Source organism: Castanea sativa, chromosome 7 (assembly GCF_040712315.1).
Source record: "Castanea sativa cultivar Marrone di Chiusa Pesio chromosome 7, ASM4071231v1".
Classification (NCBI taxonomy): Eukaryota; Viridiplantae; Streptophyta; class Magnoliopsida; order Fagales; family Fagaceae; genus Castanea; species Castanea sativa.
Genome location: NC_134019.1, coordinates 2706998 through 2851176, shown reverse-complemented (window position 1 = coordinate 2851176; position 144179 = coordinate 2706998). Strand labels below are relative to the sequence as shown.

The window sequence follows — 144179 nt, the reverse complement described above, 5'->3', positions numbered from 1 at the left end:
GTGAAAGTATGGCTCTACCTTATCCCAAACAACCTGCTTTCTTGATTATGAGAAGTGTGATGAAGGCAAACCCTGGTATTAGCAGGACAGAAATCTGCTCTGTGAATCATGCAACTGCTTCAATTATCGAAGGCCGGTAACATTTTTTGAATTAAAGCCATAAGCATTAGTATATCCTAGGAAATCATCCATAAACTTTCAGAATATTTAAGGTATTTGGTAGAGTAGTTTGAAATTGTAATTTTTTAAAATACACATTTACATATGTTAAAACATAAAAATATGAGTTTGAACTCTAGTAGTATTAGGCCCTCAATTTCTTTGCCTGTGGCCTACCAACATTATTCAAATGTATTATGGTTCCGAAACGTATCATCAAAAGATCCGTTGGTACCTGACATTCGAGAGATTAGCTTCTCGCTTTTCTGAAATGAAATTCAAGGTCTTTCTTTCACTTGAAAGTGGCAATGCTAATATAGGAAGCTATATTATGCTGGAGGACGTATATTTTAATTTTTGTTACAACCCTACAACAAACTATATTAAAGTGATTTTGAGTGACCACTGAAGGGCACCGCAGGAACGCGAACCGGTTAAACGGCGTCGGAATCGCCTCGAAGTATCGGCCGATTCTAGGAGGAGTCGGAGTGGCGGCGGGGAACTACGGCGTCGGAAAACGCGGAACTCGCGGACTTGGAAGTGTCGTTTGGAAAAGAGGAGGAGGGAATTTGTTGTTGAGGCGGCGGCAGCGACAGCGAGAGTCATTGTTTGTTGTTGTTGTTGTGAGTGTGAGTGTGAATGTGAATGTGTGATGAGTGTGAGTGTTGGTTTTGTTTTTGCACTTTTGGTTGTTGTTGTTATGAGAGGTGTGTTTGCGATTGAGATATGAGGAGAGGTGAGAAAGTAATAAATAATGATGACAAAAGAGAAACTCAAAACGAGTTTCGATTTCGATTTCGAAAGCTCCAGAAAAAGAGCTGGAGTGCATGGCTCAGAATTTTTTGCAGAGTATTTTTCTGGATCCCACGCCAGCCGACCACGGATGGAGATTGGAGACACTTCAATTCACGGTCAATTTTGTTTTGGAAGAGAGTGTTTTTGTTGCTTTCGTTTCCCCATACTAAACAGCATGCCGTTTATCTTTTTTTTTTTTTTTTTGAATAATAGAGGTAAACGGCAATGGAATGGATTAGTGGGTCGCATGAGCAATGAGCTACATTTGAGGTAGGCCCAATGATTTAATGGGCTCCAATCACAGGCAAGTGAGGAGGGACTAGTCATGTTGGGTAAAAGGCCGGGTACCTATGGACTCGATCCTAGCTCACACTAAGGTGGCTGAGTTTTATGAAGGCAACTCCCAATGATTCAACACTAAGGCAGAGCAGTCTTGCTGAGCAGAATGATAGATTAAGTCGGAATGGTCATGAGCTAGGAACTTACATACAATTCAAGAACATATTATTTGGTTCTTTGGAAAGACCACCTCAACAATGTCCAATGATCCTCCCACCTAATAATATAATGTCATTTGTACAAATTAATTGAATCGGTTCCTATTCGCAATCCTAATCACACTATCCAAATAAATAAAATAATAATTAGCCAAAAGCAATTATTTAGATTTGAATCATTTGACACCATTCTCACTCTCATTGATCTAGCATGAATCTAATGAGGATGATAGCAAATCTAAAGCTAGAAAAACAAATGCTCACGATTGATGAGGTGGGCAATCATTGTGCTGCTATGGATCCAAATATGGGGACAGTGGATGGTGATTTAGCATTGTTGTTGTTTTATTTATTTATTTATTTATTTTGGTTGTGGTGCAAAGAAATGTCAGCACTGGCCACTGGAGTAAGTGGCGGTGATGGTCTTATTTATGAGGGTTATTTATTTATTTTATTCATCAGGACGTTAGTTTATTAATTGAAACATATGACATTACATTATTGGATGGAAGAACTACTGGACATTACTGAGACGATCCTCTAAAAGGATTGAATATTTTCTCCAATTTAAGAGCTTCACTCTATAGTAAGGCGTAATTCCCTCGCAAAATGGTTTTCCTAATGGAAACTCAGTTGGACAATAGAGGTATACAAAGATTTCGTCAGAAATTGGGCTGTTAAAATGCTTTGGTGGTTTATAGAGTAAGGAAAGGTGGTGGCACAGCAGTTGTTGGAAGGAAGATATTTACAATTAATGTGAATACTGACGCTAAAAACCACACCGTTTCTTTCTTTCTATCTCTTCTAGAGAGATAATACAAAGTACAAACTCTTCCACTTCCAAAATGAAATTAAAACAATATTTTTTTCCTACCAAAATGGGATCAAACTAGTATTATAACTTACTTGGATATACAAAAAAAGAAAAGAAAAAAAGTACATTATAAATATTTCATGGATTGATGGGTTACAAAGGGGATGTATTCTTCCCTTTTATGTGGAATGGGCAATCCAATTGGCTGAGCTTGAATTTTTTTTTTTTTTTTTTTTTTTTTTTTTTTTTTTGTGTTACCAGGCTGAGCTTGATTTGACCTCACTTTCTTAGCGGCCTTAGCTCATATGTAACTTTCATAAATGTTAAATAATGGGTTGGTGAGTAACAAAGGCAATGTCATCTCCCCCTCTATGTGGCTAATGAAGGAAGAAAGTAAAAAAGGAAAGAGAGAAGACTCTCTCTCACTCAGCTTATCAACTCTCTAATTTACTACCATATATGGTTCTTATTAGTCTCTGAATTTTGTGTCTGCAATCTGCATGGAACATAAAGGCTAGATCACACCTATAAAGAACTGCATACAAAATCCAAGAGATATATCTGATGATTAGAACATGGAGAAAGTCGAGGCTCTTGCTTCATTGCTCATGAATCACACATGCATATCTATTATGTATGTTGTTTTAATTATAGCCAACAGACAAAGCAATCAACCATTAAATTGAATGTTAAATAAAAAATTTATGCTCAGTTTCTTGATAGAGTTTGTGATATTATATTAAACTGAGAATTGGTCGCATGCAATATTTGAGCGGCTGCCTGACAAGATTGACATTAATGTTTCATATATAGTTTGATAACCTAAGCACATGCCCTAAACCCTTATAATCATTCAACGATATTGGCCTGAACTCCTTAAGCACATGCTACTAAGCACCATTTTGGGCCCTCAATCACAAAGATAGAGAAACATTTATTGTGATGTTGTTTGTTTTATAATTATATATGTTGATATTCTCTTGGTTGGATACCCCAGCAATTTATAAGATTTGTGTTTCTAAAAAAGAATCAAACTCCATTACCATCCAAAATAAACTTCTGTTTATTGATTTTGACAAAACCCTGACCATCATTCAACTCTCTCTAAATCGCTATCTAATATAAATATTGTTTTGGAAAGGACATAATAAGAATCCTGAATACATTGTATCTCACACATATATGCTTTTCTTTATATTTAATTATTTGTCTTCTCAAAGTGTCATTAATCCTCTTTTTCATTTTCGTTTTATCTGCAAAACAAACGCTGACAAAGAGATTGGCTTATTTATTATAATCACATTGTCTTAATTTGACACAAACATTAATCATCAATTAGAAATTAAGTTTTTATAAGATCAGGAAAGATTATGTTCGGTGTCCAAGTTCTAAATGAATTTCATTTTTTTTAAAGAACAAAAAATAAAAAAATAAAAAGAATCATTTTAAGACATTCATCACAGTTTCCTTTGTAGTGCTGATGATGTTAAAAATCGTCAGTAAGCTGCACGGTCCTCATGTGCTCTAGACAAGACTTGCACAACACAAAAAGAAAAAGAAGACTCTACGAAGAGTACCAGTGTGATACCGACTAAATACTCTCCAAAGGTCAAATCAGAGAATTTTCACAACTCTAGAGTACCAGAGTTAGGGTGAATTATGCGTACCTTAGTTTGTGAGAGCTTTGAGGTTTTTATAGTAGTGTTGAATTCATTCATTGGTGGAGAAAGTCTTTCCATGTGAGGAAGATTCTTATTAATGCGTGTATCTTATGAGATTCTTTCCTTATAGAGATTCTCTTAATTAGGGTTATTCGTGGGGCACAAAATGTTTCCATATATATTCATTCGTGGAGTCCAAGCAAAGCCATGTTGGGTCCGTCAATGGCTTCTTTATCCCAGTCAGCTTCCCATCTTGTCTAGGCGTTCTAGTCGTCAGGTCCCAAATGTCGTCTACTTGGAAGTGGATTCGTCAAGCTAAGATCGAAGTCATCAGCTTTGAGTGCGTAGACGTCGGCCTTATGAGGACGTCGTCTTCTTCATATATAGTATGGATAACAAGTTTCTTCAGACCGTCGGCTCCATCTAATGTAGACGAGTCTCAATACTTTTTGAAATTACCCTTATCAGTTGCCCCTTACTCCATGGCTCCGTCAGCTTGAGCTGACGAGTTATGAAGCTTGATTTGTAGCCTTTTAATCTTGTTTGCTCAGAGAAAGGAGGTTCATTATTGATTCCTCGAGCAGCCATCATTTAATGCTAGGACACGTGGCACAAATTGGTTGGCCTCATTTCTAAACATAAGCATCGCTTCGTTTCCCATGTGCTTTCGTCCTATATATATCTCACATCTCCCTCACATTTCTCCTTATTTCATCCTTGTAATCCTTAAGAAAAAGAGAGTAGTCATCCATTGCTTCCTTACTGTCAGTTTGCGGATCCCGTCAACTTGTGGGTCTTGTCAGCCTGTGGATCTTATCAGCTCCAGAGTCGTCACCTCTACCTGTAAGTCCATTTTCCCCTCCATTTTCTTTTTGCTTCGGCTTTTGTAGTTTAGTCGTCACTTCTGCTAGAGACCCATCAAAAATATGTTCTTAGATTACTCCGTCACTTGTAGGTGAATAGATGTCAAGTGGTAGAGAAGCGATGAGTGAACAGTCGTCAGTCTGTGAGGGAGCGGGCTACGATGAAGTCTTCCATTCAGGTCATGAGCCCAAGGAGGGCCTTTCCTAGTCGTCAGAGAGGGAGTCGTCTGCCCATTCTCCTGACGATGAAGTGGAGAGTCATGTTGGAGAGGAAGGTGAGGAAGTAGAGGGTGATGACGATGATGATGAGGGAGGATAGGATAAAGAGTACGTGGGAGAAGATGACAGGAATGAGGGTGAGGGTGATGAGAGAGCTCTTGAGGAAGGAAGCTCAGGAAGCCCCAATGATGCCACACTCGTCCCTTAATTCTCCCCAAAATGTGAACCGTTAATGACTTCAAACAGACGATGACCACCAACATTTTTAAGAATCTACAGGACCGTTTTCAAATCCTGGACCATATTCCAATCCGTCTTCCCGAGAAGTTTGAAAAGTGTTACTTGGGGATGATCGTAGATATCAGTATGTATGATGCCATGTTCACGGCGGGACTGAGGCTGCCTCTAATAGTGTTACACCGTCAACTAGCTAACTTCCTAGGACTATCCGTCAGCCAGATCGCTCCTAATGCATGGAGGATATTCATTGGAGCTGAAATCTTGTGTGGTCATCTTAGCGGTGGGAACCGTCAGTTCTTTTGGTGCTACCGACCCCAACATATTGTTTCGTCTCAAGGGATATACCATTTTGCCGCGAGGGAGAAAGCCCTTAGGTTGGTGTCAAACATGCCTGAATCAAATAGAAATTGGAAGGGTAGGTATTTCTTCATCTAAGGGACGGATTGGGTATGCTGTCTAGAGGAGTGAGTTACAATGCCTCATGGCTTCGACAATACCTGGGGCATTGTCAAAGACTCAGGTTTAGTACCGTCAGTTTGTTTTCTTTTACTTTGTTTATTTGTAAAGTATTTAACATCGTCGTTCCTCTTTTTTAGCTAGTGTTCGTCCGTGCATAACTAATGAGCATGAGGCTTTTATACATCAGGTTCTTGAGATTCCATTTAAGAAACGGAAGTGCAGGGACCTAATCACTCTTGATACGCTGCACGCCTATTATGTTGGTCCAGAGCTGACGCCCGCAGCACGTAGGTTGAATAGTTACTCTTGTCGATGTAAGTTCTGCCCTCATTACCTATTCCTTTCTGTCGTTTCATTGTTGTTTTATGTCTAACTCCCGTCATTTGTCCTTTACAGAAATGGAGGCAGCTAGAATGAAGGCATCTGTAAGGGCATCAGCTGTGGCGTGTAAGAAGGAGGAGAAGGAGAAGGGAAAGGAGGGAGTGTCCTCGTCGGCCCTTAAGGTCATCGAGTAGGGGGCACCCAAGAGAAAAGCTGAAGGGAAGGATGATCGTCCTTCTAAGAAAGGAACTGGTCACTCTTGGTAACAAATAGCCTAAGAAGCTGTCGCCCTCGAAGTTAAGTCATGGAGTTGGCAAAGGCTTAATGACGGCGACGGGCCTCTTCACTTAGGGAACTCGTCATCTCCTTACACATAAGGGGTATGCCGTTGAGATGATTGAGTCAATCATTAAGGAGACGGACTTAGACCCCTGGGCCGAGTAGGAGACGGAGGACTTAGGGGTGTTAGGTCTCTTTGACCTCTTCAGGGTATGTTCTTTTCTCAAACTCTCTGACCCCGTTGTTTAATCGTTAGCTAACAGTTGTCTTGTTTTCAAGCGTTGGTACGTATGAAGGCTTTGCAAGATAAGTGTATTGCCGAGGAAGGAGTGATTGGTCATCTTAGGAAGCGCAATGAGACCTTGACCAACGAACAAGGGCAAAGGCGAGCGTAGAGAAGGAGCTGACGGCCCTTTTTTAGCACAAGGCTTCATAACCTTTCCTTGATGTGTGCGCAGTATACTATGGTGATGGGTTTGACGACTACCTCAAGCAGGTTGGGTCCGTCTACCCAAACCTTGACTTGTCCAGAGTCACCACCGACGATCCCTGCTGCTAACGATGCCACTGATGAGGACTTTGACGAGCCTACTTATGCCGAGCGGGGTGTGAAGGATGACGCCATGGTGCTCGCTCAACTTGCTCTAGAAAGACCCATCACTCTTGTAATCTCGTTAGCTGAAGACCCTTATTAAGACGCCAAGAACCCCTCAGCTCCAGACGCCCAGAATTCCCCTTCTAAAAACGACGAGTATCCTCCTGTTCAGGATGTCCAGAACCCTTCAATTTAACTTTTTTTTTTAAATTTTTTTAATAACTTTTTCATGTATTTCATCTTACTTTCAGACAATATCAAGTGCGCTTTTGATTTTGGGCTTTTTGTTATAAACACTTTTTTATGGCGTCTATCTAAGATTTTACACTTGTCACTTTAAATATACTTTTGTTGATTTCTTATGTGTATGTCCGCCAATCTTGTGACGAATATGCATTACTGGAATGAACCCTTCCACTTAGTACTTAGTAACTCGTCTGCTAGTACTTAATGACATGTTGGTGCAAATCCATCCACTTTGGGCTTAGTATGTCCTTTTTTTGAGGACTTAGTATATTTATGGATTTCGTAATGACTTTGTCTATTTAAAGACTTTGATTTTACTATTTTAGTCAAATAAGTTCGATAATTGCAAAGGAAAAAAACCCTATTTTATAGTGATGGCTTAAGAGTAAAAATAATCAACGCACAAAAAAAATGATATTGGGAGAATGATGACTTTCTAAAGATTATGAAAATTCAGGAATTAAAGTTCCAAAATTTTGCAATTAAAAACAAAAAAAAAATGATTAATGAAAATTTGTTGGGAATGAAAAATTATACTTATAGTTAGCAAAAAATATTAATTAATGATGCAAACCAATACATAATACTATGCATACTTTACATAAATAAGTATTAAGTGATATTATTCAAAATATAAATATAAAAAAGGAAAAGAAAAAGGGAACAACATGAATAAATCCAATTTGAAAAAATAAATTTCATTTTGTTTTAAAAAATTATATAAAAAAATCCTATTAACTTAATAGTGGTGTATTTAAATGATCCAAAAATAATAATAAAGCATATACTTTTGTTCCTAATCACATCTAGCAAATAATAAAGCATTCAAAATATTGAAAGGCAATTTAAATTCATGTATGCTTGCATGAGATACGTACTTGTCCACCATTGCTGGAAAAAAACACAAAAACAAAGAAGAGAAATACATACCTGTAATACTTTGGCTGGTAGGTTTTGTAAGCACACAATTGTACCCAGACCCAAAGGCAGGTGATGGGCTCAGGCCGAATGAGCCTTATACAATAAATTTGTAGAGTATGGGTTTGAAACCTAGGTCCGGGATGTTGGAAATTAATTAACAGGCTAAAATGCCACAATCTATGCAAGTAATAAACAAATATGACAAAGATATTTCCTCAGACGTAAGCCGAGGACGATTTGTATCTATATTCTATTTCTATACCAAAGTTTACAATTCTTAGTTCTTTTTTAGCTAAGGAGCCGGTCCCCTTTCTTTATTCTCTCGTCTTCTTATATACTTCTTCTTCTTTTTCCCTGTTTCATTCACGTGTCATACAAATCTTTCCCTTAGATACTTGTCACATCCACCACCTTCTTGAAGTCTTCAAATAATAGCAGGAAAGCTGAATTCTACTGTTCAGAAGTCATTTCCCCATTAATGCGGCTAGGGAGGTAGATGTAGGGTTTTTAATATGGTGGTAGCAGTCTTTTCTTCAGATATTTCTCCCACGTTCCTGCTTCTAAAGGATGCTGGGATCATACCTTTACCCATCATTCCTTCTAGGATTATGCCACTAGACTGTTTAGCAAGTCTCAGGGCCTTTGCTGGGCCTGTCTAAGGAGATACTCCTCCTCAGACAACCCCTCGGACCACTATAGTGTGGACTGACCTGCGGGCCTAGAGACTCTGACCAAACAGACTTATGCCAAACATTCAGACCCAAAACCCAAACGTTTATTCAAATACTTTTACCCCTCACAGGTTTGATAAAAGCTTATACTATGGATTTCATAGACATCAAATTGCCTAAGTGATAAGGAAAAAAAATGAGAGTTAGATTTCTAAACAACATAGAAATTATAAAAGAATGAGAATTATAAATAATAATGGGGGAGAGAAAAGAAGAAGGAGTTGTTATGCCTAAGAATATATATGAATACACGGAAAACCAGAAGATATATAGAAAATTTTCAGTTGTAAGGAAGTTAGATTTCTAATCGCTCTAGGAATTATAAGAGAAGAAGAGTTAATTTAGGATATATGTTTTATCCACAAAATAAAAATGTCATATAGATTGAATGAAAAAAATATATATATTGACAACAAAGACATGAACATAAGTAATAATAAAAAATAAAAATAAAAAGAACAAGAAGTAAGTAAACGTGAATAATGCTAATAAGGAAATGGGATAGATTTAAAAAAGAAGAAGTTATAATCAGTTTAGAATTTTAAATTTATGTAAAGCAGAAGAAGAAGAAGAAGAAGAAGAAGAAGAAGTAAAGCTCAATGTAACTTATTTTTAAAAGTCATCTAAAGATGATTTATTTACAATTTATTTTAAAAATATTTCAGGCACATAATCTAAATTTTATTAGATAAAAAGGTGTCATTTATATCAATTAACGTAGGTCTGGGCCTCATGTGTATCAATTAGTTAGAACTCTACATTAATGTTAATCATAATTTTATATTAAATTTTAGTGTTTATCCAAAGAATAAAAAAGTGAAGAAAGAGATTGGATGAAGAGTTTGGATTGTAATCAAATTAAAGTTTTTAATCAACTTAGAAATTATAGGAGAAGAAGATAACAACAAAAAGAATTTATATTTATTAGCTAGATTGATATTATATATATTTTTGTTTATGTTAAAATCAATACCCAAAAAAAAATTTCTTGTGTGAAGCAATATTTTTTATTTATTTTTGCAATATTTTTTTTAGAGATAAAAATGAATTAGAGTCCTAATTTTTTGAATTAGAGATAAGAATGAATTAGAGTCTTGATTAATCTAATATTAATCTGTAGTTTTGTTTTGGACATGAATTAGAGTTTTGGTAGTATACTATTCCTCTAATATTAATCTACAATTTTTTTAAGACATAAATTAGAGTCTCGGTAGTGTACCATTCCTTTTTAATTCTTTAAAAATATAATAAAATTTCTGTAATCTGGTGAAGCCACGTGGCGCAATCTATTTTTTTTAGAGATAAAAATGAATTAGTGTCCTAATTAATCAAATATTAATCTGCAATTTTTTTAGACATGAATTAGAGTCCTGGTAGTATACTATTTCTCTAATATTAATCTACAGTTTTTTTTAGACATGAATTAGTGTCCTGGTAGTATACCATTCCTTTTTAGTTCTTTAAAAATCTAAAAATTTAATATAATTTCTGTAATTTAGTGAAGTCATATAGCGCAACCATAATGTCTAAGCCCAACTTTTATTATATAGTATACGATATATATATTGATTATTATAGTTAAAGGGGCTCTTCTCAAAGCTTCTATTGGGATATGGGTGGAGGACCACTACTTTTACCATAAATTTTAGGAGCATCAACAGCGGATAGGCTATATGCCAAATTTAAGTTCATTTTACAATTAAGGCCCAATAACTCTCAGCAATGGAATAGCTAAACTTGTAAAATTGTAAAAGTTTTTACAATACTGCTACAGTACCGTCTTACTTTTATGACAGTACTGTAGCAACTTGGATAATATAAAATATTATTTGTTTTCTCTCTCTTAGCCACTCATTCTCTTTTTTTTTTCCCCCTGATTCTATCTCATCCTCACTCCCTCTCTGACATCTCGTTGTCTGGGTTGGAGGTCGGCGCGGCACGGCGTAGAGACCGGCACACTCAGTTCTCTCTCTCTCTCTCTCTCTGATTCTATCTTTGTCTTCATCCTCACTCCCTCTCTCACATCTCTGTCTTCTTCTTTTAAGCATGCCACCGGAGCTGGGTTGGAGATCGACGTGGGCATGGCGTGGCGTGTGGCGTGGTGAGACCGGCGTCGTGTGCCTCGCGGTGGTGTGTGAATTCCAGGTGGATTTTGGGTTTGATTTCCGGTGCCTCACGGTGGTAATGGGTTTGATTTCCGGTGGGTTTTGATGTGAATTAGCCGTGGTGGATTTGCCGTGGTGGGTGTGTTGTTGTCGTGGTGGATTTTTCTTTGATTTTTTTTTTTTTTTGTTGTGTGTTGTTGTTGTGGTGGTTTATTTGATTTTTTGTGTTGTTTCTGTGGTGATGGTGGATTTTTCATTGATTTTTTGTATTGTGTTTCTGTAGTGGTGGACTATTTTTGTTGTCTTGGAAGTTTTTTGTGTTGCTGTGGTAAAGAGATTAGATTAGATTAGATTATTTTATTAGGTAATATATATTATTTTAATAAGTTGAATGGAAAAATAAAAGTTGGAATGTTGGGTGTATTGTAAAATAGTATGGTATAATTGATAAAGTGGTTTTTTTAAAATAGTAAAATAAGATGGAATAACATTTCTTATTGTAGATGCTCTAATCAACAACAAAGCTGCTAACGTTTTCATAAAAGCCAAAAAAAAAAAGTCTTCTTTTCCCATAGGACTTGCTTTTTTAGGTCTTTTACTCGCTAGAAACGTGAAACGTGTAACCACCAGATAGATTCAAGTATTGCCGAGACAGTGAGTCTTCTTTCGCTGCTTGTGGAAATCAATATATATATATAAAAGCAGAGACCTCACGTGGAAGAGCACGAAGTTTTTCTAAGTGGCACTCTCTTTGAAAGGATAATTGATTCTTTTTTTGAAATAAAATACTTCATTTTTAATTTATTACACTTATTAGATGCCGCATCAGTTATTTAATAACTCAATAGATTTTAATTAGTAATAAATAAGACTAATGGATAAGATAGAGGGGTGTTAATCATCAAAAACTCTTTGTTTTCCTTATTTCTTCATCCTAAGGTTTTCTTATGTTTATGCCTACTCCTCTTCTCTTATAACTAAATGCCTACTCTTCCTAAACCACTACATGTCTTCTCCTATACCTATGTTGCTAAATTACCAATTCTATGTTCTATAATTTGCACAAACTGAAATAGCATTTAGATTATTTAAAGACATATGAAATCATATAAAAATCACCAAATTAGAGTTTAAAATTATAACTAAATTTTTAAAAGAAATTTAGGTACATTTGCACAAAAATTCCATGTAACTAAGTCACACTTAGGAATATTGGACCAATTTTCCTTTGTATAAATAGAAGGGTCCCAATGGGACGAGGGGACTAATAATTTTCTCTCCAAAACATTTGTTATAGGAATACAAAAGTTTTCCATTGTAGATTTTTCACGATTAAAGAACATGAATTGCCAACTAATCAAACTAGAGTTTTTAGTACCTACAGCAATTTCACAACATCAAGAACAAATCCCAGTGTATACAATGTCAAATTTCATAATCACCTGTTACATCAAATGAGTGTTTAATTTTTCTCGCAAAGTATTGAATAGTAAAGCTTCTGGGCTTTAGTCTCAATTACAACTTCAATCATGTTGGACTTAGATGATACCTATCAACAACGTATCATTATGAGATGCAGAAAAAATTTGAAGTGTACACAACGTTTAGTGTGAATGGGAAGAAATTTCATCCAATTACAATTGGTTAGGTTAGTAAGGGACCTATTCCAATTTAATTTTTCTGGAATTTTGTATACAAGTAATAATCAAGGAAACTTCCACCTAAAATAAGTCGAACTTTTGGCAAGAGAGAAAATTGATGTCTAGACAAATCAAGCTAAGGCCAACCAAAATGGACCATATTCTTAATTTCTTATCTCTATTTGTTCCATGTACAAGACTTACAGTCAATGCTTGGCGTATAAAAGTTGAACATTTTATCTAAAGTCCATCCTCTGAAAGCTTGAGAAAAAATTCATTTAAACTAACACAATATATAAATTATTAAGGAATCAAAGAAAACTTGTCAAAAATAATGAAAATTTAATCTATGCTTAAATTCTTATAAGAATGAATACGATAGCAATATCCTTTTTTTTAAAAATAAAGATAAAAAAAAATCTATACTTATTTGTACGTATGATAAAGTCCTATCACAAAGTTTTTTGAGACTCATGTTGATTAGTGATTAGAAATTATGAAGGAATAATCATGAATATATATATATATATATATATATATATATATATATATATATATATATATATATACACTACAAAAAAATGGGGCTATCCCAGCGTTTTCAAAACCGCTGGGATAGCCCCAAAAAGCGCTGGGATAGGGTCAAAATTCCTATCTTGGCGTTTTTTTTCCCAGCGCTTCAAACCGCCGCGCAGTGATAGTCGGTATAGGGTCGCTAGACCTATACCAGCGTTTTTCAAAAGCGCTAGGAAAGGCATACACCATATCCCAGCGCTTTTGAAAACGCTGGTATAGACCTTTTAAATTATATGCATTCAAGACCTATACCAGCGCTCCCAAAAGCGCTGGTATAGGTCATGAATGAATATAATTTAAAAGACCTATACCAGCACTTTTGAAAGCGCTGGGATAGGCTGTGCCTATTCCAGCGTTCCCAAAAGCGCTGGGATAGGTCTTGAATGACCAAAATTTAAAAGGAACTATGCCAGCGCTTTCAAAAGCGCTGGTATAGGTCATTTTTTTAAAAAAAAAAATTTAGCACCTGTAGGGTACTTAAAATACATATTTTTCAATAGCTATTTTATAGCAACTATAATGAGCCACAATTCATATTTTCTAATAGAAAATACCATACCACATTAAACCAAGAAACTAAATATATTTAATTACACCATATCAATAATTACATCCCAAATGTCTAGAATGTTATGAGGTGCACTTACACTACGATTTCACCATTGCACATTGAGTTTCAAAAATGTAAGTCACAAAACAAACAACACTCCTAATAGAAAATACTCCACCTTTTCTCTCCATGCAAGCCACCCGCTTGCTCCAAAACAACAACCCACCACAACAGTAATGTAGACACATTATTTTACAATTTAAGGGAATTAAGAAGCAAATCTTACTCACCCTTTAGCAATCCTAGTGTTTGACCACGGAAAGAATAAGGTAAACTTCAAACAAGCTACCACTCCTGCAAAAGCGAACTGACCATTACTCACTACTATGATAGGTGACCATTACATAAAAATGAAATCTTTGGTGATTAAACATCAACAATGGTAGGTGTAGTTTATTATATATCAAAGGTTCAAAAGTGATGAATCATACTTGGGGATGATCAAAACTAATAAACATTTTAGAGATAATTATACTTTTTCCACTTGTAATGTGAGACAATTATACATTACTTATCTATGGTATGAAAACTAGTACCTTGGATACATGTGGTTCAATCCTCTAACTACCATTACACATCACCCTTAAAAAAAGGGTAAAAGCAACTAAAAGCTACAACTTGAGCTAAAAGCAACAAAAAGTCAAGAATCGATACCTGAAACAAAATCAAATGGTAATGAAGAGAGGTCCGAGTGAGATTGAGAGAGAGGCCCTTTTGTTCTTGAAAGAAAACAACAAAATATAAAAACCCCATGAAGCAAAACCCTAAAAACAAAATCCAATTGAACCCAAAATTGAAACCTTAAACCAAAAATCAAAACAAAAAATTTTAAAAACTTACTGTTAGGAGGCCTAGGCTTCGTCGGTAGTGGCACGGTGTGGAGGATCAAAAATATGTCATCAATCTTTTGATAGTAGCACAGATTCTGCAAGGATACCTGCAACATGGGAAAGGAAAGTAAGTTCAAGGACAACAGTTTTAAGTGGGTGTATTTATTATTCCTAGTTCTCTCTATTTTTCTTTTTCTTGGTTGTTTATTCTATATGCAAATTCTTAGTGACTTACCTCAATATGTTTGAAATGGTCTCAATAATATTAGATTTTATGGAGAACTAGAATACCCACCAGAACACACAAGTAGTATACAAAGCCTTAAGAGGCAAAGAATAAGACAGGCTGACTTTTTGTCTTTTAGAGATCTCCTAAGTTGATGGGCCTTCATGTACAAGTATTTTACTTATTATGGTCCCCTGGTAAGCCTAACTTTTCTAAAGAAGGAAAGGGCAGTGAATAAGATCCTTTTTTATTATTATTTTTTATTTTTACTGACTTCCCTTATAAATCTTACCAAGAGAATCTATAGGGATTTTCATGTAGAAAAATCCCACTTTCAATCAGAATTCTAAACAGCCCAAAAGAGAAAATAACAAGAAAATTAAATGACAAATATGAAAATGGAAAGAAATATGTGAACAACTCAGGTTAGGTAAGTTGTTGATGCCTTTCTCTAAGTACATTTGAGAATATTGGAACTATCAACTATCAACTATCAACTATGGGAGATTCATCTGTATCCCATTTTATAATCACTTGCAAATAGTAAACATGTCTTAATAAAATAATGACATTAAAATCATTTGACAGTCTCTTTCAAGATTTGGTTTGCAAATTTTCCCATCTTCTATTTATTTTAAGCCTACTTGTGACTGCCATTTACATGTGCAATTAGGAAATAAAGTACTTAAAAACTATGTGTTAAAAGTTAATTTTCCCATTGAAAGAGAGTAGAAGGGATTAAGTTGATTAGGCAAAGACAGTAAGAAATATGGAAGCCTTTTTGTTTGGGGGCTAAGTTTACAACTAGACTAGTATTATATCTATATTTTAATGTGAAATGTCTAACTAGGATAATCTTAAGGTCGCGTAATTTATTAAAGAAAACCGCTACTAGATTAAATCAGGACAAAGCAGAATGATGGCATACCCACTTTACAATATTCACAACACATACATTGGTTACTGTCAAGTCAAATTTGCATTAATTGGCCTTATATCTCCATGCAAGCCACCCGCTTGCTCCAAATCAACAACCCACCACAGTAGAATATTTGAATTTACTAGTAGTTGATAAAATAAATTCACACATAGTTGAACAATAATATCACAACATTCACAAGACAATCAACACTCCCAATAATGAAAAGTAGACCACCTTATATCACCATGCAAGCCACCTGCTTGCTCCAAACCAACAATCCACCACAATAGAATTTTGAACATATAATTATAGACTAGTAGGGTATTATGAAGCAAACTTTACTCACCCTTTCGCTATTCACTGGTTTGCTTACGAAAAGAGGAAGTCAAACTTAAAGCAAGCTGCTAATCCAGCAAAATCTAAGTCTAAATTATAGACTATTAAGATAACTTAAAGACGAAAATTAGGTGACTTCATGTCCAAAATCATGTAAAGGAGAAGACACTATTAAACTAAGCACACCGAGAGAACAAACTATAAACTAAAATAGGGAGAGGTGTGCAAAGATATACAAACCAAAAGATAAGCTCCAATATTTTTGCTAGTTTGCATTTGTTCCACAAGTAGATATGAGCTATTTAATAATTTAATCATACGTAGTTAGAGAATGAGATGTTAACTTACTAGTTGCTACCTTGCTTTGCACCAAGGGAGATGCCAAAGATGAAAAGAAGAACACCAAGACCCTTCAATACTATTGCAACAGTCACTAAATGTTTAATCTGGCAATAACAAATCCAACAATTAGAATTGAGTTGTTTTTATTTTAATAAAAAACAAAATGGCAAAGCAAAATAAAATTATCAACCAAACTGAGTGGAAAGATTAATGCATATCTCATGGTTAAAGGCGCTTGCTTGATTCAAAAAGGAGCCCCCATTTAGGATTCAAAAAGGAGCCCCCATATTACTATTGCTAAGGATGAACCATATTAGATTTAACCGTCCAATCCAATTTGATTTCAAACACAGGGTTTTCAATCATATTGGGGATGAAAATGAAAGGGTAATAGAAAAAGATGTAATTTCCTTTTTTTTTTTTTTTTGATAAGTTAAAAGAATTGATTTATTTTACAATAATTGTAAACTTCTTAGACAATAACAGTACATGTGATAAACTTAGCTACTTCATAGATAAGCATTTGAAGTTTTGAACTGACATTTCTTGCTGTCATTTACTACTTTTAAGTATAAAAACAAAAGAAGTGTTAGTCAATGTTTCTACATGTTTCTTCATCTCATTAACCATCTACAAAATTATTTTATTTTAAGCAAACCAACATTCACCTCTAAACTTAGAAATTACGGACATGCCACTAGTTGGTCTTGGGGTAATAATTTAGGGACACACAATATCAGAATTGGTAAATTGTAGAGCTTGTGAAGCTAATGCATTAGTAATTCACCTCACATACACGTGCGCGCGCGCGCACACACACAAGTACAAATAGCAATCATTGATGAGATAAAATATATACAACCTGCACTACTGCTATGTGATTCACAAATGAATCTCACCACTTGCAAAAAGGAGATACAAATATGTACAAATGATAAAACACAGAGAAAATGAATGAAAGAGCTATTTTTAGTATAGCCAAGCAATTCGAAACATAAGCACAAATTAGGGGACCTTAGAAGTCTACCTTCCTATATGGCCACCTATCCAGACCATTTTCACGACAAAGTTTTTTTAGTTTTGAGACTGTAAACCAAATAATTGGAAATTAGCAACCATATATATCACAATGTGCATTATAAAATTTACAACTGAGCACATCTAATCAATTACAACTTACAACTACACATAATCACATAATTCTCAGAAACCCTCTTGGTAGAAAAATAAAAATAAAAATACAACCACTATGGCTTTGAATTCTCATATAATACTTTAAGGAAGGCCTCCATTTCAGTTGGAGGTGTAATATAGCTATAAATTTTACGAAAGCTTAGACTTAAACAAGATAAAAAGGTATATAGTTTCAACATGAACATACACATTCTTATCCCACATTCAAATCCATGTCTCTTGATTCAACCATATGAAAGTCTTATCCAATCCCCAAAAAATATAGACAAACTAATCCCCAATCGAACCCAAGAAGAATTTTTAAAGTCATTGTCCTGTTTTTTAAATAATTCAAAAGGTTCAGAGTTCAGACCAAGAACTAGAAAATTTTAGTATAAGGTTTAAGTGTCCAACTTTCATAACTCTTTTTTACTATTCTTGTTTAATTTCTCAGCAACCAAGCACAGTTCAACAAAAAATTATTATAAAAAGCGATTGAACCTAATTGGAAGGAACCGTGAAACCATCGACAAAGATGGAAACCCCATAAAAAATTATCACTTCACTCACACCCATATTTGCCAAAGTCATTTAAAATGCAAAGAATAAATTCCAAAAATCAACTCATATCAACATATGCAACAACAAGACCCATATAGTTGATCTAGCAAACCAACCTTCAAATACCCATTAGGAAACTAATCAACCAAAACCTTTTATCAACGCAAAAACTCTTCAAATGATATGAAATTTTCGAATTTTAACAAAGCCATTGGTACCCAAATCATCTTAACTCTCTAATCTAACATTATTCACCAAAACCCATCAAGTATTTACCATAATAATCATTGAATAGCAAAACCCAAAGGATTTCATAAAAGAAATTGAGCAAAAAGCTTAGATTTTTACATTAAAATCTTGTTGGGAAAAGGCACAAATGAAGGAGTATATGGAGGCTAGAGGGATGATCTAACGGTGGTTGTTCATGAGAGATGAAGAGGGAGTAAGATTTGGGTGAGAGGAAGGGAGAGGCTGCAGCACAAGAAAAACAAGAGAGAGAGAGAGAGAGTGAGAGAGAGAGACCAACATGAAAATGAGGAAGAAAAGGGTGGGTTAGAGGGAAATGTCTGAAGGAAAGAAGTGGGAGACCAAAAATGAGAGGCCAAAGTGGTGCCAAGCTAAAAAAAATAAGAGGGAAGTCTGAAATTTTTTCAGTGGTACGAAGGACCTATTGCAGCGTTTTTTGACCCTATCCCAGCGCTTTTTGAAGCGCTGGAAGAAGGTCATCCTATTTCAGTGCTTCAAAAAGAGCTGGGATAGGCCTATCTTCATTCCTTTATGGAGTGACCTTATCCCAGCGCTTCAAAAAACGCTGGGATAGGCCTTTCTCCATTCCCTTGTGGAGGGACCCTATCCCAACACTTTTTGAAGCGCTGGGATAGACTTTTTTCCATTTCCTTATGGGGTGACCCTATCCTAGTGCTTTTTGAAGCGCTGGATTAGGGTTACCCTGTTTCAGCGCTTTTCAAGCGTCGGGATAGGATAATTTCAATATTATATTTATAATAATAAAAAAAAGATTACCCTAACCTATAGTGGCGGTTATAAAACGCTGCAATAGGGCATCCTATACCAGCGTTTTTAAAAATCGCCGCTATAGGTCTCCTATTGCAGCGATTTATAAAGCGCCGGTTTTAAGCTGCCGTAATAGGGTTTCCTATACCAGCGCTTTTAAAAAGCGTTGGTATAGACTTATCTATTACGGCGTTTTTTAAAAGCGCCGGGAAAAAAACGCTGGGACAGAATGATTTTTTTGTAGTGATATATATATATATATATATATATATATATATATATGTATATATATATATATATATATATATATATATATATATATATATATATATATATATATAAGTAGAGATCTCATGTGGGAGTGCGTGAGGTCTTGCCAAGTAACGCTTTAATTTTGCATTTAACATTTTTTTTTACCTTTTTCATTAAGTGTTTTTTACTATTACCCAAAAGTTTACATTAACTTATTTTACAGTTATCTCATTAGTCCCTCATTAATTGCCTAAGCTTATATCATACATTTCTCTCTTTCTCATATCTTTTAGCATCCCCACCGTTTTAATATTTTTTTTTTAAAGTAAAAAAATAACAGTTAAGGACTAATAGTAATAACTTACCAGATAAGGCCTTGGAGAGAGATGGAGAGACATAAAAATGTTGTGGATTGTTAAATAAAACGCATTGTTTTACTATAAAATCAAAACACATTGTTTCACTATAAAAGACCTGAGACTGACAAAACATTTGAAAGAGAGAGAAAGGCAAATCTGAGGAGACATCGCCTCCGTCATATTGGCCTCTCACCACCATCAAGACCTTAAACCTGTACGGGTATTTTTTTTTCCTTTTTAAATTAGGAGATTAAATATGATTTAGGTTTGGGTAATATGGTTGGATAGTTTTTGTTTTGGGTATATAAGTAGAGAGAATATTTTGTACACAATGTAAAGCCATACTCTACCATGGTTTGAAATTATCTATAAGACACGTGCATACACACTTGCCCACATCATGTTTTAATGTTTCACTATCAATGAGTGGAAAACAGTGAGAGAGTTGGACATATTTTTATTTCATAGTATTAAATATGTGAACACAACACAAATTATTTGATTTTCACAGTCCTGTTACTCTTTTGCATTTATTTTTTGTTTCGTGATTTTAAAAAAACTTAATCTTACCTTTTTTTTTAGGGTGAAAAATTAGTCTTACCTTGAGAAGGCTATAAATATGCAATGAAACAACAGTTATAAATTACACACACATAACCATTATAATTATTCAGTTCAAGGAATGAGTAAATATATATATATATATATATATATATATATATATATATATATATATATATATATATAAGCAGAGACCTCATGTGGGAGAGCATGAAATTTTGCCAAATGACACTCTATTTGAAAAGATAATTGATTTTTTTTTTGAAATAAAATACTTCATTTTTAATTTATTACACTTATTAGATGCCACATCAGTTGTTTAGTAACTCAACAAATTTTAATTAGTAATAAATAAGACTAATGGATAAGATAGAGGGATGTTAATCATCAAAAACTCTTTGTTTTCCTTATTCCTCCATCCTAAGGTTTTTTTATGTTTATGCCTACTCCTCTTCCCTTATAACTAAATGCCTACTCTTCCTAAACCACTACATGCCTTCTCCTATGCCTATGTTGCTAAATTATTGATTCTATGTTGTTTAATTTGCACAAACTGAAATAACATTTAGATTATTTATAAACAGATGAAATCATATAAAAATCGCCAAATTAGTGTTTAAAATTATAACTAAATTTTTAAAAGAAAGCTAGACACATTTGCACAAAAATTCCATGTAACTAAGTCACACTTAGGAATATTGGACCATTTTTCCTCTGTATAAATAGAAGGGTCCCAATGAGATAAGGGGGCTAACAATTTTCTCTCCAAAATATTTGTTGTAGGAACACAAAAGTTTTCCATTGTAGACTTTTCACGATTAAAGAATATGAATTGCCAACTAATCAAACTAAAGTTTTTAGTACCTACAACAATTTCACAACATCAAGAACAAATCCCAGTGTATACAATGTCAAATTCCATAGTCTCATGTTACATCAAATAAGTATTTAAGTTTTCTTGTATAGTATTGAATAGTAAAGTTTTTGGGTCATAGTCTCAATTACAACTTTCAATCATGTTGGACTTGGATAATACCTGTCAATAACATATCATTATGAGATGCTGAAAAAATTTGGAGTGTACACAACGTTTAGTATGAATGAGAAGAAATTTAATCCAATTCCAATTGGATAGGTTAGTAAGGGACCTATTCTAGTTTAATGTTTCTAAAATTTTGTATACAAGTAATAATCAAGGAAAATTGATGTCTAGACAAATCAAGCTAAGGCCAACCAAAATGAACCATATTCTTAATTTCTTATCTCTATTTGTTCCATGTACAAGACTTATAATCAATGTTTGGCATATAAAAGTTGAACATCTTATCTAAAGTCCATCCTCTGAAAGTTTGAGAAAAAATTCATTAAAACTAACACAATATATAAATTATAAAGGAATCAAAGAAAAATTGTCAAAAATGATGAAAATTCAGTCTATGCTTAAATTCTTATAAGGATGAACACAATAACAATATCCTTTTTAAAAAAAATAAAGATAAAAAAAAAATTCTTATTTTGTATGTATGATAAAGTCCTATCACAAAGTTTTTTGAGACTCATATTGATTAGTGATTAGAAATTATAAAAGAATAATCATGAATATATATATATATATATATAAGTAGAGATCTCATGTGAAAGTGCGTGAGGTCTTACTAAGTAATGCTCTAATTTTGCATTTAGCTTTTTTTTTTACCTCTTTCATTAAGTTTTTTTTTACTATTACCCAAAAGTTTACATTAACTTATTTTACTGTTATCTCATTAGTCTCTCATTAATTACCTGAACTTACATCACACATTTCTCTCTTTCTCATGTCTTTTAGCATCCCACCATTTTAATATTTTTAAAAAAGTAAAAATAATAATAATAATTAAGGACTAACAGTAATAACTAACTAGATAAGGTTTTGGAGAGAGATAAAGAGACACAAAAATGTTGTAGATTGTTAAATAAAACACATTGTTTCTCTATAAAATCAAAACGCATTGTTTCACTATAAAAGACCTGAGATTGGCAAAATATTTGAAAGAGAGAAAAAGACAAATCTGAGGGGACGTCGCCTCTGTCATATTGGCCTCCCACCACCATCAAGACCTTAAACCTCTACGAGTATTTTTTTTTTTATATAAAAATTAGGAGATTAAATATGATTTAGGTTTGGGTAATTTGGTTGGATAGTTTTTGTTTTAGGTATATAAGTAGAGAGCATATTTGGTTCGCAATGTAAAGCCATATTCTACCATGGTTTAAAATCATCTATAAGACACGTGCATACACACTTGCCCACATCATGTTTTAATGTTTCACTATCAATGAGTGGAAGACAGTGAGAGAGTTGGACATACTTTTATTTCATAGTATTAAATATGTGAACACAACACAAATTATTTGATTTTCACAGTCCTGTTAGTCTTTTGCATTTATTTTTTGTTTCATGATTTAAAAAAAACTTAATCTTACATTTTTTTTTTAGGGTGAAAAATTAATCTCACATTGAGAAGGCTATAAATATGTAGTGAAACAACAGTTATAAATTGCGCACACATAACCATTATAATTATTCGATTCAAGGAATGAGTAAAAAAAAAAAAATTGGAGGAATATTGTAGAATAAAAGTTGTTACAAAATGTCTTTCTCTCAGAGACGTCATGCAAGAGTGCATGAGGTCTTGCCAAGTGACACTCTAATTTTGCATTTAGCCTTTTTTTTACCTCTTTCATTAATTTTTTTATTGTTACCCAAAAGTTCACATTATCTAATTTTACTGTTATCTCATTAATTGCCTAAGCTTATACCACACCTTTCACTATTCTTCATGTCTTTTAGCATACCCACTGTTTTAGTGTTTCATAAACAATAAATAAATAAATAAGGGTGGGCTAATAGTAATAGCTAACGAGATAAAACTCTAAAAAGAGACAAAGAGACACAAAAATGTCGTGAATTGTTAAATAAAATGCACTATTTCACTATATATTCCCAAATTAAAAGACCTGAGACTAACAAAACATTTGAAAGAGAGAGAAAGAGAAATCTGAGGGGTCACCACCTCTGTTATACTGACCTCCCACCACTATCAAGATACCGAAACCCCTACGAGTAATCTTTTTTTCTTTTTAAATTAGGGGCTTAAATATGATTTAGGTTAGGTAATTTGGTTAGTTAGTTTTTGTTTTGGGTATATAAGTAGAGAGAATATTAGGTGCGCAATGTAAAGTTATATTCTAGCATGGTTTAATTTTAAATCATCTATAAGACACATGCATACACACTTGCTCACACCATGTTTTAATGTCGCACTATCGATGAGTGAAAGATAGTCAGAGAGTTGGGTATACTTTTATTTCATAGTATGAAATATGTAAATACAACACAAATTAGTTTATTTCATGGTTCCATTACTCTTTTGCATTTTTTTTTTGTTTCATGATTTAAAAAAAAAATCTTACCTTAAGAAGGCTACAAATATGCAATGAAGCTACTAAACCAATTTTTAATATCTCAAAATGTATATATTTCTTTACTTTAATTTAGTTTATTTTTCTTTATAATTTATGTATAGCATTATTCAAAAGTGATTTACATAAAATATCATAAAATTATCTGTGCATCGCACGGGCAACTTACTAGTATACTAAATGGGCTCTTACTCTGTGTGGTGTTTATTTATTTTTTCTTTTTTCAAAAGGGTAAATTATCTATTGGTAATTTAGTCCATAATATTTCAAATTTGTCGGTTTAGTTCCTAACATTTTTGTAGTGTGTCAAAATAGTCTATGTCATTAAGTAATGTATTGATCGAGCTAACAACCAAAATTAAAAAAAAAAATATTTGTATGCCACATCAGAAGATGTGTCTTGTGATGTGGAATAAAAAATTAAAAAAAAATAAAAGTAGTTATTGTATAATTTCTGAGTACTATGTACTCTTTCTTCTCATATGAATAATAGGTCTTATTAATTAAATTTATAGTAAAATTTACTATTTATGTGAGAGAAAAATACACATTTATAATACTCTGAAAATACCTAATAATTATTCTTAGACTTGGCTTTTTAACAAGTCCATGGTTGTTTCAAATGAGTAATCAATAGTTAGATTCAAGTTTTGACGTTGGCAGAGCCAGGGTGCTTTTTGGTTGGGTATATATTGCACTCTCAATCTCTCGTCCTGCCAAAACAAGTAACCTATAGTCCTAATCATAATTATTGATTTGGACCTTTACAAGTATTGCTTTATATATATATATATATATATATATATATATATATATTACTTTGCGCGTAAAAATATACCAATTAAGACTCTTTGTTTTATAAGTATATTACTATTAGTTGCTAACCCGTGCAATATATGGAAAAACTATTAACTCTGAAAAAAAAAAATCCAACAATGAGTAAATAGAAATTCTGAAAAAAAAAATAATTAATTGAAATTAATAATTATGAGAGGTTCAGAGACTTCGGTTTTTTTATATATAATAATAATAATAACAATAATAATAAAAATAAATAAATAAATCATTTGCTCCTACATCTATGGAGATCCAATAACCACACATATCAACACTCGAGGACCAAACATATCTAAGGGTTTGTTTGGATAGAACTTATTTTACTGAAATTGAAAACTGAAAATACTGTAGTAAAATAATTTTTAAATATGTGAATAGCGTCGTGGGACCCCTTTTTAATGAAAAAGTTGCTGAAAAGTGAAGTTTGTGGGACCCATGAATAGTGTACGGGTGCACTATTCACTGCTGAAAAGTCAAAACATGCTGCTGAAAAAAAAAAAAAAAAAAAAAAAAAAAAAAGGGAAAGAAACGCAAATGTGGATCCAAACGGATACTAAATCATCCCAAAAAAGAAAACATATCTAAGCTTGCTTCATCTTCTTCTTCTTCTTCTTCTTTTCTTCTTCTTCCATAGTTTTCGTTTCTATCTCATAAAGAAGGAGAAGAAGTCATTTCACATGTAATACCACCTCTCTCGCTCTCTCTCTTTCTCTCAACTTTATACTCTCATTATGATATGACAATAAATAAAACTTGAAGTTTAAAAAGCACAGAATTCAGAATCTAAACAAAGAAGAATCAAAAGTCTTCACAAAGCCAAATAATGGAGAGACCCACACTGTCACACATGCCATTTTCAGGGAGGCATGGGTCCGAGTACATAATTTATCAATCCTACAGCCCCACAAAAAATTTCAACCAAAGATATCAATTAATGCATCAAAGAATTTGCCAAAGAACACTCAAAAAAAAAAAAAAACCATTCACTTCTAACCTCTCTAGACCCAAAATTTCATAAAAAATATTCACAAATAAAAAATCAAAGCTAACTAAAGAGGGAGAAGAAATCTTACGACAAAGAACTCAAAAACAAAGAAAAGAGAAACAAAAATCTCTCAAACGAACCTCCAAGGAAATTTTTGGTCCCTCAATTGGAGACATCAAAATCTTCCAAAAACAACCTCCATTCGATCTCGATACATACAAAGATGAGTAATAGAACTTCAATTATGGTGAAAATAGCCAAATAGTGCGTTTTGGCAAAATTTGTGGCAAACTTGCATTGTTTTGGAAATATATAGCAATTTATCACTTTTTTAATACTCGAGTTTCACAAAATCAAGTTCTAAATAGTACTCGAGTTTAATGAACTCGAGTTCCTAGGTGAGTCGCCAGTATGACACTGCTGATCTGAAATTTTTGCAATTAAAAAATAATATGGATCGAGTATTTCTTTATAATACTTGATCTTACTGAAGTTGAGTACTTCTTTCTTTTTCTTTTTACTTTTTGTTTCGTACAAAACTTTTTTAAGTGAAAAAGGTAAAATGAATAAGTTTTGTGCCAAATTTATGTGGCACAACAAATGCCACATCTCGTTCATGTACAACTCGTCTATGTGGTAAGTTGTAGTTGGTGAAAGAGTGATGGTAGGTCCATGTGAGACATCCTTTTATTAATCACAATTCACTACATAGACGAGTTATGACATTTATTATGTCACTTTGAATACGTTTGGATCCAGCGTTTTCCAGCTGCGTTCACGTTTTTTTTTTTTTTTTTCCACGCACATATGTCACTGTTCATCGGCCATGAACAGTGATTTTAGGCCAATAAACAATGCTTTTGGGATGAACAGTAATTTTTACACATTAAAAAATTATTTTTATACAATATTTTTAATTTTTAATTTTTAATTTTTAACAATAAATCTTATCCAAACAAACTCTTTATGTGATACTAGAAAGACTCAGGCAGAATTGATACATTATAATTGGCACAAGTATAAAAGTGTAAAAGAGGTCCTGAGCCACAACAGGCCTATCAGCCTATGCTATAGGACAAGAAACAAGCTAAACATGGCCACAAATAGAAGACACGATTAAAGGAAACGAATAAAAAATTAAAAAAAGTTGCTTTGGAAGTTGGAATAGGAGTGTCTGAATTGACGAATAATTCTGGTGCTATTTAATGTTGGCTTCAACTTATACATGTGGTAAGTTGTGGGTGATGGGAGTGATAGTGAGTTCACGTGGAGATCCCTTCACCAACCACAATTTATCATTAAACTTACAGATTTTGGTGTGGTTGACCTAGTCTCCTTCTTCAATCTAACAACATGACTTTTGAGTCTCCTTCCTCTAAGTCTCCTTCCGGTTTGCACTGCAAATTGCAATTTGTAAATTGTGCTGCATTGCATAGCTGCCTGATACAAACATGAATAGTAGAATTTCCCCTCTTATTATTTTCCTGCTTCTTTTTTTCTTTCCGGGTTTTCAATCCACCAATAATACTGTCACGGATACCATCCTACCTGGCCAACCACTAACACACCCGAAGACCATTGAGTCGCCTAATGGAATCTTCGAACTTTGTTTCTTCTCTCCAGGAAATTCGACAGAGAATTACTTGGGAATACGATTCAAGAATGTTTCTGAGCAGAGTGTAGTTTGGGTTGCAAACAGAAAGTACCCATTCCCAGATTCAACTGCTGTTCTCAATATTAATCGGGATGGAGATCTTGTAATATCTGATGGCTCAACGACATACAACGTGACCAACACTTCAGCTGGCAACGGTACTTATGCCATGCTATTGGATACAGGTAATCTTGTACTCACAAACAGGGTCTTGGAGCTTTTTTGGCAAAGCTTTGACCATCCTACTGATACCCTTTTGCCCGGAATGAAACTAAGTGTAAATGAAAACGCCTCATTAATATCATGGAAAAGTTTAGAAGATCCTGCGCCTGGTCTTTTCTATCTGCAGTGGGGTTCCAGTATTTATAGTACAGTCGTACCAATAATAATGAAGGGGTCTGAAGTATATTGGTCAAGTTTACGCACTAGCTTTGATGTTTTATCTTATGATTCGAATTATGTTACTTGGCCTTTTAACTACACTTCTCAGACTCAAATTTCGAGAATCGTGTTGGATGAATCCGGGAAGCTTAAACTTCAGTCATGGTTAGAAGATCAGAAAAAGTGGAATTCCTCAATACAGTCATCCAGGTGTGAGGATTATGCTTTATGCGGCAATTTTAGTGTATGCAATGAGACTGCACGAAACCCATGTAGCTGTTTGCCAGGTTTCAAACCCGTTTCTGGAGACGTGTCCAGTGACTGTGTGAGGAAAACTGCTCTGCAGTGCAGTAATAATAATAGTGATACTCAAAATGATAAGTTTCTTCTCATGTCTAAGGTTGATTGGCTTGATTATCCGAAGCCTTTGAAGATGAGCAGTGATAAGGAGTGTCAATCATCTTGCTTGATTAATTGTTCTTGTATTGCTTATGTTTTTGGGGCAAAGAGCGGTTCCATTAGGACCGCCGAGTCTGACTGCATAGAATGGCATGATTCTTTTTCAAATCTGAAGCTAACATCAATTGAAGATAAACATGAAAATGGTTTCTATCTGAAACTAGCCGCCTCGGAATCGGTCCCCAATGGTAAGAATTATGCAAGAACTTTTGTTGGTAAAGTGAATAACTAGTTGTGCCATTTGTAATTGTATATGTTTGTGTTATTAAATTCACTCTTTCCTTCCAAGGGCCTTATAGCTCAATTTGTACACTAGGAAGACAATCCGGGTTTAAATCCCCCATCCCCTACCAATAGAATTATAACAATAAAAAAGTCAATGTTAAAAAATTCAATTAGGCATCCTAATGTATAACATATAAGATACTTTATTTATGTTTTACTCTTAAGCTAAATTGTATTAATTTGGAACTAGGTCACCACTTTACATTTAGTCTTATTGAGTTCCCAAGGTTTTTACAGGATAGTTCTAGGCGTTGCCATATTATTATTACTTGAGATGGTAACTGTTAAATATTAGCATTGATACACCATGTTGAATATGCTATTATGGATGCGGAAGCGAAAGCATAAAGTATAGAACACAATAACACAAGAGGATTACGTGGTTCAGCCTAACGGCCTACATCCATAGAGGAAACCCTAAAGGGCTACATCAATAATATATTAGAGTGTAGAACAAATCCTGTGTTACAATGAACCATAACATGTGTATATATAGTAGACTAAACCCTAAACTAATAGACTTCTAGTACAAGTAGGAAACTTGGCTTGCACACAAAGCAGAATTAGGCTTGGGCTTATGCTAATGGGCTAATATATCTCTAACACCCCCTCTCAAACTCAAGATGGAAACTTGATGAAATCTTGAGATTTGATTAGGTTGAAAAGATCCCTTGAATGAAGTTTGGCTCTGTGACGGTGGCTTGAGAAAGGCAATGGTCTTGTAGTGTTGATGCGACTTCTAACGGTGAGGTGACTTTACCGGAGAATTTTGACGGCAGCAGTGGAAAACCAAAGAAGATGAACGCAGCGAAGAAACACCGAGGAAGACAAAGATTGCTTTTAATACACCGTAAGGACAGAAAACCATGGCCATAGGAAGGCAGCTCTGATACCATGTTAAATATTAGCATTGATACACCATGTTGAATATGCTATTATGGATGCGGAAACGAAAGTATAAAGTATAGAACACAATAACACAAGAGGATTACGTGGTTCAGCCTAACGGCCTACATCCACAGAGGAAACCCTAAAGGACTACATCAATAATATATTAGAGTGTAGAACAAATCCTATGTTACAATGAACCATAACATGTGTATATATAGTAGACTAAATCCTAAACTAATAGACTTCTAGTACAAGTAGGAAACTTGGCTTGCACACAAAGTAGAATTAGGCTTGGGCTTATGCTAATGGGCTAATATATCTCTAACAGTAACCATTACCAATTTTTAGTTTATTTATTCCTCTGATTTGTTAAAAATCAATACTGACTCTCTCTAGAAACTTCTAAAACTTCTCACACAATCTCTTTCTTTCTAAAAATTTCTTTCTAATTTCGGACATTTCTCTCTTGCTCTTTTTTTTGGAATTCTCTCCAAGATAGTTCTCTAGAAGCTTTCTTACACTAGTGAATTGCAGCCACAAATTTCTAAGGTGTCTAGAAGGTTGGAGAAAGACATTAATTTAATGCCAATAAAAAGGAAGAAGCTAGGAGCTTCAAGTTGGTTTCCTAACCGACATACATCTAGTATAAATAGATGTAATGAGGTGAGAGACTTGTGAAGTGAGTGTGTGTCATAAAACACCAAGTGAGAGATGTATGAAGTTGTATGAGTTGAGATGTGTGCCATAGGTAGCAAGTGTGTAGAGTGCAATATAGTCAAGAGCTAGTGTGTGTAGATGTCTAGAAGTGAGGTGTGTGCAAGTGTACTTAGTGAGGCAGTGTCGTGTGCAGTGAAAGAAAGGTGCTACGAGTGCACTAGTGTTAGTGAGTCAAAGCATTAGTGCTTATAAAGTGTTGTAATTTAAAGAGTCTAGTTTTTAATAAAAGCTCATTCTTCAATCTTTTGTTCAACAATCTAGTGTCAGAGCTTCTACTAACTCAACATGATTTTCTTTGATAGTCCCAAGCTCAAGGAATGAATCCAACCCAGCAGTGACGCTAGGAGCAACAGATGGAGTAATGTTTGTACGAGCTAAGCAATTAGTCGCCATACTGGCTATATCTCTACCTCTTGCAACTTTTTTATTGGGCCTTTTTGTCTATTGTGTATGGAAAAAACTCAGGATGACAAGCAAGGGTGAGAAAATAATTCTGATAATGCTATTTAAGCAATCAAAATGTATATCCTTAATTATTGCCATAAATTTATATATATATATATATATATATATATATATCTATACTCTGTGTGTGTGTGTTTTGTAATTGTTCACTGTTCAGGTGAGGATTTGGTACAGTTAGATTTGGGCATGACCATAAAGTTTGAAAATTCGGAGCTGTTGGAAGAAAATACGCATGAAGATATCAGGAAAAAGGAATTCAAAATGCCATTATTCAGTTTTACAAGTGTTTCTGCTGCAACTGATAATTTCTCAGATGCAAATAAGCTTGGAGAGGGTGGTTTTGGACCTGTTTACAAGGTATGATTATCCAAAAACTCAATGCTTAGGATGAGGAATGTATACAAAGGTTTACCCTTATCAACTTTACACTTGCCATGTTAACGAGAACAAACGGGCACTGTCAGTTTGTTACTGCGTCTGTTATAATCCCTACTCTATATATCTCTGTCGAGTATAATTGGGCTATCCTAATTTCTTCATGGCAACCACAAAACTAAGTTTAAGGAAAACAATTTCAGGGAATATTACTGAAAGGGGATTTGGTAGCTGTGAAAAGGCTTTCAAGAAGATCGGGCCAAGGTTGGGAGGAGCTAAAAAATGAAGCTATACTCATAGCCAGTCTCCAACACAACAATCTTGTTAGACTTTTGGGCTGCTGCATTGAACGAGATGAAAAGATACTAGTATATGAGTATATGCCAAATAAAAGTTTGGACTTTTTCATTTTTGGTTAGTAATGTTTTATACATGCATACATACATACACACATACATACAGACACACACACACACACACACACACACACACACATATATATATATATATATAATTGTGATTGATTTTATGGTTGACCTTTGCATATGATCTATTAATGCGTACAACTAATTTCTCTTGATTATAAAATAGATCAAGAAAAGCGCAAGATTTTAGATTGGCAAACGCGGATTCGAGTGATTGAAGGCATTGCACAAGGGCTTCTTTACCTTCATCAATATTCTAGATTGAGGATTATTCATAGAGACTTAAAGGCTAGCAACATTTTGTTAGATACCGAAATGAATCCGAAGATATCAGATTTTGGATTGGCAAGAATATTTAAAGGAAATGAATCACAGGCAAATACAAATAGAATTGTTGGCACTTAGTAAGTACAGACCAACATGATATGTGCTCAAACAGAGAGACAAAACACGACTACTAACATTTTAACTTGATTATGGTTTTCAGTGGTTATATGTCCCCTGAATATGCTCTGGAAGGCCTCTTCTCCATCAAGTCAGATGTTTTCAGTTTTGGCGTCTTGTTGTTAGAGATTGTGAGTGGCAGGAAGAACACTGGGTTTTATCAAACTGATTCTTTCCATCTTCTTGGATATGTGAGTATCCTATTTGCCACTATTTTTTCAAAAGTAGTTCAATATTCTTTATACTTTTATTAACAATTACTTCTTTAATTTTTTTTTTCAACAATCCCCCCATCTCACTCCTCCCCCCCTCTCCCCCCCCCCCCCCTAACACACACACACACACTCACATACACATGCAATATTTCAGATCCTTATGAATATATATAGTATTTTCATGCCAAAAAAAAAAAAAAACCATACAATAATAATATATTAATTTATTTGTGTTTTTCTATGAAAGGTTTTTTACATGAATCAATTATTGTTACAATTACTTCATAGTCAGAATTTCATTTAGCATTCATATGAAATAATTTTTAGTTGTTAAATAGACCCCAAATAATAATAATAATAATAATAAATTATATTCTGAAAATTAATGAACCTAAGATCTAATAAAATAATAATAATAAAATTTTTAGTTTAAAACTCAAAGTTTTAAACTTAAATAATATTAAACTATAGATTTTATTATTTAATTATTCCAGGATCTATGATACCCTTGAGGCCTTCAGTCGAGGCAATATAGGAGTTCTGCTTGTATAACTTGATCTAACTCAAACTAAGATGGAGATTTGTTGATGTGCCTTGTGGCTTGCGCAAGGGGTTCCAGGTTCCCTTATGTCCACCATGTGCTAAACATATATTCAACTTTTTAACTAGTACTCCTATGTGCGTGTTGTAATCAGGTATCTTTAGAGAGAGTGTTCTTTGGGTGTATTTGGACTCTGAATTTCTTATAGAGAGCCTTTATGCCAATATTGTAATCTTCCCATCTTCATAGTGAAGTTTTCTCCTTGTTGCCTAACATTTATTATTTTCTTTCCCCGATATTGAAGGCATGGGAATTATGGACAAGCGATAGGGGATCGGACTTGGTGGATCCACTACTTGATGATGTATCCTCTGTCCGTGCGGTATTAAAATATGTTAACATAGGTCTCCTCTGTGTTCAAGAAAGTGCAGCGGATAGACCTACAATGTCTGATGTTGTCACAATGCTTAGCAGTGAAAGTATGGCTTTACCTTATCCCAAACAACCTGCTTTTTTGAACATGAGAAGTGTGACGAAGGCAAACCCTGGTATTAGTAGGACAGAAATCTGCTCTGTGAATCACGCAACTGCTTCAATTATCGAAGGCCGGTAACATTTTTTGAATTAAAGCCATAAGCATTAGTATATCCTAGGAAATCATCCATAAACTTTCAGAATATTTAAGGTATTTGGTAGAGTAGTTTGAAATGAAATTTTTGTAGTTTTTTAAAATAAATGTAAAAATATGAGTTTGAACTCTAAGTAGTATTAGGCCCTCAATTTCTTTGCCTGTGGCCTACCAACATTATTCAAATGTATTATGGTTCCGAAACGTATCATCAAAAGATCCGTTGGTACCTGACATTCGAGAGATTAGCTTCTCACATTTCTGAAATGAAATGCAAGGTCTTTCTGTCACTTGAAAGTGGCAATGCTAATATAGGAAGCTATATTATGCTGGAGGACGTATATTTTAATTTTTGTTACAACCCTACAACAAACTATATTAAAGTGATTTTGAGTGACCACTGAAGGGCACCGCAGGAACGCGAACCGGTTAAACGGCGTCGGAATCGCCTCGAAGTATCGGCCGATTCTAGGAGGAGTCGGAGTGGCGGCGGGGAACTACGGCGTCGGAAAACGCGGAACTCGCGGACTTGGAAGTGTCGTTTGGAAAAGAGGAGGAGGGAATTTGTTGTTGAGGCGGCGGCAGCGACAGCGAGAGTCATTGTTTGTTGTTGTTGTTGTTGTGAGTGTGAATGTGTGATGAGTGTGAGTGTTGGTTTTGCTTTTGCACTTTTGGTTGTTGTTATGAGAGGTGTGTTTGCGATTGAGATATGAGAGGTGAGAAGGTAATGAATAATAATGACAAAAGAGAAACTCAAAACAAGTTTCAATTTCGATTTCGAAAGCTCCAGAAAAAGAAGAGGAGTGCATGGCTCAGAATTTTTTGCAGAGTTTTTTTTTTTGGATCCCACGCCAGCCGACCACAGATGGAGAATGGAGACACTTCAATTCACGGTCAATTTTGTTTTGGAAGGAAGTGTTTTTGTTGCTTTTGAATAATAGAGGTAAACGGCAATGGAAAGGGTTAGTGGGTCACAGGAGCAATGAGCTACATTTGAGGTAGGCCCAATGATTAATGGGCTACAATCATAGGCAAGTGAGGAGGGAATGGTCATGTTGGGTAAAAGGCCGGGTACCTATGGACTTGATCATAGCTCACACTAAGGTGGCTGAGTTTTATGAAGGCAACTCCCAATGCTTCAACACTAGAGCAGAGCAGCCTTGCCAAGCAAAATGATCGATTAAGTCGTAGTGGTCGTGAGCTAGGAACTTACATACAATTCAAGAAGATATTATTTGGTTATTTTGAAAGACCACTTCAACAATGTCTAGTGATCCTCTTACTAATAATATAATGTCATTTGTACAAATTAATTGAGTCAGATTCTATTCACAATCTTAATCATATTATCGAACACAAATAAAATATAATAATTAGCCAAAAGCAACTATTTAGATTGAGTCATTTGATACCATTCTCACTCTCATTGATCTAGCATGAATCTAATGAGGACGATAGTGAATCTAAAGCTAGAAAAACAAATGTCTATGTTTGATGAGGGGGGCAACCATTGTGCTGCTATGGATCCAAATATGGGGACGGTGATTTAGCATTATTTTATTTTATTTTATTTTTTGTGGTGCAAAGAATTGTTAGCATTGGGGTAAGTGGTGGTGATGGTCTCATTCATAAGGGTTATTTATTTATTTTATTGATTAGGAGGTTACTTTATTAATTTAAACAAATGACATTATATTATTTGGATGAGAAAACCACTTAACATTACTAAGGTGATCCTCTAAAAGGATTGAATATTTCTTCCAATTTAAGAGCTTCACTCTGTAATAATGCCGTAATTCCACACAAAATGGTTTTCCTAATGGAAACCCGGTTGGACGATAGAGGTATGCAAAGATTTCGTCAAAAATCGGGTTGTTAAAATGCTTTGGTGGTTAATAAAGTAAGGAAAGGTGGTGGCATAGCAGATGTTGGAAGGAAGATATTACAATTGATGTGAATAGTGACTCTAAAACCACACAGTTTCTTTCTTTCTATCTCTTCTAAGAGATAATACAAAGTACAAACTCTTCCACTTCCAAAATGAAATTAAAAAAATATTTTATTCCTACCAAAATGGGATCAAACCAGTATTGTAATCTACTTGGATATAAAAAATAAATAGTACATTATAAATATTTCATGGATTGATGGGTTACAAAGGGGATGTATTCTTCCCTTTTATGTGGAATGGGCAATCCGGTTGGCTGAGCTTGATCTGACCTCACTTTCTTAATGGCCTTAGCTCATGTAAATTTCATAAAGGTTAAATAATGGGTTGGTGAGTAATAAAAGCAATGTAATCTCCCCTCTATGTGGCTAATGAAGGTAGAAATTAAAAAAGGAAAGAGAGAAGACTCTCTCTCACTCAGCTTATCAACTCTCTAATTTACTACTATATATGGTTCTTATTAGTCTCTGAATTTTGTATGTCTGCATGGAACATAGAGGCTAGATCACAACTTAAAAGAACTGCATACAAAATCCAAGAGATATATCTGATGATTATAACATGGAGAAAGTCGAGGCTCTTGCTTCATTGCTCATGAATCACACATGCATATCCATCATGCATGTTGTTTTAATTATAGCCAACAGACAAAGCAATCAACCATTAAATTGAATGTTAAAGAAAAACTTTATGCTCAGTTTTTTGATAGAGTTTGCGATATAATATTAAACTGAGAATTGGGGGGCAATTCTCAGTTTAATATTATATCGCATAAACTCTATCAAGAAACTTAAAAACACACAAAGGTGGCTGTGTTTTATGAAGGCAACTCCCAATGTTTCAACACTAGAGCAGAGCAGTCTTACCGAGCACAATGATTGATTAAGTTGGAATGGTCATGAGCAAGGGAACTCACATACAATTCAAGAAGATATTATTTGGTTGTTTTGGAAGACCACCTCAACAATGTCCAGTGATCCTCCTACCCAATAATATAATGTCATTTGTACAAATTAATTGAGTTAGATCCTATTCACAATTCTAATCACACTATTCAAATAAATATAATATAATAGTTAGCCAAAAGCAACTACTTAGATTTGAGTCATTTGACACTATTCTCACTCTCATTGATCTAGCATGAATCTAACGAGGATGATAGCAAATCTAAAGCTAGAAAAACAAATGTCCACATTTGATGAGGTGGGCAACCATTGTGCTGCTATGGATGCAAATATGGGGACGGTGGATGGTGATTTAGCGGCGTTGTTGTTGTTTTTTTTTTTTTTTTGTGGTGCAAAGAACTATTAGCACTGGCCACTGGGGTAAGTGGTAGTGATAGTCTCATTCATGAGAGTTATTTATTTATTTTATTGATTAGGATGTTACTTTATTAATTGAAACATAGGACATTACATTATTGGATGGAAGAACCACTGGACATTATTGAGGAGATCCTTTAAAAGGATTGAGTAATTCCTCTAAAACAATTGAATATTTCCTCCAATTTAAGAGCTTCACTCCATAGTAAGGCGTAATTCCCCTGCAAAATGGTTTTTCTAATGGAAACCCGATTGGACAATAGAGGTATACAAAGATTTTGTCAGAAATTGTGCTGTTAAAATGCTTTGGTGGTTGATAGAGTAAGGAAGGTGGTGGCGCAGCAATTGTTGGAAGGAAGATATTTACAATGGATGTGAATAGTGACTCTAAAAAGATAATACAAAGTACAAACTGTTCCACTTCCAAAATGAAATTAAGATAATATTTTTTTCCTACCAAAACGGGATCAAACTAGTATTATAATCTACTTGGATATACAAAATAAATAAATAAATAGTACATTATAAATATTTCATGGATTGATGGGTTACAAAAGGGGATGTGTTCTTCCCTTTTATGTGGAATGGGCAATCCGGTTGGCTGAGCTTGATTTGATCTCACTTTCTTAATGGCCTTAGCTCATATGCAACTTTCATAAATGTTAAATAATGGGTTGGTGAGTAACAAAAGCAGTGTAATCTCCCCCTCTTTGTGCCTAGTGAAGGTAAAAATTAAAAAAGGAAAGAGAGAAGACTCTCTCACTCAGCTTATCAACTCTCTTTACTACTATGGTTCTTATTAGTCTCTGAATTTTGTGTCTGCATGGAACATAGAGGCTAGATCACAACTTAAAAGAACTGCATACAAAATCCAAGAGATATATCTGATGATTAGAAACAAGGAGAAAATCGAGGCTCTTGCTTCATTGCATGCTCATAAATCATGCATCCATTATGTTGTTTTAATTATAGCCAATAGACAAAGCAAAAACCATTAAATTGAATGTTAAATAAAAACTTTATGCTCAGTTTCTTGATAAGAGCTTGTGATATTATATTAAACTGAGAATTGGTCGCATGCAATATTTGAGCGGTTGCCTGACAAGATTGACATTAATGTTTCATAGTTTGATAACTTAAGCACATGCATGCCCTAAACCCTGATAATCATTCAACGACATTGGCCTGAACTCCTTAAGCACATGCTACTAAGCACCATTTTGGGCCCTCAATCACAAAGATAGAGAAACATTTATTGTGATGTTGTCTGCTTCATAATTATATATGTTGATATTCTCTTGGTTGGATACCCCAGCAATTTATAAGATTTGTGTTTCTAAAAGAGAATCAAACTCCATTACAATCCAAAATAAACTTCTATTCATTGATTTTGACAGAACCCTGACCATCATTCAACTCTCTCTAAATCGATATCTAATACAAATATTGTTTTGGAAAGGACATAATAAGAATCTTGAATACATTGCATGTATCACACACATATATGCTTTTCTTTATATTTAATTATTTGTCTTCTCAAAGTGTCATTAATCCTTTTTTATTTTCGTTTTATCTGCAAAACAAATGCCGACAAAAAGATTGGCTTATTTATTATAATCACATTGTCTTAATTTGACACAAACATTAATCATCAATTAGAAATTAAGTTTTTATAAGATCATGACAAGATTATGTTCGGTGTCCAAGTTCTAATTATTGAATTTCATTTTTTTTTTAAAGAACGAAAATTAAAAAAATAAAAAGAATCATTTTAAGACGTTTATCATAGTTTCCTTTGCAGTGCAATGTTGTTCATGAACATCTATGTATTTTATCATCAATATATAGCGTCTATTTGGCTAAAGTTTATAACCTCAGTTTTTAGTTTTTATGAACAGTTTTTTTAAACTTCATTTAAAAAAAAAAACTTTTATTTTTTCACACATTCTTACTTTTTCTCAATTTTTCCACAAGTAGGCTTTAGAACAATTTTAATAAAAAGTTTTCAATAAAAAATTAAATAAAATATTCACAAACGGAATAATCTTTCTTGAAAAGGGCAACATACACTTTGGGCACCTTATTAGCGTCAACGACTCTTAAATTTTAATAGTTTTTTCTTTAATGATCCGCACACCAACCTAAATTTTTATAAGGGTTTCAGTGATTTATTATGATGCAAATTAATTAATTAATGTGGCTTCCATCTAAAGCATGCCTTCCTTATACATATAAATTCTCTTACTGGTAGTTACCATCATTCTAGAAAGAGAAGGGAATCCTATTCCTCTTCCAATAGTTAATATATTATTTTACTTTTTGGAAATCTTCTAAGAGAAAAATAAATAAGAATTTCACGTTAACCAGAAAAAAACAAACAAAAAAAAAGGTTGAAGACCTTGAAGACACTCTTGCACATGTCTATCGCTTTCACTAGACAGTTTTTCTCAATAAAAAAATACAAGGTAGAATAAAATTAGTTTGGTCACACTGGTATGGAAAGCAATAGCTTTCTAGTTGGTACGTGAATATATTTGAATTGAAGAGCTTGCAAATGTGGACGAAAAGCCTTCGACATTTTTACCTACTACATGTTAAAACCTAAAAGTAGGTCTAAAGTGCCCTTCCATTCTCAAGTAATTTGAAAAAAAATACAATATTACTGTACATTTTAAAAATAATTTTCCAAAAGAATGCGGATTTTTTATTTTCACTTTTTATCTTCAATCTTATCTTGTGGCTTTATTACTAGTTTATAGTAAAAATACTACTATTTAATTAGTTTAAAAATGAAAAGCACAAAAGTAAATTAAACTTTGTTTCAAAAGTGCATGCGATGCAATCTTAAATGGCAGACATAGGACCATGGGAGAATATACGAGCCAAAAGATAAAGGTTGCACTGGTGAGAATCACTCACGTAAATAAGTAGAAAAGATGAACTTTTGTAACGAGAAAGTGTGTCATAATTTTTGTTAAAAACTCTAAAGTAATTGATTGCGAAGGTTAAAAAAACAATGATGCGTCAATTTGGAACTTATTGTTTACCATTTACAATCGATTACAACCTAATAACGTGATTGAAGAATAATGGCTTGTAATCCATGTTAAAGTTGAACTTTATATAAGACGCAAAAAAGTGCCGTTATTTGCAAAAGAGTAACATTTTTACAATAAATCTTAAACTATAAGCTATTATTGGTTATCATTTAAGCTGAAGTGCATCAATAACAACACATTATTATTTATTATAAATAGTTTGTCATTTAAGATTTGTAGTAAAATTGTTGTAGACGGAAAATTATTAAGTAATTCTGGAACACAGAAAAATAGTGCTCTCTCTTCTAAAGTAATTGATTGTAAAGATTAAAAAAACAATGATGGGTCAATTTGGAGCTTATTGTTTACCATTTACAATCGACTACGACCAAATAACGTGATTGAAGAATAATGGCCTGTAATTCACGCTAAATTTGAACCTCATATAAGACGCAAAAAAGTGCTGTTATTTGCAAAAGAGTAACATTTTTACAATAAATCTTAAACTATAAGCTATTATTGGTTATCATTTAAGCCAAAGTGTGTCAATAACAACACATTATTATCTATTATAAATAGTTTGTCACCTAAGATTTGTAGTAAAATTGTTGTGGACAGAAAAATCTAATTAGGTAATTCTAAAACACGAAGAAATACTGCTCTCTCATCTCCTCTCCCCTCTCTCCTCTAAAGTAATTGATTGTGAAGATTAAAAAAACAATGACGGGTCAATTTTGAGCTTATTGTTTACCATTTACAATTGATTACGACCAAATAACGTGCATGATTGAAGAATAATGACTTGTAATCCACGCTAAAGTTGAACCTTATATAAGACGCAAAAAAGTGTCGTTATTTGCAAAAGAGTAATATTTTTGCAATAAATCTTAAACTATAAGTTATTATTGGTTATCATTTAAGTCAAAGTGCACCAGTAACAACACATTATTATCTATTATAAATAATTTGTCACTTAAGATCTGTAGTAAAATTGTTGTGGACAGAAAAATTTTAGATATTTTTAGAACACAGAGAAATATTGTTCTCATAAACTTTACTATAAATTTAATTAATAAATTTCACTATATAAATATAAAAAAAAATAAAGCATTATTTGAGAGTAACTCAGAATTACTACAAGATATATAGTAAAATCCTTGCCGCCACCCCAGCAATCACCTCTTTCCAAACTACATTACACCAGCCAGGCCCATGGTCTCTGCACTGGGCCATAGTCACACAACTGAAATGCAAAGTGAGTTTACCATTTCACCCCTATCCCTTTTCCTTTATATTGGAACCTTCCTTCTCTCTGAACTCCCCCTCAAACTAGAAGAAAAACCCTCTCTCTCTCTCTCTCTCTCTCTCTCAAAGACAAAAAAAAAAAAAATGGCCAAAGGAGGCAAGCTGACCAAGCTGAAGTCAGTTCTAAAGAAATGGAACTCATTCAGCAATAAACAAAGCCGTCACAACGTGAGGTCCATTGCTTGTGACGATGACTCCTCTTGTAGCAGAGACCTCCACCCGGTCTACGTCGGCAAGTCAAGGCGGCGCTACCTTGTCACCTCCGATGTCATCGACCACCCTCTCTTCAGAGAGCTGGTTGAGAGGTCCGGCGACTCTGACGACGACACCATCAATGTCGCGTGTGAGGTCGTTTTGTTTGAGCACTTGCTTTGGATGCTTGACAATGCTGATCCACAGCCAGAGTCTTTGGATGAGCTCGTTGAGTTCTACGCCTGCTGAGCAAGGCTGCTATATTGGGTTTCTTTGTCTGCAATGCATGGTTACTCTTAGCTGGGCCTCGGTGACTTCGAATAACTTAGAGGGCGGTGTGGGATATAATTTTATATATTTATATGTTATATGTTATATATATATGTGGGTGATGATGATGATGATCTCTAAACTCGTCCACACGCTATAAATTTGTACATTCTTTAATTTGAAGCTTAATTAGCGTTGTAGAGACAAATGCAAGATAGAGAAGAAAGGGCATGTTGAGCATTTGAGTGATTGAAACGGTGAGGATTAAGGTTTTTTTTTTTTTTTTTCTTGGCGTGGGCTCGTCAATCCATGCCACGTGACGGCAATTAGTAATACTATGTGTACTACAAGAACCTTGCTGGTGGTAAGGATTAAGTTAACTCTTTTCACCCCAGCTGTTCTTTTGGCTCGACTGCCTTTCTTTGTTCATTTGTACTCGTAATTTGTACTCGTATCATAATGTTTAATTATTTCTTGAATTCCTGTATAATTATACATATTTTTATTGATGAGAATTGTTGCTTGTTAGCCTTTTCCTTCATTCATTAAGTTTCCTTTTCTTTTTCATCTTTTTTTTTTTTCCATGTGGTATGGTACACACGTTTGTTTATTTTATATGAAGAATAATAACATGAGGAATTTCTTATCCTCACAATAGATACCTGATCTTCTTGCTGCAAGAACTGGCTAGAAGAATGTTAATAATGTGGAACCATATATATGTCCAAATGATGAAGACACTGATCATGATAGGATCATAGGAATTGAATCATTATTGATGCTGAAATTTTGTCATTAAGTCCCCTGTCCATTCTATATTATTGAAAAGTGTTAGTGTATATAGTTAATTTAGACCAGCTCGATAGGTACCTTTGTATATGTTTGTCCTTCACATTGCTAAGAGGCCTCTTTCGCCAAGTGATCAAGTATATTTGTTATTGAGGAAAAGTCAATTAATGTTCTTGTTAGGATTTTTATAGCTCAACTAACAATCTAACACTTCCTAGAATTTTTAACATGAATATTAACAACTGCGCACTTACGGTGCGGTAATCACTCTACAAGTATAAATGTTTGTGGGGTGTTGGAAGAAAGTCCGGAGTTCAAGTCTCTAAGAGAGAGTTTCACACACACATACATTTAGATTGGGTTATAGTAGGAATTATATCTTGTATAAAAAAAAAAAAAACATAAATGTTAAGAGTTTTATAGCTTAACTAACTATCTATCACTTTTTAAAGTTTCAATGGAAATAGTTAGGGTTTAAATCTCCTCTCTCTCTATTGTAATTATCAAATTATTTCTATAATTTTTTTTTTAAAAAAAAGGTGTTATTATCAAACCATTTGATGGACTTCATTTTAGGAAAAAGATTAGATTTAATTTCCTTGAGAGAAGGGATAAGGGCCAATGGTGCCATGTATGCATAACATATGTGATCATGATGGTGAAGTAAATCCACCACTCACAGGCATCCTTAGAAAAATTGACCCCATTATGATGCTCATATATTATAAGAGGATTGGGAAAATAAATATATAAATATATATATATATATATATATATATATATATATATAAAATCCAAAAAAAAAATGACTCGTATATGTATTCATTGTCCCCGCATTGAGATATGACGTAGGACCACTTAGGTAATAAAATGAGATTTTTCATTACTCCAACCCATGAGTCCCAAACTCACAAATGCGATGGCTGACAATAGGACTTGGTCCCTCTAGGTCACCTCCTCACGTGCGGTGAAAAACATAATTTACTGGTGCAATAAAAACCTTCTAGGTAGATGGAGAGACTTATGAGATGTTCTGGTACCCCATAGAAATAGACGATGAATCCACTTTGTCTTATTCATACTGGAGAAATTTTTTTGCAACCAACCATATAACGATTCATAAAATTATGGACAAAATTTAGTTGATTCCTACTAAAAAATTTAACTTTACTACATATTTTGAAATTTTAATCAATGGATTGAATGTTCCTTATGTTCTTAATGCCAACACCAAAGTTCGTGCTAATCAGATGTTATTTACTATTCAGTTTATAAAATTATTTTTAATGCTTAATTTTAAACTACAAAAACTTAAAATTTAATCATTTGGTTGATTATATAGTTATTGATATTTGATCTTCTAGAAATTTTGCAAATTTGAAAGATCTGAAAAGAAAATGCAATTTAATGATAGAATTTATTGAAATTCAAAATCAATAAGAAAGATATTGAGTGGAGTTATTGTCATTTTTTTTCTTCGAAATATGTGCTTTTTGTCACATGGCATATTAATGAGTCACATGAATTTAATTTAACGAGGCATGTGCTTTAACATATGGATGGCCTTATAAATCGTCATATAATGGATGAGAGAAGATTCCTCCAGGTCAGTTTGGAGATAAATTATGTCCAAGGAAAAACTCTCTCAACATAAGCTATGATAAATTACCATTTGTTTAAAAAACTCAAACTATTAAAAAAAAAAAGAGTTTGAAAAAAATCTATTACAAAAGAGTGAATCTTCATTTAACCACTAACCACTAAATTAACATTCCCTCTTACGTGTGAGTCCAAAGTTCTGCTTACTAAGTAGAATCCAAATAGAACAGAGAATGGAGGCAGGAATAGAATCAAGATCAGAAAAGCATTCGTTAGAAACTCTTTTTTACCTTTAAAGTCTGATATCATGAGACTACACTACTTATTCTGAGAATTTAAAAGGTTAAGAAAGTATGAATTTAATAATTATTCTAATAATAACTTGCTTGTCTTGCCCAGACTTGGTTGTAATGGGATTGGTGATTACCAACCTGCCATACAAGTATAAAACAAATAAAAATGGTCACTTTTTTCAAGTAACAAAGAGTGGTTGAAGAAAAGGTCCATATTCTGGGACAGCAAGGAAGTCAACAACTTTTGAAGAGGCACCGTATATACAATTCAACCCCAGGTTGATGTTAAAGTTGTTTATGGTTTTTTATATTGGACTTTATAATATATATTAATATTTTTCACTTAGTGTGCTAATGATAAGGTAGTTAGAGATGCTTTTGAAATATACCTATTACACGGCCATTCTATTTGCTTTGCTGGTTTAATTGGTTAGATAGAAGAGCTCTTTATTAAAACTTATTCAACACTTATTATTGCAAAGTGGAAGACATGAAATTTGTTCAAAACACGTTTTAGTACTACCTGTAACGCGTTTTCAAGCTGCCATTGCCACCCTACGAATAAAGCTGTGCATGCTTTCACAACAGAAATGCTAGTCATGCTTCTAATCATCAAATTAAAGATATTGCTATGAATAAATACATTTTCTGTTTTCGAATATGGTTCCCCACCTTTTATTTATTTTTTTAATATTTATGACTTTATTAATCATAAACTTTTGGATGAATGACTCAATTTAATAATGTCTATCCCCAAAAAAATAATGAAATAATAATAAAAGGCGAGTGTTACCTATAGTTTCGATGTCATTGGCTACAAGATGATAGAACTTCTTTTGATAATCAAACTTCAAAGAAAGTTGGAGAATGGATAAATGAAGAAAACGCTAGTATAGTGTTGGCCAAATTAAGGCCCTTCGATGATCAAGTTAGAAAGGTGAAATGATTTACTTAATTAATAGCTAGGATCAATAAGAGAGATTAATATGATTAGTGTGTTTAGATCAAAGTGCATACCTTTTTACCTTTGTTCCTCTTGGTTTTATAGTCTCCTCCTTTATTCTCTATAATGAATATTTGCACTTATTATGTACGAAACGACTGTAGTAAATGGAAGACTATTAATACTTTCAGTGGTCTTCTGTTTGTTGGTCCGTATATTACGCTTTGATTGATTGATCTCATAAATGTCATTTTATTGCTATGATATTCCATCCATATGAACTATATTAATAAATTCACATGCATTCATCAAATGTTATGGATGACCTAGCATGCTATGAAAACTTTGGCCTTATGGATGACCATTATATATATATATATACACACACACTTCCTTTTTATGTTTTGTCTAATTAAAAAGTGAAGACCTATGATATTATACCTAACGATTTTAGACTCTATGCCTTTTTTCTTTTTGACCCCACAAGCTCAACATATCAAAGTACGTAGCTTAGATATGGTGCCCTTTAAATTCACGGGGAAAAAAAGAAATAGTAAAGCTAAGGTGACTGATGTGTTACTGTATTAGTGCATTGTCATATATATCATTATGGAGAAATTTCCAACATCTTTTTTCCAAGGCCGTTTATCCATAATTGATCTTAAAATTTTAGAAATTAAGATTTGGTTTTTTATTCCTTTAATTTAACCATATGATAATTCCATATTTCTGTCTAAATCAATATAGATATATGAGATTGATTAGAAGGTAAAAAAATTGCAAGGAAAAAAAAATTAGTATACAGAATTACAGATTCAATGTCTAAGGCATCTTTTATATATATATACAATTTTTGGATATTAATTTAGCAATATAATTTAGCTGTTGAAACAAAATGAAATAGTTCAAAATACCCACTTAAATTATATTAAACTTTGGAACAGATGTTCCTCCACCAATTAGTTTACTAAAGACTTTTCGGTGGATGGATCAAGATTAATATAATTATATATAGACCCAAAAAAATAAAGCAAAAGTTGACAATGGAATATATATATAAAAGTTCATTTATAGTTTGATTACTTATAACACAGAAGTAATGATGATTGAGGAGACTATCTTAGATTGAGATTGGGATTAGAGATTAAAGTCGGCTTATTTTATTATTGAACTTATTTTTTATATTATGCATAAGTCTTACGGCATTTTTTGGTACTATTTATAAGTTTTACTGTACTATTTTAACTTGTTTTTATCTTTATTTACAATATTTTTAGCAAAATTTTTTTAATTTCAACTAAATAAATTATTCCAAATGGACTTTTACTGATTTGAATCAAAATAAAAAAGTGCAAAAAAAGAAGTCTAAACTAGGTCAAGAATATTAGAAAAAAGATGACGGAAAAAACTTAGGTAATTCTGGACCGATACTACCTAAATATTGTCCAAAGATGCATGACAGCACGATGACTTCATTAATTAGTTCATTAGACAATGAATAAAAGCTTTGAAAAAAAAGGTTGCTTTCATGGACATTGAAACTTGGTAGTTATAGCCGACCTGGAAAGAACTCGAGCTTTTGAAAGAAATAATAATAATAATAATAATAATTTGATGGACCCAAATTAAAATGAGGAAAAAAATGAACTTCCTCGAGAGAAACAGAATGAACGGTGCACAATATACCACAGAGAACTTCAGGAGCGGGGGGTGAAAAGACGAAAATACCCTTATCAGTCTCGTCCTCGTCAGGAACGAAGAAGACAAAGCTGGCGGCCGTCTTTTGCGGCTTTTGAAGAAAAGATGCTCCCGCAATCATGTTTGCTTTGATATGCTTGTCAGTTTGGGGGGCAATTATGTCATTTAATATAGTAAACAGTGAACTCAGTCAGTCAGAGGCCGAAAGACCAGCCCACGTGGGGAGGGGTCGAGAAATCGGATTTTGGCTCTTCAAAGGACCCCACCTAGGCACAGCCACATTTGTCAAATTTATAATTATTTTATAATAATATATTAATTATAATACGTATAAATTTGGGAGAGCTTTTTTAGGAAAGTTTTAGGAAATATAAAAAAACTGTCAAACAATTTTATTTATTTATTTTTTCTATAAAAATTTTTTAAAAATAATTAATTAACGAATGTTCTTAGCGTTAACATTTCTTAATTTGAAAATGCTAAGATCATAACTTATTGCACAATTTTTTCCATTATTTGTTATATATATTGTAAGTTGTGAGTAGTTGAGAAAAAATAGTAAGTTTACGCTTCTACCACTCACAACTCTTCACATGACTAGTTGTGGTAAAAATTGTGCAATAATATGTGGTTTTAGCATTGCTTCGATAAATTTAGCTACATTAATGCATTAGGTTTTTCAATGTTTAGGATTTAATTGTTCTTAGAAAAGATAACACTATTTTTGTTTTTGTTTAGACCTACAATTAAAGGAATTTAAGAGATACAACGTTTAGGGTAAGCAATACCCCAAGTATTAGATAAAATATGATACAAAGTAAAGGAATGAGAAAGAGAATGCGATACAAATTTGCCCAAAAGGTCAGTGCAACGATTCTCTTCACGATGAATGTGACTAATATGAGCCTCTTCAAAATGCTGGAGGTTGGACTTGCAATCAGTAATTAAAGTACTAAAAAGATGAGAAACATCAATTAAAGAACTATGTGATGTAAAAATTTTGATAACAACTTGTACATCAATTCTAATGGGAAGCTTGCATATATTGAGTGTTTTTGCAAGAGCAAAGTCATCTCTAAACCTCATAATTAAAAACTGCCATAGAATGAATGAAACCAATGCTTCTAGTGAAACTTCCTATTCAAGAGTTAGTAAGGGGTTGTTTGGTTTTTTGGAAACCATCACTCCTCATTTCTCATTCAATTTTCGTCACTCATCACTCATCACTTAAAATACCCCAAAAATCACCCACTCTTGTTTGGCACCTTAACCCGGTCATGTTTTGTTTAATTGGGTCATTAGAGCCATTGGTAGCACAGTGTTGGCACATGGAGTCTAAAAATTGAGTTGACATTGGTTGATCATGGGCCCCAATACTTGCTAAAAATTACACAAAATGTCACGATACTCATGTTTCTGTTTTCAGAAACTCCAAAAAGTTGTTTCCAAATTCGCTCTCTCATCACTCAAAATCTAGAGATTTGAGTGATGGGTATATCACTGAGTTAGGACGTCCAAACAAGCATTGGCTTGTGGGATCCACTGATTTTGGGTTATGGGTGATGGATGATGGAAATCAAGAAATCCAAACAACCTCTAAGGGGCTCTTTGGTTTAAAAAAAGTCATCACTCATCACTTATCACTCAATTTTCATCGCTCATTATTCATTACTCATCACTGAAAATATCCTAATTTCTTAAGATGGCATGTTTGACACTTGTTTCCAATTTCTTATAACTCTAAAATCCAATCTTTTTGTGGGACCTAGTCATCACTTTTTGTGGTGTGAAATGATCAAGTAAGTTTAACACGTGAAGGAGCTGTTGGTGTGAAGTCAAAAGTTGCGGCTGGTGGGTTCCTCAATGTGTGTGTATTAACAAGATTGCTATCATAACTTAGTTTTCATAACTCAAAAGCAGCCAAAACTTGTTTTCAGTTTTGCTAACTCATTACTCAAAAATCTGATAATTGAGCAATGGAAACAAGGGTTGAAAACAAATCCAAACAGCCTTCTCTGCGTTGGTCCCACCATTTTTGAGTAATAAGTTATGGAAACATAGTGATGGGTGATGGAAACACCAAAATCCAAATAGCCCCTAAAGTCCCTAATAAGGGCACCAGCACTTGCTCTACTCGGATTCTCAATGGTAGAGCCGTTATTGTTGAGCTTGTAGAGAAACCTGAAGGAGGGGTCTACAAGGAACAATATAAAATTGGGGAGAGAATGAGCTTAAGAAGGGAAATTCTCTCCCCCCTTCACTTTTTTTCCCTTGTAAACCATAATTTTTTTACATAACAACATAACGCGAATAAATTTATACAAGCACTATTTTTTTTAAAAAGTTTTAACTTATGGTGTCTGCTCCTAATAGTAGCTCATTATCATCAGACCAAGACACCAATCGGTTTTTGGTATAGACGAGAATTGAGCCTCAAAATTCTTATCCAATTGAACTAACTAGAACTCACACAAATACCATTTTGTATCCTCTCATTTTTATTTCCAATCAAACAAAATAGCTTTTTACTCTCATTTTTCCACCTCTAATGAAATACATATTAGAGAAAATTTAAATATTTTCTTTCTTTTTATTAATATTATTTTTTCATCCTCATCATTTTGTTACAAACATATGGGTAGAACTCACCCTTGAAAAGTGGCTTACAAGGGAGAGGGTGCCCAAAAGCTTATAAACACATGGTTAAGCTTACACTCAACCAATGTGGGCCTCTAGGTCGCCTTTTCCGGGATCCAACCACAAAGCCACAACTCATTTGATCCCATATTCAATGAGCTACACCAGATTAATTGAGATGATGGTTGGCTCTAATACCAAATGTTACAAATTCATAGGCAGAATTCACCCTTGAAAACCAGCTTGTAAGAGGAGAGTGTCCAAGAACTTATAAATACCCAGTTAAATTTATACTTAACCAATATGAGACACTAGAATAATAACACATTTTTTATTCTCTTACTTTTTTTCATTCTCAAAACCAAACGGATTTTAAGTAGATAAACTTTAGAAATGGACAATGTATTTTAGCAACAAGTCATAGCAACAACAAAATAAAAAAGAAGAAAAACAGATATTGAATGCAAATTAATGATTTGCATATCAACGTTCGACGCATAATAAAAGGTGAACAATGACCCATGTTTTGTGTCGGACTCGGAGCCATAAGACAGGACTAGAGCTTCTTTGTAAAAAGAAACAAAAACAGATGCAGATGAATGGAACGCAAAATAGAATAGACAGCCCACAACATATTTAGTAGATCACGGGTTGGGGCTCCGTATGGGATGGGCCTAGTAGCTACAAAATGCCACCAATACCACAAGACACCGTCAGTTGTAGGGAAACACGGTCTGCGCGTACTCCCCACGCTACTCTCATCCTATGGATTAACACTCACTGACAAAGTTATTCTGCGACTATGCTCTTACTGTACTTTTTTTTACAACTACTTTATGTGGTAGATTGTCATTGTGTGACTGGATTACTTATGCATAAATCCGTTATTTTTTCTCTACAACTCGCAGTCTTCCACATTCGAGGTTTTCTTTGGCTGATTTTACAAGCTCCTAATTCCTGAGAAAATCTTTCATGAAATGAAGCTGATGATGATTAATATGTATGATATAATTATATATGATCATCCTAAAATACAAATGTCAGGCTAATCTCTTATCGTAGAATAGTAGTCAAAAAGTTTATGATAATTCTGTTAGTGAAATTTTGAATGGGTTAGTATTAATTTTACGCCGATTGTTGGTTTGTACTATTTGGTGTACACTAAACACACAATTAATGTCTATATTTTGTAAAGCCACACGTCCATTTAAAAAAATATATATATATATATATATTTCCACAATTTACCTTAAGTGTGTATGGTAGCGTGCAATAATCATTACTTTTAATTTATATAAAAAAATTGATTACGTGTGTGTTTGGCTCCAAATAAAAAAATAATAGTTTATTTTATTATTAAGCTTATTTTTGTTACTATTTATGGGCTTTATTGCACTTTTTGATACTATTTATAAGTCTCACTATACTATTTTAATTAACTTTTATTTTTATCTACAATATTTTTAGTAAAAAATTTTTGGTTTTAACAAAATAATCGGATCCTAACAAAACTGTATGTTTCTTATGAATGGAAGGTGTAAAAGTGGTGAGGTAAATAACTATATAATTTTGAACAATAGTATTATAATGATCGGCTTTTGAGCTAGCTTTTTTTCGTGGTTTATTTTTTTAACCTAACTTATTCAGCTGACCATGCTTTTAAGTAACCATGCATTTTACCTATAAAAAAAATTATTTTAATTCCTACCAAATTTGTGTAGCCGCTAGGCTACAAAAGTTGATAACCAGAAGACATAGCATGTGCTGTCTCAAATCTCAAATATAAACGCCCACGTTCTCACCATCATAGAAAGTGGGTTCTATGGCACACAGAGAAAAGAAGGGTCAAAGAAAAAAAGGCAGTAGCCTGCGACAAGCATGTGCAAATCAGCAATTTATATATATGGAAGGATGGACCATTCATTGAAGGGGCATACCGATGATGACGCCGCGGCTACCACTGCCATTGTCCTCGTGGGTCATTCAATATGTTCTTCTGGATATCCCTGGTTTTACCTTGCCCGGATTATAGAGAAATTGTGGTTCTGGATTTCACTATGAATTAAATGAATAGATCCTACCGTGAATATGAGAAAATGAAACATCATTTTTCGTACTGTAAAAGTATCTAAGAATTATTATTACCCCTCTGGAAGTTATAGTAAGAATTTTAAAAGATTGTAAACTCAATCTACACAATAACATTGTATTGTTTGTAAAAAAGATCATTTACATTTCACTTTAAATACTTTTTTTAAGAGAGTTTTAATCTATAGAGTCCGCTCTTAATAATATCTCTTTATCGTCAGATCAAGAAACTAATCAGTTTTTGGTGTAGACGAAAATTGAACCTCAGATATTTTATACAACTATTAGAGACTTTACTAGTTGAGCTAACTGAAATATAGTAATTTAAAATTTTAACAGTAAAATAAACTTTTATCGTTACAAATGAAAGACTTTTCTTCTCACTTCTCAGGATGTTGTTTGATTGACCTTACAAATTACAGTCAATTCTCTCCATGTTATCACTCATCAGTAGTGCAGCAACAATGTGGATAAGAATAAATGTTGTCCACATTTGTTGGGGAAGGAGTCACGCACCGAATTTATGTCAAAAGAGTAAAGCCGCAATCAATATAATATGGCACATGTTGATTTTTGCCATTCTTGGATAGGTATGTTATGAGTCATGACTCACCACCAACTCTAAAGTGAGTCCCTAAAATCTACAAAATCTAAAGGGTAAGAAGAGCTATCATATTCATATGCCAACAAATTAAAGCCTCTCGCAGCTGCAAAACTTGCTTTATCTTTCTGCAACGTGACTGACCCCCCTCTAGCTATATGACAATAGCTTGCCAGCCTAGCTTATGAATTAAGGAATGTTCTCTTGGAATTAGTTGTCCAGAGATATAGTTTCATGTGTTTGATCTGTCAGAGATTGTCTTTACTTTAGTGTTCAATTTTGAGGTTTTGAGTTTGATGTCAATTAGCTTAGGTATACATTACGCTTTGACTGGTTCATGGTTCATGGTTCATGGTTCAAGATGGTCATATAGCTAGTCTTTTAAAAAGCAAAAGTGCATTAGAAAGCTTATAAAAAAAAAAATTTCATTACACCATTAAAATATTTGCAAGGAATATGTTAGTTTAGAATGTATGTATTGTCTAAAATCTCAAGGTTGATTTAGTAGTTCATAAGTCTCATGTGATTCAGATTATAGATTTATGTAGCGTTTATGAATTGTGTTTATAGAGAGCACAAGTAGTATTTGGAACAAACAAATATACAATGTAATTCATGGGAGCCGTTATTGCCTAGTGTCTAATATATATGATAGGTTAAATTACTAATTTGGTTCTCTAATTATAGTATTAAATTTCATTTGATTCTTCAATTATTAATTGTGTCAATTTAGTCTCTTATTTATAATCAAGTCAATACCATCCTTGAATTTTTTCCTCCATTTAAAATTTAACAGTAAAATTATTAATTGAAAATTACTTGATTTGGAAGTGTTTACATTTTCTACAATAAACTTTTAATATAGGGTGTGGTTACCTCCAATATTTTTTTAACTAGAGGTTTTCTTTTGTTTTAAATATACAACTGCAAGTGGTAGTGAGTTTTAATATCCACATTTTATTTAATTAGTAGGTGATATGGAAGTTTCTCATTAAAACGAAAAGAGATTTCAGTTAAAAAAGTACTGAAGGTAACATACGTTACTTGATAGTTTCTCATTAAAATAAAAAGATATTCTTGTTAAAAAAAGTACCGGAGGTAACGTGTTATTTTTGTTAAAATTTAAATGGAGAGGGTATTTAAGGCTAAAATTGACTTTATCTTGAAAGTTAAGCCCCAAAATTAACACAATTAATATTTGAGAGACCAAATTGAACTTTACCTCATAGTTGAAGAACCAAATTTAGCCATTATAATTTGTGTAAATTACTGTCATGCCCATATTATATAAACAAATTATTTTAATTATTTTTTATAATGCCCATAAAATATTATATTAACAAACTAATATTAAGCTACCCAAATTAATATTACAAATTAGTTTTATAATACCCAAAAACAAAACCACAGGTTTCTAAATTTATTAAGAAAAAAGAAACAAAAACAAAACCGAAGGAAAACAAAAATACAAAATAGAAAAGGAAAAAATAAAAGAAATTACTTAGTAAATCTAGAATACACAAAAATGTTATTGATCAAATGAATATCCAATTTGGGACTTAACACGTACACTTGTAAATGAAAGTTTTTGTTTATATAAGTATTTGAAACTATAAGAAATATTATTATTCGGATCCAAATCAAAGAAAATGTTTCTGGCTATTTTCACGGTGACACCTCACAACTCATAACTAAACTTGACTAAACATGGTAAAGTAAGTCATTTTGCACCGACACACACACACACACACACAAACCCAACAAAGAACAAATATACAAATACAATACAATAACCAAACTTTTATGACCATAGGCCCAAAGAGCCAATATCTATCATCCACATGCTGGGCCAAAGGGCGTGTACAACGGCCTAATATATAAGAAGTGGTACGGGCCTAACACACACTACTAACTCTCTCACTTTCCCTCCACCAACCATTCATCCAGGTCATTAGCATATATTATATTTGTGTGTAAACAAATACATTTTTTTTTTTAATTCATGGACAGATACATTTAAAAAAATAACAATTATATATATATATATATATATAATTTAGAATCTAATTAGATCTAGACTCTTCTCTTTTTACATTCAATAATTTACTTGCTACAAAAATTTTAAAATTAGATGGAACACATGTGCAAAATTGAAATCCAATTAAAATTCAATTTAGAGTTTAATTGAATTTAAATTTTTTAATTTTTGCACCTAATAGTTCACTTGTAACACAAATTTAAAAATTAGATGAGACATGTGGTGCAAAATTAGACTCAGTTTAGAATTTAGTTGAATTTTCTCTTAACTTTGGCTATTAATATATATATTAATAGCCTGTCAAAAGATTAATTGCTTTTTTTCTTTCTTCATAAAAACTTTCTTTAAATAGATTATTAAACAATACCCTAAGGGCATTCGTTAGCATTTTTCATATATATATATATATATATATATATATATATATATATATGACTTATAAACTTGAATTGTTTTTAGTTATTAAAAAAAGACTCATAAATATAAAATCATTCAAAAATTATATTTTTTTGGTTTATTTATATTGGACTCCTCATTTTTTATACTAAATTAACTCATTTGACACAAAAATTAAAAATTTAGATTCGATGGGACAAATGTCACAAAATTAAACTCTAATTGAAATCTCATTTTTATATTAAATTAACTCACATGACACAAAAATTTTAAAAACTTAGGTTAGGGACACATAGCGTAAAATTAGATTCTAATTTAATTCTAATTTGAAATCTAATTGAGTTTTCTCTCCGTTTTACCTATTATTATATATATAGATTATATTATTGTTTGTATGAAGAATTTATTATGAATATACTAGTAGAAAGAGCATTTTCTAGGATTGAACAACATGGTTGCTAAGCTCCAAACTCATGCTCAAGCTGGAGAGCCTAGGCTTTCATGCTCCGCATCACAGGCTTTAAAGTTTACAAATTATTTTTGGGCTTGACATGGCAGTGTCTTAGGCAAGGAAAATCAAAACGTGTCGCGGAATGTCATTTTTCTAAGGGTTTGTTTAGTTGGAGGAGTGGAAAATTGGGAGGTAGAAAATGAGGAGAGGATAGAAAAGTGAAAGAATAAAAGAAATTTAGTTTTCTCTCATATGTGTTTAGTTGGAAAGATGATAAACTTATTTGTTTGATTGAGAAGAAAAATGAAAATGTGGTTTCTTGCATTAAACCCTTTACTTATTAAAAAAAATAAAATGAAATGATGGAAGATAAAGTTGGAATAAATTTACAATTATATCCTCATTAAATAAAACAAAAAAGTAACACATTTTTTTTATTAAAAAACAATTGTGTATGGATGCTTCAATTTTTTTTTAATAAATAGCACAAACCAAAAAAAAAAAAAAAAAAGAGCATAAAAAAAAAATAAAAACACTAAAACTGGAATCAGACAAGGGAAAAAGAAAAAGAAAAAGATAAAAATGAGGCATCATATTGGATAAAGCCCATGTGCAAATGCATATGGAAATTTTTGTCAATCAACAAAATTAGAACCCCCCCCCCCCCAAGTTTTCTCTCCATTTTCAGGTGGGCCTAGAGAGAAAACACCTCAGTCTCACCATCTTTTTTCCCTCTTCCCCTCCCAACCAAATATCCTGGAAGAAATTTCTTCTCTCTCTCTCTCTCTAAAATCTACCCTACCAAACATAGCCTAAAGGAATGCCCTCATAGACTCATAGTCACTATGAGTCTATGAGGGCATTCCGTTAAGTATCACAATGACAAAAATTAAGAATCACTATAGAGAAAATCAAATGTAAGCAATTTATTGATCCACATGCATATTCGAATGTCATGTTTTTCTTGGTACTACTTAATGCTAAGAAAGTAAGCAAATTTCATTCAAGGAATTTAAAAAAAAATAATAATAATAAAGCATTGTTATCTTTTGATTCCCATTACTACACGACATGTCCTTAATTAATTAATTTTTTTTTTACAATATTTTTATCGGATACACATGATTGTCTTCAACAAAGCCACCGCAATCCGCAACTACTAATTAAACAAATAATTTTTTTAACGACAGCATAATGGCTGTGATCTTGGAATCATGTGCATATTGAGAGAGAGAGAGAGAGAGAGAGTGCTCAATGGTCATTCAAGGCTTCAGCTTTAAACTATAACATTTTCACCTAAGGTGGCTTATCACAAGGCACATGACCATGACAAACAAAACACAACATACAAAAGACGATGATCTCTTGGCTAGGAAGGGATGAAGAATTTGTTTTAAAAACTACAAAACAGTTTCACACGCATTATTGGATCATGTGTACAAGTAATCTACCTCATTAGTCATGAATGATGGATGATTTATTTGAGTCCAAGACGCTAATAAGAGGTGAAAATAAGCTAATTGATTAGGCAAGCTAAATGGTCTAGCTGAGAACAAACCGACCCCATATTAACAAGTTGAAGAAACTTTGGTGGCAAAACACAAAGTAGAACTCTGTTGTGATATCATAAAAATGACTGCTCCACAGATCTAATGAAAATGAAGAGTGCCTTATCAAGGTTGCTGACAATAGCGATTGAATGAACTCGGAATTTTTACTCCAGAACACATATGGACATGCTTGCTTAATTAACAATTAATGTGTTTCCCATATTCAATCAAACATCAGATGTATATTCAAGGAGGTCACATCCCATTACAAAGAATAGAAAGAAAGGTGACACACTACCTCTCTAGCACCAAATCCAGACCCAATACATCTGAAAACTTTCTAACTAAAGCTTCCTAATCTTGTCACTTAAGAAAACGAAAAGAAAAAAAAGAAGAAGAAGATGCATCTGCAAACGAGAAGACCCCAATTTACACCAGAAAATCAGCTCTAAAATGTGGAGCACTAGAAAGATCAGTGTAACTACTTAGTCTTCAGTGGTTAGTTATTTTCCAGCTGCCAAACACCAAATTTCAAAGGTTAGTAAACATGGTTTATAATTCAGGGGCCTATATATGCTTAAAAGTAGCTCAATTGGAACATAGTTTAGAATTCAATGTAATGTCATTTATTACTTATTTACTTTAACTCAAATTTCAAACACATCCAAAAGGCAATGAGATACTATTAAGGAGAGGAAAATGGGGGAAATTTTACTTAACAAAAAAGGAAAATTAAAGAACCTCACCTCACCTGAGCTCTTATCAGGGTGAGCCTTCTGATGGGTCTCCATGCACTTAATAAGGAACTTGAAAGTCTCAGTATCGCATGGTATGGTGAGCGCGCCACTATGATCAAACCCAAACTCCTCCTCAGCCTTTTCCAGCAACACCTTGAACAAGGAGTGGCTAAGATAGGTAGTGGGAATGATAAACCTCCGAAGCTCTGGTCCAACATAAACTGCCAAATAACCTTTGGGGACATCAGGTGGCGGTTCAGGGCTGTGGCAGCCATCCTCATCTGAATCACAATACATAACATTTGTTAGCCTTTTATTGATTGCCGGCGAAATACCCCCATGATTTTGATCAGGTTCATCAGGTGGGGGGGGATTGCTAGCCCTTGAGCCAAGCGTGACAGATTGCCATTTCTGGAGGATTTCCTTTAGCCTAACAATCTGTCGGATTCCTGTCAACTTGCCATTGCTACCATTGTAATTCATTGCTAAACGTTCACCACAACACCCAAATGAATCCCAAGATTGAATTCTGAGTGTTTGGTTCCAGATGATAAACTCTCATCAGATCTTCTACCACTACATGTACACAAATACATGAGTTTCTGTGCGCATAAATGAAACATCTGAACACAAAAGCCATGTATAAGATGAAGATAAGTAAACACAAAGCTAATAATCCTTCCATCTCTGTTTGTCCACAAATTTATAGGATCCACATTTTTAAATTTATAACAACAAATACTACACTTGATCTTAGCCAAACGGCCTAAGAAAAATATGTATACACAACAACCGTCATTAGCCCCCAAAACATGGACTCAAGAACCAAAATTTCTATTAAGAATTTAAGATAGTAATTAATCATTTGGCACCAGCTAACAGACCCCTTTTAAGGGAAAAAAAAAAAAATCTATCATAACCCAAGAAATGCCTCTAATAAAAATGCAATAATTATTCAACACCATAAACTATATAATTGTCTAGATTTCTACAAACTATAATCAATTGGTGAAATATTACAAAACCTAATTATAAATTAATCTGAAAAACCAAACCTTTTTGGACTTTGAACAAGCATCACAATTTATTAATCTCTTCTATTTAAAAAAAAAAATCAAAATTTATTGATCTGCTCACCTCAAAATTTCATTAGCCAATCAGCATTAAAACTCAAATTATGTAAACACAAAATGAACCAAATATTGACAAAATTATAGCTTTATTGATCAAACATGACCCCACCCTCATTCTCTGACATTACCAGACATACATACATACATACAAACAAACAAACAAACAAACATCATTAACAACTTGATCTCATAGATCCCACAAATCATATAATAAAACAGATCACATATATTCACATATAATGAAAAAGGGTACCTGGAAATGAGGCTAGATGAGAAGCCGAGGAAGAAAAGCCATCGTTGAGTGGCTTCGGAGGGGAGGGTACGTAGTGGAACGCAGAGAGAGACACTGTTTAGAGAGAGAGCAAAAAAAAAAGATAGAAAATTTGGAGAGAGAGTTTTGGTTTATCTTAAAACGGAATCTCAAAGCAACGGTTGAGAGTGTTTTTCACTTATTTTTTATGTTTAATGTTTTTTTTTTTCCTCGTATTCTGAGGAGAAACGTTACCTCTTCCGATTGTTTCGGACCAGTCTGTGTTTTCTGTTTTATTTTTTTGTATTTATAGCTCTAGATCAGCTCAACCATGTACGTGTCACTATCATATGTTCATATCATGGTATTAGCTTAGCTACCTCTCAATCCATGTCTTCTCTCTTCTGGGTCCACTAATCATGTATGTTTAAATGAGTGACACCTTTTAATTTTGGAACAATTTTAGTTTCGAATTGGTTTGAAGCCTCTTTTTTGGAGTGATTAAAAAGTCTATTTATATGATTTCTTTTTAACGTGCGATTTATTTATATAATATGTAAATAGTTTTATAAATCATGACGTGATAAGTTTGGAGGATTCCGGAGATCGAAGACTAAAGATTGAAGACAGAAGGGATAGTCTAAAGTTGCGTTTAGGATAAACTTATATTTGATAACTTTTTTTACTATTTGACTTATTTTTGCTACTATTTATAGGTTTTATTGTACTTTTTGATATTATTTATAAGTCACACGGTACTATTTCAACTAACTTTTATCTTTATCTATAATATTTTTAATAAAAAAATTTCAATTTTAACTAAATAAGTTGTTCACAAATAGACCTTAATTAAATTGAGAAAAAGTTGTCCTCTAATTTTATTTCTTTTGATGGGGACTAGGCTCTAGGCATGCTTGGGTTGGGTCCTTGTAATGATTCTTCCCCGATGGACAATGTCCTCTTTCTAGGCCCTGGTACGAGGCTTAATCAGTAAGTCACATGGAGACTGGAGTCCAAAAAAAAAAAAAAAAAAAACAGGTACATCACATGGAATATGGTTGCTTCTTCATTTTTATTTTTCGGGGTAGTTGCTATAATATAGATGGAATAGAGTAAAGGAGGAGTCTTTGAGTTGCAAAATTCAAGTGGAGAACCCGTGATAAGTAAGGTTTAATAAAGAGGAAATGAAGTGAGACGTTTGACTACTTACCGACTGACTATGACATTGTATTTGCCTGTTTGGTTAGATAATAGAGAGAAGAAAGAAGAGAAAGCAAAACAATGGAAGAAGTACTGGTGATAGATTGGTGTGTTTGGAATTTTTGGATTTTAGTGAGAAAGTAATTACTAATTAGGGGAAGAACCAAGAAAGAAAATAAATTTTAGTGAAAAAGTGATGAGCTATGGAGAAAAGTTCCTGATAATGTCCCTTCTTTCTCTTTTCAATGTTCCTCCAACCAAACAAAGGAAATACTTTCCTTTCCCTTCATGATATTCCTTTCAATTCACTTTTCTCTTAATCAAGTGCAGTGATTGTTAACCATATTCAAAGAGGTAAAAAAAGAAGAAGAAGTTAGTAATCACACAAATGGAGTTTCTTTTTCATAAGAGAAAGACTTCAAAAAAAAAATCAGCCATTTATAAAAGAAGTAATATTTTTTTATAAATTATCTCAAGACTTTAAATTAGTTGAATCCAATAAATTCTCTCTAGAAATATTTAAAAAAATGTATGATCTTTTCGAACCTTAATTTTTTTTTTTTTTTTTTTTGTGATTGATTTTAACTCTGGCATTTTTACAAATATCATCTTTAGATTTGGTACAAGTGTCATTTTAATTTTTGGAGTTTCAATTTAAGCAATCAACCGTCGGATATTAGGTTTGTGACAAATCAAACTTTTTGTTAGTATATTTAGTTTTTTTTTTATTTATGAAATGAAAATTTTATTCAAAAGAAACCAACTTACAAGGAAATAAAAGAGGCAGCCTCCCTTTCTACGTGACTTTACACATTGAAGGTTCATCCAAAAAAAAAAAAAGAAAAAAGAAAAATACTTTACACATTCAACATGGGCCAAAAGAACCAAACCAACTTTGATTGTGTTTGGATTGCGTCCACGTCTGCTTAAACATTTGCATTTACGTTTTATCCTAGTCGGTATGTTTTTTTAGTGGATCCGTGCACTGTTCACGGGACCCATAAATACTTTTTTCAACAAGTACTTTGTTGGTATTTTTAGTTTATTTATTTATGAAATGAAATGAAAATTTTATTCAAAAGAAACTAACTTACAAGGAATAAAAGAGGCAGCCTCCCTTTCTACGTGACTTTACACATTGAAGGTTCATAAAAAAAAAAAGAAAAAAAAAAAGAAAAAGAAAAAAGACTTTACACATTGAAGGGGCAACAACACGGGCCAAAAGAACCAAACCAACCTTGACTGTGTTTGGATTGTGTCCACGTCTATGTAAACATTTGCGTTTGCGTTTTATCCTAGTTGGTGTGTTTTTTTAGTGGATCCTTGCACTGTTTACGGGACCCGCAAGTACTTTTTTCCTGTAAAAGCAATTTTAAAACTGGGTCCCATGGCATTATTCACACATTTAAAAATGATTTTGCTACAGTGTTTTCAGTTTTTAGCAATAAGTGGTATCCATGAGTAGCCATAGGGTCTGTTTATACTATTTAGCTAATTTATGAGCAGCCATATCAGCCTCACCATAAACCTAAATAAAAGAAGTTGAAACTAGAGAGGAGCATGCCACATGAACAGCTTTGACAAAATGATTTAGCCTCCAAGGAATAGTATCCCTAGTAGATGAGATGGAATCAATACATATCTTAGAATCACTTTCTATAATTACATGTGAAGCATCATAACAAGCTGTAAGACTTACTGCCCATAGTATTGCCTCCATCTCAGATTGAACAGGGTTGGTGGTATTCATTTTCTTCGATTAAGCAAAGAGTAGAAGATTAAGGGCTTGTTTGGTTTGTTGTTTGGTTTGTATTGAGGTTGTATTCATTTTTTATTTTCATTTTCTATACTTAGATCTTGTACTCATTTTTTGTTTCCATCTATTTTTTTGTTTGACATCATTTTCTACTTTGTCTACCACTTCACTTTTTTTTACAACCACCAACACACAGAGAGAGAGAGAGAGAGAGAGAGAGAGAGAGAGAGAGAGAGAGAGAGAGAGAGAGAGAGAGAGAGAGAGAGAGAGAGAGAGAGAGAGAGAGATTTCTTTGATGTGACAAGTCAATGATAGTGGGACCTACTAATTTGATTTTTTTTACAAAAATGTCACTGTATTCTTTTTTAAGAAAATGAAAACACCAAAAAGTTGTATTTAGTTTTTGTATTCAAATCTTATTTTTTTGGACACTAAAAATGAAAATTGAAAATTGAATACAAATACAAAACTAAACAAGTTTTTAGTGGCGGATCCCACAAAAAATTGAAAATGGATACAAGATATACACTTTTTTTGCTCAAACCAAACATGCCCTATTATGTGATATGTACATGGATTCTATCATATTGTCAATAATTAAATTATCACTTACATCAAATTCCAAGGGTGATGTTTGTAAAAATCCTAACTTTTAAAAAATAAAATAAAATAATCTAGATGAGTGAGTTATAAACAACTAGCCTTATTACACGCACTTTGCATGTGCAATGAGCCTTTTTTTTTTTTTTTAGTCTAGTGTCATTATTTTCCATTCATCTCAATTTTTAGAAGCCTGTTATTTTATTATTTATTATTAAATTTTTGGATAAGTTTGTTTTGAAAATATAGATTAGTAGGAGAGTGTCCTATTTTGTAGATATTTTGAGTGAAGTTTGAGATATATTTTTACCAGGTTATTCCCAAGTTTTGTCCTTGTTAAATGTAGGGTCTAGGGGTATTTCTGAATCACATAAAAGTTCAATCCAAAGAAGAAAAGCGTCTTATAGATAGTATATATGAACCCAAAAATAATTTCAATGTACACTATCTTTTTTTAATTTTTAAATTTTTAAGTAATGTACACTAGCTTTGATTCACAACATATTTATGTGAAATTGTGAATAGCTCTAAAAGACTATATGCTACAGCTTTGACAATAATCTTTTTGGCCCAAATGATTTAATAAGCTTCTTCCCTACCTAGATATCTCTTGTGGGTTTATCATTTGTGTATTTTTTTTAATTTTATAATATAAGATAGAAATCATATTCTAATCTAATCTAAATATGCGTGTGTGATACTCTCTCTTAAAAACTTAAACCTAGTCTTTGCCTCCTATAATCCCATAAGAACTTATACTTATTGAATGATTATCATACTAAGTGTCCGTTTGGTATGATTAATTTCGCCAACTTATTTTACTATTCAGCTTATTTTTGTTATTATTAATGGGTCCTATTGCACTTATTGGTATTATTTATAGGTCACTATTTCAACTAAATTTTACTTTTATTTACAATACTTTCAACAATTTTTTTTTAATTTTAACAAAATAAACGAATTTCAAACAAACTTGTACACAGATTCCTCTTATGAATTTATCATTTGTGTATCTTGCTCACATGAAAAAAGTTAAAAACTCAATTGCTAATATTGTCAACACGGGGATGTAGCTCAAACGGTAGAGCGCTCGCTTTGCATGCGAGAGGCACGGGGTTCGATACCCCGCATCTCCATTACATGTTTTTTTTTCTTTTTTTCTTTTTTTTGGGGGTTTTTTGGGGGAATATAATAGTATTATTAATTTAAGTTTTAGCTTCGAGTTTTGAAGGTGCTTCGCGAACACGGCGAGGAAGCCCTGTCCTTGTCAAAAGAATAAAACCCAGAAAAAGAGAACACCAAATTTCTTAGATTTGCTAACAGTATAAAAATCCAATTTCAATATATATATTTTTTGTAATTTATATTCCAGAGTTTTAGTGAGAGCAACGATTATGTTGCTTTCTAAAGTTTCGAGAGGTGGACTTTGGAATTGGAATTGGATGCTTCTTCGACAGCTCTCAACGCCCATAACTAGAGCTGGATATATACAACGGCCTTACGGTTACAGTTACAGTTACAGTTACAGTTACACCCACTATTTGCAACCGCTGGTCAGTTTCTAGTTTCTACTTCTACTCTTTTTTTATTTTTTTTTATTTTATTTTTTCACCATTGCATTTGATGCTTCACAACAAAAATGCATTCATCTAAAATAATTTAACTTTGACTATAGACTGTGAGTGCTCTTTACTTCTCTCTAACTAATTAACCAAGCTCTCGCTAGCTGGTCATGTTAGCTTAGTCTATATAACAAACACTAGTCATATAACTCATAAAATAGAAAATTCTAGGAACTGTATTAATCACATTAAGCTAGTTGTGTGATTTGTGTCGGGGCTCCGCTCAGCGGGTTTAAACTTTTGGGACAATTGGTAATTTATTATGGTACAAGTGCAGGTGGTTTTGGGTTTGAACCCTGTCTGCACTTTACCTTCTATTAAAGAAAAAAAAAAATTTTGGGACGCAATGGCTTGATCAATTTGTCAAATCAAAATGAGCAAAAGAGTATTCGATCATTCACTACCTTCATTTTTCAAGATAAATCAGATGTTGTTGTTGTTGTTTTTTTACTCATATAGATTTTCTTTTAAGCTTATTATTAGTCATTATGCCCTTGGCGTTTCGACTAAATTTAGCATCGGCCTACAAGTCTGTAGTTGTATGGATAAAGAATGGGATGTGCTACTTATCAGATAAAAAAAGAAAAGAAAAGAATGGGATAAGCTTGCATATCTAGGCTGCAATGCCATGGCCTTGTCCTTCTATTGCTATCGCTGTGATTCTAGAAATCTTACTCCTGCAGTTTTATGTTTTAGATACTGTTTTTAAGTGATACTCTCTTTCCCTTAGTTTGCCCGGAAACGAGTTCAAACCTGGAATTTTCATAGTGTAGGAATGAAACAGTCTTGTTGTTTGTCCATCATAGATTCAAATTCAAGATTTGGCTGAGCAAAGAATCTATGTAGTGATTGTGCTCTGGGACAGTTGTGATGAAACTACAAACCTAGTTCCATTGAAAGATGTTTATCTAGCCTTTGGAGTTAGTTTGGAAAAGATTCAAGAGTGAATTTATGAGTTAAAGCATTCCATTTTCTGACATAGAAGTGTACATTGCTGTCATTGCATTATAAAATTGTACAGAACTATTCAGAATATTCTGAATAAATTGGAAATTGTAAGAAATATATGAGATAATACATAAATTAATGCATGTATACTGGGGTTAAGATGGTTAATTGAAAAAGTTGCATAGATCAGAGGTTCTTCACAATTTGGATGAGACTGTTTCTACTCATAAAGTAATTATTGAAAATTGCACGATTTCCTTGTTCTTCAAAACAATTTGACCCACAGACAGAAACTAAGGTGGTCCAGGGTTCCATATTTCAGAAGCATCATCATTTTTCTACCACTATCACTAGCAATGCATCTAAGGAAGGAGGTGAAAAGAAAGAATCGTAAGTTCTTCTTCTTCTTCTAAGGCATTGTAAGAACATGGAATTTATAATTGTCACGTTTATTATACACCACTAGGGAATAATTTAGTGCCATATGGCCCTCAAAGAATGAAGTAGATGATCTAGATTTGCAAACACATTTTATGCTAAGTAGAATTAGTTCTTCCAAAGAAGATTCATTTTTTGATGTAGCACTACTCCAGACATGATTTGGCATAGCTTGAATGTATTTGTTCTGTGCTGTGTAAAAAATGTTAAATTAACATTTTGGCTCGCAGGTAACACAGGTAATTCTTGCTTTGTGCGCGGGAATTCCCCACATGATTTGGCATGTGTTGGATAGTGCCAGATGTGTCCAGAATTATTCTTGTGGCAAAGTAAATGGACTTGTTCCAACTCAGCTAATCTAGTCGACTATGGTTAGGGCTGTAGGGGGATGATAATAGGATAGAAAAATATACAAAAGTAGAAAAGGTGCCTCCACTCTTACAGTTAGGGGGGGGGGGGGACGGGTAGTTGGGAATTGGATAAGCAACAGTACTAGTAGCGCATATGTTGTCCCTATTCTTGCATTGGGTTGCCTTTATCTTAATTGCAAACTATATGTTTATGTGCATGTTATGCTGTCAACCATTATGAGGATGGGTATTCTAATTGATGAGAGTACACTTATGGCATCTTTGAATAGAATGTGTTAAGCATCCAATGAGACATCATTGCTCTACCCTCTACCTTTCCTCCACTTCTGATGTGCCTTTCTTCTTACCCAGATGCTTTATGTTACAGGATATCTGTCACATTTGTTGACAAGGATGGAGTGGAAAAGCACCTTAGGGTCCCCATAGGAATGTCTATGTTGGAAGCTGCTCATGAAAATGATATAGAGCTTGAAGGCAAGGATTCTAATGCTTATTTAGTTCAGTATTTTGCACCATTACCTTAGCCTAATTTAGTTCTCCTATGATTAATGTCATCTGAGGTAATGGTTTTAATGAAAATCATTTCTTATAACTCGGGTATCTTTGTAACCATAGCTGTACTCTTGAAAGACGTGTCAGTTTGGATTACTTACCACATGTAACTTGTTTGAACTGTAACATGGGACTTTCCCCAGGCCTCTACTTCCCACCTTTCATTCACTTTGCGTTTCTTCTTGGGCTGAAGCTTTTACTTTTAGTGGCACAAAACTGGTGGATGAATCATTTTTCCATGTCAATGATTTTTGTTTTATCTCTTTGATCATTTGATACAAAATTAATGCTCTGCTTTTAATGTCATATCAGGAGCATGCGAAGGTTCACTTGCCTGTTCGACGTGTCATGTGATTGTGAAGGTATGTTCTGGATATATGTTTCAAACAAGCATTCTTTTGGGCTTTTATTAGTTTTGGGTTGGTTGTTTTATTTAGCTCAAATTTGGGGGGCTTACTATTGAATTTTATTACAGGACATGGAGTATTACAATAAGTTAGAAGAACCTACTGATGAGGAAAATGACATGTTGGATCTGGCCTTTGGGCTTACAGAAACGTTGGTTCCTTTTGCATGAACTTTGCAATGGGAATTTTTCATTACCTTCAATCTTGATTTCTTCCTTTTTAAGGCACTCTGATTTAATCCTATGTTTGGGATTTTGCAGATCTCGTTTGGGTTGTCAAGTGATTGCAAAACCTGAACTTGATGGAATTCGTTTAGCTATACCTGCTGCCACACGAAACTTTGCCGTTGATGGGTATGTTCCAAAACCACACTAGAGACATACAAGGGCACTGGAGAGTGCTTACTGATAGTATAGCGTGTAATCATCCCAATTTTGTAGTGCCTCTATTGTATTTGATCAATGAGAATTGATTGATCTCTGTTCATTGTTTTTCTGTTGTCTATTGTTTTATAAAGGTGCTAAATTAACACAACATTTTATAGATGACATGCTCATTGTGGTGCCAATTTAACTTGGATGATGTTAGAGAAGAGCTGATTTTTGTAATGGCTGAGCGATTAATTTAAGTTTTATTCTTATTCTTCCAGGATAATTTCATTCTTTTTAAGGCCAAAATTTATACACATCTATGTTATTCTTTCTCTCTCTATCTCTCCTTGATTTTCTCTATCACATTTATGCATAAGCAGGTGGTGTATGATTTGCATTATTGTCGTAACATCCATATACTTAAGTTAATAGTCAGCTAGAGCAAACCAGTATCCAGTTCACTACTTAGAAATGCAGCATAGGTCGGTGCGACGGTGACACAATACATAAATGATGGTCTCAACTTTAAACTGTGTCTGAAACTCAAGAGGATGGATTCACCAAATGATATAGTATTCCTTTTTCTTTTCTCCCCCTTTTTTTGGTGTGTGAATAATGCGCATCTTTCATTAACTAAACAAAGACCAACAAAGGAGCAATCAAACTGACAAGGATTGGAGATGAAAGTAGGAACACTGCACTTGTTACAGCAAAAAGAACTTCTAAGGCTAACTGCAAGCTTTGCAGAGGCATGAGCTGCAGAATTAAACAACATCCTGACCCAGCAAAATTTACAACGAAAAAACAACTTACTAAGGTCCAAAATATTACTGATCATAGTATGAATGGCCCAGTCAGTTTGAGCACCCTCAACAACTAGGGAATCAAAAAGATATCTAACACAACCACCAACCGCCCAGGGAGACACCAAAGCAGCAAACACAAGCAAAAGAAATTAAGTGGAAGCCTCCAGATATGAATGGTTTCAAGACAAACTTTGATGGTGCCATGTTCAAAGACTCTGGTGAAGCAGGTTTGGGTGTGGTGATCCGTAACCATGAAGGGGAAATTATTGCTGCATTATCTGAAAGAATACCACAACCGCCTTCGGTCAATTGTTTGGAATTACTAGCAGCCAGGTGGGCTGCCATTTTTGTCTAGGAAGTAGGTCTTCATGATTCCAAATTGGAAGGAGACTCGAAAACTGTCATCAACTCTCTTCGAAAAGGTGATATGTATCAATCTTCTTTTGGTCATCTCATTAAGGATACTCTATTCTATGTAAACTCCTTGAGGAGCTCTAGTTTTTCTCATACCTATAGGCAAGATAATTCTGTAGTTGATGCATTGGCAAAGAAAGCTAGATTTTGTTCTGCTTTAAATGTCTAGATGAAGTCTATTCCACTAGATATCAATACTTTTGTTTTGGCTGATAAACATTTTTCTTAATTAATAAAGCCTATCAGAACGGATTCTCAAAAAAAAAAAAAAAAAACTAGGAAATCAAAACAAGCTTTGGCATCTCCATTGATAAGGATATGCATCCACTCCTCTCTAATAGCAATCTACAGAGCCTAAAGAATGGCGGTTGCCACATCTTGCAATGAGAAAATAGCTATGAATCTTGGTCCAACCCTTGATCACCTCACCATTGTCATCTTCGGCCACCATAGCTAGGGTAGTGAACTCTTTGAAAACTACAACATTAAAATTAAATTTAAGGGATATGTTAACAAGTACCGTGCAGTGCTTGTTAAGGTCTTTCTAATGTGGGTCCTATGTAATAAAAAAAATGAGATAAATGAAAAAAGAGAGACATAAAAGTATTTATAAAGCTGAAAAAATGACATAAAGTTGCAAAAAAGTCAAAAAAATTGTCAGAAAAAAGTAAAAAAAGTGGTGCTTGTTAACACAACGCTTAATTTAATCTCACCCTCAATAGGGTTCCCAAGAGTCCAAGACCCCAAATCTTCAGTCACCACACTGGCCTTGACTTTAGCTACAATCAGAGCATAATCCTTCACTCTATTCTCATTGTTCATAATAGTGGCCATAAGATTGGCCTAGCCACCATTATGGACAATATGATTTTCTAAAGCACCAAATAGAATCCAAGGTGTGAGCCATTTTCAAGGAACACAGTGAGGTCTCTTCCCTAGGGCCTGGCATCAGCTGGTTCTAGAAATCAACAACCAATCTTACGATGTCCTCATTAGAAGTGATTGGAATACTGCACTCATGTTAGATAACTTAGATTCGCCTAGCTGAAGAATATTTGCAGAATAATGAATACTAGACTCCACTGCATCCCCACACAGGACACAGTTTGAGTCACAACTACCTATTCTCAGCATAATGTTCTCTTTTGTAGGCAGAGACTTTGAACAATCCTCCATTCTCCAGAGCAACATCTGGGCCTTGAGCTTCCATAGTTTATGCCAAGGCCCAACAGGGGAGATAGGGTCTCTTAGGTGTTTTTGGCTAACCTTACATGCATATTTCACAGAAAAAAGCAATCTTGATATCCTTTACCTAGATTAGCTTCTTAGGTCTTGGCCTCAAAGAAATTGGGATCCTAAGAATAGCATGTATTGACTTAGGTTCAAACAGTTAATATTACGATTCTAGCCGTGCAGATCAGTGTTTATAAGACTAGATACCATCATTGAGATCTACTAAATGAAATCATTCACCACCTAGGATTTCAGTGCAATCAGTTTAACAGATGAGATACATCAAGGAGTACCATGTCATTATACTTTGTGAGTAACTAATAATTTTTAAATCATTGCAATTTGGACTATCAAAGAATTAGAAACTTAGTTAATTGTACTTTGACACCTGTTTAGCCATTAAAAATCTCTCCACATCCTATTATAATAAAAAAGAAGACTCTTCACATGAAAGCCTATTTATATTTTAGTGTAAAAGAACTAAAAAAGCAGTATCGTTTTCAACAAACTATGTTTATCTTCCAAGACTTCTACAGTTTTATACTTTTTTTTTACCTAATTGGTGTCAATCTCAAAATATCACATTCGATTCACATAAAGGGGCTTTTTGTTGTTTAGACTTTAGATATGTCCAAAACGCAGGGTACTTGAGTTTCTATTCTTTTTTAATTAATGGAGACCAGTCAAAATAAAAAAAAAGTATCATTATTTTTATTTTTTTTGAGTAAGAAAGCCCGTCAAAGGCATGTACATCATTTGCAACAACGTGACTATGGGAGTAGGGGCTCCCTCTACCCAGATCTTATCTACACCATGTGAAGTGAACCCTACCTGTACTGTTCTGTTCCAAGAACTACAAAAATTGTTGAAATTTAACAAAATTGAAGTTCTATCTTTTATCTAAAGAGACAAAAAATATTGAAGAATCTACACTGCCTTTGCAATTCTCTGACCAAGTGCCACATACTAGCCCAACAATGCTCCACTTTATCAAGTTTCTAATTTCAAGTAATATTCTTAAACCAAGTAAATTATAGATGTGAAATCAGTTTTTTCAATCCTAGTTGTGAAATCAAATTGATTTAACTAAAATTTCGAAACTTAATTTGAAACTAAGGCACGGGCGGCGGCACTTATTGTTTAGGTTGTATTGATCTATGATTAGGGTGTGCAAGATTTTAGCTAATGTATGCAAAAATATTTTTAAGAATAAAATAAACTAATAAAAAATTATTTTTTATATATAATTATTTTTTGAGTTTAAGGGGTTCATTTTGTCATTTTAGTTTAAAATATTTTTATAAAAATAATGACAATGGCATAAAAATGAATAAAATAAAATGGCCACATCTAGCCACACTGACAATAATAGAAAAAAAAACTTATAATAAACTATCATATAATGATTTAAAAATATAAAAACTCATAGAAGTTGTAAAATTTCATATATTTACATTTATTTTATGACTCGATATACTTACATTTTTTTTTTGTATTAAATTTTATTTAATATAAACTTCTTAATGACCCCTGAAGAAAATTAAGGGAGCCGCAGCGACTGAATTAAGGTCAAACTTTTGACCGTAACTATAGTTAAACTTGGAGGTTATAATATAAGTATCCCCAAATAATAAAATTACAAAATGAGAAGAAAACAAAGTTTGTCATAATGGTGAGATGAAAGATCACAATCTCCACTTTTCTGTTAACAACTAGAACATGTTTTTTTTATATTGTCTCTTTAATAATTGACGAGTAATTATACCACTATAAATTATTTTATAACATTTTTACAAAATATTGATGTGGTCAATTTTTTATTGGTTTTCATCTAGACCTACAATTAATATCAATTTTTCATTTACCAGTAACTACTCTCACTACATCAATAATTTATAAAAAAATTTGTAAAATAATTTGTATTTCTAGTATTATTTATATTTGACATTGTAGAGAATGTAGAGCATAAACCTACTCACGTATTTGCATGCATATAAATTTGGAATGAAGCAAAAGCGAAAATTTGGTTGCTTCATTTATTGGTGAAAATTGAAATTGAAATATGGAAACAGGAAACACACACGTAGATGAGATGAAATAAATAAAGAAGACCCTACTAATAATTCTCGAAGACGTCTCAGCTACTTTGCTTGGTTATGAAGTATTTCCTTTACCAAATGGGGGCGACTATCCTCTCATATTTATGGATTTTGTTTCGCTGTCATCAAAAGATACGCTTGGAATTATGTCTCTCCCCCCAAATTAGTATCACTATCTAAAAGTGGTTCACTTCAACAAATATTTTTCCTTTCTCTTTTAAGTTGATTTGTAGATTTCACCTATATAATGGCAAAGTGATGCTCAAGAAATCTTGCTTCTTTGTCTCTCAGTACATTTTTAGTACAATGCAGAAGTACAACCTAAACCCTAAAAGAAACCACAGTAAAATTGATTTTGATTATTTTGTTGTTAGCACCTTCCTTCCCCTTAATAAAGTAATAAGTCAAGTAATAATCACCCCTTTTCTCAAAAAAAAAAAAAAAAAAATCAACAAAAAGAAGGCAAATTACAACTTATCCACCTATGGATTGACTGAAATTTAAGTTACCTACCCGCGGTTTAAAATTTGATACTTTATCTGCCTGAGATTTGACCAAATTTAAGTTGCCTACTTGTGGTTTGAAATCTCATGGTGCAAGTGTTTTGTTGAATTATTTTTTATCTTATTTGATCTTGTATTTTTATATATTTTTTGCATTTTTGGAGGAGAGAAACATAAAAGTAAAGAAAAATAACATATTTAGCAATGTTTTTAATAGAGATGGCTTAAGGAAATCTAACAGAACTAACTTAAGGTGGATAAAGTGTCAAATTTAAAACTATTGGTAGGCAATTTAAATTTCGGCTAAATTACAGGTGGGTAAGTAATAATTTTTCTTTAAAAAAATTTGGGAAAAAAACCTCTTAAATTGCTCATATATATTTTTATTGGATGTGAATTTTGAAAATCTAATTGTTGAATTATATGGTCTTATTATATCCTCCACGCTTGCAAAATTTCAAAAAGATAAAAAATTAATTGCTATGTCATCAATAAAATGTTTAAATTTTAAGTTTTTGTGGTCTAAAATTATGCATAAAAATAATTTTATTGATCGAATAATAAATAACATCTGATTTGAATGAAATTTGACATGCATGTTAAGCTAAAAATATAAGAAACATGTAATCCAATAATTAAATTTAAAGAGAAGCCTTGTCCAAAAAAATTTCATTACTTTATTGGGTTATAGAAGTTTTTATAAAATTGGAAAAAAAATAAAAGAAAAAGAAATGAAAAAAATAGAACAACCCCCTCCCAAAGAAAAAGAGACTAAAAAACAAACAAAAAAAGAAGAAGTTGTTAAGCCATATTATATCTTTTTCTGGCACAAACAAAAAATATAAGACAATATAAGAAGAAGAAAAAAAAGTTAAGTAAAAGCTAATTTGCTGTTTTTTTCCTCTTTGAGTCAAAAGTCAAAAGTCAAACCTCAAAAGTGAGTGGTTGGGTTTCACCTTCTGTCAAATTCTACGTCTCTATAAACTCTGTTTAATATGTAACATTTCTTTGCATTAAGACGAAGTATCGTCACTTCGTCACTCGTCAGCCATTGCTTTCAGAAAACAAACACTGTCATGGAAGTTGGTGTATTCAGTAACAAATCATATATATTATAGCAAGGGATTCCAACTTTCAAATCTAACACTTATTTTTTTACAAGAAAAAGATCTAACCTTTACCCAATCTAAAAACTTCTAATTAATTAAGTTCGACTTAATTAAGCTAATTAAATTAGCGTCATGTGGTGGCATGGCTAACAATTTTGACAAATCGCCTTTTTTGGCTATTTAATTAATGCATATCATCCATTTCAACCAAAAAAAAACCATTTTGACAGTGATACAAGAATTAGAATATAAATGCTTTGACCCAGTATTTTAAGAAGTGAAAAAACTTAGTTACAGAATTATGCCATATACCTTAAGCCTTCCATTCTCCAACTAAATTTAATTATATTATATGATTAATTTATTGGTCAATACATCACAAATATATAACATTAACTTATTGGTTATTGCAATTGCTTTACGTGGTTTTTTATCCGTTTCAAAAATAAAAAAACCTTATTTTTAATCCAAAAAATAAATTACTTTACATGATTAGGTTTGATTGCTTTACTTGAGTTCAAAAGAATTTAGGCTAAAATGCAAATTACACTAAGTTTGACTAAAATTTACTCTAAATTTATTTTCGTTCAATTAAATCTTCTAAGTTTTAAGTTTATTTAATTTAGGCATTTTGTTTAATTCTATCAAATTATCTCCTTTTAAGTATGCAACCTCCAATGAAATAACTTAATGCTTAATGAACTACAACTTCCAATTTATATACAAAAATGTTAACAAAACTCTAGAAGAATAGAAATCCTAATTCATTTTTAGCATGAAATTCTAGAAAATGCCCTAGAATCGATGAGACTTATTTTGACTTTTAAAATGGAAGTTATAATAGAAACAAAATTTTACTAGTACTCTTTCACTACCCAAATTTCTGAGGTGAAAATTGATGTTGATTTCTTTGTTTAAGCAAACTGACTGTACTTTCACTTTCTAAAAATGACCGTACTACATCTCAGCACGCACTAAATGAACTGCTAGTAGAAGTGCAACAATTTAGGCATACAATCTATACCCTCTAATTTTGCCCAAAAATCATTTTGGTTCTTTAAGTCTGAAGTTGGTCAATTTAATATTGTAACTCTCCCCAAAAATCATTTTAGTTCTTTAAGTTTGAAGTTGATCATTTTAATCAAGTTGTAACTTTGTCCAAAAATCATTTAGTCATTTTAAGGACTCACTTACTACCGCGCACCCTTGGTGCGGTGGTCACTCCACAAGTATAAATGTTTGTGGGGCGTGGGGGGCAAAGATCGGAGTTCAAGTCTCCAAGAGGAAGCTTCACACACATTTACACTTAGATTAAGCTAGAGTAGAATTCTATCTTGTAAAAAAAAAAAAAAAGTCACTTAGCCGAATAACTTTGACTAAAAATCACTCAAAACAATTTATGTCTTGCAATTTAGCATTATTGGTGCTGTTATACCTGGCCATAAATGGCTGTAGCTTTAGCGCTTCCCAAATAAGAAAATGCACGTTAATAAGAGAGCTATCAGAGCATCCACAACAGTGGAGCTAAAATTTTAGCAATTTAGCTCTATAAAAAGTTACTTTATCTATTTTACCTACTCATTTTACAAAACATGCTGCAGTAGTGGATCTATTTTAGCTTTCAACACAATAAAATAATATAAACATCATAATAAAATAATATATCTACTACAATAAAATAATATATCACATTACCCAAAAAATATTCAACCACAATTTAATTGGAAAAGTGAATAAATTTCTTTTTTTTTATAGCTCTCAGCTACAGTGCTCATGTATTGATACATGAGCACTGTAGCACTTTAGCTAAATTTTTTTGCTTTACTTCCACTGCTGCAGGAGGATTTTTTGTATTTGAGTGGAGCTAAAATAGCTATATAGCTATTTAGCTCCACTGCTGCAATTGCTCTAAGAGTTAAATCAGACTCTTTTTCAAATGTTATTGCAAGCAGGGAGGGCCAGTACTGAGGATGATGAATTCCAATCAAGGTTGGCGGAGAGAGAGTGACTTGCGTCTCTCAACTGCTACATAAATCCCAGCCTCAAGATTCCAAATGATCTCTGTGTGTTCACTGTTCAGTTGCCCACTTTTTAATAAATTTATTTATGATGGCTATTTTTTTTAATTGCTGAATTATTTATATAAGATGGGCATATACATATATTGCAAACATGGCATCAAACTCATACAATTAACATATTTTTATGAAAACAATAAGTTACAATATAAAGGATTTAAACTCATAATAATTTTGAAAGATAATATTTGTACTTTTTTTCTCTTGAAATTAAACTGTTGCTTCTTTATTTTTCTTGATAAAACTTGATATATGAAAGAGATATAAAAGACAGATAAGGAAAATCTACACACACACATATTTATAAAGCCCAAGTTTTGAGAAAATTCAATTAAATTCTAAATTAAATTTCAATTGTGGGGCTAATTTTGTGCCATGTTTCCACTTAAGTTTTTTAGTCTTTGTGTCAAATGAGTTAATGAGTACAAAATACTGAGTAATTCTTAGGTATCTTCGGAGTACGAAGAATGATGCTCACTCTTTTCACATTCATGGTGGGGTCCATTCATTAAATTCATAATGGGATCTACCATGAATGTGAGAGAATGGAGCACCATTTGAGTACCTAAGAATTTTTCCAAAATACTAAGATTATAATATTAATAATTATAAAATAAAAATAAAAAACCAACCATATATCTATTCAATAAAAATCAACACGTAACAAAGATCATCACGCGTTCTTTCTTATTAAAAATTAGAAAAAAAATGATCATAAATTGTATTAAATTTAGGAAATAATTTTAAAATGTAAATAATTATGTTTATTTTTTCTTCTAAGTTGACTAATTATTTATATTTTTATGATAAAAAATGTATTTATTTTTAAATATATTCATACGTATGCATGAGTTACAAGCTAGTATAGAATAAAATAGAAAGCATCAAATATATAGGGAAGTTTTGGTGGGGCCTGTTCCCTCCAACCTCCTTGGCTCCACCCTTGGTCACACACATGTTTAAATCACAAATTGTTATTGGAGGCTGAAAAGCCTATGGTAATGAACTAATAATTATAATGGATTCAAATGCATAACAGTCATCTCTTATCAACTCAATAAATTGTGAAAAAAAAGTTGTCAAATATGTTATGTCACTAATATTACTCTACTAAAGGTAACATAAGTTGCAAAACTATTCCTTATAATCTTTATTCCTGTTGTATAGTTAAAGATGAAGATCCATCTTTAATAAATTGTTCTCCCTACCTTTTCATCTGTTTGAGGTACGAAAAATCCAAACAGGACTGAGTAGGGCAAGGCAAGTCAGGCGGGTGGGACGTTTACCATCCTATACCTATACATGTCTTGCTTATAGGAGTAGTACTCTTATTATTTTTCTCATTATTTATTTATAAACATAAATTAATAAGGAATACGTTTGACATTTGTTTATAAATGAAGGACAGTTGATATGAGTAAATAATTACTATAAGACTAGTATAAACCAACCATGAGAATTTTATATTTCTAGAAATTTGATCATATTATTAGTCAAAACACCCATGGTGACAGTTACATTCTAACTTATCCAAACTCCCATGCATCTTATTTTTGGAAATCTCAATGAGAAAGCATATTAGATTTCTAAATTTTCCTGCCTCAACCTGTGACCTGTCTTATACGTCCTTGTTCTGCCCAATGTATATATAGACATATATTATTTAATATAAATACAAACTAAATTTCTAAAAACTATTGTTTTAGATTTTCAGGCCTTGAAAATAGGACACTCATGATTCTACCCCATCCATTGTTATGGCCATGTCTAATAGATATTTTAAGAAAATAATAGAGAACTTCATCTGCGCTTAGGATCCGTTTAGATATAGCTGAAAATTGAAAATTGAAAGCTGAAAGCACTATAAGAAAATAATTTTTAAATATATTAATAGTGCTGCGGGTCCTATTTTTAATTATTAAAAAAAAAAGTTAAAAAGTACATGAATAGTTCACCACTTACCGTTACTGTTTAGCACGGTAATAAACAGTGCATCATGTCTGCTGTTGAATTCTGTGCGTCAAAAAAAAAAAAAAAAAAAAAGTAAAAAACGTAAGACATAGACGCAGCCTCCCTGTCCAAACCTACCCATAATTACAAGCTGGTCACATCACACAATCACGCTTTAACTTCAAGTGAAAATGGTCAAAACAAGTGATAGTTGTGGCGATAAACGAGTTAATTTTCACACCCAATAGAGAATTCATTATCAAAACTTTTCTGCATCCGAGAAGCTTATATATCTAAACTGAACCAAAAAGTACATCGATCTTTAAACTGCTATAGCTTCTGTAGCTGGGAGGGATGGGAAAGAGTGACATTATACATCACACAAATTATCATATGCTTAACTTCTAGTGCTCAAAAGTATATCTAAATTGAAGCACATCTACATCAAATTGATAATCCATTTTATCTAAACGTTTGTGCATATGAGGAAAAAAAAAAGGGTCATGGATCAGACCTGAAAGACACGGCAACCGTCGCTTTTACGTTTAGAAAGACAAAGGTAAAAAAATACTGGATGTGATTAAAAAGCAAAAGTTGGTAAGCAACCTAAGTTTCGACAAAGAGTCCCAAAGATCGATATGGAAGTACTTTACCCAAAATATCTATTGCAGTAATGTACTGCATATATGCTTGATTGCTCGTAATACATTCTAGAAGGACGTACGTGCAAATCCAGACCAAGTCTTTCTCATGGCAGTGTTGCTTGTGGCTTGCTTCTCCAGATCCTTGACCTTGATAATAATATACACACCAAACCGTGTTCTATGACTTTATATAGTCTATACTCTATAGCCACATATCTTTGTTTTTCTTTTTTTAGTTATGAAGACTAATGAGAGACTAGCTACCACCACCAACCTCTTATGGGCGGCAGAAGAGGAAGACGTGACGACAGTGACTAGATAAACTAGCTTATTTCTTTAATTTTACGCTACTTAAACAAAAGCAAGTTGCAGTACTATCGATCTTGTAATTAATCTTACATGTCTAAGTGTTTTGCTTCTACCAAATTAAATGTTAAAGAATATTATATCGGTTGAGCCTATTTATACGCAAATAAAACCAGCTGCTCATCGTTGTTTTTCAGATTATATTACGTAAAAACCAATTGGTATTATGGAGCAGACAATGTAAATTAAAGTTCTATCATATAGTGGGGGTTTCAAAAAATTTTCTCATGGTGTTTCTTAAAAAGCATAAATTATATAATCTAACAAAAAGAGAAATTTATATATTGATAACAACAATAGAAAAAAACACACAAATACATAAAGTTTACAATTGTCTTCTATGAGTTTTTATATTTTGAAATCGTTGTATGATAGTTTCATTATCAATGCTACAAGCTATATTTCTTTCAATGTACACAACCAAGTAATCATTAATCTACTGAATGTAAAACAAATTATGGAGTAAAATTTAATTTTATAGGCATAAAAAAACTAAGAGTGTTCCCAATTTTTTTTTAAGGTTAGGCAAATAAAAAATTTTAAATTATTATATATATAAAAAAAAAAATTTGAGGTAAGGGTGGTCCTGAGATCACCCTAGCCTTAAGGTGGTGCCGCCCCTACTATCATATCATTTTTTTTTTAAACATAGCATAATTTTACAACTCTTGCATATTATACTATATACCGATCATGTTCTTTTTCTTTGGGCGGGGTGGGGGGATGAAAACAACAAACTGAACATGCATGTACTAGTAAATGCATGAAAATTTTCAAATTATCTTATTAGAAATAATGTTAATCAGTACTATGCGGTACTTGTTAAAGTTTCTCTAATGTAGGTCTTATTTAATAAAAAAATTAAATAAACAAAAGAAAAAGATATAAAAGTAGCTTATAGTTTATTTTAATATTTTTTCTCTTTATGAAGCTGGCCTCACAGCTTATAAAACTAAAAAAAAACTTAAAGTTACAGAAAAGGCAAAAAATTGCCCAAGAAAAAGTAAAAAATATAATGTTAACAGAGCCCAGTAACACAACCCTTGTTTTATTATAACAACAAATTTGGTTTTTAGTGGTACTTGAACATGGATCAATATTGAATATATTACAATCCCAAGTGTTTTGGAAGCTTAAAATGCAGAAAGAAAAAAGTGCAAGTGCATTTTTCTAATTTAACACTTTCATAGCGAAAAGATGCCTAGTACTTAGGCCATTCTTAGCATTTAGTTAAATTAGGGGGAAGGCTGTTAAGGAAGGAACCTAAATCCAAGCAATGCTTACATGATTTTACAATGCACAACCTAAGCAAGTTATGACAACTTTCACGTGACTTCTTTAAGCAAAATATCAAGTCCTATAGCTAGCTAGTAATACCATGCAGTCAATAAATTAAGGAAACTTCTCCACACACACTCTCTCTTTCTATTGCGTTTTGATTAATCATTAACCAGAGATAAAATAATATTATAGTACAATTAAGACAATTTATCATTAATCTCTCAACTTTTCTCCTGTCGTAGTTTTCATCTAACATAGTGATATATATATAAATAAATAAAAAAGATTGTCTTATTCTTGTTGAGTTATCTAGCTAGTTGGTACTTATATTTGCTAGTCAATGGCGTTAAGTACCAAAATATTATAGTTTGGCACTTTCATGTGCTAAACAAAAAGGCAATGATTACAACTATGATCAGAAATTAAGGGCTAAATACAATGATTGAAATAGTAAAAATTAAAAAAAAAAAGCTCTATGAATGTGACATCAAGAATACAAAGAATATAAGAACAGTTAAGTGAAAAAAAAAAATTAAATAGAGTAACGATTGTTAAGGCTCACCTTACCCTTTGACCTCTACTTATAAATTAGCTGTTCCTTACTCACTCACTCCCCAGTCCTTTTATTTTATTCAAAATTGTCTTAATTCTTCATCATCAACAACAACAACAAACAAAATCAAACACTACCTCTACGTGGCACAATCCTCGCCGTTGTTTCTCTAGCAAAATAACACACAGCAGCAGCAGACACAGCATCTTCTCCTTATAAACCTGTAAATCTCACTCTCTTTCTCTGTCTCTTATTATCATTACATCAAACACAGTTTATATATATTAAGTTTATTTTCCATTATTGAAGCAAATGTTTAAAAAAAAATATATATATATTAATCTGTAACTACTCTATAATTAATCAGGCGTTGAAATCGTGTGCTGAGATTGGTTGAGAGGTGTTTGTTTTGTTGGTTTTTTTCATTGTCAACCAAACCAGGCATAGAGTATTCTAAACCTTCTCTCTTTCTTTGTGTAATGCGTATTAATTAAGGGAGCTAATAGAGTTAAAACTTACCTGATAAAATGAGGTTATCGGCGTCGTCGGGATCGTCGTCGAAGCGATCCAATTACAGCCGGTCATTCGACCTGCCGGAGGACGATCTCGACGGCTCCACCACCATCTGTGGCGGCGGCGGCGGAGCAATGCTGCCGATATTTCTCAACGGACTCGGACGACAGAGCAATAATTCGCAAGACTTAGTTGAAGTGACGCTAGAGCTCGAAGACGACTCGCTCGTCGTGTGCAGCGTAACTCCGACGAGAGACGAGTTGCAGCCGCCGCCGCGACTGGAGAGGAACCTGTCGATCACGTCGAGGATTCGCCGGAAATTCCCGTGGTTGAGATCTTCTTCGTCTAACGCGTCGGAAACTGCTTCGGAGGATGAGGCGGCGGCGGCCGCAGCAGCAGAGGAGGAGAACACGATCATGTCGGCTCGCGATGCTCGAAGAATGAAAGCGAGTCTTCAACGATCGGGATCGAACGCGCAGCAAGCTCTCAAAGGACTCAGATTCATCAGCAAAAGTACAAGCACTAGAGCTTGCGATTCCGAAGAGTTATGGAGAAAAGTTGAGTCCAGGTTTCGCAAACTCGCCAAGGACGGTTTGCTTTCTCGAGAAGATTTCGGCGAATGTATAGGTACATATATGTATATTTGCTATCAAATAAATTTTATTGTTTGTTTTATTATTTTCATAGTCGATCGACTCGTTTGATCGTTAAGAGTGTGATTGTCGGTAGGTATGGTTGACTCGAAAGAATTTGCGGTTGGGATATTCGATGCATTGGCACGGAGGAGGAGACAAAAGATAGCGAGGATAACGAAAGATGAGCTACGCGATTTCTGGTTACAGATTTCGGACCAGAGTTTCGACGCGCGACTTCAGATTTTCTTTGACATGTATGTGCGCTCGCTTTTCCGTTAATACGTAGCATTATTTATTTATTTATTTATTATTATTATTATTCCTTCCGACTTCAACTTCCAAGCACATGAGTTCAAAATCATAGGTGGTGGTAAATTGAATTTTAGTTGTATTATATTATCAAAAAACAATTCATAATCATTTTTTTTTTTTAGGAACATTCGTAATCATTTGTCAATAATTTGTTTTAGAAAATTTTAAACACAACTTTCATAAAAAAATATAAAATGCTGTAAAATTAATAAGTTTCAATTTTTTTAAATAAAAATTTGTAAAAATATTCATAAATTAGTCTATTAACTTTTCCCATTTTTTATAAGGAAAAATGCTATCAATCTATCACACACACAGTGTATATATTTACAAAAAAAAAACAAGAAAAAAGTGATTTCAAGTCACCATTTCTAATTTTGAATTCGTGACTTCAAATCACATTCTCTTGTTTTCTGAGAGTGTGTTTTATGCATGTGACAATGCGTATAAAATAAACCGTGCTCATTTAATAATTGCACATATAATAATAAAAAAATTTAAATCTTGGTTTTCTTTGCGAAAACTTTTACAGAATTTAAATTCTGAAATACACAGATAGATATATCTGAGATGTCGCTGCCCTCGAAAATATAAGCTAAATGTTATTACCTGGACATGGCGGTAAACTAAATTCATAGAATACTACTTGCATTGGAAAAGTTAAGCAATCATAGTGTTTGAAAAGTCAGGCAATCATAGTATCTATCAATCATGTTACGTTTATATTAAACAATTTTATCTTGCATTGCATAAGTTAGGCAAGGATAGTCTCTATCATGTTACGTATATTAAACAATTCTATCCAAGTTGTTAGAGTGTCAAATTCGTTCCTTCCATTATCGATTCGAGCTCAAGACTTAATATTAAAGAGAAAAAAAAAAAAATTTCAATGTGTTTTTCCGTTTTTTCAGGGCGGATAGCAATGAGGACGGAAGAATTACAAGGGAGGAGATTCAAGAGGTGAGAACTGTTTTAGTTGTTACCTCCAAAAAAAAAAAAAAAAAAAACCTCTTTTAGTTGTAAAAGGATTGCATTATATATATAAAATATTCTCGGAGTACAGTGGTATTCGTATTTCATACCAATAAACGCAAATTATTTAGAGTGTTTGGATATCACTTATTTGTTGAAGAATGAAAATTTATTGCTGAAAACACTATAGTAAAATAATTTTTAAACGTGTGAATAATGCTATGGGACCTAAAGAGAGAAAATTTTTGTTGACTATTATGGGTCTGTGAACAGTACCCATGGACCCACAAAAAAAAAAAAAAAACGTAGACACATGGATTTGTTGAAAAATGCCAATCCAAATGCATGCTTAATATGAAACTTGTAGTGTGCGTTTGGATTGCTGTTTAGCCCAAATTATTCAGCGTTTGTGATTTGGGTTAGGTCCCACGATACTGTTCACGACCCAGCAAAAAACGCGCATATTGATGCATTTTTAGGTTTCACAATACTATTCATACCTTTAAAAATTATTTTGCTATAGTATTTTCAGCAATAATTTTCAATTTTCAGCAAATAAGCGGTATCCAAACATACCTAGATTTATTTTTCTTAAAAAACTTGACTTTTTTTTTTTTTTTTTCTTCATTAAGTGACAGCCTTTAAGTAATGGCATCATTTGTGGAGATAGTGGCACGTAATTAATAATTAAAGTTGATGAAAGCCTTTTAAAAAAAGCATGTTAAGTTCATGTTTTACATTTTAGCATGCTAAGCTTTACTATGTTACTCTCATTTAATTACAGCTTATAATGCTCAGTGCTTCTGCAAACAAGCTATCCAAGTTGAAAGAACAGGCTGAAGACTACGCTTCGTTGATAATGGAAGAACTAGATCCAGAAAAACTAGGATATATTGAGGTATATAAAACCTTTTCAACTTGCTATCATTCCACTGTTAGATAGTAATTATTTATTGCTGCAATTTTATAAATAAGTCATTTGAATTCTTAAATGATTTAAAGAACTTGACATATTTGCTGCTCCTGTCTGTTTTGTACCCTTTACTCAGTTATGGCAGTTAGAAACGCTGCTCCTACAAAGAGACAATTACATGAACTATAGCAGACCACTGAGCACAGCAAGTGTAGGCTGGAGTCAGAACCTTGGTTCCTTCAGACCCAAGAATGTGATGCGAAGAGTAACCGGAACAGTAAGGACTCACATACTAGAGAATTGGCAGAGAGGCTGGATTTTGATGCTGTGGTTCTTTGTCATGGCTGGCCTTTTCGCCTGGAAATTCAACCAATATAGAAATAGAGCAGCATTTCAAGTCATGGGCTATTGCGTGGCAACTGCAAAAGGGGCTGCCGAGACTCTGAAACTCAACATGGCTCTCATCCTCTTACCAGTTTGTCGAAACACTCTCACATGGCTTCGGTCCACAAGAGCCAGGTCCTTAATCCCCTTTGACGACAACATTAATTTCCACAAGGTAAAACTTACAAAGCAATCACTGATGACACAGTAGAATGTCAAAATGATCTTACTTTCCTCAAACAAATAGATGCTTTTCTTCACAACAAAAGGTATAAAAAGATTAAAAATGGATTGAGTTTTGTGATGAGATTGATTCATTCTAGCTTTACTAATAAACCTTCTGAGAAATGCAAAGGGAGAGAGATCGAAGTGTTTGATGATGAAATTAACCTAGTCTATTTCTATATTTAGGCTAATTCGATCCACCACCAGCGTTATTCAATCTTACTAGCTACCCAAATCAAAAGCTGTAAATAACTATAGCAAGAATTTGCGCATATATATATATATATATGAAATACTGGAAAAGCCTTAATCAAACCGAGCCAGCTTCAAAAGGCAGGTGTGTAACGCAAAGCTAAGGTACCCATATTGTTGCGCCATGTTAATATTTTAGTACTTCTAGTATTCCATGTTTAAAACCTGTTCCCTCCTTAAAAAAGCAAAAACAATAAAGGGTATGATACCAGCTAATTACCAAAAGCCACTTATTCTCAGTGTCTATAAGTAATTTTTGTCATTTTGTTTGTTATTGACTCTTTACTTCACAGACGATTGCATGTGCTATAGCCATTGGAATCTTCATTCATGCGGGAACCCATCTAGCATGTGACTTTCCTCGCATTATAAACTCATCTCCAGAAGGTTTTGCCTTGATAGCTTCCGATTTCGGAAACACAAGACCCACATACAAAGGCCTCTTGAGTGGGGTTGAAGGGGTGACTGGGATTGCTATGGTGGTCTTAATGGCTATCGCTTTCACATTAGCAACACGAGGCTTCCGGAGAAATCTGGTGAAGCTGCCTGCACCATTTAACAGATTGACGGGGTTTAATGCATTCTGGTACTCTCATCACCTTCTTGGTCTTGTCTATATTTTGCTACTTGTTCATGGAACTTGCTTGTTCTTGACGCAAGAGTGGGATCAAAAAACGGTAAGAAACTTAGGAATATGATGATCTTTTAATGAGTTATGACAGAAGAAGATAGCCAGTATTGGAACTGAATGCTTTGCCAACTTTTTTTAACAGGCATGGATGTACATCTCTGTTCCATTGTTGCTCTACATAGCAGAGCGGAGTCTGCGAACATGTAGATCAGAGCATTATTCAGTTAAAGTATTAAAGGTAAATTGACAAAGAAGAGCAATTGAATTCAAGCAGAGGGTAATATAAGTATATAAAAAAAAAAAAAGTAGAAGTTTTCAACGAGTTCTTCCTCTTGGTCACTGCAGGTTTCAGTACTACCAGGAAATGTTTTTAGTTTAGTCATGTCCAAGCCTCAGGGATTTATGTACGAAAGTGGGCAATACATATTTCTACAATGCCCAACAATCTCTCCATTTGAATGGTGAGTAGTATTTGTACCGATAGTGACATACATTCAGCTACCACTCTCAGATCGTCCATTCTGATAATCAACCCCTTTTCCTTTCCAGGCATCCATTTTCCATCACTTCAGCACCAGGAGATGACTACCTAAGTGTTCACATCCGGATAGTAGGCGACTGGACACAAGAATTGAAGCGAATTTTCACAGAGGGTACTCATTTACCACCATCTATTATTGGTCCAGCCAAACTAAGTACTCTACTCAGGCAAAAGGAGCAGACAAGGTGGGTATTGCATTCTAATTTTACTCTCTTAGACTGGAATGGTAATACGGAATACATGTGAAAAGGCAAATTAACTTACCATGTTATGTTGATGCAGCCAACCGAGACTGCTAGTTGATGGACCATATGGGGCTCCAGCACAGTACTACAAAAATTATGATGTCTTGCTCCTAGTTGGACTTGGAATTGGAGCTACTCCTTTTATAAGCATCCTTAGAGATCTTCTAAACAATACAACAGAAGAACAGCAGGTAAGAATTCATACTCAAGCATATCACTTCACTCTTCATTATTTTTACAACACTTTTTTCTTCAGGAATTTGAGTTTTTGACCCACTGTTGACCTAGGATTCAACCACAGAAACGAGTAGATCAGATGACAGCCTTAATAGCTTTACATCTTCAAATGTGACACCAGGAAGCGGAAACAAGAAGTTGCAGAGGGTCAAAAGTGCTCATTTCTACTGGGTTACCAGGGAACCTGGATCATTTGAATGGTTTAAAGGAGTCATGGACCAAGTAGCAGAAATGGATCACAAAGTAATGAATAATAACTTCTCGTCCTCGCCCATCAGAAATATATGCATTTTGAATTATTACATATGAACAGGAGAATTAGTGTCATCCTAATCTTCTCATATATATGTATATACCTAGGGTCAAATTGAGCTGCACAACTACCTTACAAGTGTTTATGAAGAGCATGATGCAAGATCAACCCTGATCACAATGGTTCAAGCTCTGAACCATGCTAAACATGGTGTTGACATTCTATCTGGCACCCGAGTAAGATCTTGCATTACCTTTACAACCGACAGTTTTTCCATACACCCAATAGCTCTACCATCCCATCACTTTGCTAATTGACAGATACTGGGCAATAGAAGGTCCTTAGCGCTCTTATGCTTAGTACAGTCATATTTTATTTTTTGGCAGGTAAGGACGCACTTTGCTAGGCCTAATTGGAAAGAAGTATTCGCTAAAATAGCTTCAAAGCATCCATACGCAACAGTAGGTAAGATACTCTACCAAATCACAGAATTCTTTATTAACAAAGCAATATGCTACTATGCATGCGTACCAGGTTCACACCATTAAGAAAATAACTTCACTGGCAACCATCTGAGTTAACAGCTGCTGTGCCAAATTAACAAAACAGATATAAACACACCTTAGCTCTCAATAAAACTTGGGCTTAGACTTGCTTGAAATGTTTTGCACTGTACAGCTCTATTCAGGGGTCATAAGTAAAAGTGTAAAACAATTCAATGTGTGAAAAAAATAAGAGATGATATATTAAAGAAATCAGCAATTGATTAGGACTTTCGTTATCTAGAAAGCGGTAGGTTCTCTTATTTTATGTTATTTAATTTTTAATTTATCAACGAAAGTGGCTTGTGTGGACCGTGTGGTCTAAACAGGCAACTTTAAAATTATGATCAAATGACTCACCAATCCACAATGGTTTAAAAGTGTAGGTAATATGAGCATGAAAAATATTCCAGATATGAAGAAATGGTTTAAAAGGAAAGGGTTGTTAATTTGCAGGGGTTTTCTACTGTGGGTTGCCAGTTTTGGCAAAGGAACTGAAGAAGCTATGTCACGACCTCAGTCACAAGACCTCTACACGCTTTGAGTTTCACAAGGAATATTTCTGAAATAAAGGAATCACCATCCAAATACCAACCTTTTTTTTGGGTAACATTTCTAATGATTCACGAGCTCAGTCACAAGACCTCTACACGCGTCAAGTTTCACAAGGAATATTTCTGAAATAAAGGCATCGCCATCAAAATACCAACTTTTTTTTTTGGTAACCATTCTAATGATTCTAAAGGAAAAGATATTTATGTATCCATTATAATAGCTCACAAGATGTAAATACAAGCACTATATCTTACAAAATTACTAGTGCAGACCAACACAAATGAGAATTTTATATAATGAGAGGAAATACAGATAGTCAATTTCTAGCTGCACTGACTCAAAATTGCTTTACCCACAGCCCCTAAAACTAAAACAAGAAATTTTTGTCCCAAATATTAAGGTCAGGTATGGATCCTCAATAGAAAAATAAGGGTTGGCCACCGAATTTTAAAAAACAAAAAATCAGTAAATCATTTATCTATTTTGATAAAGCCAGACTAATTGTTTGTCTTGGAGATGAAACTATCATATTGCTCTCTTTCCGAGGTAAACAGCAATAATCAGTAAAATCACTTAGCTGTAAATGATTATACTGAAATTGGTATAAGATGGAAAGGGCAGGATGGCATCAATTATCTTTCAATCTCTTGAGAATGTTGGAAGCCCAGCGTTTGACACGTCGCTTCAGTGTGAAACCAAACACAACTCCAACAACAAATGTAATTGCACAAAGCTTTGAGCAAGTCAACAGCGATACCACTTGTCTGCAATCAGGCATTCAATTATTGTTATTTTACAGGAGAAAACTGAAAAGATTGAAAAAGAATTTGATAATTGCGTTTAATTAGTTCCCAATGAGAGACAAACAAGATCATTATAGAAATTTCCAATTTATGGGAGCTTTCTTGTTGAACTCACTACCCTGCTGATCAGACTCTTTTTTTCTTTTTTTTTTAAATACAATATAGAAATTCTACTTTAGCTTAATCTTAGTGTATATGTGTGTGAAGCTCCCTCTAGGAGACTTAAACTCCGGACCTTCCACCCTACACCCCACAATCATTTATACTTGTAGAGTAATCATTGGACCAAGGATGTGCGGTGGTAAAAGATAAATGAGGAACTGCTGATCAGACTCTGGTTTCCCTAGAGTTTCTAAAAACTCAGAAAAAGTTATTTTCAACAAGCGCTATAGCCCAAAGTTTGTAATTGTATAATTCATACTAAACTAGCTAACCTAAACACCTATACTGCTTGTAAAATCAGTTTGAGAAGTACAATTGCCCCAAAGGTTAGTGGACTATTTCATCTGTTAAAGAAATTAAATTAAGCACTATTGGTTGCATCCATGCCATATCAGGGGGAAAAAAAATGAAAACCTATATTTAATGGCCTTAAAAGCCGCCAAAAAAACCTCATGGTAGTCCTTTCACAATCAAATTTCAAAACAATCCCATAAACCATGAATCCTTTCATTGACTAATTAGATTGCTAAAGCTCATGAAAACCATGCTAATTAGTTGCCATATTATAACTCAGAAGATCAGTTGTAAACTTTTAATAGAACAGTTCAAACTTCAAAATGCCACTATAAAGTTATAACCTCTCCACCATCTGATGTACACTTTTCCACATTCCCAAAAACCATTATAGCTGATAATATCATCATCATAATAATAATAAAAATAAATAAATAAAAAAGAGCATGTCAATTGTCAAACCTTTAGTTTTATAAAAGAAAAACAAGTTGCATAAACAAATAAAAAAGAACATTTCAACAATGAGTAAACTAAACAAAAAAACCAAAAAACAAAGACAAAAAAAAAAAATCAAAAGAAAGGAGAGGAAGCGTAGTGGAGGCACCTAGGTGGAGACCTGGTGACCAAAACATGAGACTGATCAATCGAAGATAAAGCGGCAGAAACTCCTCCTCCTCCTCCTCCTCCTCTAGCAGCACTCAAAAGGGGAGTGTCAGTGTCAGACCCATTTTTAATCTCTTTAGAGATTTTAGGAATCAATTTCTGAAACCCCTCCATTTTTCAAAGACAAGAAGACAAACCCAGAAGACCAAAACCACCCAACCAACCCCAGTAACCGATTTTCACCGCTGAATTTGAAAGATAAGGATACGACCAGATCTTAATGAGTTTTAGGGTTTTAGGGGGGGTACTATACTACAATCAGTACTATGTACTAAGGTGGGACATGGACTGTGCGTGGCTGACAAGTTAACGACTTTTCTTACATGATTGGGCTTATGATTGTTGTGAGTTTCTAGCCCAATCCAACTCAAAAGTGCTACCTTGATGTTGGATAAGTTGGGACTATTACGAACGTCAAAGATAGGCCTTAGATTTTGAACTCTTAGCCTGAAACAGTGAAACCCATGGAGCCTTTAGACATCCCCCGAAATCCTTTCCATTTCAAGTAAAAAAATTAACGATTAAAGATTTTATTTTTAGTATTTAAAGAGCAGTTGGCCTCATTAATTTGACCCAAAACTTTTTTTTTTTCTTTTTCTTCTTTTAATGTTGAATTTATATATTTGAGTCAACCTTTAAAAAAAAAAAAAAAAAACTTAGAAGAGTTAGCTTAGTGATTTCTAAGACCTCATAAAATCTATAAGGTTCTGAGTTTGAAACTTCTTATCAGTATGTTGGGCCCACCCTCGTGAGATTCATTATTATAATAACCTGATGCTTGTGAGACGAGAGGGTTACATACGTCCGAAGAAATAGTCAAATACTCTTACACTCGAAAAAATAGTCAAACACTCGAAGAGATTTAGATAATATCAATGTATGGATTTTAGAAAATGTAATTCAAAGTTATTATTAAGTCTAGCCTAATTAGAAATCCAAAAACAAACCACTTAAGCTAAAGTATTAATATTATATTTGTAAAGGAATATGGGTTCATGGCTACTGTAAATAATTAAGAAAGTTATACTACTAATCGTTAAATTTAACCATCTTGATTTTGAAATCCCATTTTCTAGGAGACTTTTATCTACTCAAATGACACCTTTCTTTTTTGATTTTTGATCTTATTATTTTTCACCACACAAGTGAAACAGTGAAAGAAGGAACCCATGGTTAAAAGTTAAAACATCTAATAAACAGAGTTCTTCCTATACCACAATTTTTGCTACAATTATGATGCGGAAGATTATGAATGTGAATGACTATTTATCACTTTCACATAAACTTATTACTTTTTCTTCACTATTCACAATTTTTTACCAAAAAAATTGTGGTAAAAGTCCTGCCAAAACAGCTGTGTGCTCAGATTTTAAACCAATAAAAGTAAAAAGCTAATTACCAGCTTGCCCAACAAAGAAATTTTTTGAGAAGGATGTGGCTTAGAGACATAGGGCAGTCAATGGTTAGCAATTGTCCACGCCAGAAGGCAGAGGCCAATCTATTTCTATTCCCTATCTTTCCCAAGCAAGCACCAACACAAAACTAAACTAGAAGAGCAAAAGAAGTGGGAGTGGCTCACTCATAGGAGGACCCTTCATTCATCTCTTTCTCTATCCGATCCATGGCTTCACTTACTCTCCCAAAGCACTCTATTCCCTCTCTACTTCCCACTCAAACTGTTAGTCCTAGACACTCATTGTTCTCTCATAACCTTCCAATTGTCTCCAATTCATCACAATCTCAGTTCTATGGCCTTAAGGTCTCTTATTCTTCATCCTTGTCAATCCCATCTTCTTCTTCAGTGAAGGGTTCCATTTTTGCCAAGGTACATTACTTTACAATATAAGAGTTTTTGGTTTTATTATCACCTACGACTATGAGTTTTTGTGTTTCTTGAAAGGTGAACAAAGGTACGGCCCCACCATCATTCACATTGAAAGATCAGGACGGAAAAAATGTGAGCCTCTCCAAATTTAAAGGCAAGCCAGTCGTGGTCTATTTCTACCCAGCTGATGAGACCCCTGGCTGCACCAAACAGGTTCTTTTTTTTCTTTTCTTTTTTTTCCACTGCCTGTATTGCATTTCTTACTAGCTATTATTATCACTACATAGTACATACTATGATCAATGTTTTTAAAATTGTTACTTTTATGGGAATAGTTTCACATAGACATATTTGTCACCCAATTGCAATTAAAGAGGGCCTTTAGGTTATGCAGGCAGGAACTAACAGATTACTATTATACTCCGACAGGCTTGTGCTTTCAGGGATTCTTACGAGAAATTTAAGAAAGCAGGAGCTCAGGTTGTTGGGATTAGCGGTGACGATCCATCATCTCACAAGGTAATACAATAACCTTCTCAGAAAGAGTTTTAAAAGAATCCATTTTGCCTGTATTTTTTGGTACTTCTAGCCATATTGAGTTACAGCTGCTAAACATATTTAATGTCGTATGTATACACCTCAATTCTACAATAGTATGTATTTTAGATAGCCTCACATATTGTCTTCTTTAATCTAATTGTACAATTTCTAAATGTCCCACTTAGTGCACAAAGCTCTCACTCTTTTCAGCATTTGGCAGAGGTCTACTAATTGTACAATTATTAACTCCAATTAATTATATGTAACTATTATTTGGTGGCATGAGAGCTCTGTATTTGTTTTACGTATGTACTATCTTGCCCACCAATAATAGGTATGCTTCATGCAAGGTCCTCTTATTTATTAGTCATGTAAAATGGGACCTGACTACCTCTAGTTATGTTGTGATATTGTACAAATTATCAACTCTTTTTTTCAAAATATAATTGGGTAATCATATTAAAGCTTGGTTCTTTTTTCAGTGGATGTAATATTTTTTATCACAGATCCTTATAAATTAGTCTTAGTAACCTCTTGCAATTTCAAGCCTAATTAAGCTTTTTGAAAATATAGTTCATCCTACCATTGAGTTATTGTGGTATTTATAGTCTTGTAATCATAGCTAATCATGATTGAAGTTGACAATGAAGGATTAAATTAATGTTTGTAGGCTTTTGCAAAGAAATATAGGCTTCCTTTCACTTTGCTAAGTGACGAAGGGAATAAGGTGAGGAAAGATTGGGGAGTGCCATCAGATCTATTTGGAACACTGCCCGGAAGACAGACTTATGTTCTTGACAAGAATGGGGTGGTTCAACTTATCTACAACAATCAGTTCCAACCCGAAAAGCATATTGATGAGACTTTAAAGCTACTTCAAAGCCTTTGAGCCTGTTGTTATCTCTTCAATTCTTTTTATGCCCCCTTCCTCTGTCTCTTGGAGTTAGACAAGTATATATTCTTGTACCATTCAAAGTCCTTAATTTGTTAAATTATGGTTAAATTTAACCATTTTGATTTTGAAATCCCATTTTCTAAGAGACTTGTATCTACTCAATGACACCCTTCTTCTTTTTATTTTTGATCTTATTATTTTTCACTGAACAGTGAAACAAGGAAACAAGGAACCCGTAGTTAAAACAATTAATAAACAGAGTTTTTTAAATACTACAACTTTTGTCACAATTATGACATAGGAGATTACGAGTATGACCGGCTACTTATTACTTTCTCATAAGCTTTCACTTTTTCTTCACTATTCATAATTTTTTGGTTAAAATTGTAGTAAAAGTCATGTCAAAATAGTCACAAGTTTCGGGTCAAAATTGTGACAACAGTTGTGTCAAAATAGTTGTGCTTTGATTTTAAATCAATAAAACTAAAAAGCCAATTACCAGCTTTGGCCGACAAACAAATTTTACGAGAATGGATTAAAATTGTAGCAAAAGTCATGTCAAAATAGTCACAAGTTTCGGGTCAAAATTGTGACAAAAGTCGTGTCAAAATAGTTGTGCTTTGATTTTAAACCAATAAAAATAAAAAGCCAATTACCAGCTTTGGCCGACAAACAAATTTTACGAGAATGGGTTAAAATTGTAGCAAAAGTCATGTCAAAATAGTCACAAATTTTGGGTTAAAATTGTGACAAAAGTCGTGTCAAAATAGTTGTGCTTTAATTTTAAACTAATAAAAATTAAAAGCCAATTACCACTTTGGCCGACAAACAAATTTTACGAGAAGGATGTCGGTTAGAGACATAGGGCAGTTAATGGTTACCAATTGTCCACGCCAAAAGGCAGAAGCCAATCTATTTCTATATTCTATCTTTCCCAAGTAAAAACCAACACAAAACTAAACTAAAGAGCAGAAGAAGTGGGAGTGGCTCACTCATAGGAGAACCCTTGATTCATTAATTTCTCTATCCGATCCATGGCTTCACTTACTTTCCCAAAGCACTCTATTCCCCCTCTACTTCCCAATCAAACTCTTAGTCCTAGACACTCATTGTTCTCTCATAACCTTCCAATTATCTCCCATTCATCACAATCTCAATTCTATGGCCTCAGGGTCTCTTATTCTTCATCCTTTTCAATCCCATCTTCTTCTACTTCAGTGAAGGGTTCCATTTTTGCCAAGGTACGTTACTTTAGAATATAAAATTGTGACAACCGTGCGGTGGTAACCATAAGTATAAGTGTTTATAGGGTGTGGGAGCAAGAGCCGGGTTCAAGTCTCAGGAGAAAACTTCATACATATATACTTTAATTAGGTTATAGTAAAAATTTTATCTTCTATAAAATATATATATATATATATATATAAAATTGTGGTACCGATGCCGCAGCTAGTCATTTTATAATAATTAAGATTTATTGGTATCACCTACGACTATGAGTTTTTGTGTTTCTTAAAAGGTGAACAAAGGTTCGGCCCCACCATCATTCACATTGAAAGATCAGGATGGAAAAAATGTGAGCCTCTCCAACTTTAAAGGCAAGCCAACTGTGGTCTATTTCTACCCAGCTGATGAGAGCCCTGGCTGCACCAAACAGGTCCTTTTTTTTCCTCTGCCAGTATTACATTTCTTACTAGCTATTATTATTACTACATGCTATGATCAATGTTTTTTGAGTTTGTTACTTTTATGGGAATAGTTTCACATAGACGTATTTGTCACCCAATTGCAATTAAAGAGGGCCTGCCTTTAGGTTATGCAGGCAGGAACTAACAGATTACTATTATACTCCGACAGGCTTGTGCTTTCAGGGATTCTTACGAGAAATTTAAGAAAGCAGGAGCTGAGGTTGTTGGGATTAGCGGCGACGATCCATCATCTCACAAGGTAATACAATAACCTTCTCACATAGAGCAATAGCTTTAAGTTTAACACCAGAAGAATCCTTTTTGCCTGTATTTTCTGGTACTTATAGCCAGAATGAGTTACAGCTGCTAAACATATTTAATGTCGTATGTGTACACCTTAATTTTACTATAGTATATATTTTAGATAGCCTCGCGTATAGTCTTCTTTAATCTAATTTTACAATTCCTAAACATCTTACCCAGTGCACAAAGCTCTTATTTTTTGCTAGAAGATTTGGAAGAGGTGTTGATAGGCAATCTTACACCAATTTTTTTAATCTTATTGTACAATTTTTAAGTCCAATTAATTATATGTAACTCTTATTTGGTGGCATGATAGCTCTGTATTTGTTTTATTTATGTACTATCTTGCCCACCAATAATAGGTACGCTTCATGCAAGGTCCTTTTATCTATTAGCCATGTAATGTATGTATGCAGCAAGTGGCGGAATGGGACTTTACTACCTCTACTTATGTTGTGATATTGTACAAATTATCAACTCTTTCTTTTAACATAAAATTGGGTAATCATATTGAAGCTTGGTTCATTTTTCAATGGATGTAATTTTTTTTTTATCACAGATCCTTATAAATTAGTCTTAGTAAGCTTTTGCAATTTCAATACTAATTAAGCTTTTTGAAAATACAGTTCATCCTACCGTTGAGTTATTGTGATATTTATAATCTTGTAATCGTAGCTAATCATGACTGAAGTTGACAATGAAGGTTTAAATTAATGTTTGTACTTTGTAGGCTTTTGCAAAGAAATATAGGCTTCCTTACACTTTGCTAAGTGACGAGGAAAACAAGGTGAGGAAAGATTGGGGAGTGCCATCAGATCTATTTGGAACACTGGCCGGAAGAGAGACTTATGTTCTTGACAAGAATGGGGTGGTTCAACTTATCTACAACAATCAGTTCCAACCTGAAAAGCATATTGATGAGACTTTAAAGCTACTTCAAAGCCTTTGAGCCTTGTCTCTTGGAGTTAGACAAGTATTTATTCTTGTACCATTCAAAGTCCTTAATTTGTAATTACTTTAAGACACTAGCCAGGTTTGGACCCTTCATTCCACTGCTAGAGAAGGTGATCATCATTTCTGCTCTAGATGAACATCAAGGCTATTTTGACAGTTTCAATGAATGAATATCAAATATGAAGCTTGTTTTTATAGGTGAGGTTTCAGTTGTTTTTGCATTTCCATTGTGCAATTCTGGATTTAATTAATAATGTAGCCAACTGCGTGAGCTTTGAGGGGTTATTTGGTGTCTTAACCCCTTCAATTTGACACAGGGAAGACCATAAGCCACCATGGACATGTCCTTAAGGGTGAAATTCTGAGTTTTGGTTATGAGCAATTGCCACCAGAGAGTTTCAAGCTGTTTTTCTCTTTGATTTTATGATTATCCATAAAATCCTAAAATATGGGAGACAACAGCTTCAAACTACCAGGCAGCAACAACTTATAAAAACATTTGGAATTTTCAATCTTAAATTATGTCTGAATTAACCTTCCCACCAAGTAATTTTCCGGCAACTTCTTAAACATGCTAAAGTTGTTTTCCGATGTTACACATGTTATACATTTAAATCTATTCTTCTTCATGAAATTTTTAATATAAAATTTTAATTTTAATTTTAATTTATTAACATAAATATTTATTCATTTAGCTTTTTTATATTTCTATAAAATTATTAAAATTTGAATTTAATGTGTTAGTTTATGTATGTGCATATGTTAATGTTTATGTGTATGTTTGGATGTGCATATGTGTGTATACAAGATATTGGTAAGTTGTGGGTTCCAATTAGCTCAACTAGTAAAGTCTGTGATAGTTGTATAAGAGATATAGAGTTCAATCCCTGCCTATATCAAAAATTGATCGGTGTCTTGATTTGATAATAAAGAGCTATCATCTAAAGCGGATACCATAGGTTGAAACTTTCTCTTAAAAAAAAGTTATTGGTAAGTTCACTCGCACTAACATTAATTAGATAGGAATTATAAAAAAGTACTATACTTGACTCTAACAAATTGAAAAGAATCCATCTTTATTACAAAATCTAGATTTTGGGCGCATTGTTGTCATCTTTGACACACATTTTTTCTACCTAGTGGGAAACTTTATTAAAAAAAAAAAAAAAAAAAAAACTATTTGAAGTTCTAGATGAAGAAAAGATTTGGAGTTGCCCTGCCCATTCAAATGACTACAACAAGACATAGCTTTAATGAGATATTGGTGCAAGGAAAGTATATGCATTGCATGTCAATATAATTTGCGAATATGTTTATTCTTATAAATGAAGTAGGACTAGTGTTGAATTGGAGTGTAGTAATAATTTTATACTCTAAGGTAAGGACCAGTGTTCACAAGTTACAGTATTCCATTGTGATTTATACACTGTGACAATAAATGTGAATTTTCGGGTATATGATAATAATAAAATTACTCAAAATACCAAGTAATTTTTTAGCATAAATAATTTTCTTCTTAGTTCCTATATAGGTATAGCTAGCTAATAGGTTTCTATCAATAATTAAAATTTAATGATTTTAAATTTCAAAAGAAACAAAAAATCAGTAAAAACAATTGATGGTTTTGGTGGGTATCTATGTTAATGTTTATAAGAGCCTGGAAAAATTCTAATAATTTTCTATAAATACCTAATAATTCCCACCATCCATTGATTTATCAAATAAATAAATTTCCATAAAATTTTGATTGGTAAAAATTCGTAATATTAATTCAATTGTTATTACATACACAACCCAAGGATATAAAAATGTCATCCAAAAGAAAATACTCAAATAAAAATAAATTAACTTTAAAATTTCCTTTTAAAACTCATTAAATTTGTTGTTCTTCATGAATTTTTTTATATAAACTTTTAAATTTAAGCTAACAACATAAATATTTGTTCATTTAGCTATTTTATGTTCTATAAATTTATTAATTGTTGAATTTAGTATGTTAGTTTATGTACATACATATGTTAATAGTTATGTTTAATTATGTTTGGGTGTGCTTTTTTTTTTTGTTGTTGTTGAGAAACACACACACACATACATATATAGGAGAAGGGGGATGAGACAAGAGAATACACTCACACATATTTGGGTGTGCTTGTGTGTGTCAATCTATATACATATGTTATTAGTAAGTTGCACCTTCACTAACATTCATTAGACAATAATTGTAAAAAGTAATGCACTTGCCCCTAAGAAATTGACATCTTTAATACAAATAAAACATAAAAATGAGATTTATTCTTTTGGTATTGTTTTTTCTTCCCAGTTCCTATATAGATAGCTGGCTAATAAGTCTAAATAAATAATTATGAATTGATGATTTTAAATTTCAAAAGATACTAGTATAAAAAGCAATTATAAAAAAAGGCCTATTAAAAAAATGACGGTTTTGGGGTAACTATATCCATAAGACCTGGACAAAATCTAACTAAATGCCCAATAATTTTCTTCCTAATTCTTACATAGATATGACTAGCTAAAGGTCTAAATAAATAATTAAGAATTAATGGTTTTAAATTTAACAATAAAATAATAATATAAAAATTAATGGTTTTGGGGGTAACTATATCTATAAGATTCAAACTAAATCTATTAAAATACCTAATAATTTTCTATAAATACTAAATAATTTTACACCACAACTTGATTTATCAAAAAAATAAAATACATTTCCGTAAAAGTTGTTATTTGAAATTTTTTAGATTAATTCAATTTTTACATATACACAACCCAATGAACTATATATGCCATACAAAAGAAATATTCGCAAATTCAAAAAAAAAATTACATTTTAAAGTTCATCAACTTTGTTATTTTCCATGAATTTTCGTATATAAATTTTATTTATTAACATAGATATTTATTCATTTAGCTGTTTTCTATTTCTAAAATTATCAATTTTTGAATTTAGTAGATTAGTTTGTGTAACGTGTATATGCATATATTAATGTTTATATTTATGTTTGAGTGTGCATGTTTTTTTATATAAATAAATAAATTTAAATATAAATTCATACATATATATATATATATAAGATTTGCCTTTCGTATATAAAGTTCTGCCATGTTTGTCAAACCCAAGTAGCTTCGGTGGCTGGGATTTTGAGGACTTCCATAGCTTCATATTCATATTTATAACTTCTATCAGAAATTCTTTAAATGTCTGAAAGAAAAAAAGAGAAAAAAAATCATTTTTTTGTTGTTGCCGGAGAGTGGAGACAACAACTTGTTCTTACTAAAGCATTTAAGCAAATAGAGTTAAAGATATGTAATAAGGTGTTATACTTCAGTAAATAGAATTGAAGATATGTAATGAGGTGTACAGTATAACAGCAAGTATATAATGAGATGTACAGTTGTGTAAAAACGCTGGACGCGCAATGTTGGACGCTCAATGCTGGACGCGTTATCCAAACTCTACCTAAATTTAGAAAAATTCCTATTTACCCTAGTAACAAAGCTCTTTTTTTTTTTTTGGGAGTAACAAAACATTAGACAAACCTATAACTTCTGGTAGAGTCATGTGGATTAGCAAATAGAATATCAACTAAATTTTTTCCTCCGAGGTGAACTTCCTGCCAATGAAGCCCATGGAGGATTGCATTAGGCAATTTTAAAAAAAATTCTAGAAACAAGCTATTCATATCTTTGTCGACATTTGAGTGCACTGCAGTCAGTTTATGTACATTGTAATTGCAACAAAACAAAACAATACCAAGAAAGAAATACATTCATATCAGATTTGTCTTCTTGCCATGAAGAAATTCACGGCAAGTCACGTTCTCATTAGGATCGAACGGATGCTTCACCCTAAGATCGGGGAAAAAGCGCAACTTCAAGAGGAGGTGGCCGAAGAATTTCCTTTTCTTGTGGTATGCTATCACCAGCTTAGCAATGGTTTGAATAAAGTTCTGCGATGTTTGCCAAACCCAAGCAACTTTGGTGGTTGAGATTTTGAGAACTTCCATAGCTTCATATTCATATTTACAACTTCTATCAGAAATTCTTTAAATGTCTAAAAGAAAAAAAGAGAAAAAAAAATCATTTTTTGTTGTTGCTAGAGAGTGGAGGCAGCAACTTGTTCTTACTGAAGTATTTAAGCAAATAGAGTTAAAGATATGTAATAAGGTGTTATACTTCAGTAAATAGAATTGAAGATATGTAATGAGGTGTATAGTATAACAACAAGTATGTAATGAAGTGTACATTAGTGTAAAAATGCTGGACGCGCAATGCTAGACGTTGGACATGCTGTCCAAACTCTACCTAAATTTAGAAAAATTCCTATTTACACTAGTAACAAAGCATGAGACAAACCTATAACTTCTGGTAGAGTTATATGGATTAGCAAATAGAATATCTACTAAATTTTTGCCTCTGAGGTGAACTTCCTGCCTATGAATCCTGCGGAGGATTGCAACAAGCAATTTTAAATAAAATTCTAGAAACAAGCTATTCATATCTTTGTCGACATTTGAGTGCACTGTAGCTTGCAAGATAAATAGAAAAGCCAGTTTATGTACATTGTAATTGCAACAAAACAAAACAATACCAAAAATGAAATACATTCATATCAGATTTGTCTTCTTGCCAATAAGAAATTCACGGCGAGTCACGTTCTCAACAGGATCGAACGGATGCTTCACCCTGAGATCGGGGAAAAAGCGCAACTTCCTGAGGAGGTGGTCGAAGAATTTCCTTTTCTTGTGTTATGCTATCACCAGCTCAGCAATTGTTTTGAATAAAGTTCTGCCATGTTCGCCAAACCCAAGCAGCTTCGGTGGCTGGGATTTTGAGAACTTCCATAGCTTCATATTCATATTTACAACTTCTATCAAGAATTCTTTAAATTTCTGAAAGAAAAAAAGAGAAAAAAAATCATTTTTTTTGTTGTTGCTGGAGTGTGGAGACAACAACTTGTTCTTAATGAAGCATTTAAGCAAATAGAGTTAAAGATATGTAATGAGGTGTTATACTTCAGTAAATAGAATTGAAGATATGTAATGAGGTGTACAGTATAACAGCAAGTATATAATGAGATGTACAGTTGTGTAAAAACGCTGGACGCGTAATGCTGGATACTCAATGCTGGACGCGCTATCCAAACTCTACCTAAATTTAGAAAAATTCCTATTTACACTAGTAACAAAGCATCATTTTTTTTTAGGAGTAACAAAACATTAGACAAACCTATAACTTCTGGTAGAGTCATATGTATTAGCAAATAGAATATCTACTAAATTTTTTCCTCCAAGGTGAACTTCCTGCCAACGAAGCCCATGGAGGATTGCATCAGGCAATTTTAAAAAAAATTCTGGAAACAAGTTATTCATATTTTTGTCGACATTTGAGTGCATTGCAGTCAGTTTATGTACATTGTTATTACAACAAAACAAAACAATACCAAGAAAGAAATACATTCATATCAGATTTGTCTTCTTGCCACGAAGAAATTCACGGCAAGTCACGTTCTCATTAGGATCAAACGGATGCTTCACCCTGAGATCGGGGAAAAAGAGCAATTTCTAGAGGAGGTGGCCGAAGAATTTCCTTTTCTTGTGGTATGCTATCACCAGCTTAGCAATGGTTTGAATAAAGTTCTACCATGTTTGCCAAACCCAAGCAACTTTGGTGGCTGAGATTTTGAGAACTTCCATAGCTTCATATTCATATTTACAACTTCAATTAGAAATTCTTTAAATGTCTTAAAGAAAAAAAGAGAAAAAAAAATCACTTTTTTTTGTTGTTGTTGGAGAGTGGAGACAGCAACTTGTTCTTACTGAAGCATTTACGCAATTAGATTAAAGATATGTAATTAGGTGTTATACTTTAGTAAATAGAATTGAAGATATGTAATGAGATGTATAGTATAACAGCAAGTATGTAATGAGGTGTACAGTAGTGTAGAAACGCTGGACACGCAATGCTGGACACTGGACGCACTATCCAAATTCTACCTAAATTTAGAAAAATTCCTATTTACACTAGTAACAGAGCATTAGAAAAACCTATAACTTCTGGTAGAGTCAGATGGATTAGCAAATAGAATATCTACTAAATTTTTGCCTCCAAGGTGAACTTCCTGCCTATGAAGCCTACGGAGGATTGCATCAAGCAATTTTAAACAAAATTCTGGAAACGAGCTATTCATATCTTTGTCGACATTTGAGTGCACTGTAGCCTGCAATACAAATAGAAAAGTCAGTTTAGGTACATTGTAATTGCAACAAAACAAAACAATACCAAAGAAGAAATACATTCATATCATATCTGTCTTCTTGCCACGAAGAAATTCACGGCGAGTCACGTTCTCAACAGGATCGAACGGATGCTTCACCCTGAGATCGGGGAAAAAGCGCAACTTCCCAAGGAGGTGGCCGAAGAATTTCCTTTTCTTGTGGTATGCTATCACCAGCTCAGCAATGGTTTTGAATAAAGTTCTGCCATGTTTGCCAAACCCAAGCAGCTTCGGTGGCTAGGATTTTGAGAACTTCCATAGCTTCATATTCATATTTACAACTTCTTTCAGAAATTCTTTAAATGTCTGAAAGAAAAAAAGAGAAAAAAAAATCATTTTTTTTTCGTTGCTGGAGAGTGGAGACAGCAACTTGTTCTTACTGAAGCATTTAAGCAAATAGAGTTAAAGATATGTAATAAGGTGTTATATCTCAGTAAATAGAATTGAAGATATGTAATGAGGTGTGCAGTATAACAGCAGGTATGTAATGAGATGTACAATAGTGTAAAAATGCTAGACGCACTATCCAAACTCTACCTAAATTTAGAAAAATTCCTATTTACACTAGTAACAAAGCATTTTTTTTTTTTTGTGAGAGTAACAAAGCATTAGACAAACCTATGACTTCTAGTAGAGTCATATGGATTAGCAAATAGAATATCTACTAAATTTTTGCCTCTGAGGTGAACTTCCTACCTATGAAGCCCATGGAGGATTGCATCACGCATTTTTAAAAAAATTCTGGAAACAAGCTATTCATATCTTTGTCGACATTTGAGTGCACTGCAACCTGCAATACAAATAGAATAGTCAGTTTATGTACATTGTAATTGCAACAAAACAAAACAATACCAAAAAAAAAATACATTCATATCAGATTTGTCTTCTTGCAACGAAGAAATTCACGGCGAGTCACGTTCTTAATAGGATCGAACGGAGGCTTCAGCCTGAGATCGGGGAAAAAGTGCAACTTCCCGAGGAGTTGGCCGAAGAATTTCCTTTTCTTGTGGTATGCTATCACCAGCTCAGCAATGGTTTTGAATAAAGTTTTGCCATGTTTGCCAAACCCAACCAGCTTCGATGGCTGGGATTTTGAGAACTTCCATGGCTTCATATTCATATTTACAACTTCTATCAGAAATTCTTTAAATGTCTTCAAGAAAAAAAGAGAAAAAATCATTATTTTTTTGTTGTTGTTGGAGAGTGGAGACAGCAACTTGTTCTTACTGAAACATTTAAGCAAATAGAGTTAAAAATATGTAATTAGGTGTTATACTTTAGTAAATAGAATTGAAGATATGTAATGAGGTGTATAGTATAACAGCATGTAATGAGGTGTACAGTAGTGTAAAAACGCTGGACACTGGACACGCTATCCAAATTCTACCTAAATTTAGAAAAATTCCTATTTACGCGCTATCCCGCAACAGATGTACAATTAAATAAATAGTTGAGATCAGTTCATTTCAATACAACTAAAATAGTGCCTGGATCACCATAACCCATACTTATCATAACTGTACTGAACATCAACTTGAGCAATGGTCAGTTTTCTATAGAACCAGTTTAACAGTTGCATCACCAATTGAGGCACTGGCTTTCTTAATATAACAAATATTATTACTATACATAAACTATAATTATTAATATAGGTTAAAATTAAAAAGTATAAAAAGATAACATATCTTACTAAAGTGGCTCTTATGACTTATAGATACAACCTTTTCTCATTTAAACTAGAGGTTCCAAGTTCAAATCATGGTGATAATTGCTGCATGCAATTTGCCCACTTCAAGTAGAGCATACAGAAAGAGGATACCTTTGCTCAATATGCTTTATTCTCTTCCCAGCCAAGTTATAATTTTTGTAGTAGTCAATTCAATCCAATTCAGCAACCGATTTATATAGTTGAATAGCTGGTTTTACTCTATATCTGGCTATATAAAAATATCAAACTAAAAAATTAGTCAGTTCATACTTCAGCCATTCAGCGGGTTTAAATGCCCAGCATAGTGCATTCTTGATAACTTTGCTTTAACCTCATCCCAAAATCAATTTCGGGTCTCAAATTTGATAAGAATTCAACTATGCTAAATAAAGCATAGTCCGCTAAACAAGCAGGTTGTATTCTGGCTCATCAAACTTAAATTTATCAAGAACATGAATCTTGAGCTGAAGCACCCATACCATCAGTAAATAACCTATTTCAAGATCATGGTTCACTGTAGCTCGAACATCACTTGGACACATAGCAGACAGTTTTTCCAAATTTTTTATTCCAATTTCCTTTCTGCTGCACTCGTTTCTTTCATCTTCTTGTAGTTGTAAACAATTGTCAAGATATTCAAGAGTTGCCCTTTAATTCATGGAGCCACTCACAAGTAATAAATTCATTTTATAGTTAATAAATAAAAGTGACTTCTAGGGTTAGTGACGAAAAAATGAATAAAAATGAACTAAGAAACAAGGTGGGGGAAGGAAAATTGACGGTAGTGAAAAACCAGTAACCATGCTTCAAAGTTCAAACTGGCTTTAATAGTTGGTAAGTCTCAGGTTAATTACAAGCCTTTATAAGCACACATTATTTCAAACAGTACACACACACACACACACACATATATAGACACACACACACACACACACATTAATTGAATCTATGAAAATAAGTTAACAAGAACATGAATGTTAAGCTAAAGCAGTGGATTGAGCATGTTAATACTTGCTTCTAATTTGTCAAGAACTCCTAATTCATCTTTAATTTTCCTAAGATTTCATCTTGAGGCAGCCAATGGAATTCAAAATAACCTATCTTTCCTAAATTTCCCTTACATTCATCTGATGCTGAAAATTTTCACTTCTTTAATTTTCTCAACTACCAAAGAAATCTTAAAATCAGTAAGCTAGAGTAACATTAAATGTGAAACAACAACACAATGCCCTTTTAAATTCCCCCACCCCCCCCCCCCCCCCTCCCCCCCCACATTTTGACACCATTAGGAAAAAAAAAAAAAAAAATTTACAGTCAAAGAGAAGCATATGTCATGGGCTTGGGAAGCTAAAATTTTCTGTCCGTATTGCTTGAACTGAGGAAAAAAAAAAAAAAACTAATGGCCTGTTTGGATGAAGGGGGAGTGGAGGGGAGTAGAGTAGAATTGGCTAAAAAAAAGCTAATTTTGTGCTAAATCTACCCTACTCTACTCCCCCTCTCCCCCTCAATCCAAACGGACCATAAAGATCGAAATCTACACAAAAGAAGCCCCCTCTACCACCATCAAGAACCCTCAGAGTAAAAATTAGGGCACCATTCATCCACATTATATAGCATGTTAGCATGTTAGTGGATATAGCAAGTACTAGATATTTTGTGCATTTTTTTTTCCAAAAAGAAAATACAAGGAGAGAGAGAGAGAGAGAGAGAGAGAGAGAGAGAGAGAGATATTTCACTTACAAACAAGTATTTCTAATCTTGAATCCATTAAAGTTTCAAATGAAAGATGCAAAGAACAATGGGCATTCCCCTTAAAACTACTGCTTCTGGACAATTAAGAGAGAGTAAAAATAGAAGCATCCTAGTCAAATGCAATTTGACAAGTTTGAGAGGTCCTTGGGAACTTCATTATCTCCTTGCAAAAACGAGGCTTAAGCTTTGAGCATAGATCTCTTTCAACAGTGATTTCATTGTCTTTAAGATTTTTGCTTATTTAAATTTTCACCTAAATTTAAGCTAAAACCATTTTTTCTATTTTAACACACCACTTTTTGAAGTATAGTCTCTATCTTTTCTCTATTTCATTTAAATTTTTTTTTTAAAATTGATTGGGGTGGGCCAGGGTGAAGGCGTAGATAATGGCATCTCATCCTTAATAAAAGAGACTATGCCAAGTGTTGTTTAAAATATAGCAGGTTCTTTTATTTAAGCTAGGCAACAATTTAATTAACTATCCTTTGAATGAATAAGCATATGAAATGCCCGATAATCTAATTCACACTCTATTCACAGAAAATCCAAGGGCTTGTGACCAAAATAATTAAGTTTTCCAGGTCTTTGAAATGTGGGGATTGTCGAATATTACATATGCTCAAAAAAATCATGAAGGTGCCATTGAGGTTTAGGCTTCATGCATCAAGTCGGACCAGGGATTCTAGTGATATTGGGAATCTTCTAGTAGTAAGAGTCATATGACATATACTATGCACTCAAAAGGATGAAAATGAAAGGACTTCCCATCAACAACATATGGTTCCCAATCCCATGTCTTGTTTGGGTGGTGGTCATTATTATATATCTAATATCTTACATGCTCATTGCTCAATTTCTTTGCCTTTTTTTTTCTTTTCTTTTTTTTGGGCTTTAGCGTTTGTGTTCAGACTGGTATAGGACCTCAAGGCCCATTCTATGGGAGTGCCAAGTCCGATTTGCCTTTACCTCTTGACAAAAGTCCAGACCAATTTTTAAGTAGGGTCCAAAATTTTTGAGTTTTATTAGGCGATGAAAACAGAGTTGTATAACCCAAAACTCATCAAATTAAGGGTCTGTTTGGATACCATTTATTTTGCTGAACTGAAAATTTATTGCTGAAAGTACTGTAGAAAAAAGGTAAAAGTTAGTTGAAATAGTACAATGGGGTCCATAAATAGTACCAAAAAGTGCAGTAGGGTCTATAAATGTAGCAAAAATAAGCTAAATAGTAAAATAATTTTAAATTTTCATTGATGTCCAAGTACACACTAAACGCTCTCTAAATGTCCAACTCATGACACGTTTTTAAGGTGTTGAAAAACAAAGACCCTCACAGCGTGAAAATTTCAACTAAACAATCCGGTGACTCTCTTGGAGATGCTTTTGACGTTACTTTGGTGATAACAACCAAACTGGGGATCCGGATCCTCTCCATTTCTATTTGAAATGGAGAGGCTCCAGTACACGGTGGGGATTTCGTCCAAAATGATCCATGCTCAAAAACTGGACACGTCATTTAAAATGTTAACACCACACTTAACTGGAGTTCAACGCACTTAACTGGGGTTTAACTCAACCGGACAAAAAAAACTCAAGTTAAACTCTTAACTCTCACCAGCCATTCAAACTCTCTCTCTCAAATTTCAAAGTTCAAACTCTCTCAACCTCCACTTCTAGCATACTCAACTCAAACCCATCAGCAAAAACAAAGAAAAAACCTTAGCTCACCAGAGATCCCAACACCCATACACGCATCCTTTATAGACCCAGATCAGAGAGAGAGTAAGGGTTGGGGTTTGGAGAGAATCGGGTGTAGAGAGAGACATTGATGCTTTTCAGACCCAAATTAGAGAAGGTTAGGGTTTGGGTTTGGAGAAAATCGGGAAAGAGAGAAGTTGATGATCTTTCAGGTTTGATCTATGGAGGGAAATGAGATTGAGAGACAGAGAAAGAGATATTGGTCGAAGGAGAGAAGAAGCCACCATCGGAGGTGGTGGTTGCGGTGAGCCAGCCTTGCCGATTTGGTTCAGACCCAAATCAGCGAAGGTTAGGGTTTGGGTTTGGGGAAAATCGGGAAAGAGAGAAGTTGATGCTCAATCTCCATGGCTACCGCTAGCAGCCACCGTGTTCTGCTCCACCAATTCCGGCCGTGGTTCTGGTAAAGTTCCTCTATCTACCTCTTTGATTTTTCCTTCTTTTAATTTTCTCAACAAAAAAAAAAAAAAGATTTTTTAATTTTTAGTATTGTATTAGGATTTCTTTTTCTTTTGATAAAGAAATTGAATTCCCTGTTGTACTTGGGAAAAAAAATAATGTGGAATTTGTGTTATTGGATACAGATTGTGTTCAAGTGAAAAGACAACAAAAATAACAGAATCTGTATGTATACATGGTGGTTTACGTACTTGTTTTCCTTTTAAATAAACAAGCATTAATGTTTTGTCATTTTTCACCATGAGAGGACTAAATCCCAAACTTTGCGAAGTTTCGCTTTGTTGATTTAAAGTTGTTATATATTCATCATAATCTTTAAGTTGATGAATGCGTTTTACCATTGTCAAACTAATTCATGAATTTTTCTAATTCATGTTCCATGTTTTTCTTGATTAGCTATAAATCGAAAATTACTTCAAATAATGATTTTTTTAATTGCTTAATAGTGAGCGAGTATTTGCTCTAGTAGACCTTTGAAATGAATTCCTCAAAAGTTAGGAATTTTTTTTGTCCAAATTGGAGTATTTCTTGATCTTCTTTTTTTTTTTTCTTTTTTCCATGTGTATGACAATATGATGAGTTTAAGTGTTTATAGTCTAGCTGCTTGTGCAGACTGTGAGCAGAGTAACATTAAGACTAAACATGCCTTTATAGGTATGGTTTTCTTTCTTGGAACTGTCATAAATACTAAATTGTTCATGGTTGATGCATTGTTTCTTTTTTATTCTACTCGTGATGGGTGCATTGTTCTTTTAAATGTCAATGTTAAGTTTGCCTTGTAAAAGTGCAATGTTGGCATGCTTTGACTTGAAATGCTACTATTTGCTAATCTTGGTCCCATATTCTGTTTAGGGTAAAAATTATGGACAATATGGACAAAGTGATGGGTGCATTGTTCTTTTTTCTTGCATATGATTAATGATGCCATATACAAACAATATTGAAAAACAAGTAACAATAATTTTGTGTATCATGGTGGAGGGCTTCAAGTAACAATTGATTGCAAGCCAGAAAATGGACACTTAAAGACAAGAGGGGTAGGGAAACTCAATGAAGAAGGAAAGTTCAAAGTGTCTATTCATCGTAAGATTGTAAAAGATGGCAAACTGAATGAAGAATGCTATGCACAGCTTCACAGTGCATCAGCTGCACCATGCCCTGCACATAATGGCCTAGAGTCTTCAAAAGTAGTATTCAAGTCCAAAGCCAAAGGAAAATACACGTTTGGGTTGGCTAGTAAACTCAAGTTCTCCCCTGTGACATGCACTTCAGCTTTCTTGTGGCCTCACAATAAGTACCCACCACCAATCAAGAAGCAAGAGGTGAAATGTATAGTCAAGTAATAAGCACACCAATTGTAGAAGTTTCATGTTATTTTAATCAAAGTGTTTATTTTAATGGAATTTTTGTTATGTGATCAGAGTGTACATTTTAATAAAATTTGTTCATTTTTTTTTTATTAAATTCTCTTATTGTCTATTCTGTTGGATTGAATATTAATTGTAAGGATTGTGACAGTTGTTATTGTAAGGATTGAACATTTTGCATAATTACTGTTTGTAATTTCTGCATAATTACTGTTTGTGTTTCTGCATAATTACTGTTTCTGCATAATTAGTGTTTGTATTTCTGCATAATTACTGTTTGTAATTCCTGCATAATTACTGTTTGTAATTTCTGCATAATTACCTTTTCTGCATAATTACTGTTTGTAATTTCTGCATACTGCATAGTTGTTTCCGCATAATTTCTGCATACTGCATAATTACTGTTACTGCATAGTTGTTTTCTGCATAGTTGAGTGTATTATGGTTCCCAATAATATCACAAACAAGCCTTTTAAGGTACTGTATACTTTAATGAACAAAACTTTATTGAAATGTGTACTTTGATTACAAGGCTATTAGAACAAGAGCCCTAATTAAATACACAGTCATGGGCAATGATTTATTTCACTCAATACAAGCCAATCATAACCCAAGACAACCCAATCAAAACCCAAGACAATCAAAGCAATCCTAAACTTGTGCACTTTCTCCTCAGCAATTCGGGTTGCAACTCTACACTTCTCAGCTCTGCGCTTGGCTATCCATTCCCGCTCTAATGCTTCTATCCCTCTCAATTTTGGCAGCTTTTGTCTCGGCTGCCAGTCTCGTTATCTGTTTTAAAAAAGTACCAAACATAAGCCAACACAAAATAATGGCATATCTGTTTAAAAAAAGGAAGCATATTGTCCTAGTCATGGGAATATAATGGCACTACAACTAACTTTTGTTAAATAAGAGCATAAGCCACAGCGACACTTATACTACATAATCTAATAGTCACATGGACAACCACTAGAGAAAAACGTAAGCAACCCAACAAGAAAAGCAAAAAACAAATGAAGTTCGCAGCCATTAGGGCTGTAAAGGACAAACATTGAGCTACACATTTTCAGAGATATAAATTGTAAACCCCCAAAAAAGGCCAAAACAAGAATGAAGAAAAAAGAGGTACAATCACCAACACAAAATAATAATAGCCCTTTGAATACAAATTACAAGGATTTAAGCATTTTGATACAATAGACAAAAAATGCAGGCAATATAAAAACTGAATTTTAATTAAAACTCATAAAATTCCAAACTTACAACTAACAGATGAAAAGTTGGTATTTTTAAACATACCTGCAAAGATCCCTGTGCCATGTTGGAACATTCTTGTATGTCAGCCAAGCAGTAACATCAAACATGATAATTGCACATTGCCCATGGATACTGCATGATGAACAATCTTTTTAATACAATAACCACAACAGACACATTACACTTACAAGATTCCAGACTCTGGTGATATTATCGAACAGCCAAAAAAAATTTAAATAAAAAAAAATTAATCAATATTTTTATTCAAACACAAAAACCTTTTAACACTTGCCGTTCAAGAAGTCAAGAATAATGGTTAAGGAGGAAGACATGGGCCTTGGTGATTGTTTTTTGAGAGGTGGATAAATTCTCAACTGAGCATGGTAAGCATGAAGCAGATATTGTATACTTTAACTCATGTGCATGTTAACAGGCAATTGATACAAAATTTGAGAAATTCATATTAACATACAAAGCTCACATCAAGTCATATTGAACAATTTAATCAGTAAAAACGACTCTAGCTAGCAGGTTGCAATTGCAAACAAAACCAAGTACAAAGTTACAGGATTCCCATTCTTCACGTAGGGATTTTGCTTATCTCTCTCTCTAATCTGAGTTTTTTTTTTTGAAAGGTCTCTGATCTGAGTTTGAATTAGTTGAGTTAAGATTTTAAGATTTTTATTGACGTGGCACATCTTAGACCCTAGATGTATTTCAAATAAATCCCCACAGTGAAATGGGCCCTCTCCATTTCAAGTGAAATCTTGAAATGGAGAGGATCCGGATCCCCAGACTGGGGACTCTAGAGTAGGATAGGCACCGACAGAAAAGTGCTCTCAGCTGAGTCGATTTTTATTTTAGACTTTAGCTGTTTAGCAAATACGCATATAACATATATCCTTTTCTATGGCCCAGCAAAAATGGACCTTCCCAGACTGAAGCACAGGTTGTCATGGACCGACCGTTGGCCTATATTAACTTACCCATTAAAGAAGTTAAAAAAGGGCAACAACAATTTGCATTACAATTTACACCACCTATCATCCAGCTTTTTGGACATTTCGTTGAGGTAGTGAGTTGTTCTACGGTAACAAACCTTTTTTGCTACAATTTTGCCACATTTTATTTGTAATTAACATATGAGTGGTTGTATATCACTTCTAGGTAAACCCATAATTTATTTTCTAAATTATACACATTTTCTTTCACTGCTTTTTAAGCTCTTCTGTTTAGTAAAACAAAGGTAATTAATCTCTCATTGTGGAAGAAAAATTGTGAAATACTATAGCATTGCAATTGAGAAGTAGTAAAATCATAGCAATATACATACATACAGCTTTAACCTTAGTTAGGAGAACAAAGCCTGATACGTATATATTTATATTTATAAATATAAAGATATTGATATTCAAAAGTTGCATAATATATAAATATATCATATGATACACACTGCACAGTTACACAGAGTGATCAGGACCGTCCATCATCATCATTTTTACCAAGATTAAAAAAAAAAAATTACTCTCAATAATCTAGGCTAGGCTTTACCACGACTCTCATCAAGGCGATTGATCATGTAGAGAGCGTTACTAGTAACCTTACCGACATTCCTAATCTTCCTCTTCACATCAGACTTGAGCTTATTCCCATCAACACCTTGAAACCCATCAAGACACGTGTCCTCATACGTCAAAGCCGCACTCGCCCAAGTCTCAGCATTGTTCATCTGCCACCTGAAAGTTTCAACACGCAGGTGCTTCAGCTCGCTCAGCGTCTGCCTCAGCTCCTCCACCGACTCTGATATCTGCTCCACACAGTCACTCAGCGCACCTCTCTGTCTCTTGCTGATTTTCAAGTCTTTGGCTTCACTCACTTGGGCCAAGTAGTTGGAGACTCGCTTGGCTCGTGACAGGCTCACTTTCACAGCAGCTTGGGCTAAGTCTTTGGGAGTCTTGGCTGGTCCAGTGTAGGACGAGAGTGTGCGGATACAGATGTTGGGGTAGCTAGCGTGTTCACAAGATGAACGGACCAGATCTTGGGGTTGGGGTGCAGCATTGGCGGGTGTTCGTGCAGATGCGAAGTAGGAGAAGAAAACTATGAGTTGGAATGCTAGTGTTAGTGTTATTAGAAGACAGAATGGGTGGTGAGCCATTGTGATTTGTGAGACTGAGACAGACACACACTTCGAGTTTTTGAGTGGTTTCAACTTTCAAGAGCTGAGTGTTGTGTAGAGTGATACTTCGTTGTGTGGGTTTAATAGGGGTTTTGTAATTGTGCATTTGGTAGGGAACTAGAAACTTGTGACTATGGTCTTAAAGTTGGGAGGAAATGACTAAATTGCCATTTTAATTATTAGGTTTGGGTGGGATGGAGTGTGAATACATGATTGGATTTTTGGAAATTTAGATCCATATATAGAGTTTTGTTGTTATCACATAAGGTAGTACAGTTTATGTCACAATTTGCTTATGTGGTGAATTGTGAACGATAAAGAGGTGATAAACACATCTTTATCACTTAAAACTCTCTACGTATACGAGTTATAGCATAAATTATACCACTTTAGGTGATACTAGCATAATTATGCATATGTAAATTTTTTTTTTTTGTCTAGAAGGGTAAAACTTTTGAACTTATGATGGGCTGCTTGTCAACATCATTTATGAACATCGTTCAGTGGCTCCAATCAAGGAGAAAAAATATATGTGTGTGTGTATATATATATATATCTATATAAAAACTTTAGGTCCGTGAACAATGGCAAATTTGGCACTTTGAAGCCAAATGGTAGTGACTAGGATGCTATTCTGAGTCTCTGACACTCTAATGGTAAGATTGCTTTGTTTTGATCTTCAATAAGTCTAAAAAAAAATTAAAAATACAGTCGGTTTTAGAGTCTTTTGGGTAAATATTGGTAAAAATGAAGTTTTTTGGGGTTATAGTCACTGTTCAAAGTTATTTGGGGAAATGAGGAGAGAGAGTGAATTTTGGCAACAGTGTTGCCGAAATTCGAAGAAAAGTATGAGAGAGAAAATCCAATTTGAGGAGAGAGAAATTTTGAGAATTTCGGCAACAGCGTTCTTGAAATTACCGAAATTCCTTCTGCCCAGCCTGCCCGCTTCATTGAGTGCCCATGTGTGAGTGCTCAAAAGGAAAAAAATAAAAAAGGTTTGCGGCAATCCCATTGTCGAAAATGGAGGGAAAAGAAAAAAAAATTGAATTATGGCAATGGGATTGCCGAAATAGGGGGGAAAGAGAAAAAAAAAAAAAAAAAAAGAATTGTGGCAATGGAATTGCCGAAATAGGGGGAAGAAGGAAGAAAAAAAAAAAAGAAAGGAAATGTGGCAATGGTATTGCCGAAATAGGGGGAGAGAGAAAAAAAATGTGGCAATGGTAGTGCCGAAATAGTGGGAGAGAGGAAAAAAAAAAAAGGGAAATGTGGCAATGGTATTGCCAAAATAGGGGGAGAAAAAAAAATGTGGCAATGGTAGTGTCGAAATAGTGGGAGAAAAAAAAATGTGGCAATGGTAGTGCCGAAATAGTGGGAGAGAGAAAAAAAAAAAAAAGGAAATGTGGCAATGGTATTGCCGAAATAGGGGGAGAGAAAAAAAAAATGTGGCAATGGTAGTGTCGAAATAGTGGGAGAAAAAAAAATGTGGCAATGGTAGTGCCGAAATAGTGGGAGAGAAAAAAAAAAAAAAAAAAGGAAATGTGGCAATGGTAGTGCCGAAATAGTGGGAGAGAAAAAAAAAAGAATTATGGCAATGGGATTGCCGAAATAGGGGGAAGAAAAAAAAAATTGTGGCAATGGTATTGCCGAAATAGGGGGAAATGGGGAAAAATTGTGGGTATTGTGGCAATGCTATTGCCGAAAATGTGAAAAAAATTATTAAAAAAAAAAAGAGGAAAATCAATTGTGGCAATGACATTGCCGAAATAGAAGGATTCTTATCTACATCTTTAATTTCAAGTACATAGATTCTAACACGTGAAAGTTATATAAAAAAAATATTTTGATGTGACTCGTACTTGAATAAAACATTGCTGAGATTCTTTGCTAAGAATCAAACAAGACTTGAAGAATAATTTCTGCAAGAGAAATATGATTGATGTAACAAAAAGACTGGAACTCAGTTAGTCTCCGTGACAAATGAATTTTTTTTGTCTTTTATTTCACATCTTTGTAATAAAAGGCAAGCCTTCCTTCTCACAAAACACTTCTACATCTCTGCTTGAAGTTTTCTCACAAAACACTTCTATCCGATTGTTCAGTTTTTCTTCAATTTTGCTTCAGCATACACAATTGTAAGTTTTGGGTGAATGTAAGTTTTTTTACTTTTTGCTTCAGCGATTATGATTGTTGTTGTTGTTGTCGTTGTCGTTGTTGTTTTTATTCAAATTTTAGATTAATAAATTTTTTATGGTTAGTACTACAAATATTTTTAGTATTGTTGTTATTTTGTGTTTATTTATTATTATCTAATTGTGTTTTTCTTTTTCTTTTTTGCAAGTATCACTCTATAATTCTCACTCTTTCAGTTGGTATCACAATTATCGTAAGTATCTCAACTCTCTATCTAATTAAATTTACGTATATGTTTTGTTAATTTTGAAATTATTTAATATTATTTATTGTTATTATTAGTAGTAGTATATGACCACAAAAATTGTAATAAATTGTATTATTGTGATATTTTTATAGTCAATTTTACTTTGTTATTATCAGTTATTACATCATTACTTGGAAAAAACTATATTGCATAATATGTTTGTTGATTTATAATAAAGATATGTATGTGTTTTTTTTTTTTTTTAGTACAATAAATCCTACATTTGTGTTTCGTGGAAAAATTATATGTTTTATGTATGGTTATATTAATGTTATTATATTTTATTGTTGTTCTTTTGTTCTTTTGTTCTTAGAAGATATTTATGATTATCTGATTATGTTTTTTTTTTCTCTTTCTTTCTTTCTTTTCTTGCAAGCATCACTCTATAATTCTTACATTCCTTCACTTCGTATCACAATTGTAGTAAGCTTCTCAGCCCCTAATTTAATTGGAAATTATTTGCTTAGTTTGTAATTTTTTATATAGATGATTTGTAGAAAATGTACTTTCAGATATTGTAAATTTTTAATCTCAATAGTACAATATATTAAAGATACTGTGAAAACGCATCTTCAGATATGGTTTAACTCATTGTAGCATTTAATGTAGGATATATTTGAAATGGAGCCTAGGTCATTCGATTATTCTCTGCCAACCCAACAACAATATCACATCTCTAATGATGCAATGGAAGGCAATGTACGTTGCAAGAACCAAATTTATTAATATCCTAATAATATCTACAATTATTCAATTTACATGAAAATAATTTCAACATTAGCAATATAACATTGTACATTTTTTAAATGTCACATAGATCTACTCTATCACATAGATCTTTAAATGTTACATGAAGCGTGGATGCTACTCTATCACATAGATCTTCAAATGTCACACCCCTGCTTAATGAAAGCATAGAAGGAGGTGGCCCTTGGTAATAAACCCCATTTTCGCCATGTTTAATTATTCCACCGGAATGGATGAGAAAAATGAACAACTTTTCTGCCATTCACACTAAAACATAAAAGTAGTATTAATATATTAACACTACACAACCATTAAAATGCAATACAAGAAGGTAATCTATTAAAAATATTGAATGTTTAAATAGCTAGAGTTAAAAGAATTCTATTAAAGAGGATTGGTTCATTGATAATTTATTATTGTCTATCATAGTAGTTACAATTATTTAGAATTATCTGTTATGGTTACGTAAATTATTTTATGTTACTCTTCATTTTGCTTCTTCTAAAATAAGACAGATTATATTTCTCATACATCATTACGATAATAGATAAATATTTATAATATCGTATAATTTTTGTTATTATTATTATAACTAAAACTTAGATTTTTGATTTAGGGGCATATACTAACCTTATTTTTTTGGGGGTTTTCTTATAGCATACATGTATATTTTAGGCTAACAAAGTAAGAATTTTTTTAAGAAAAATTTATGTCAATTTTAAAATTTATTTTTGCTATATGAAATTTTAGGCAAGACCCATAATTTAAAACATATCATACAAATCAGTTCTTGTTGCAAAACACATAATACAAAAACAAGATTTCATGAACAAATAATTTAACAAAAACAAAATTTTCATGCTTAGCTATGCCCCTAAAACATATCAACATGAATATTATAAAAAGAAAAGTAACTACTTAAAGAGATGTAACTCACCTTGTAAAATGATAACCACGGATAGGTATTTGCAAGTGTTGTTCCTTATAATTGTTTGTAGAATGTATGGCACGCATGAATTGAAAATGGTTGATAGAATTATGAGGGGAATAAGAGTGAAGAAGAAGGCTGATATAATTTTTAGGGGGAAAAGAGTGGAAAATAAGAAACGTGAAAACTAAAGTAATATTGGTGCTGTTTAAATTCTTAGATTTTAAATTGTACTAATAGAAATTGACCAAATACAGCAAGGACCATCTCTGCAAAAAATCTCAAAGTGTCTTTTTTTTTTGTTGTTTACACCGTGCACATCAATAATTTTTTCTTCCATAAATTTCTCCCATGCATGGATAAGAATCTGAATAAGAATATCTATGTACTTTAAATTGTACTAATAAAAATTTACCAAATACAACACAGTTCATAAAAAAACAAAAAGCCAAAAAGATGAGGAGACTTGTCACAACACAGTTCATAAAAAAACAAAAAACCAAAAAGATGAGGAGACTTGTTACAGGGAGGAGGAATAAAAAGTAAAAAGTAAAAAGAATCTCTGAAACCAAATTTTAGGCGTGATATGGTTTTATTGGGAAGGATGAATGGAATCATTTCAGGCAGAAAATAAGAATGAGAGGAAGAGGTGAATATTTTCACAACAAATTATAAGTGTCAGGTTGTTACTAGTTGTTATTGTTAGGGCAAAAAAGTATCTTAGCGTTAGATTCAAATTTGAACCAACAACAACTAACTACCTATGATTTATTGTAAAAATATTGTAAAAATAAAAATGTTATGTACGATTTTTTTTCCTTTTATTTCGGCAATGCCACTGCAAAGAATCTCTGCAAAATTCTCAGTTTTTTTGTTTTTTTGTTGTTTACACCGTGCACATCAATCATTTTTTCTTCCATAAATTTCTCCCATGCATGGATTAGAATCTGAATAAGAATATCTATGTACTTTAAATTGTACTAATCAAAATTTACCAAATACAACACAGTTCATAAAAAAACAAAAAGCCAAAAAGATGAGAAGACTTGTCACAACACAGTTCATAAAAAAACAAAAAGCCAAAAAGATGAGAAGCCTTGTTACAGGGAGGAGGGATAAAAAGTAAAAAGAATCTCTGAAACCAAATTTTAGGCGTGATATGGTTTTATTGGGAAGGATGAATGGAATCATTTCAGGCAGAAAATAAGAATGAGAGGAAGAGGTGAATATTTTCATAACAAATTATAAGTGTCAGGTTATTACTAGTTGTTATTGTTAGGGCAAAAAAGTATCTTAGCGTTAGGTTCAAATTTGAACCAACAACAACTAACCACCTATAATTTATTGTAAAAATAAAAATGTTGTTTACGTTTTTTTTTTCCTTTTATTTCGGCAATGTCACTACAAAGAATCTTTACAAAAATCTCAGTTTTTATTTTATTTTTTATTTATGGTACACATCAATCATTTTTTCTCTTCTATAACTTTCTTTCATGTACGTTTTAGAATTTAAGTACTTTGAATAATAATCAAATGGTACTTGAATTTGTTTCAAACAGACGGACAAGACAAGAATCAAACACTCAGCGTACTTGAGTTTGTCGTTTTCCCCTCCGGCAAATCCTTTTTTTTTTTTTTTTTTCTCTCCCACTATTTCGGCACTACCATTGCCACATTTCCTTTTTTTTTTTTTTTTTTTTTTTCCACTATTTCAGCACTACCATTGCCACCTTTTTTTTTTTTTTTTTTTTCTCTCCCTATTTCGGCAATACCATTGCCACATTTTTTTTTTTCTCTCCCACTATTTCGGCACTACCATTGCCACATTTTTTTTTTCTCTCCCCCTATTTCGGCAATACCATTGCCACATTTTTTTTTCTCTCTCTCCCACTATTTCGGCACTACCATTGCCACATTTTTTTTTCTCTCCCACTATTTCGGCACTACCATTGCCACATTTTTTTTTCTTTCTCCCCCTATTTCGGCAATACCATTGCCACATTTCCCCTTCTTTTTTTTTTCTCTCTCCCACTATTTCGGCACTACCATTGCCACATTTCCTTTTTTTTTTTTTTTTTTTTTCTTCCTTCTTCCCCCTATTTCGGCAATTCCATTGCCACAATTCTTTTTTTTTTTTTTTCTCTTTCCCCCCTATTTCAGCAATCCCATTGCCATAATTCAATTTTTTTTTTCTTTTCCCTCCATTTTCGGCAATGGGATTGCCGCAAACCTTTTTTATTTTTTTCCTTCTGAGTACTCACGCATGGGCACTCAGTGTAGCGGGCAGGCTGGGCAGAAGGAATTTTGGCAACACTGTTGCCGAAATTCTCAAAATTTCTCTCTCCTCAAATTGGATTTTCTCTCTCATACTTTTCTTCGAATTTCGGCAACACTGTTGCCGAAATTCACTCTCTCTCCTCATTTCCCCAAATAACTTTGAACAGTGACTATAACCCCAAAAAACTTCATTTTTACCAATATTTACCCAAAAGACTCTCGGTTTTACATAGAACCAATAAGTTGTGGCCAATGGCCTTGTAGCCAAGTGGCACCGGGTTCCTTTGTAACCTATAAGAGTGATAGAGCTATACATAATAAAAGTATTCTACAACTAATTAGAGGTAAAAATGGCCAAATATCACTTTTGGTCAAAAATTTTAGTAACTTACTACTGATTATGAAATAATTAGCCATCTACTATTTTTTTTTTTTTTTAATTTGAGTTGGTGAAACTTGAATTTATTTTGAAACTGCTTTGAAATTCAAATTTCATAAAAATAGCTACTTCACCTGAACTGGATTTTTTTATTTAAAAAAAGTTACATAGAATTTAAGTTTTATAAACCTCAAGTTCCTTGTAAACAAATTATAGAAGTAAAATGTCAGGCACGTTATATACAGTAAATTTGTTTGAAGATATGTTTGAATTGAATCTCAGCACATTTGAAGTCCTATCCCAGGATAAGAAGCATCTTCAAGAAGCTTGAATCTGCCACTTCGAAATTTGTATTTGATGCTTCAATCAACCAATTTGAGAGGACAGAAAGTTGTCAGAACAAACTCATTCTCATACGGAAAGAATTCACCAACCTTCCCGATTGTTGCTTATAATTGGACAAACTTTTATATAAAATTTGATCATCATATAACTTAAAAGAATAAACGATTTTGTCAATGTTCTGAATTTGGAACTTACTTTGAGTCTATAAGTTGATGTCAAAGCCAAGAGATCCATACGCACACATTGGGCCATACTCAATAACCCCACTTTCCAAGCCCAAACAGAATCATCAAGCTTTACTCTCAACAGAAAACCCGGTCATCAAGCTTTACATTTCTTATTAGTGTTATTAGTACTACACGCGATTCTCAAAAAAAAAAAAAATACTACACGCAATGATCATAGTTTTACGGGAATAGATGAATAGATTCACATAGACATAGGGTCTGTTTGGATAGAACTTATTGCTGAAAACTGAAAACACTGTAACAAAATAATTTTTAAATTGGTAAAAAACACTGTTCATGCCAAAAGTTACTGTTCATTAGCCTAAAATCACTGTTCATGAATAATAAACAGTAACAAACACACGTAAAAAAAAAAAAAAAAAACTCTAGACGTGGACGCGCGTTTGCCTATCCAAACGCCCTCATAGTCCGTCACCCAATCAAAGAGAGTCCTTAGGTTATGCAGGCACTAACAGAGAACTATTATTCATATTCTGACTGGCTTGTGCTTTCAGGGATTCCAAGAGAAATTTGAGAAAGCAGGAGCTCAGGTTGTTGGGATTGGCAGTAATGATCCATCATCTCACAAGTCACAAGGTAGTACAGAAAATTTGCCATATAGGATAGCTTTATATTCAACACTAGAGGAATTTTTTCGTATTGATATATTGATTTTTTTTTTCTTGGTACATGCGAAGAATATTGTGTTACAACTTCGTTAAAACATGTTTAATGTCGTGTTCACCACAATTTACTACTACTTTTTGGACAGCTCCAAGTATTGGCTCCTTTAATCTAGTTGTACATTTCCCAAGTAACTCCAATTAATTATAACTCTTTTATTTTGTGACATGGTAGCCCTGTATTTGATTTTAATTGTCTTGCCCCCGAATTATTTATATGCTTTATGCAAGGTCCTCTTACTTATTAGGCATGTAATGGATGAGCTAGCAATAGGCGGAATGGACACTAACTACCTCTAGTTATGTTGTGATATTGTATAAATTATCAATTCTTTTTTTCAAAATGTAGGGTGGGTCCGTTTGAATACAGCTGAAAACTGAAAATATTGTCGTAAAATAATTTTTAAATGTGTAAATAGTGCCGTGAGACCAATTTTTAATGAAAAAGTTACTAAAAAGTAAGGTTTGTGAGTCCCGTGAATAGTGTACAGGACCAACTACTGTGTAGAAAAGTCAAAAATCACGGCTAAAAAAAAAGGCGTGAAACGCCAGCTTGGCACTGTTCATAAGCCTAAATGCACTTTTCATGGACAATGAACAGTGCAAGAGGCGCTATCCATGAGAGAAAAAAGAAAAAAAAAAAAGGCTGAAACGCGTTTTCAGCAAAACGTGGACGCAATAATCTAAATATAAACAGATACGGTGCGTTTGGATACCGCTTATTTTGCTAAAAACTAAAAACTAAAAACATTGTAGTAAAATAATTTTTAAATATATGAACAGTGTCGTGAAAACTATTTTTAATAAAATTTTTTCTAAAAAAAGAGATTTATGGGTCCCGTAAATAGTGCACAGAACCCATTGGAAGTGCTAAAACACACTTCTCAAAAAAAAAAAAAAAAAAGCCAATACGCAAACGCTATAAGCTTATCATCAGTATCCAAATGGATACATAATTTGGTTATTAATAATGTAGAAGCTAGTTCATTTTTTTTTTTTTAAATGGATTTAATCTTTTAGATCATAGATACTTTTAAAATTGCCTAATTAAGCTTTTGCAATTTCAAGACTAATCTTTTTGAAAAGATACCTGATCGTCCTACCTATAATAATTACCCATGAGTTTTTGTGATTTTTAAAAAACTTTATTTTATAATTCCATTGTTCTAACAAGTGGGAAAGGGGGATTCTAATTATGATTCTCCTTATAAAAGATGTTGGAGATCACAATTCGGCTCTCTACAATTACTCTAAAGATAGACTCGCGTGATGCAATATCGAATGCTATAAAAAATTTGAATGTCTTTCTAATCACCAATTGGTTTTGAGATAAAGTGGCATTGCTTGGAGCACTGTCTGGAAGACATACTTATGTTCCTGAGAAGAATGGGGTGGTTCAACAAATCTACAAAAATCAGTTCCAACCCAAAAAGCAAATTGATGAGACTTTAAAGCTACATCAAAGCCTTTGAGTTTGAGCCTCTTCTAACTTCTTCTTTTCTTCTATTTTTTTGTACCTCCACTGTCTATTGGAGTTAGATAAAGTCCTTAATTTGTTATTACTTTTAGATATTAGCCAGGTAATTTGGACCTTCATTCCACTTGTAGAGGAGGTGATGATCATCATTTCTACTCTAGAGAACATCAAATTATTTTGACCTTTTCGAGGAATGAAAAAAAATCAGGTATTAAGCTTATTTACTGGTGAGGTTTCAGTTGTGTTTGCATTTGCATGGGGCAATTTTGGGTTCAATTAATAATGTAGCCAACTGTGTAAGCTTTGTGGGGTTATTTGGTGTGTCAGCTCCTCACTTTGACATAGGGACGAACTATTTGCTATGCCCCATAGAGTGGTATTTAAGTCAAACCACACATGGATAAAATTTTTCTCTGTTCAAGCAACAAAATAAATAAAATGCAAGTCAAACCACACATAGGAAACATGACCTGATTGATTCTTGGTGCCAAGAGGTGTAAACCCTATTGAGATATTAAATGCTTTTGGAAGATCCTTTTAGTGGTCCTTGTTCAATATTACTCTTATACTCTGGATTTACCTCTCCAATTTTCTGGACAATGTAAGTAGAAATATATATATATTTCCAGAAGAAACATTGTTTATTCAAACATAAAAAACCTCCTTTACATGCTACATGTTTTTTTTTTTGATAATACATACATACATATATATATATATATATATATTATGTTTAATTATTTTCCCCTTTTATGGTTATAAACTATAGGTTATTCTACGCTAGGAAGGAGAAACCTCTTAGCAAGTAATGAAGGACAATAACTTGCTTTATTATCGCCGCTTCCTTTATTCCTCTCAAATATAGTCTTGACTACCATAGGGGCTAAATGCTTCTGAAATCCAATTCTTCTTCCTCCAAGAATTCCATCCCATCTCTTCACATATTTCATCACTGTGGTTAATGCTGAAGGTAGAAATGCAGTGCCTCTTGTAGAACCTGGTTGTCCTCTTGGTGACTGCCATTTCTTTGGTTGTCTGTTCAATCATCTTTTCAGCACTAGGGAGCTTGAATTTCTCATCTACAAGGCGACCTAGCCATATGGAACGCAGCTCCGATGTATGAAGGTTTGAAACACTCTCAAGGTAACCCACAAATGCAATGTTCGGAACTAGTGGATGGATTGTGCCCCTGCAATTAAAAAAAGAAAAAGAAGAGAATTGCATCATAAAACTTTTACTTTTGCGGGGTTTGGAAGAGGGGGATGAAGTATGTTTTGACCATGTTACAATTTAGAAGCAATGATTACATTTTTAAGAGTAGAATTCTTAATTACCTATACAAGGGCATGATACCAGAAGGATATTCTAACAAAGTACGGTAAGGCTCTGGTAAGATAGCTTTGAGCTTTTTCTTCCCATCGTAACCAGTTGCAAGAACAACAACATCCGCTTCCAGTTTGGTGTTATCATCAAATTCAATTCCTTCCTTTGAGAACCACCAATTTGACGCTCTTTTAAAGAGAATCTTTCCCTTATCAGCCTCGGAGAAGAAATTCTCTGGCATGATAGCCATCTGACAAGATGCATAGTCTTCTTCAAAAGGGTGGTCTGGTTTTAATCCATACTTCTGCAGAGGAAGTTTCCACAGCAAATAGGACTCGATAAATTTTGAAGCTCCTCGCCTCTGTCATAGATCATTATATACAACAACTTATTAACATTGGCACTCTACTCATCAACCAGACTAATATTCAGTTTGTACTAAAAGTTAATTTTTAAGTGCATACAGTAGAAATTAATATTGATCAATTACCATTGGAGATAAAAGAAGGCAAAGAAGAGTTCTGAGAAAGCTTTGGTTAGGCTTTTCATGGAGGAACTGAGAGGATCTTGTTGAATAAAACATGTAAAATGGCAAACCCCAAATCCAGTAATGGGGAACTGTCCAGTGCAAAGTCCTTACCACCATGGTGCAAGGTTGTCCTTCTGGTCCTGCAAAACATCAAAATATTGATCATCTCATAATGCAATCTAAATAGCCAATCCACTAAGAAATTATCCAAATTTCCTTGAAATATATATATATATATATATATATATATGAATTGTAGAGAGGGATTGACAAAGGTTTAGCTTTTCTCAGAATTTGTAGAGTTTCCATCATTTTAATAGGAAAATGCTAAAGTTATTATTAAGTTTTACCATTTTTAACACTTACATAATAAATTTATAATACTCTTAATATCATTATTTTTTAGCAAATACAAAGGAATGACATATGGCATTTCGATTTTACATTTTTTTCTTTTTTACACAACATTTGTCACAATTTGTTAAAGTGGCTGTGAGCAGTAAAAAATAATTTTTACTTGGTTCCATAACTTTTCATCCCTTGCTCGTAGTCATAGTTTAAAATCAGACTAACCCGACTGGTCAAACCGATTCAACTGAGAATCAGGTACCAATTTGGTCTAGTAAAACTACCCAAAACTGGTCAAACTGGTAACTAGCCGAAATTGATCAAAAACCAAAAACCGAGTGCAAAAATGGTTCAGGGACCGGTTCAATTTTTATAACCATACTCGTAGTTGGTCATATCAAAATTGTGACATAATATTTGTGTCCTAAACCTTTATGAAAGCAAAATGAAGCGGAAGAAGTCAAGAAGTTAAAATCCTCCACCCTAACATTTGAACTATTTAAAAAAAAACAATTTTCTTCGTACTTTTTCATTTTGAAAGTAAAACAGGAACAAAAGTTATTTTCTTGCACATTAATGCATCTCAAAATTTTCCATGCAAAAATAGTTGACAGCAATTAGAGGGAACATATCGGTATCAAGAATTTTCCAAGCTTGGCCCAATGCGGAGCAGTGGGTATTGTTGAAACTTGAAAGTTGAAACTTAATAAGTCTTTTTCTTTTCCTCATTATGTACAGAAGATGTGCGGAATTCTAATTCAAGTGTTTTGGAATCGTCTAAAAAGTACAAAGGTGTAAAGTCAACAAGTCAAATACGTCTTGATTGTGTGAAACCCAAACCATGCAAATGCCAACTACATAACGTGAAAAATAAGAGCTAATTAAATTGCACTACATTCACTATTGTCTTTTGGACCAAGTTGATTCTATGTTTCAATTAAAGAGCAAAAAGTGTACTGAAACAAAAGGTAATTGGCGACCAAAAGTCCCTGAACAATCAACTTCATCCAAATGGGTAATTGTAAGTTACGGAAACAAAGGGAAAAGGACAAACTTGATGCACTTAGGAATATATATATATATATATATATATAGAGGTCCGGTTAACGTGTGTATTTAAGGCATACATTAAACTATCCATTTATGAAAATATTTTCTCGAGAATTGAAAAAATTGTCAATACTTTTTCAATTTTCAAGAGAATATTTTTAAAAATGATTAATTATTGTGTGCCCTTAAGATACACATTAACAAAATCCATATATATATATATATATATATATACCTCAAATTTTCTTATTGAAGACTTGAAGAAGAAAATACAGACAGTTGAAGGGGTCTACTGCAAGGTTTTCAGACCTGGACCGTTCATTAAACCGTAAAAAGAAGAAGTTCAAGGTTTTTGAGGTCGAACCGAGATTGGACCGAGGTTGAACGATAATGATGTCATAATTAATTTAATAATTTTTTTTAAATATAAATAAATATAATAAATTAGTATAAGTAAAAAAACTAACTAAAATAATTCAAATAAATATAAAAACCATTATTCAAAAGTATTTTTTATATTATAACTTTCATTATGATGTTTCAAAAATCAATGGAATATTATTATTAATTGTTAAAAATAAAAATAATAATAAAATTATTAGTTTACATTATACTATCAAGATAAAATAAATTTATATTATAAACAAAATGAATGTCTACAACATTATATATTTTATGCAAAAATGTATAATATTGTACACTTTTTTTTATAAATTTATGTAATATTATACAGGTTTAATCTATAATATAAATCATAATTTACAATAACACGAATTATTGTAGAGAAGAATAGTACATGAATTTATTATACGAATATGTGGGTTTGTAGTCCCAATAAATCATGCAATTAAATATTTAAATATCCTATAAAAAGTGCATTTAAATGAAAAAAATTAAAGAAATTTAAAAGCTAATAAATGGCTGAAGTGTGGCCACGTGTCCAACTTTTTCATGGGAAGGGGTTGTGTCGCCATAGGTAAGCAGCTTTATTCGAAAAGAAAAAAATCTTGGGCTTAGATTTCTTTTGGTTTTGGGCACCAGTGACAAAAGAAGAAAGGACACGCCAAAGTGATTTCATTTGGTTTTGGGCATCAGGGACAGAAGAAGAAAGGAAACGCCAAAGAAGCAAAAGAAGAGAAAACGCAGAAGAAGTGAAGAACGGAGAAGAAGAAAAAAATTGGAAAACACAGAAGAAGGGGTAAAGATAAGGTTTGTGCTTTTCATTTCTTTTTTATTTTGTGCACTTAAGGTTTGTTTGGATAGAACTTATTACTGAAAACTGAAAACATTATACCAAAATAATTTTTTAACGGGTAAAAAATACTATTCATGCCTAAAAGTACTGTTTATTGGCCTAAAATCACTGTTTATGGTCAATGAACAGTGACAGATGCGCTTGGAAAAAAAGAAAAAGAAAAAGGGGGCTAAACGTGGACGTGGACGTGCTATCCAAACGTCCTCTTAGAGGGCGTTTGGATGCAGCTTATTGCTGCGTCCACGTTTTCCCCCTTTTTTGTTTTTTTTTTTTTTTACTCGCTGCTGTGAGGGACAAGCGCGCAGTGCGCGCACTGTGCACATACTGTGCGTGCACTGTGTATGTACTTTTTTAGTAATTTTTTAAAAAGTGGGTCCCACAGCATTATTTACACATTTAAAAATTATTTTGCTACAGTATTTTCAGTTTTCAGCAATAAGTTCTATCCAAACAGACCTTTAGTGTGCTTTGGGACTGTATTCTCGAATTTGTGGTGAGGATGAGAGATAAAAAAGACAAAGTTCAATAGAGAAAATGGCACCATGCTCATTCTTTTTCTTATTTTTTTTTAGTTTTGGCCTAATCCGTGAGACCCGGCCACAGTTTTACAACCCGGGTGGTTCAACCACGGTTCGAACGGTTTACTGTATTTGTTGTGTAGAGTGGGTTTTGGAGCTAAAAGAACCGTCTCATGGTACGGTTCAAGGTTTTCCCGATCAGACAATAAAGTCCGTGAATAGGGGCATGGTCAACTAATGCAGACGGTACTCTTCACATTTACGTGGACGTTGCTTGGATATTTTGTTATTATTCTCTGGCAGATTCGAGCAGATGACTTCTCTCATTACATCAGACATAAAAGAAACTGAAAGAGATATTACAAAAGGCTTTCTTCACTTTCTATGTCCCTTTCTAAAGATACAATCACTCTCTACGTCCCTTTTTAAAACTACAAAGAGGCCTATTTATAGGCAGTAAGTGACAGAAATGTTTTACACTCAGAAGATAAGGAGACTCTTCAGCAGATGGTAGGGGCTAGATCGTTCTTGACAGATGGCCAAGAAAGTGGGGGTCTTGAAAATAGATTGACAAATGTCATTTAGAGTCAGGGGTTCAGGTTCAGTAGTGATATATCTTTCTCCGAAAATGTTGCAGACAAAGAAATAAATATCATATGGGAGGAGAAGATAAGAACTTCTTGCATGGTGGACAATTGTCATTGTAAAGTGCCAGGGGCATGGTCTCAACAACCAACTGGCAAGGATAGTAGGGGCTATTGCAGGAAAAGTGTTTTGTAGTTCGTCAGAAAAGATGCACATGCTAAGAGAGAGAGAGAGAGAGAGAGATTTATACCCTGGTTCTCCTCTGCGCACTCGAGTGCTAAATCGATAGCCGATTTCTTGAAACCAATGACTACAACCTTCTTCCCCTCAAGTAGCTGTGAAGTCTCTTCCTTTTGAAGTTTGCAGTAATCAATGGTATGCAAGACCTTTCCCTGAAATATTTCAGGGCCTTTGTTTCGTGGAAATTCTGGGATTTTAGGTACATCTCCATATTTTCCAATGCAAACCACAAGGAACTCGAAGGCATACCACTGAAATGAATCGAATAAATTAACACAAGTCAATATACATATAAAATAATATAATCTAGTCACCAAAATACTAGGTAGATGTAGAGGTAATACTAACGATCGTATATACATAGACTTTCGACCTTAATTTCTAGGTAATATACTTAAAGGAAGTTTCATTATACGATTCTTCAAATTGCCAAACTATGGGTCTGTTTGGATATAACTGAAAATTAAAAACACTGTAAAAAAAAATAATTTTAAATGTGTAAATAGTACCGTAGGATTCACTTTTAATTAAATTTTTTTAAAAAAGTACGTGAACAGTAATTGGATAGTACGTAAACAGTACTGCACAGTAATTTGTCCCCCTTGAGACAAGACGTGCAGAGAAAAAAAAAAAAGGAAATCGCTGAATGCTGAACGCGTTTAGCACAATCCAAACCGCACCTATATATACAATCAGTGGACCACAAAGGATCACACAAAAATTATATATTTATAGTCTACCCATGTGTGTTTGATTCATTTGGTTTCATTTTAAACTTTGATTACTCAAAATAAAAATATTTTTGACTAGCAAAGCTTGCTAAAGCATAAAGTCGAACACTCGTACTGAAACAAAAGATTTTTACTCATTATCAACAAATTATATATTCCGCTACCGCTAGTCGCAAAATATATAAGACTTTGAAGGTTGACATAGGCTAAACCAGGGGCGGGGTCAGGAATTTTTGTTTGGAAGGCCAAATTGCAACTCTAAAATATTTATCAAAACAATTCCTACATACACATATACACACGTTTTTTATTGTATATACACACTTTTTTATTTGATAAGTTATATATATACACAAACCAAACAACAACAAAAAGAGTTTAGTAATTTAAATCAAAATTATGTTAGGTGGCGATTTTTCATAAAATAAAATTCATTTTTACTATTTTTATAGTGAAATTCTTAAAAAAATTCATTTTCGATACAAATTATCAAATTTTATATGAAAGTAAGTAAAAAAATCTTTCAATTAAACTATTAAAATTTTCAAAAACATAAATGATCCAAAAATTGGAGGAACAAATTGCTTCAAACATATTTGAAACTATCTTACTCTAACTCATTATGTAGTAACTAAATAGACGTTTCATGTGTAGCTTTAGTGACATTATTTTTTTAATGAGTCAATGACTTGTTCTTTGCCACATAACTTGTTGAAAAAGTTATAAATTCAAATATGTTTGGTGCCAAATTTTATCAAATATTTAACAAGATATAAGAACATATTTTACAATAAAAAATAAAATTGTGAAAAAAATGTTATGTCTCTATAATTATTAAACCAATTTTTTTTAAGAGTATTATTGGACTAAATCAAATATTTAGGGACCAACTCTTATTTTTGTAGACTAAATTTTGAAAACATTAAAATAATTATATATATATATATATATATATATATATATATATATATATATATATATATATATATATATATATATATATATATATAAAATTTCAAAATTTTGGGGGCCATGGCCCCCACCCTTACACATGGCTACGCCCCTGGGCTAAACTACTAGGTGTCAATTTTTATCTTGGAGACCAGCTTTGATTTCAAAAAAAAAGAAAATAGAAAATAGAAAATAGAAACTAGGAAATACCGGAGTATGTAGGATCTAAATACATAGGAAAATACGGAGTAAATGGAAGGAAATACACAAAGAAAGAAATAAGAAAATCATGTTCTTTTTCTTTTGGAACCCTAGCTAGTAAAACCCTCGAAGCCATATTTTTTTTATTAGCTAAAGAAAAAAAAAAGAAAAGAAAAAAAAAAAGGGTAACGACCTCAATGGTATCTGAATGGTTTGTTTGCACAGCAACCTCCCAAACAGGGTGTCCGGGCAATATAGTAGGATAGTCACCAGGTTTCCCAGTGAGATCAGTGGCTTCCCTATTACCAACAAACCTAATCTCCACCACTTTTGAGTTGAACCTCACAAACTTGAGGACATCAAAGTGGTTAGCATAAGATGTTAAGTATTCCAATATCTCAGTATAAGATGGAAAACTTGTGCTATCCCTATCAGGCCAAGGGAAATCAGAAAACTCATAATCACAACGAAGGGACTGAAGCTTTGTGGAACTATAAGAACAATGCTTCCAGACCCCTCCAATAGAGTCAGAGGCTTCAAAGACTAAAGGGTTGTGGTGGGCTAGTTGTTTAGCGGCTGCTAAGCCACTAACACCAGCTCCTATTATGCCAATTTTTGAGAAAACAGGAGCCATTTTTTATGTGATGAGAGCTGAGAGCTATAGGGTAGAAACTTGAAATGTGTTTGGCTTATGATAGTATGGAATAATGTGAAGGTTTTGCTTGGTATTTATAGGGATTTTGCATGAGTGGACACGCTGAGAGCACATGTTATGAAAAAGGGAGGTTGGTGAAGGGCCGAATGTGACTATTATCGAACCAAAAAAATAATAATAATATTGCTCTAACGCTGAAATTGATTAGTGAGGAAAGGGAAATTTCGTCCATTCCCTGGTTTTTCCTTAGGTGGTACATGGTAATTATTGTTGGGGGAAAAATCTTAATCCTCTCAATGTTTGTGTGAATTAAAATATATATAACTACAAAGCAATAGTAATATTATAGAAACAAAAATTTCAGCGGAGTCATCATTGTCCTATATCAATGTATTTATATTCTAGATTCTTTATATGCATATTATCAACAAATTAAATTGTTTTTAATGGATAACATTAGTAATAAGTAACAATTGAAGGTAACTTGTCATTATAAGATTAAATTTAGAAAAATTCCTATTTCATACCTGTTTGGGTAGTGTGTCCTGTGCGTCTGCATCCACATTTTGGCTTTTTTTTTTTTTTTTTAGAATCGTGATTTAGCTTTTAAATGGGTCATATGCACTGTTTACAGGACCCACAAATAGAGCAGAGGGAGGGGGCCGGGAGGTGCCCCTGAACTTCCAATTTTTTTCATTGCCAATATAGTACATATATCCTTATGCCCTCCCTGACAAAAGAAGACACTAGGTGTAGTTGTGCACAAAAGCAAATTCCACTGCTATAGGAAATCATGTGGGAGACCCACCTAAGCATGAGTTTTTTTTTTTTTTTTTTAATTTTAAAAAAGAAGAAGAAGATTATTCTACAGCAAAATGAAATAGGAATCACACAAGTCATCCTACTGCCATAAGGAAATAGGAAATCATGTGGGAATGGGACCCACCTAATAATGATTAAAAAAAATCCTATAGTAAAACGAAATAGGAAAGATATATTAAAGACTATTGAGTTTAAACAAATCATGCAGCGGTTTCAAAATATGAAAAATTGCAAAGGACAATTAAGTAAATTAAGCTAGGTGTGAAAAGAAAAATTAAAGTTTAGATTTTATGTTAGATTCTATATGACAATTATATTAGCATTTAGTTGTTTATTTATTTTGTCATTAATATGGATTAATTTTTTTAGATTAGTTTTTTACTTTTAATCTTGCCCCCTCTGACCTAAATTTCTAGCTCCGCCACTGCCCACAAACCTCTTTTTTCAACCAAACTTTCCTTAAAAATAGGTCTCACGATACTATTCATACATTTAAAAATTATTTTGCTATAGTGTTTTCAGTTTTCAGCAAAATAAGCGATATCTAAACACACTCTTACACTAGTAACAAAGCATCAAACAAACCTATAACTTTTGGTTGAGTCATATGGATTAGCAAATAGAATATCTACTAAATTTTTGCCTCCAAGGTGAACTTCCTGCCTATAAAGCCCACGGAGGATTGCATCAAGCAATTTTGAACAAAATTTTAAAAACAAGCTATTCATATCTTTGTCAACATCTGATTGCACTGCAGCTTGCAATACAAATAGAAAAGTGAGTTTAAATACATTGCAATTGTAACAAAATAAAACAATACCAAAATGAAATACCTTCATATCATACTCTATTTTTGCAACGGAAATGCTCATGCAGATTACTCAAATACTCTTAAACATTGTTAACATTGTTTTGATATTTGTTCCTGTCATGATCATATACTTCACGTAGAGGACCAGAAATGGGAATGTGAGCACGCCAGTCATGTGGTCCATACGTTGAACAATGTAGATAGGTATTACAATAGAAAAAATTTTGACCTCTTGCCTTAAGAACAATGACAGCGTTTAGAAATCTCTTGCAGTCTTCAAAACCGTAAAATATTGGATGCATAAGTTGCATATTTGAATGATCTAAAACTGCATGCTGAGTGAAAATAGCTTGAAGTTGTCTGGCATGAAACCAACATAACTACCTTTGTTCTCAATTTGTTTCGTGAAATAGGTCTTCATTAGCTTAGCGAATCAATACTTACTCCTATATCAATGTATATATATTCTTGATTCTTTATATGCAGATTATCAACAAAGTAAATGGTTTTTAATGGATAACATTAGTAATAAGTAACAATAGAAGTTAGCTTGACATAATATGATTAAATTTAGAAAAATTCCTATTTACACTAGTAACAAAGTATTAGACAAACCTATAACTTCTAGTAGAGTTATATGGATTAGCAAATAGAATATCTACTAAATTTTTGCCTCCAAGTTGAACTTCTTGCCTATGAAGCCCACGGAGGATTGCATCAAGCAATTTTGAAATTTTTTTTGGAAACAAGCTATTCATATCTTTGTCAACATCTGAGTGCATTGCAACCTGCAATACAAATAGAAAAGTGAGTTTATGTACATTGCAATTGCAACAAAATAAAACAATACCAAAAAAAAATACATTCATATCATACTCTATTTTTTCCATGGAAATGCTTATACAAATTCCTCAAATACTCTAGAAGACTGTTAGCATTGTTTGGATATTTGTTCCTGTCATGATCATATACTTCACGTAGAGGACTAGAAATGGGAATGTGAGCACGCTAGTCATGTAGTCCATACGTTGAACAATGTAGATAGGTATTACGATAGGAAAAAATTTCGACCTCTTGCCTTTAGATCAATGACAGCGTTTAGAAATCTCTTGCGGTCATCAAAACCATAAAATATTGGATGCATAAGTTGCATATTTGAATAATCTAAAATAGCATGCTGAGTGAAAATGGCAAAAAAGAACAGCTTGAATCTGTCTAGCATGAAACCAACATAACTACCTTTTTCCCAATTTGTTTTTTGAAATAGGTCTTCACCAGTTTAGCCAACCAATGCTTACTCCTATATTAATGTATTTATATTCTAGATTCTTTATATGCAGATTATTAACAAATTAAGTGGTTTTTAATGGATAGCTTGTCATTATAAGATTAAATTTAGAAAAATTACTATGTAGTACCTGTTTGGGTAGTGCGTCCGTGTTTTGGCTTTTTTTTTTTTTAGAAGCGTGATTTAGCTTTTCAGTGGGTCCTATGCACTGTTCACGGAATCCACAAACCTCTTTTTTAACAAAACTTCTCTTAAAAATAGGTACCACGACACTATTCACACATTTAAAAATTATTTTGCTATATTGTTTTCAATTTTTAGTTTTCATCAAAATAAGCGATATTCAAACACACCCTTACACTAGTAACAAAGCATTAGACAAACCTATAACTTTTGGTTGAGTCATATGAATTAGCAAATAGAATATCTACTAAATTTTTGCCTCCAAGGTGAACTTCCTAGCTATAAAGCCCACGGAGGATTGCATTAAGCAATTTTGAACAAAACTCTAAATACAAGCTATTCATATCTTTTTCAACATCTGATTGCACTACACCCTGCAATACAAATAGAAAAGTGAGTTTGTGTACATCGCAATTGTAACAAAATAAAACAATACCAAAAAAGAAATACCTTCATATCATACTTTATTTTTGCCACGGGAATACCCATGCAGATTCCTTAAATACTCTAAAAGAATGTTAACATTGTTTTGATATTTGTTCCTGTCATAATCATATACTTCACGTAGAGGACCAGAAACGGGAATGCAAGCATGCCAGTCATGTAGTCCATACGTTGAAAAATGTAGATAGGTATTACAATAGAAAAAATTCAACCTCTTGCCTTTAGATCAATGATAGCGTTTAGAAATCTCTTGTCGTCGTCAGAACTGTAAAATATTGGATGCATAAGTTGCATATTTGAATGATCTAAAATAGCATGCTGAGTGAAAATGGCAGAAAAGAATAGATTGAAGCTGTCTGGCATAAAACCAACATAACTACCCTCAAATTAAATGGTTTTCAATTGATAACATTAGTAATAAGTAAAAATAGAAGATAGCTTGTCATGATAAGATTAAATTTAGAAAAATTCCTATTTAGTAGCCATTTGGGTAGTGCGTCCCATGCATCCCCATCTGCATTTTGGCTTCTTTAAAAGTGATTTAGCTTTTCAACGGGTCCCATGCACTGTTCAGGTATAGAACCAACGACCTCTTAAGAGTTTCTAACCTTTGTCCAACACGCTAACCACTGAACTAGTAGGTTTTCTTGTGTCCTTCTTGAAATTTATATTTTATTTATTTTAATTTTACGGATTAATAGTTTTGGATTTAATTTATCACTATTTACTTAATAGTATTTTCATTTTGTTTATTCAAGAATTATTCTTTCACGTCAATATATATGAATATGAAAATTGTAAATTTAAATTAAAAATGATTTTATCTTAAATTAAAATGCATTTTTTATTTGAAAGATTAATAAATACAATTTTTTAAAGCTTGTTTATATTTATTATTTTCTATTCACTTTATAAAAATAACGAAAATAAATTTGAAAGTTGTTTTAATTACTTTTTTTTTAAGGGTAAATTTTCAAATTTTTATACATTTAATACATTTATTTGTATTTAAATTAATTTTGACGTCATCACGGTTCGACCTCAGTTGGACCTCAATCCGACCTTGAAAACCTTAAACCTCAGTTGGACTCTAAAGATAGACTTGCCTGATGCAATATTGAATGCTATAAAAAATTTGAGTGTCTTTCTCATCACCAATTGGTTTTGAGATAAAATGGCATTGCACGTGGTTCGACAAGTGATATCCAAGCCAATTAACCAAGTTCATGAGTTTTGATTGCTGCTAAGTGAGGAGAGGACTAGGGTGAGGAAAGATTGGGGAGTGCTGCTTGGAGCGCTGCCTGGAAGACAGACTTATGTTCTTGAGAAGAATGGGGAGGTTCAACAAATCTACAACAATCAGTTCCAACCCAAAAGGCAAATTGATGAGACTTTAAAGCTACATCAAAGCCTTTGAGTTTGAGCCTCTTCTAACTTCTTCTTTTCTTCTATTTTTTGTACCTCCACTTTCTATTGGAGTTAAATAAAGTCCTTAATTTGTTATTACTTTTCGATATTAGACAGGTAATTTGGACCTTCATTCCACCTGTAGAGGAGGTGATGATCATCATTTCTACTCTAGAAGAACATCAAATTATTTTGACCTTTTCGAGGAATGAAAAAAAATCAGGTATTAAGCTTATTTACTGGTGAGGTTTCAGTTGTTTTTGCATTTGCCACTACAACAAAATGTATTTTCAGTGACGAAAAAATTCGTCACTAAAATTCCAGTATTTCGTCACTAAGAACCTTTAGTGACGAAATTGGACTTTTAGTGACGAAATTCATTTCGTCGCTGAAACCCCGTCACTAAAAGTCTTGGTGACGAAAAATTTCGTCACTAAATGTTTTTCTCACTAAAAACACCATTCAGTGACGAAAATATTTCGTCACTAAAAACACTTTAGTTTATTAAATCATATTTAGTGACGAATAATTTCGTCACTAAAACTTCAGTCTTGGGTGAGCATAGAATCTGAAAAGTCCATCAAAATCAAGTGTTGCCAAATAGAACTTAAAGAATCAAGCAAAAAAAAAAAAAAAAACTGTAAAAAACAACAAAAGAGAAAAGCGTACAGAGAAGAGAAAGAAACTTACAAGTTGGCGTTGGGAGTTGAATCAGCAAAAGGAGGTGAACAGTCGGCGAAGGGAGGCGAAGAGTCAGTTGGGGCTGAATCGGCGACGGCGAGTTAAATCGCCGCGATTGGGAGAGAAGCGTCGCCGGAGAGTTCTATCGTCGCGATTGGGGTTGAATCGGCTACGGCGAGCTGAAGAGTCACGATTGGGAGGAAGCGTCGCCGGAAAATCGTCGCGGTTGGAGAGAAGCGTCGCCGGAGATCGTCGCGATTGGAGAGAAGGGTCGCCGGAGATCGTCGCGATTGGAGAGAAGGGTCGCCGGAGATCGTCGCGATGGAGAGAGGCTTCGTCGGAGATCGTCGCGATTGGAGAGAAGCGTCGCGGAGATCGTCGCGATTGGGGAGAAGCGTCGCCGGAGATCGTCGCGATGGAGAGAAGCTTCGCCGGAGATCGTCGCGATGGAGAGAAGCGTCGCGGAGATCGTCGCGATGGAGAGAAGCTCGCGGGATCGTCGCGATTGGTACCAGAATCGTCGCGGAGATCGTCGCAATTGGTACCAGAATCGTCGCGGAGATCGTCGCGATTGGTACCAGAATCGTCGCCGGAGATCGTCGCGGTTGGAAGCGTTGCCGTCGATGAATGGAAGCGTCGCCGTCACCGACAGGAAGCGTTGCTGATTGTGTGTTGATATGAAGGTTTGTGTATTTGGTCTGAAGGTTTGTGTGGGAGACTTTTGGGAGCTGAAATAAAATAGAGAAATGCACTACACTCTTTAGTAAATTTGTCCAGGTTTGTGTGAGAGACTTTTGGGAGGCTTTGTTAAGGGTTTTAGTGACAAAATTCATATTTCGTCACTAAAGCATACTTTTAGTGACGAAGTATGATTTCGTCACTAAAAACATGTAAGTGCAAAACCTATAGTGACGAAATGTTTCGTCACTAAAAATTTCAACTTTTAGTGACGAAATATTTCGTCACTATAGATTAATTAAATTCTCGCTAAAGTTTCATTCCCTTGGCACCCATTTTTCAGATCACAATAGTGACGAAATTTATTTTTCGTCACTAAATGTTATAATTTTTTTCACCATTAGTGACGAAATGAATATTTCGTCACTAAAGCTATATTTTTAGCGACGAAAAATATTTCCTCACTAATTTTCGTCTCTAAAAATACATTTTGTTGTAGTGTGCATGGGGCAATTTTGGGTTCAATTAATAATGTACTGTGTAAGCTTTGTGGGGTTATTTGGTGTGTCAGCCCCTCACTTTGACATAGGGACGAACTATTTGCTATGCCCCATAGAGTGGTATTTAAGTCAAACCACACATGGATAAAAATTTTCTCTGTTCAAGCAACAAAATAAATAAAATGCAAGTCAAACCACACATAGGAAACATGACCTGATCGATTCTTGGTGCCAAGAGGTATAAACCCTATTGAGATATTAAATGCTTTTGGAAGATCCTTTAAGTGGTCCTTGTTCAATATTACTCTTATATAGGGATGACAATGGGGTGAGGCGGGGCCGGAGGATGGGATCTTCGCCCCCACCCCGTATAGATTTTTCTTTCCCCATCCCCGCCCCGCCTCGCATGACGGGAAAAATTTCTTGCCCCATCCCCGCCCCTTAAGGCCCCGCAAAGACCCGCGAAGCCCTGCCCTACACCATAAAACTTTATTTCTTGTTAATTTTCCCTATAATTATTACCATTTTTTCAAATAAAATGACACGTTTCAATATTAAAAATATACTTAAAATTATAAATAAATTTATCCTATCAAATCAAACTAATTTTTAGCAAAAACTAAATAATATTATCTAAATGTTTAACAAGACAATGTTACAACAAAAATCTCATTGTATGACACAAAAATCTCATATTATGTTAATGATGAAAAGTAAGTTGAGAAAGACATATGAATCATGAATGAAAAGACAAAAAAGAGAGTTAAAATTGGTACCTTATTTTTAACTTTGCTTGAGAGAAAAGAGAGGTAGAACCATATTAGGTAGAATAAAATAAGCTAATGATATTTTTGTTTAAATAGTAAGATTTTAGAGTATGAAAAAATTACAACTTAATCCTTATTAACGAGGGGTGTGGCGGGGCGGAGAGGGTTGAGTCTAAAAAGTGTAAACTCATCCCCGCCCCGCCCCGTGGTGCGGGTCTAAAATCTGGCCCCATTCCCGCCCCATCACCTTTGCGGGGCGGGGAAAACCTACATGAGGCGAAGCGGAAAGGAGCGGATCAAGCGGGGCAGGAAAAAATTGTCATCCCTACTCTTATTCTCTGGACTTACCTCTCCAATTTTTTGGACAATGTAAGTAGAAATATATTTTTTTATTTTTGGTAGAAGAAACATTGTTTATTCAAACATAAAAAACCTCCTTTACATGCTACATGTTTTTTTCTATGATACATATAAATATATATATATATATATACATATATATATTATGTTTAATTATTTTCCCCTTTTATGGTTATAAACTATAGGTTATTCTACACTAGGAAGTAGAAACCTCTTAGCAAGTAATGAAGGACAATAATTTGCTTTATTATCGCCGCTTCCTTTATTCCTCTCAAATATAGTCTTGACTACCATAGGGGCTAAATGCTTCTGAAATCCAATTCTTCTTCCTCCAAGAATTCCATCCCATCTCTTCACATATTTCATCACTGTGGTTAATGCTGAAGGTAGAAATGCAGTGCCTCTTGTAGAACCTGGTTGTCCTCTTGGTGACTGCCATTTCTTTGGTTGTCTGTTCAATCATCTTTTCAGCACTAGGGAGCTTGAATTTCTCATCTACAAGGCGACCTAGCCATATGGAACGCAGCTCCGATGTATGAAGGTTTGAAACACTCTCAAGGTAACCCACAAATGCTATATTTGGAACTAGTGGATGGATTGTGCCCCTGCAATTAAAAAAAGAAAAAGAAGAGAATTGCATCATTATTAAAAGGTCTTATCTAGTGCATAAAACTTTTACTTTTGCGGGATTTGGAAGAGGGGGTTGAAGTATATTTTAACCATGTTACAATTTAGAAGTAATGATTACAATTTCAAGAGTAGAATTGTTAATTACCTATACAAGGGCATGATACCAGAAGGATATTCTAACAAAGTACGAAAAGGCTCTGGTAAGATAGCTTTGAGCTTTTTCTTCCCATCGTAACCAGTTGCAAGAACAACAACTTCAGCCTCCAGTTTGGTGTTATCATCAAATTCAATTCCTTCCTTTGAGAACCACCAATTTGATGCTCTTTTAAAGAGAATCTTTCCCTTATCAGCCTCGGAGAAGAAATTCTCTGGCATGATAGCCATCTGACAAGATGCATAGTCTTCTTCAAAAGGGTGGTCTGGTTTTAATCCATACTTCTGCAGAGGAAGTTTCCACAGCAAATAGGACTCGATAAATTTTGAAGCTCCTCGCCTCTGTCATAGATCATTATATACAACAACTTATTAACATTAACACTCTACTCATCAACCAGACTAATATTCAGTTTGTACTAAAAGTCTAAAAGTTAATTTTTAAGTGCATACAGTAGAAATTAATATTGATCAATTACCATTGGAGATAAAAGAAGGCAAAGAAGAGTTCTGAGAAAGCTTTGGCTAGGCTTTTCATGGAGGAACTGAGAGGATCTTGTTGAGTAAAACATGTAAAATGGCAAACCCCAAATCCAGTAATGGGGAACTGTCCAGTGCAAAGTCCTTACCACCATGGTGCAAGGTTGTCCTTCTGGTCCTGCAAAACATCAAAATATTGATCATCTCATAATGCAATCTAAATAGCCAATCCACTAAGAAATTATCCAAATTTCCTTGAAAAAAAAAGAAGAAGAATATATGAATTGTAGAGAGGGATTGACAAAGGTTTAGCTTTTCTCAAAATTTGTTGAGTTTCCATCATTTTAATAGGAAAATGCTAAAGTTACTATTAAGTTTGACTATTTTTAACACTTATATAATAAATTTATAATACTCTTAATGTCACTATTTTTTAGCAAATACAAAGGAATGACATATGGCATTTCGATTTTACATTTTTTTTAACAACATTTGTCGCAATTTGTTAAAGTGGTTGTGAGCAGTAGAAAATAATTTTTACTTGGATCCATAACTTTTCATCCCTTACTCATAGTCATAGTTTAAAAACCGGACTGAACCGGCTTGTCAAACTAATTCAACTAGAAATTAGGTACCAATTCAGTATGGTAAACCTACCTAAAACTGGTAACCAGTCAAAATTTATCAAAAACCAAAAACTAGGTGCAAAAACGGTTCATTGACCGGTTCAATTTTTAAAACCATATTCATAGTTGGTCATATCAAAATTGTGACATAATGTGTGTCCTAAACCTTTACGAAAACAAAATGAGGTGGAAGAAGTCAAGAAGTTAAAATCCTCCACCCTAACATTTGAACTATTAAAAAAAAAAAAAGCAATTTTCTTCGTACTTTTTCATTTTGAAAGTAAAACAGGAACAAAAGTTATTTTCTTGCACATTAATGCATCTCAAAATTTTCCATGCAAAAATAGTTGACAGCAATTAAAGGGAACATATCGGTATCAAGAATTTTCCAAGCTTGGCCCAATACGGAGCAGACATATTATGATACCCGTTGCTGCAGTGGATGTTGTTGAAACTTATAAGTCTTTTTCTTTTCCTCATAATGTACAGAAGATGTGCGGAATTCTAATTCATGTGTTTTGGAATCGTCTAGAAAGTACAAACGTGTAAAGTCAACAAGTCAAATACGTCTTGATTGTGTGAAACCCAAACCATGCAAATGCCAACTACATAACGTGAAAAATAAGAACTAATTAAATTGCACTACATTCACTATTGTCTTTTGGACCAAATTGATTCTATGTTTCAATTAAAGAGCAAAAAGTGTACTGAAACAAAAGGTAATTGGCGACCAAAAGTCCCTGAACAATCAACTTCATCCAAAATGGGTAATAGTAAGTTACGGAAACAAAGGGAAAAGGACAAACTCGATGCACTTAGGAGCATATGTACATACACATACACATATACATATACATCAATTTGTTACTTAAAACTTAATACATCTTATAATACATAATAACATATCATCAATAAACTCATAATTAAGTTATATTTTCAAATGAATATTAAAATTTATTGAGTATGGTTATGTCTATTCTTTAATAGATAATATGATTATGTGGTAATTTGAAATTGGAGGTATAGGACTTAGATTTTAAACTACATACTTATAAAATTTAATCTCTATATATAAAAGACATAATATATAAATAATACATTAGTAAGTGTTCGTAAGTGTTGAATGGACCTTTTCATCTTATAAAACCTTTTCTGGGCTTTGAATTGACGCAATTTTTTTAATTTTTTTTTGGGGTCCCATTCAGTGCATTCATATCTCAATTATAAGTTTCTAAATGAAACTAGGCTTACATAGAATATTACTTGTTACTTTATTAAAAATTGACTCCACTTTTGACTTCATCTTCCACGTGCACTTGTGCCTGTTAAAAATTCACAACTCCTGTATGGATCCCTAATAATTCAACTCTTCAGTTTATCTTCCACACTTGTAGAAAATGTGAGAATTTTGATTCCAAGACTAACAGAGTTTGAAAATCATAAATTACTAGCCGCTATTAGCTGTATAACCTATCAACCATCCCATTGATTGTGCTTGTTAGAAATAAACTATACTACCTATAAAAAAATATAATAATAAAAAAAAACAAATTAAGCTAATAATAAGAATAAAAAAATTTGATAGGTCACTTAACAAGGTGATGACAACTGAATTGGATCATGATGACTACACATCAATGAACTTGTTTCTTTCTTTAGGATAGGGATCCAACAATATTTTGTGAGGGAAATAAATGAATGAATTATGAATTAACATAATAATAATAATAATAATAATAATAATAATAATAATAATAATAATGATGATGATGATGATGATGATGATGATGATGATGAAACTTTGGTAACTAAAACATTTAGAGTTTAAACTCCCTCTTATAAGATGTATAAAACATTAAAACCTTTATATATATATATAGAGAGAGAGAAAGAGAGAGAGAGAGAGAGAGAGAGAGAGAGAGAGAGAGAGAGATCTTTATACCTTGGTTCTCCTCTGCGCACTCGAGTGCTAAATCAATAGCTGATTTCTTGAAACCAATGACTGCAACCTTCTTCCCCTTAAGTAGTTGTGAAGTCTCTTCCTTTTGAAGTTTGCAGTAATCAATGGTATGCAAGACTTTTCCCTGAAATATTTCAGGGCCTTTGTTTTGTGGAAATTCTGGGATTTTAGGTACATCTCCATATTTTCCAATGCAAACCACAAGAAACTCGAACGCATACCACTGAAATGAATCGAATAAATTAACACAAGTCAATATACATATAAAATAATATAATCTAGTCACCAAAATACTAGGTAGATGTAAAGGTAATACTAACGATCGTATATACATAGACTATTGACCTTAATTTCTAGGTAATATACTTATAGGAAGTTTCATTATGCGATTCCTCGTATTGCCAACTATATATACAATCGGTGGACCACAAAGTATCACACAAAAATTATATATTTATAGTCTACCCATGTGTGTTTGATTCATTTCGTTTCATTTTAAACTTTGATTACTCAAAATAAAAAGATTTTTGACAAGCAAAAATTGCTAAAGTATAAAGTCGAACGCTCATATTGAAACAAAAGATTTTTACTCATTATCAACAAACTATATATCCCGCTATTGTCGCAAAATATACGTAAGACTTTGAAGGTTGACATAGGCCAAACTACAAGGTGTCAATTTTTTTCTTAGAGACCAGCTAGGATTAAAAAAAAAAAAAAAAAAATTGGAAACTAGGAAATTCCGGAGTATGTAGGTTCTAAATAGATAGGAAAATACGGAGTAAATGAAAGGAAATACACAAAGAAAGAAATAAGAAAATCATGTTCTTTTTCTTTTGGAACCCTAGCTAGTAAAACCCCCGAAGCCATATTTTTTTTGTTAGTCAAAGGGGGAAAAAAATGGGCAACGACCTCAATGGTATCTGAATGGTTGGTTTGCACAGCAACCTCCCAAACAGGGTGTCCAGGCAATATAGTAGGATAGTCACCAGGTTTCCCGGTGAAATCAGTGGCTTCCCTGTCACCAACAAACCTAATCTCCACCACTTTTGAGTTGAACCTCACAAACTTGAGGACATCAAAGTGGTTAGCATAAGATATTAAGTATTCCAATATCTCAGTATAAGATGGAAAACTTGTGCTATCCCTATCGGGCCAAGGGAAATCAGAAAACTCATAATCACAACGAAGGGACTGAAGCTTTGTGGAACTATAAGAACAATGCTTCCAGACCCCTCCAATAGAGTCAGAGGCTTCAAAGACTAAAGGGTTGTGGTGGGTTAGTTGTTTAGCGGCTGCTAAGCCACTAACACCAGCTCCTATTATGCCAATTTTTGAGAAAACAGGAGCCATTTTTTATGTGATGAGAGCTGAGAGCTATAGGGTAGAAACTTGAAATGTGTTTGGCTGATGATAGTATGGAATAATGTGAAGGTTTTGCTTGGTATTTATAGGGATTTTGCATGAGTGGACACGCTGAGAGCACATGTTATGAAAAAAGGAGGTTGGTGAAGGGCCAAATGTGACTATTACCGAACCAAAATAATAATAATAATATTGCTCTAAAGCTGAAATTGATTTGTGAGGAAAGGGAAATTTCGTCCATTCCCTAGTTTTTCCTTAGGTGGTACATGGTAATAATTGTTGGGAGAAAAATCCTAATCCCCTCAATGTCTATGTGTGAATTAAAAAATATATATAAATAACTACCAAGCAATAGCAATATTATGGAAACAAAAACTTCAGCAAGCATCGCATAAACACAACCACATAAAAACACCAAATCTTATGTAGAAAACCATTCAGTGTAGAAGGAAAAACTACGAGACAGTTTTGAAAAATATCTACTATGAAATGAAGATTACAACTATCAAATTTATGCTAAACTTAAGTCCACAATAAATTGGATATACAACAAATAAATCACAAGGAGTAATTACAATCTCACCACAATGCCAGTAACAAAATCTTCCTCTGAATACTCCAACTCTCCATGGTTGTAGCACTCAAAAATTCCATGAGAACTCCATCAATTTATTTTCCTTGTGTGTAACTTGAGTAAAGAAAAAAGTCTTCTTTTTCTTTTTCACTCTTTCACACTCTCACTATGTTTCTCTCTATCTTTTCGGACTGCAACTCTCAAGTTGAAACTCTCTCTTTTCTGTGTTTCTTGCTCACTCTGGAACTCACACAAAATGGCCAAAATGGCCAAAATGGCTCTTTGTTTGCTTCAGCTTCCCACAAGGCCGAATGGCCTTAGTTTCTTTTTTTATTATTTTCTTTTCCTTCAGTGTGTCCCACACGCCTTGCATCACTTCTCACTAAGAGAAGTCAGACCTTTCCCATGCTTTATTCATTTCTCAATAAATGAAAGAGCTAGCTTAGCTAACTTTTGGAACAAGCTCATAAATGAGCTTTGACAAAGGTGTGTGCTGGAATCCAAGGGTGTCATGTGCACCCAGCAATCTCCCCCTCTAGCACACTACGAAGGAGATCTTTAACCCAAGTCTTTATTAGAATTCATGCTGGCCAACCCGACACAAAGCTTTAGCTTCTCTCTAGACACAACCTAGGTCAACATGTCAGCTAGATTTTCATCTGTGTGAATCTTCTCTAATTCAAATGACTGTTGTTCAACAACTAATCTTAACCAATGGTATCTCACATCAATGTGCTTCGAGTGTGAATGGTACATAGAATTCTTGCTCAAGTCTATAGTACTTTGACTATCACAATTAACTACATAC

General features: G+C 33.4%; 11 protein-coding genes, 2 non-coding genes and 1 pseudogene across 20 annotated transcripts; 8 read left to right on the top strand and 6 right to left on the bottom strand.

Moving 5' to 3' along the window:
• The window catches only part of LOC142642823 (G-type lectin S-receptor-like serine/threonine-protein kinase At1g11300), a 5412-nt pseudogene extending 5173 nt beyond the window's left edge, over positions 1–239 (top strand).
• Positions 240–27003: 26764 nt separating this feature from the next.
• LOC142644611 (G-type lectin S-receptor-like serine/threonine-protein kinase B120) lies at positions 27004–33156 on the top strand. The gene is made up of 7 exons (XM_075819193.1): positions 27004–28273; positions 30281–30457; positions 30601–30800; positions 31022–31232; positions 31410–31647; positions 31731–31878; positions 32748–33156. Exons 1-7 carry the CDS (start codon positions 27043–27045, stop codon positions 33054–33056), a joined length of 2514 nt encoding a protein of 837 aa, XP_075675308.1. The 5' UTR covers positions 27004–27042; the 3' UTR covers positions 33057–33156.
• A 7549-nt stretch (positions 33157–40705) lies between these two features.
• LOC142642574 (auxin-responsive protein SAUR76-like) lies at positions 40706–41687 on the top strand. Its single transcript, XM_075816955.1, has one exon. The coding sequence runs from the start codon at positions 40769–40771 to the stop codon at positions 41123–41125; it is 357 nt and encodes a 118-aa protein (XP_075673070.1). The 5' UTR covers positions 40706–40768; the 3' UTR covers positions 41126–41687.
• Positions 41688–56374: 14687 nt separating this feature from the next.
• On the bottom strand, positions 56375–58630 carry LOC142642324 (protein SMALL AUXIN UP-REGULATED RNA 10-like). Of its 4 annotated transcripts, none has more exons than XM_075816679.1 (3): positions 58353–58630; positions 56976–57589; positions 56375–56743 (listed from the first exon to the last, which is right to left on the bottom strand). In XM_075816679.1, the coding sequence occupies exons 2-3, from the start codon at positions 57447–57449 to the stop codon at positions 56729–56731; spliced, it is 489 nt and encodes a 162-aa protein (XP_075672794.1). In that variant the 5' UTR covers positions 57450–57589; positions 58353–58630; the 3' UTR covers positions 56375–56728. The 4 variants fall into 4 exon arrangements, with proteins under 4 accessions (XP_075672794.1, XP_075672796.1, XP_075672795.1 ...); XM_075816681.1 differs by having other exon boundaries at positions 56981–57589; XM_075816680.1 differs by having other exon boundaries at positions 56976–57542.
• On the bottom strand, positions 57552–57745 carry LOC142605409 (U2 spliceosomal RNA). Its single transcript, XR_012839034.1, has one exon. It is a non-coding gene; the product is annotated as a U2 spliceosomal RNA (small nuclear RNA).
• A 4338-nt stretch (positions 58631–62968) lies between the features above and the next one.
• TRNAA-UGC (transfer RNA alanine (anticodon UGC)) lies at positions 62969–63041 on the top strand. Its single transcript has one exon. It is a non-coding gene; the product is annotated as a tRNA-Ala (tRNA).
• An 84-nt stretch (positions 63042–63125) lies between these two features.
• On the top strand, positions 63126–66912 carry LOC142642510 (uncharacterized). Of its 2 annotated transcripts, none has more exons than XM_075816877.1 (6): positions 63126–63458; positions 64762–64865; positions 65652–65758; positions 66149–66198; positions 66312–66394; positions 66504–66912. In XM_075816877.1, the coding sequence occupies exons 1-6, from the start codon at positions 63300–63302 to the stop codon at positions 66616–66618; spliced, it is 618 nt and encodes a 205-aa protein (XP_075672992.1). In that variant the 5' UTR covers positions 63126–63299; the 3' UTR covers positions 66619–66912. The 2 variants fall into 2 exon arrangements, with proteins under 2 accessions (XP_075672992.1, XP_075672993.1); XM_075816878.1 differs by having other exon boundaries at positions 63132–63458; positions 64798–64865.
• Positions 66913–79976: 13064 nt separating this feature from the next.
• LOC142643406 (respiratory burst oxidase homolog protein E) lies at positions 79977–86900 on the top strand. Of its 3 annotated transcripts, none has more exons than XM_075818019.1 (14): positions 79977–80790; positions 80911–81052; positions 82022–82070; positions 82867–82980; positions 83132–83554; positions 84150–84533; positions 84630–84725; positions 84833–84948; positions 85037–85213; positions 85311–85464; positions 85562–85753; positions 85871–85999; positions 86150–86228; positions 86762–86900. In XM_075818019.1, the coding sequence occupies exons 1-14, from the start codon at positions 80178–80180 to the stop codon at positions 86869–86871; spliced, it is 2778 nt and encodes a 925-aa protein (XP_075674134.1). In that variant the 5' UTR covers positions 79977–80177; the 3' UTR covers positions 86872–86900. The 3 variants fall into 3 exon arrangements, with proteins under 3 accessions (XP_075674134.1, XP_075674133.1, XP_075674135.1); XM_075818018.1 differs by having other exon boundaries at positions 80893–81052; XM_075818020.1 differs by lacking the exons at positions 85871–85999; positions 86150–86228; positions 86762–86900 and having other exon boundaries at positions 80893–81052; positions 85530–85665.
• A 588-nt stretch (positions 86901–87488) lies between these two features.
• Positions 87489–88896, bottom strand: LOC142643171 (uncharacterized). Its single transcript, XM_075817716.1, has 2 exons — positions 88736–88896; positions 87489–87624 (listed from the first exon to the last, which is right to left on the bottom strand). The coding sequence occupies exons 1-2, from the start codon at positions 88894–88896 to the stop codon at positions 87489–87491; spliced, it is 297 nt and encodes a 98-aa protein (XP_075673831.1).
• Positions 88897–90254: 1358 nt separating this feature from the next.
• Positions 90255–92172, top strand: LOC142644693 (peroxiredoxin Q, chloroplastic). Its single transcript, XM_075819269.1, has 4 exons — positions 90255–90607; positions 90683–90820; positions 91037–91126; positions 91818–92172. Exons 1-4 carry the CDS (start codon positions 90404–90406, stop codon positions 92034–92036), a joined length of 651 nt encoding a protein of 216 aa, XP_075675384.1. The 5' UTR covers positions 90255–90403; the 3' UTR covers positions 92037–92172.
• An 816-nt stretch (positions 92173–92988) lies between these two features.
• LOC142642759 (peroxiredoxin Q, chloroplastic-like) lies at positions 92989–95182 on the top strand. Its single transcript, XM_075817180.1, has 4 exons — positions 92989–93283; positions 93562–93699; positions 93900–93989; positions 94764–95182. The coding sequence occupies exons 1-4, from the start codon at positions 93077–93079 to the stop codon at positions 94980–94982; spliced, it is 654 nt and encodes a 217-aa protein (XP_075673295.1). The 5' UTR covers positions 92989–93076; the 3' UTR covers positions 94983–95182.
• Positions 95183–108816: 13634 nt separating this feature from the next.
• On the bottom strand, positions 108817–111824 carry LOC142642834 (pectinesterase inhibitor 3-like). Of its 2 annotated transcripts, XM_075817255.1 has the most exons (3): positions 111186–111824; positions 109623–109712; positions 108817–109112 (listed from the first exon to the last, which is right to left on the bottom strand). In XM_075817255.1, the coding sequence occupies exons 1-2, from the start codon at positions 111733–111735 to the stop codon at positions 109663–109665; spliced, it is 600 nt and encodes a 199-aa protein (XP_075673370.1). In that variant the 5' UTR covers positions 111736–111824; the 3' UTR covers positions 108817–109112; positions 109623–109662. The 2 variants fall into 2 exon arrangements, with proteins under 2 accessions (XP_075673370.1, XP_075673369.1); XM_075817254.1 differs by lacking the exons at positions 108817–109112; positions 109623–109712 and having other exon boundaries at positions 110985–111823.
• Positions 111825–122111: 10287 nt separating this feature from the next.
• LOC142642349 (putative flavin-containing monooxygenase 1) lies at positions 122112–129621 on the bottom strand. The gene is made up of 5 exons (XM_075816700.1): positions 129181–129621; positions 127115–127355; positions 123070–123248; positions 122591–122940; positions 122112–122445 (listed from the first exon to the last, which is right to left on the bottom strand). The coding sequence occupies exons 1-5, from the start codon at positions 129619–129621 to the stop codon at positions 122112–122114; spliced, it is 1545 nt and encodes a 514-aa protein (XP_075672815.1).
• Positions 129622–137854: 8233 nt separating this feature from the next.
• LOC142642343 (putative flavin-containing monooxygenase 1) lies at positions 137855–142785 on the bottom strand. Its single transcript, XM_075816696.1, has 5 exons — positions 142345–142785; positions 141415–141655; positions 138846–139024; positions 138359–138708; positions 137855–138188 (listed from the first exon to the last, which is right to left on the bottom strand). The coding sequence occupies exons 1-5, from the start codon at positions 142783–142785 to the stop codon at positions 137855–137857; spliced, it is 1545 nt and encodes a 514-aa protein (XP_075672811.1).
• Positions 142786–144179: the final 1394 nt, after the last annotated feature.

Coding starts and splice junctions, on each gene's coding strand:
- LOC142644611 (XM_075819193.1), top strand. CDS start 27,043: ATGAATAGTAGAATTTCCCCTCTTATTATTTTCCTGCTTCTTTTTTTC. Junction 28,274..30,280: donor CTCGGAATCGGTCCCCAATG/GTAAGAATTATG, acceptor TTTCTTTGATAG/TCCCAAGCTCAAGGAATGAA. Junction 31,648..31,730: donor AATAGAATTGTTGGCACTTA/GTAAGTACAGAC, acceptor TATGGTTTTCAG/TGGTTATATGTCCCCTGAAT.
- LOC142642574 (XM_075816955.1), top strand. CDS start 40,769: ATGGCCAAAGGAGGCAAGCTGACCAAGCTGAAGTCAGTTCTAAAGAAA.
- LOC142642324 (XM_075816679.1), bottom strand. CDS start 57,449: ATGAATTACAATGGTAGCAATGGCAAGTTGACAGGAATCCGACAGATT.
- LOC142642510 (XM_075816877.1), top strand. CDS start 63,300: ATGTTGCTTTCTAAAGTTTCGAGAGGTGGACTTTGGAATTGGAATTGG. Junction 66,199..66,311: donor CGTGTCATGTGATTGTGAAG/GTATGTTCTGGA, acceptor ATTTTATTACAG/GACATGGAGTATTACAATAA. Junction 66,395..66,503: donor GCCTTTGGGCTTACAGAAAC/GTTGGTTCCTTT, acceptor GGGATTTTGCAG/ATCTCGTTTGGGTTGTCAAG.
- LOC142643406 (XM_075818018.1), top strand. CDS start 80,178: ATGAGGTTATCGGCGTCGTCGGGATCGTCGTCGAAGCGATCCAATTAC. Junction 84,949..85,036: donor ACAATCTCTCCATTTGAATG/GTGAGTAGTATT, acceptor TTTCCTTTCCAG/GCATCCATTTTCCATCACTT. Junction 86,000..86,149: donor ACATTCTATCTGGCACCCGA/GTAAGATCTTGC, acceptor ATTTTTTGGCAG/GTAAGGACGCACTTTGCTAG.
- LOC142643171 (XM_075817716.1), bottom strand. CDS start 88,896: ATGGAGGGGTTTCAGAAATTGATTCCTAAAATCTCTAAAGAGATTAAA. Junction 87,625..88,735: donor TCTCATGTTTTGGTCACCAG/GTCTCCACCTAG, acceptor GCCTGATTGCAG/ACAAGTGGTATCGCTGTTGA.
- LOC142644693 (XM_075819269.1), top strand. CDS start 90,404: ATGGCTTCACTTACTCTCCCAAAGCACTCTATTCCCTCTCTACTTCCC. Junction 90,608..90,682: donor AGGGTTCCATTTTTGCCAAG/GTACATTACTTT, acceptor GTTTCTTGAAAG/GTGAACAAAGGTACGGCCCC. Junction 91,127..91,817: donor ACGATCCATCATCTCACAAG/GTAATACAATAA, acceptor TAATGTTTGTAG/GCTTTTGCAAAGAAATATAG.
- LOC142642759 (XM_075817180.1), top strand. CDS start 93,077: ATGGCTTCACTTACTTTCCCAAAGCACTCTATTCCCCCTCTACTTCCC. Junction 93,284..93,561: donor AGGGTTCCATTTTTGCCAAG/GTACGTTACTTT, acceptor GTTTCTTAAAAG/GTGAACAAAGGTTCGGCCCC. Junction 93,990..94,763: donor ACGATCCATCATCTCACAAG/GTAATACAATAA, acceptor TGTACTTTGTAG/GCTTTTGCAAAGAAATATAG.
- LOC142642834 (XM_075817254.1), bottom strand. CDS start 111,735: ATGGCTCACCACCCATTCTGTCTTCTAATAACACTAACACTAGCATTC.
- LOC142642349 (XM_075816700.1), bottom strand. CDS start 129,621: ATGGCTCCTGTTTTCTCAAAAATTGGCATAATAGGAGCTGGTGTTAGT. Junction 127,356..129,180: donor ACCATTCAGATACCATTGAG/GTCGTTACCCTT, acceptor GATTCATTTCAG/TGGTATGCCTTCGAGTTCCT. Junction 122,446..122,590: donor GGTATCATGCCCTTGTATAG/GTAATTAAGAAT, acceptor TTTTAATTGCAG/GGGCACAATCCATCCACTAG.
- LOC142642343 (XM_075816696.1), bottom strand. CDS start 142,785: ATGGCTCCTGTTTTCTCAAAAATTGGCATAATAGGAGCTGGTGTTAGT. Junction 138,709..138,845: donor GCCTTCTTTTATCTCCAATG/GTAATTGATCAA, acceptor GATCTATGACAG/AGGCGAGGAGCTTCAAAATT. Junction 138,189..138,358: donor GGTATCATGCCCTTGTATAG/GTAATTAACAAT, acceptor TTTTAATTGCAG/GGGCACAATCCATCCACTAG.